The sequence below is a fragment of the Nicotiana tomentosiformis genome, chromosome 1 (genome assembly GCF_000390325.3).
Source record: "Nicotiana tomentosiformis chromosome 1, ASM39032v3, whole genome shotgun sequence".
Lineage (NCBI taxonomy): Eukaryota > Viridiplantae > Streptophyta > Magnoliopsida > Solanales > Solanaceae > Nicotiana > Nicotiana tomentosiformis.
The window spans coordinates 144805692-144949870 of record NC_090812.1 but is presented as its reverse complement, the minus strand read 5'-3'; the positions used below and the strand labels follow the sequence as shown (position 1 = coordinate 144949870).

Genomic DNA, 144179 nt, shown 5'->3' with positions numbered 1-144179 from the left:
AATTAAAAATTTGAAGGTTTGGAAAGTTTTTAAGTTTGACCGAGAATTGACTTTGATGATACCGGGTTCCGATAGTTATCCCGGAAGTTGGAATGCATTCGATATGTCATTTAGAAATTGTGTACAATTGAGGTGGTTCCAAGTTATTTACACCTGTTTGGCGTAATTTGAGGTCATTCTAAGGTGTGATTCATCCTTCTGAAGTAATTATGAGTGATTTGAGGCCTCGATTATATGTGTGTTATGTTTTGGGACCTGTTAACTTGTTCAGATGTAACACCCCGAAAAATTTTGAAGTACTTAAGTGTAAAGCCCGGAAAAAATTTGCAAAAGAAAATAATATTTTGTGGTGCCGAATTGGGCTTACATCCATTGGCCAAGGAAGTTCATCGATTGGCTAGTTTGGGAATTCATCTTACGGACTCTAGTGAAGGAGGGTAATTGTGCGAAATAGGGCTGAATAATCTTTTGCTGTGGAAGTGAAAGAGAAGCAATACAACGATCCATTGTTGGTGCAATTGAAAGAGGGGATTCATAAACATAAGAACATGGCCTTTTCTCTTGGCATGGATGATGGTACACTAAGGTACCAAGGGAGACTATGTGTTCCAAATGTGGATGGTCTCCGTGAAAGAATTTTGACTGAAGCTCACACTTTTAGGTATTCCGTGCACCCAGGTTCTACAAAAATGTATCATGATCTTAAGGAAGTCTATTGGTGGAATGATATGAAGAGGAATGTGAAGGACTTTGTGGCAAGATATCCAAATTGTCAGCAAGTGACGGCCGAACACCAAATGCCTGGTGGGTTGGCACAGAACATAGAAATTCCAATGTGGAAGTGGGAAATGATTAATATGGACTTTGTGGTAGGATTACCGCGCACTCCGCGCAAGTTTGACTCAATTTGGGTGATTGTGGATCGACTCACGAAATCAGCACACTTTTTGCCGATTAAGTCTACCGACATAGCGGAGCAGTATGCTCAGATGTATATCAAAGAAATAGTTAGGTTGCATGACACCCCAATTTCCATCATATCTTACCGGGGAGCACAATTTCCATTAACACACTATTCAGACGCTTGAGGATATGTTGCGTGCTTGCGATCTAGACTTCAAAGGTAGTTAGGATGATTATTTACCACTCATAGAATTTTCATACAACAATAGCTATCACGCTAGCATTCAAATGGCACCGTTCGAGGCTTTATATGGTAGGAGATGTTTATCTCCCATTGGGTGGTTCGAAATTGAGGAAGAAGAGTTGATAGGGTCAGACCTCGTGTATCAGGCTATGGAAAAAGTTACAATCATTAAGCAGCGGTTGAAGACTGCTCATAGTCGTCAGAAATCCTATTCAGATGTTCGTCGTAGGGATTTGGAGTTCAAAAGATGATTGGGTATTCTTGAAAGTTTCCCCCAGGAAGGGTGTAATGCGATTTGGTAAGAAAGGGAAATTTAGTGTGAGGTATGTCGGACCGTACAAAAGCATTCAGAAGATCGGTGAGGTGGCGTACAAGCTTGAGCTACCACCTGAGATGTCATTAGTACACTCGGTGTTTCATGTGTCTATGTTGAAGAAAGTAGTTGGGTATCTGACACTCATTGTTCCGGTTGAGACTATTGAGGTAAATGAGAAATTGACTTACGAAGAGATTTCAGATTCTATTATTGATCGGCAAGTCCGAAAATTAAGAAATAAAGAAATTGCCTCGTTCAAAGTGTTATGGCAAAACCAACAGGTTGAAGATGCTACTTGGGAGGCCGAGGAAGAAATGAAGAAAAAGTATCCTTATTTGTTTGAATGACCGTGTATTTATAAAGTTGTGATCTAGAAAAATTATAAGACTTACTTTTTATGAATTTTGTATCATGGGAACAACTGGCATTAAGGGTGTTCCTTTCTAGAAATATATTGCTCATGAGGCCGTAGTTAGTGTTGTTTCGCATTATGTTACGTCATTGGATTATGTATATATGTTGTTAGGATGTGTTTATGGGGCTCTCTGACAGGTGGATACGCCTAGTTACAAAGGAAACTCTGGCGAATGTTTTGGAAATTTAGGGAGTTAGTCAAATTTGGGGCTGCTGGTGTATGGTATGAAAAACTGAGTTGCATAAGATGCTAATAATAGATTTTGACCCTCATTCGAGGACGAATGATCCTAAGCGGGGGAGAATGTATCACCCCAAAAAATTTTGAAGTACTTAAGTGTAAAGCTCGGTAAAAAATTTGCAAAAGAAAATAATGTTTCGTGGTGCCGAATTGGGCTTACATGTTTGAGGATTTTATAAATTCTTTGTTGCGAGCTTGCTTCCTGTGGCTCGGACTTTTTGGGTTGAACAATGCACCAGAAAGTAAAGGAAAATATTTGGCAATGAAATACATTTCTCCGGTCCATTATGCGACTGCAGAATCACTCTGCGGACCGCATAATAACCGCAGAATTAGGCGGTTAATTGGTCCAGTGGGAAGCAATTATGCGGTCGACTATGCGACCGTATAACTGTTATGCGGTGCACTATGCGACCGCAGAACAGTTATGCGGGCCGCAGACACATTCAAATTTTTGGTCGCTTTGGGCACCAATTATGCGACCGCAGAACCTATTCCGGAGCTTCATTTTTGGGTATTTAAAACCCGACCCTAATTCGTTAAATACACATTTTGGGTCATTTTTGAGCTATAATCTGATATTTTAGAGTGAGCGAGAGTGCCCTAGTGTGAGAAGGTATTCCTCAATAATTGATTTTTCAATTCTTGCTCAAGTTTTGGAAGACTAAGAAGGGAAACTCACTAGGTCTTCATCCTAGAGGTAAGATTCTATCACCCTAACCCTCAATTTCGATTTTTGTCTAGAAATAGGTAATTAGCAAGATAATTGTTGAGCATGAGAGTTGTTTATTTTACATGCATGTGATTTCAAGGGGTGTAGGAAGGTTGTTGAACTAAGCATTGTAAATATTGGGTTGTGGGATGATGGGATTCTCCATAAAAGAACCTTGAAAACCTTATGCACACCTAGTGTTTGATAAAATGCTCAAATGAGCTAGAACTGTGATCATCTTCTTAATTTTGATTCAATTTATTATATTTCTACAATAGATTAAAGTTGCTAAGAATTCTGGAACATTTAGAATGTAAGGAAGCTCAAGTTAGGTATGTTGGCTAAACTCTTCTCTTAGAATTGAATCCCACGACATTCATACAAATTATGTAACTCCCGAGTGGTTCATTATAAAATTGGCTATTGCGAGTAAGATTGGGTTGAAAGATATATGTTCAACAAGTATCCCAAATGATTTATTCATGTTATGTTATCAACTGAGGATGTGTTAAAATATCGGTTGTCCATATCATTAGTACTAACGTCCCTTTTTGTCGGGGGCGCTGCATCTTTAAATGGATGTGGGTGGTTCCATAACAGGAGATATTGATCAGTGATAGCAGCACACCTTCTTCACAACTGACTTGGTGAGCCCCACTCCATCCCGGGGTCATGAATCTTTTGTACTTTGTGTATTCTATTCGAGGTATAGCCGGGGCCTTGTTGTCGGCATTATCATTGTACTCTTCTTTATCTATAGAGGCTCCATAGACATAGTGTGGGTTGTGTATTGGTGCTGGGAAAGATAAAATATGTTATGCTGTGGTTGTATTATTTGTCCATTTGAGACTTTAAAAATGATGAAACTATTGGAAATAAATTGGTATTGTAGACATGAACACCCTTTTGTCTAATTAATGAAAATATGTATTATCTCCATTCATGGATGATTTTGGGTAGAATGAAATCCAACAGGCTTTCTCGGTCGGGTTCACTCGGTTGAGCGCCGGTCACGCTCTTCGGTTTTGGGGCGTGACATCAAACGGGGTCCGGAGGGGCTCGGTTAAGTTTCAGACGGTTTTCGGATCATTTCACCTTTTTATGTGATTGCTGGTTCCTGCTGGTTTTTGATGATTCAGACGTTCTTCGCGATCACAAAGTGGTAGATTCGATTGAGTAGTGTTATGGGAGCTAGTCTTCTTCGCGTTCGTGGTAGAGTGTTCACGTTTGCGTTGATTTGGACTTTAAGACTTCGTGTCAGCATTCCCGCCTACGTGTTAGCGAATGCGTAGTGTTTAACTGGGTTAGGCAGACCATGATGGGTTCTTCTTCGCGTTCGTGCTTGTGTCTCCATGTTTGCGAAATCCTAGCAGTTGTGGTCATCGCATTTGTGAGGTAAGTGTCACGAACGCATAGTGTGATTTTGTTCATCGCGATTGCGAGGGTACAAATGTGATCACGTAGGGTACTACTGGGCAATGCATTTTGACGAGTGCAAAACACACACTTAAATATGCTCGCTAGTCGAATATAGTATAATATAATATCGTATACACAGGGATTAGATTTAAACAGTGTTCTTGTAGTTTCTAGCTTAATTGCTATCCAAGATGATCAACAATTGAGATTTATGTAATTTAAACTATAATTAATTAAGATCAACAATTGTAAACCGGTCTAGTATAATCACCAAGTGGTCTCCCAGCACTGGGAGCTATGTTTTTGAATTGTGCTGCAGCTAAGGGCTGATTTTGAGAAATTCTCCCAGCCCTCTCCTCTTCGTAGATAAGTTGTGCATCTCGAAGAGTTGCTTCCTCAGCATCCCTTGAAGTTTTTTTCTCGTTGTTGGGCTTCCCCTCTTGCAGCCAAATCCACATTATCATCATCTCCAGCCATAGTTTCTTTGGTTGAGGATTGCCCAACCTTCTCTATATTCTAAGGGAGATTGCTTTCCTTCCTCAGTTGTAGTAGTTTCTTTTCTATGTTTGGCTCATATGGTTGCACTTCTTTCCCAGAAGATCAAGTCATGCATCAATCTAAACCTGTAGCCTACGCACAGTCAAAGAACACCAACCGTAAAAAGAGAAAGTAAAATAAAAGAAAATTTCTGAATTAGCACTACAAATAATTTCAAACACTATTGATTGCCAATCCCCGACAACGGCGCCAAAATTTGACGAGTGCAAAATACACACTTAAATATGCTCGCTATCGAATGTAGTATTATATAATATCGTATCCACAGGGTTTGGATGTAAACGTTGTTTTTGTAGTTTCTAGCTTGATTGCTATCCAAGATGATCAACAATTGAGATTTATGTGATTCAAACTATAATTAACTAAGAATCTAAAGCTATTGACCAATGACAAACGAAACAAAGATAAGTAAGGAAGTTATAAGTAGGAGAAAATAGTGTTTTGATAGGATAGGTGCAAGATAATTATTTGGGATCTAACTCTAAATAATTCACTTTTAAATTTCAAGTGAGTCTCTCAAATTCACTCAATTATTAGTTCACACGTTTAGAAGAAAGTCCTCTCTCGATTAAGTCTCAACCTCAAAAGATGAACCAATTTTAAGCACATTAAGATATGCAAGAATTCATAGTTGATTGGTCTTTAGGAGAACCTCTCTTGATTGTCCTCCTAACTAGGTTTAAACAACAATTTAACTAGCCTCTTTTGATTACTAAGAAGAATTGATGAATTCAACCAATAACATATAATGCAAGGATATCACAAGTTATGCCTCTCTCGATTACATGAACTAGTGAATATAGATGAACAATTAAATCATCCAAAACAATTCAATACATAAACTATAGTTATAATCTACCAACAAATATCAATACACCAAATCCATCAAACCCTAAAGAGAACTACTCCATAGGTATGGAGCAATTCATCACAAATATGTTTAAAGTAAAGAAAAACATAAAACGATCCAAACTAGTGTTTTGGGTGAGGATTGAATGATACATTCATTGTGAATTTGCTTCTCCACTTCCTCCTTGGCCTCCTTAGGTCTTCGATGTGTCAAAAGTCCAAAGAATAATGTTTTTCATGTATATATACCAAGTAGGGTTGGGCCCAGACGAAAATACCTTTTCCTACACCAAATAGGACAATTACTCTGTAACATTTGTACAGCCGCGCCGCATGGGGCGACGTGCCATGTGGGGTGCTTGTGGATTGTATCAGGGAGCATCATAATTGTCAGCAGCAGAAAAATGGGTTATTTTCTCACAGTCAGGCTCGACCCCCGAATGCGATCTCAGCTTAATTGCTTAGGCTTTTACTCATACATCAATGCTCCAAATCGTTCGAATTTGCTCCATAAGACTTACATCACTCGGAATTACTCCTAGAAGGTATAAAACACACAATTAGTGCAAAACACTAGAGATTAAATCTCAAACTCAATTAATGTGCAGTAAATTAGAGTGCAATATGCGGCTAAAACACGAGATTATAGCCTACAATCAACACCCCACACTTAAACCATTGCCCGTCCTCGAACAATCAAACTATACTTTGTAAAGATACGACCTTTTTAAATAACTCTCATAACTCATCACACCAAGAATATTTAAAATAGACTAAGCACAATAGTATAACATCCTCGCCTCAATATTTGACTCACAAGTACCATTCATTATTTATAACTTTCTCACTTACTCTAACATAGAGGTCAATGACATTACCTTTACTTCATGAATCAAGTACCCTCACACAAAAATCGAGAGTAGTTCCACACACAATAAAATTTAAGAACAGTTAGGAACTCGAGATAGAAAGAATTCACTCACTCTCAGAAACAACATTCATATGCCACAAAGATGAACCATGGGTTTTCCAGTAGTGTACTACTCTACTAATTGAGCTCATTCAGTCAATGATCAAGTAGGACTTTAATTTGTTGTAATGTAGGTTATGGGACGGGTAGGATACAATAAATATAAGAGTGACTTCACCTCCCTAAGCACTTTAATACACACAATTAACCATTTAAAACCCCACACTTATGTCAGACCAAAACTCTACCTTCGCATCAATATACATTAACTCCCTACTTCTTTACGCACAATTACATTAAGAGATACCACTATCAATGCATATTTGCATAACAATATACTTTAATTTTTTCTTTTCTCTTTCAATTCAAGTGGCTCTTACTTTTTAAATACTGTGCACCTTTCCCTTATTTCAATAGTTCCACTCAAAAGCCAAACCATCCACCCCACACTTCAACTTTCACAAAGTTCATAACAAATTCAAGTGCTCGTGAGAGGTGAAAATGTTCAAATAGATGGTCAATTCAAACAAATGGGTAAGGCTCGTAATGTGGTTGCCAAATAAACACCTATATCACTTCCAAGACCGAATAAAACTACTATTTTACTTTGCAAACACACGGGACACGTTCTAGATATCAAATATAATGCACAGAATACACAAAACCTCATACACACATGGCACATAACTCACTCAAGATTGGATTATCAAGGCACTCTAGTCAAAGCAGTTAAGCAAAGTTAAGATCATACAATTTAATGCATTCATACAAGATTCAAACACTAAGCCTAAACGTCATAACTAAAGCACTCACTATTCTCAAGGCATAACGAAGTCAAGAGATATTGCTTTCAATTCAAATCACTGCATAAGGTTTTCTACTCCTAAAAAAACAAAAACTAACTACACCCGGATCACACAAAACCCTTGGAAAAGAACTGCAGCATAAAGAAATACCAAGGGAAATGCTACACTACCTACAAAAGAAAATCTTTTTGTCTTTTTTCTTTCGATTTTGATCCCTTAAGAAACCTGTCGATGATATCCATCGTCGGGAACAGTCGAAAATTTTAAAAAGTTTATGTTTTTTTCAATTTTTTTCTATCTAACTACTACAACTAACAAAAGCACAACGAAAACTAATATACTTACATACATACAACATATCCCTCACCCCACACTGTAAGTTGTGGCTTGTCCCCATAACACATAATTAAAAAGCATAAGGTAAAGAAGACTTCCCCGAATATCTAGTCGGGGTCTGAGTTGAAGTTGGGCTCCATTCCTCGCGCCCGAACTACAGCACACATCCATGCCGACAGCTTCTTCTCAGCCTTCTTGGGTACACCACACACTTGTCTTTCTCACTCACTGGGGCATTCTCTTTTGAACTCTTTACTTTCCACTCGACACTTGCAGTTGGCTTCTCCTTTTTCACCCCCGTATCTACATTCATCTCAAAAGTCACAGTCTTCTCACCCACTCTAAGCATGAGTTTTATATCTTGTATATCCAGTATAGCTCTACCCGTTGCTAAAAATGTCTTTCCTATGATGATGGGGGCTCCTTCTTTTCCTCCATATTCACCACTATAAAATCTACAGGAAAGAAGAACTTATCTACCCGAACTAAGACATCTTCAACTATCCCCTTGAGTATTAGAATCGTTTGGTCTGCCAGCTGCAATGATATTAGTGCTGACCTTATCTCTCTGATTTCATTCTCCAGCTTCCTGTAAATAGATAGAGGCAATAGATTAATTGAGGCACCAGAATCACATACAGACTTATCAAAATTAATAGTGCCTAAAGATCAAGGTGTAGTAAAACTCCCTGGATCTCCACACTTTTGTGAGAGTTTGTATTGCAGTATTGCACTGCAATACTCTGTGAACTTGACCACTGAGGTCTCTTCTATCTTCCTCTTCTTTGTCAGGACCTCCTTCAAGAATTTGGCATAAGCTGGCATTTAAGAGAACACTTCTGTGAAGGGAAAATTTACATTAATCTATTTTAGCATATCCAGAAATCTCTCAAACTGCTTGTACAGCTTTTCTCTATACAACTTTTGGGAAAACGCTAAAGCAAGCATATGCTCGCTCTCATTAGATTCCTCCCTTCTTGAAGTTTCCTCCTTCTTCTTTTTCTCATCTCCCTTCTTGCCTTTCTTCTTCTTATTAACTTTATTTTTTAGCTGCTCCCCACTCTTTTTTCAGGTATCACATCTTTTTGGATCAGAGTGGGATCTTTCAACACTTGCCAGCTTCTCAAGGTCACAGCATTCAGCGATTCTTTGGGATTTACCTCAGTATCAGCAGTGAGAGTTCCCGGAACCCTCTCAAATAATATTATTGCAATTTGTCCCACTTGCTTCTCAAGATTTCGAATTGCTGCCCCATGAGCATCTAGCCTCTCATGTGTCTTGACGATGAAGGATTTTATTAGATCTTCTAAACCAGGCTGATTGGACTGTTGGTGCGGAAATTAAGGCCTCGCCTGATTCACAAAACGAGGAGCTCCTTGTCACTGGAATCTGGGATTGTTTTGTTGCCATGCATTTGCAATACACCTAGGTGAACTCCATGAAACACCGGGGTGCTTCTGACTCATTACATTGAAGTTATAATTCCCCACAACATTCACTTCCTCAGCTGAGGCTTGACACTCATGAGTAGGGTGTCCTCTTCCACATATATCACATGTTGAATAAGCCTCACTTTGTATAGAAGCTAAGGTCAGCCTCCATATTTCTTTGGCCATAGCATCAAGCTGTACCTGCACAGATGTATTAGCATCAACTTTGGCCACTGGTTTTCATCTTCAGACAGCTCATCTAGAATTGTTACTATCTCCTCTAGAATCCTCTTCATCAACGGGCCTCCAACTACATTGCTCAATGTTCTGCGTGAGGTTGGTGTTAATCCATCCCAAAAATCCTAGAGTTGCATCCAGAGTTCAATTCCGCTATGTTGACACTTTCGAACTAATTCCTTAAACCTCTCCCAAGCTTCAAACATGGTTTTAGTATCTCTCTGCTATAAGTTATGGATTTCTCTTCTAAACTTGCCCATTTTAGCTGAGGAGAAATATTTATCAAGAAATATTTTATTCATCTCTTCCCATGTTCTAATTGATCCCTGGGGCAAACTTAGAAGCCATTCTTTTGCATCATCTTTAAGTGTGAAGGGGAATGCCCTTAAGTAAACTGCATCTTGTGACACACCATTGTATTGAAAGGTGTTCATAATATCCTTGAAGTCCATTAGATGGTTGTTTGGATCTTCGTTTGGCTTTCATCTGAAGATACAACAGTTTTGAACGGTTTGGAGCAACCCTTGCTTCAACTCGAAATTGTTAGTTGCAACTGGAGGTGGTCTGATACTGGTCTAGCATAATCACCAAGTGATCTCCCAGCACTGACAGCTATGTTTTCGAAATGTGTTGTAGCTAAGGGCTGATTTTGAGCAATTCTCCTAGCCCTCTCCTCTTCGTAGATAATTTGTGCATCTCTAAGAGTTGCTTCCTTAGCATCCCTTGCAGCTTTTTCTCGATGTTGGGCTGCCTCTCTTACAGCCAAATCCACATTATCATCATCAACAACCATAGGTTCTTTGGTTGAGGGTTGCCCAACCTTCTCTATATTCTCGGGGAGTTTATTTCCTTCCTCAGCTATCACATTTGTTTTTCTATCTCTGGCTTGTATGGTTGCACTTATTTCCCAGAAGATCAAGTCATGCACCAATCTAAACCTGTAGTCTATGCAGAGTCAATATGTGAAAGATAATTGTTTGGGATCTAACTCTAAATAATTCACTTCTAAAGTTCAAGTGAGTCTCTCGAATTCACTCAATTATTAGTTCACATGTTTAGAAGAAAGTCCTCTATCGATTAAGTCTAAACCTCACAAGATGAACCAATTTTAAGTACGTGAAGATATGTGAGAATTCGTAGTGGATTGGTCTTTAGGAGAACCTCTCTCGATTATCCTCCTAACTAGGTTTAATCAACAATTCAACTAGCCTCTTTCGATTACTAAGAAGAATTAATGAATTCAACCAACAACATATAATGCAAGGATATCACAAGTTATGCCTCTCTCGATTACATGAACTAGTGAATATAGATGCAACAATTAAATCATCCAAAACTATTCCGTACATAAACTAGAGTTATAATCCACCAACAAATATCAATACACCAAATCCATCAAACCCTAAAGAGAACTACTCCATAGATATGTAGCAATTCATCACAAATATGTTTAAAGTAAAGAAAAATATAAAATGATCCAAACTCGCGTCTTGAGTGAGGATTGAATGATGCATTCCTTGTGCTTTTTCTTCTCCACCTCCTCCCTAGCCTCCTTAAGTCTTATATATGTCAAAAGTACATAAAATAACATTTTCTATGTATATATACCAAGTAGGGTCGGGCCTAGATGAAAATGCCTATTCCTACGCCAAATAGGACAATTACTCTGTAACATTTGTACAAGAGCGCCATATGGGGCAACGCGCTATGTGGGGTGCTTGTGGAGTTTATCAGGGAGCATCACAATTGATAGCAGCAGAAAAATGGGCAGTCGCGATGCCCCACGCACCGCGATTGTGCCTTTGACCATGTCGGGCGAATTGAGATATTGTTCCTATGACCATGCCGGGTGGATTGTGATATTGTGCTTATGACCAAGCCGAGAGGATTATGATATAGCCTGTGACCACGTCGGGTGGATCCATGATAGCTTATGAACACACCGACAAATAATGATATTGAGAATGTGACAATGTCGAGTTAATAGCACGTGAGTTGTCTGTGTTGCATGTGGATATGGATTAATCCCCCAAAGATCACCCTCTCTTGTTTCTCTCTTGATGGTGTACACACGGATTATGAGAAACTGACGGGTTTCTTGTTAATGTGAGCTCTAGGAGAGCTGGTAATTGTTTTGGTTCGGTTACTGAGATTTAGATGTGGGCCTGTGAGCCGGGATGTGATTTCTATTTGGATCGGGTTGCACGCTAGAATGGATATGTATTTGGTTATGGCATTTCCTATTTACTTGCAGTTTGCCTTGGTTGTTTACCCATTTTATTTGCATATCTTCTTTATATATTGGATGGTTGACTGAGCATAATACATTAAGAAAACTTATGGGAGAACCAAGATGGTTTTATCTATTATTTCATGATCTGATCGTATTTCTGTTCTATACTTAATGGAATTTATGAACATGTGCAGGTGAATGGCGAGTATCATTTATAATTCTTGTATCTATTATGTAGCCGAGGTTTGTTATGATATTTGCTGAGTACATGGGGTCAGTTGTACTCACACTACACTCCTGCACCTTCTATGCAGATCTTAGAGTTGAGATGATGTGAACGACGAGAGCTACTACTTGTTTTTGGTAGTTTTAGATTAAAATTTTGTTTATGTATATTCCAAACATATATTGTATTTATTTCCTACTAACATTGTAAATATAAGTCTTAGTGGCTCATGACTTATACCACCAATCCTTGGGTTATTGTTTGTGAATCCCAGCTATTTTATTTATTGATCACCTATTATTTCATTAGAGTTGTATTTAATGTTATTTGGCTTACCTAGCGAGTTGGGTTAGGTATAATCACGACTAGCTGGATTTTGGGTCGTGATGGAACATACAAAATCCCAAGGATTGGTAGTACAAGTCATGAGCTTCTACAATTTAGAATTTACAAAGTTGGTACAACATAAATACATCATCTATGCAAAATATACATAAACGGATTTATAAATCTAAAGCTACCAAGAAAAAGAGGCAGCTATAAGCGAAACGTAGGTACATCTTCAATGCCAGCTCCTGCCGTACACAACAACATCAACTCCAAAATCTGCACGCAAGGTGCAGAAGTGTAGTATGAGTACAACCGACCCCATGTTCTCAATAAGTAACAAACCTAACCTTAGGTTGAAAGCAGTGATGAGCTCGGAAGAAGGTCCATTCCAACACCAATAGCCAATAATAACTAGTAATAACATAATGATGGTAGTAGAGGTAATAACTCAAGAGATATATGCTCAGATCATTCACAGTTACGGGAAAGTAGACATGCTTTTCAAATATGACAGTCAAGCCAAAACTTACCACCGAAATCATCTAAACTTGAGTTTATCAAACGAACTGTATTTTTCAATTCACCACATTAGGTAGGAATTTTAATTTACCAATTAGCATGAGGAAAGTACATCTCTATACCCATATGTCAATATACATGTCAAGTCATCAATTATTATATACTGTCTAGCTTGTGGAATATGCGTCTCTATGTCTATATGTCAAATATTCATGTCAAATCATTAGATATTATATTATCGTCTAGCATGAGGAAGGTACATTGTGTCTACATGTCAAGTATAAATGTCAAATAATCAATTTCACAATGAAATCATCAACTACACACAATTTTATCACACTCCAGGTGCATGGCTTAAAAGCCCGTTTGATCACACTTAACACTATACGGGTGCCTGACACAACTACCCATTATCTAGCACGTGTATATAACATTGTGACTGCGCCCACTGCTGGCATGTCAGACTCCGGAGGGGCATATCCTACCCATGCGCTAATCATAATCACTTAACCCAATAGTGGAACTTGATACACGCATAGCCTCAAATCAATATTGCTTAGCCCAATGTAGGGCCTGGTATACGCGTCACCTCAATATCAATACAACCGTTGCGGCGTGAAACCCGATCCAAATAACCATATCAATACTGCTCTATGGACCACATCAATCGACAATCCACTCAAGTCTCAATATGCAGACATCTCACAGAAACACAATCCAATTACATAACACTGAATAACACAATATGTCTCAAATTCAGTTCAAACTCGAGTCATGTACAAGGACACTAATAACATGTGAGACAGCATATCAAAAGTGCACAGACTCCGAGATATAATATGTAGATGTAACTATCATGACTATACAATATGACTACGGCTAAGGCAAATAGCTCATCATGGAGAAAATAGCTCTATCATATATCAAACAATTGAACAAGTAGCATAGGCATGATTTCTAGCATGAACAATATCCCACATAGTCACATAAATGAAGAAAAACATGATATCAAGAAGCATGATCACAAACCAAGGCATATAATAGATTATGAACTACCCGAATCATGAATACCTCGGTGCATGCACACGTGCCCTTCACCTAGCACGTACGACATCCCAACACATCTCAGATAACATAGTTTCGAGGGATTAATACCCTCAAATCAATGTTTAGAAATGTTACTTACCTCAAGCAAGCCAAATCAAATACCGAACAAGCCAACCGATACTCTAATTCCGCACAAATCAACTACCAAATGGCTCAAAACTAGCCAAAAGAAACTCAGCAACATCAAATGATGCCAAAGGAAACAAACCCAATCGATAAAGGTTGAATCTTTAATCTAAAGTTCAACGTCAACCAAAACCGTAAAACTGGAGCCCGCACCTCGGAACACGACAAAAGTTACAATTCCGACAACCCATTCAATTACAAGTCCAACCATATAAATCTTTCTCAAATCCGACTCCAAATCGTTGTTCAAAACTCAAAGATTTACTTTAGGAAAGCTTAGACAAAAAACCCCAATTTCTCTTTCAAAGTCACTAATTAAATACCAAAATTGAAGATGGAATAATGAAATATAATTAAAAACAAGTAGAAAACACTTACCCCAGTCAATGTGGTGTAAATCACCACAAAGATCGTCCAAATCCAAGCTCCATACCTCATAATATGATAAACAATGACTCAAAAACTGAAAATAGGGTACTTATATGCACTGCCTAGGTGATCCCTTCGCGAACGCGTAATGATCCACGCGTTCGCGATAAACAAATTGAACTGCCACCAAATCGCTCTACGCATTCGCGATACTGGTCATACGAACGCGATGACCATAGACACCAAGGCTTTGCGAACACGACAAGAGGTGCACTAACGCGATTAAGGATCCACAGCCTCCAGCTCTCCTTCACGACTCTACGCGAATGAGGTAATACAATGCGATTGTGATAACCAATCCTCACAAAGCAACGCGAATGCGACAACAAGTCCGCGAATGCGATGAACAAATTACCCAACTCTAGATTTCCTATATGCGATTGCGAGCCTAGCTCTGCAATAACGATGCTCTGCAGACACACCAGCAATCAACAATACAAAAACACTCCTAAATGATTTAAACCACGTCAGAAACTCAACCGAGCCCCTCAGGACCCCGTCCGAACATACCAACAAGTTTCGAAACATAACATGGACCTACTCGAAGCCTCAAATCATACATAACATCATCAAAATCATGAATCGCACCTCAAATTATACTTTATGAACATTTGATCTTTCAACTTCCAAAACTCATGTCGAACCATATCAAATTAGCCCGGAATTACCTCAAATTTTGCACACAAGTCCCAAATGACATAATGAAGCTATTCCAAATCTTGGAACCATAATCCAAACCTGATATCATCAAAGTCAACTCTCGGCTAAACTTATGAATATTCCAATCCTTCAAATTTCTAAGTTTCGCCAAATAGTGTTGAAACCTTCTAGAAATATCCAAATTAAAATCTGGGCATACACCCAAGTCCAAAATCACCATCCGGACCTAACGGGACCATCAAAACTCCAATCTAGGTTCAAATACATAGTAGCCAAATTTGGGCAACTCTTACAACTTAAATCTTCTAACATGACATTCATTCTTCCAAATCAATTCTGAATTACCTGAAAACCAAAACTGACGATTCACACAAGTCATAAAACATCATATGAAGCTACTCAAAACTTTAAACAGCTGAACGGAATGCAAATGTTCAAAACAACCGGTTGGGTCGTTATGTTCTCCCCCACTTAAACATATGTTCGTCCTCAAACGTGCCAAGAGTCATCTCAAAGCCGTCAAATCACTGTGTAACCTTACCATGCACATACCCGAGGGGTGATTCCATGTCACCCCAGTCCATACAAGCCCGACAACACTACATAACTGAAGATCCTTACTTCAACCTTAATCCATAAACCTTAGAATCAAATCTCTACCATCTGAAATCCATTGCCAAACCCGAATCTCGCATCCACACACTTTATAAGCATGACCGAGCCATATCGAGCCATATTCATAACCCAAGATGTAATCACATGATATACCACATAGCTTAGATACTCACAGTAATAACTGCTGGCCATAATAGCTGCTCAAAAACCAACCCGGTAGCGATAACAAACCTTACATCAACTAAAACTTTGTTCCAAACCTCCGTACACTACCAATGGTGAATAAAACACGCAGAAACTCATAACCACTCATCAGGTAGACTAGTCATGGAGCTCTCATGTCCGACAAGAACTATCCAAATTCTAAGTCGATCAATGACATTATCCTTCCAAATATATCGCAATCCAATCTGATATTACTCATCCCAGGTCCAATTACCTAATCTCATCAAGTATAGTTACTCCACTGACATGCCAAACCAATAAAACCTAAAGCCACAATTCGTGCACTAATAAGCAAAAACTCAAAAGTACCCAAAATAGAAAATGACTCAAATGAGAGAACTGTCTCACAATCTCAAAGGTACCACCATAAGCGCAATGCTATAAACCCAACACATAGGGAGAACCAAAACACAAAAGCAACACAAAGGATCATATCCCAACATGACTCCGCCGCAGTGCGTGACCTTATCCAAACATTGGTCCATGTGAGATACCTCTAGTCATAATGCTCAAAATCAATAACAATACGCAATTCAACATCAAATACACGAAGTGCATGACCATAACCATGGAGAAATGAATCGCACAATATACCACAACCCGAAAAGACCATAACAAAGTCGCAATCAACCATTCAAACCCCATGAACCATCTCGCTCAAATTTTTCCACAAGACCCAGACCAAACACACCATGTGTGCAAATACCCAACAGATTACAACCCATTGTAGTATAGAAGAGGAACACATAGATCATACCAGAACACGGACAAGCTCAACACTAATGAAATGACATACCCCTCAACAATAGTAGTTCTGAGTCAACAAATCCGACCCGACATAGAATGCACATCCTCATTGGGCCAACAATTGATCCCCCAAATGAACTCTAATCATCCCCCAAATAGATCAATAACCCTCCAAAAGAGTACAATGACCTAACCATAATACATACTACCATCTGTCTAACTTTTCCCACATCTTTATAGTCGGAACCACGAAGCAATCTACTTTTGAGAACTCCCAGACTCCAAATTCTTAGAACATATGAATCATCATGTCCGATACCAACTCGACCACTCAAGTGATTGACACATCCTTCATACATAATCGTTCCACGATAAATACTTCCATAATTCTTTCGTTCCACAAAGCTAAATCTGAACATAAGCAGTCGACCGACTAGGCGAGTACCGCAATACCAATGAAGCATCTGAAAATCAAAACACAATGCACCTTCTGAAATGAGCGCCCTTCACGGGTAATACCAAGAAATGCCAGCATTCTTCTAAACATCTCAAACAGCTTGTGATGTCTATACTCATAAACTTCCTTTAGAAACTGAACCACAAACTTGTACATACAAACATCAATCCCACACGATGCAGTGCATCTATCATACCATCAAATAAATTATGAGAATCCAGTTATCAACTCTGAGTCAAAAGAAGGAGTACATACCCAATCAGTCAGAAACTTATTGCTTGATTCCCATCAAAGAGAAAATTACAACACGTAACATACCCCTCATAACTATAGATAATATCCATCTCAAGTTGTGGAAGAAATCACCGAGAGCACTTCGAAACCCATCATCACGTAACCAAGCCATCAGAACTGAATCCCTTTAATTTAACCAAGCCACGCAGGTCTCCAAACCCAAGATTATTTTCACAAAACACTTGTAAAGCCTCACCTAATCATAAGAACCAAAAGAATAGAGCATACCATTACCATATTGATCCAAGCTACTACCAAATTGTCATATTACCTATGAGTTTCTTCTGAATTGACTTCAAGTTAACACATCTCCTTGCCATAATACCATGTTTCTCAACCAAAACTCGCCACACAAGATCCTAGAATGAAACCACGTCGTCCTAAAGCCCAAAAGCCATTGTATTCCCTTCTAAGAACTCAAAATACCACATCCGCGATACACACTCTGAAGACACCTTATGTGAATCTGAAGTTGTTCCCTTACCCTCTCTGTTACTAAAATGTAGAATCCAAAATGATACAAAAATACCGCAAGTCTCGGCACCATCCAATGCAAACTTCAAATCTTAGCCTTTTTAGTCATCCACCCTATTCTAATCACAAAAGCACCGCCCAAACAAGCCGAACGACCTGTGCCCCATTAGCACACAAACACCCAAAAAAGTTACCCCACTTTAATGCAACTGAGTGACTCCCTTTTCTTAGCACATTACATCCATCACAAATAACAAACCCAAATCATTCTAAGATTTAAATATATCCATAAAGTGTAATACATTATGCACCATGAATTTCCTTGCTTGAGTTATTCTTGGGACCAACCTTTTCAAGTCATAAAGGATCCTCAAACATGCCTCAGACTGAAGCCAATACAACATATAACCATACAATCAAATCGTCGATAGCAGACTCCCCCACTTCGCAGGAAACCATAGAACATAACATCTGATACTCACAATACCCATACTCTATTACAGCCATAATTCCACACTAAAATTCAATTAAATCCATCATAGACTCATGCAACACAAACCATATAATGCCTCAAATAATCTGCTAAGCTAACATTCATCCTTATGACAGTCAAGTCAACTTTCTCAACCGACCCAAACTCAAATCGCAACACATATAACCCACTAGTAGAAATAAACTCTCCACAAAACATCATAAGGATCATACATCTATAGAATGCCCCGCGGGAGATAACCCACCCGCTTAGCCTCAAATTGGCATCTCTTTACGCCCTACCATAGTCACAACCACAATGCATTCACTAAATTTTCCTGAGTCTAAGCTCGTCAACAAAACATAAGAATTTACTTTATCCCGCAAATGAACAACATGAAAGATCCCTCATCACACTCACAACTCTAAACTGTACAACAGATCACGAAATCAAGCATCCAATACTCCTTTTCACAACCCAAGCAACCCTTCTCATCACATTCAAGCCATCTGAACACTTCTCGCAGTCACCCCATATTCATCATATAGTTATCTAACCACTCACTGATTCATAAATTCCACTCCTGGGGATACTACTGGACATATAATCCCAAAAGCACATGTTTATACAGCTGAAATCACCAAGCCCAAGTTACGGTCCAACCCTGGACTCAAGTCCTCCAAACTGGCCCATCACCAAAATACGAAAAACACATCCCGTAACTCATATATGGAATCACAAGTCGTCAATGCACAGTTGATACCAAACACTCATATATGCATACAAGTGAGTGGAAGGAATTCAATAAGATATGCTCGATGTTTAATCAATGTCGGAGGATAAGGAAAGCAAGATGGGAAGTTTATCCTAAATGCCCTATAGCCTCTCAAAGATAGGTATGGATGTCATCATATCGATCCGCAAGACTCTACTAGACACATGCTTGTGACTCATAAAACCTATGAACCTAGAGCTCTGATACCTACTAGTCACAACCCAAAATTCAGCTAGTCATGATGCCACCTAACCCAACCCTCTAGGTTAGACAAATAATAGATAACACAACTCACATAGGATAACATGAATCAATAAATGGAACAACTGATCTTTCTATACAAAATCCCAAGGATTGGTAGTACAAGTCATGAGCTTCTAAGACTTCAAATTTAAAATGCTGCTACAAAATAAACATTATTTGTTCGAAATATACATAAATAGATTTATAAATCTAAAGCAACCAAGAAAAAGAGGCAGCTATAACGGGAATGTAGGTACATCTTCAATGCTAGCTCCCGCCGTACACAACAATATCAGCTCCAAATTCTACACATAAAGTGCAGAAGTGTAGTATGAGTACAACGGACCCCATGTAATAAATAAGTAATAAACCAAACCTTAGGCTGAAAGTAGTGACGAGCTCGAAAAAAAGTCCAGTCCAACACCAATAGCCAATAACAACTTGTAATAACATAATGATAACAGTAAAGGTAATAACTCAAGAGATATATGCTCAGCCCATTCACAGTTACGGGAAAGTAGACACGCTTTTTAAGTATGACAGTCAAGCCAAAACTTACCACTGAAATCATCTAAACTTAAGTTTATCAAAAGAACTGCATTTTTCAATTCACCACATCAGGTAAGAATTTTCATTTACCAATTAGCATGAGGAAAGTACATCTTTATGCCTACATGTCAAGTCATCAATTATCATACATTGTCTAGCATGAGGAATATGCGTCTCTATTCCGAATGGCCAAACTTGGTCAACTCTTCAAACTTAAAGCTTCTAACATGAGATTCATTCTTCCAAATCAATTCTGAATCACCTGAAAACCAAAACTGACAATTCACACAAGTTATAATACATCATATGAAGCTACTCTAGACATTAAACAGCTGAACGAAATGTAAATGTTCAAAACGACCAGTTGGGTCATTACATAATCAAAGTCTAAACCAAACTTTAAACTCTCTTAAGTTTTTCAAGTTTTAACTTTCACATGATACTTTTTAATCGCATCCAAGCACTTCGGGTGCTAATATGAAGATACGTACAAATTCAAAATCATCAAGCGAACTTATCAAAACCTTCAAATTAACAAATTTGAGCTTGTTTACCTAAAATGTTGACTTTGATAAAATCCCTTAATGTAAACCCTCTAGATAAGAACTATGAATTTTACATTATTCTCGAACCTCTCAGGATACGGACCTCCTATTTGCACAATTCATAAAATATCATATCAACCGACGAAAAGTCTTGAATAAGTAAATGAGGTTCTCGAATTCAAAAGAAATGGTTGGGTCATTGAATTATGTACCTCTTCAACAAATAATCATCCTCGAACGAGTTTACAAATGTACCTGAAATGTCAAAGAGTTGTGCATATCTGCTCTGCATATCTGACCCCCATCTCCTAAGTAGCCTCATCATCGGTTTACCTTTCCAAAATACTTTAACCGAAGTGATCTCCTTTGACATTAGCTTCTAAACCTGTATGTCCAAAATTGCTATTGGCTTTTCTTCTTAGGCCAAATACTCATCTAAATGCACTACGCTGAAGTCCAAAACATGTGACTTATCTCTATGATACTTCTGAAGCGTAAACATGTAATACTGAATGTACCAAAGATAGGCTAAGAGGTAAAGCAAGCCTATACACTATTTCACCATCTCTCTCCAACACCTCAAACGAACTAACAAATCTCAGACTCAACTTAGCATTTTTCCCAAATCTCATCACACGTTTTATGGGTGAAACATTCAAAAGTCTCTTTTCACCCTCCGTAAATGCCACATCATGAACCTTCCTATCCACATAACTCTTTTGCCCACTCTGAGCTATCTGAAGTTTCTCATGAATCAACTTCACCTTCTCTAAAGCATATCGTACCAAATTCGTACCCAAGGACCTAGCAACACCAAGCTCAGACCAACAAACAAGAGAACAACATCGTCTATCATACAAAGCCTCATACAAAGCCATCAAAATGCTGGTCAGATAACTGTTCTTCTAAGTAAACTCTACCAAAGACAAGAATTGATCCCAATAACCTACAAAGTAAATCGCACAAGCTCTCAACATATCATCAAGAATCTGAATAGTCCACTCAAATTTTCCGTTATTTTGTTGGGAGAAAGCAGAGTTAAGATCAACCTATGTGCCCAACTATCATTGTACCGCTTTGCCGAAGTAAAGTATATCTCTATGCCTACATGTAAAGTCATCAATTATCATATAACATCTAGCATGAGGAATATGCGTCTCTATGCCTATATGTCACATATTCATATCAAATCACCATATATCATATTACTGCCTAACATGAGGAAGGTGCATCTCTGTGTCTACATGTCATGTATACATGTCAAATAATCAGTTTCACAGAGAAATCTTCAAGTACACACAATCTTAGCACACTCCGGGTGCCTAGTTCAAAATCTTATTTCAAAGTCGTGGATCCATCAAAATAATCTCACTTAGCACTGTACGGGTGCCTGGTATAACTGCCCATCATCGAGCACGTGTATATACACCTAGCATGAGGAAAGTACATCTCTATGCCTACATGTCAAGTCATCAATTATCATATACCATCTAGTATGAGGAATATGCGTCTCTATGCATATATGTCAAATCATCAAATATCATATTACCACCTAAGGAAGGTGCATTTCTATGCCTACATGTCGTGTATACATGTCAAATAATCAGTTTCACAGTGAAATAATCAAGTACATACAATCTTAGCACACTCCAGGTGCCTTGCTCAAAATCCTTTTTCACAGTCGTGGATCCATCAAAATAATCACACTTAGCACTGTACGGGTGGCTGGTATAACTGCCCATCATCGATCACGTGTATATAATATTGTGCATACACCCACTGCTGGCATGTTAGACTCCGGAGGGGCAGATTATACCCTAGAGCTAATCATAATCACTTAGCCCAATAGTAGGGCACAGTGCAAGCATAGCATCAAATGAGTACAACTTAGCCCAATGTGGTGCCTCACATACGCGTCATCTCAATATCAATACAACTACTGCGGAGTGCGATCAATCCAAATATCCATATCAATACGGCTCTATAGCCTACATCAGTCAATAATCTGCTCAAGTATCAATATGTAGACATCTCACGGAAACACAATCCAATTATATAACACAAAATAACACAATATGTCTCAAATTCAGTTCAAACTTGTGTCACGTACAAGGACACCAATAACATGTGAGACAATATATCAAAAGTGTATATAGACCGAGATATAACATGCAGATGTAACTATCATGATTGTACAATATGACTACCGCTAAGGAAATAGCTAAACATGGCAAAAATAGCCATATCATGTCTCAAACAATTGAACAGGTAGCCTAGGCATGATTTCTAGCATGAACAATATCCTACGTAGTTACATAAATGAAGAAAACATGATATCAAGAAGCATGATCGCAAAAGAAGGCATATAATAACCTAAAAACAACTCGAATCATGAATACCTCGATGCACGTACCAGCGCCCATCACCTAGAACAAACGCCACACTAACATATCTAAAATAACACAGTTTTTAGGGATAAATACCTTCAAATCCATGTTTACAAATGTTATTTACCTCAAGCAAACCAAATCAAATACCAAGCAAGCCAACCGATACTCTAAAAATGCCATCTCGCGCAAATCAACCTCCAAATGGCTCAAAACTAGCCAAAAGAAAGTAAACAACATCAAATGATGCCAAAGGAAATAAACCCAATCGATAAAGGTTGAATCTTTAATCAAAAGCCCAAAGTCAACCAAAAAAGTCAAACTCGGGCTCACACCTCGGAACATGACAAAAGGTACAAGTTTTGATATCCCATTCAATTACGGGTCCAACCATACAAATTTATTCAAATCCAACTCCGAATCGATGTTCAAAACTCAAAAATTTACTTTAGGAAAGTTTAGACAAAATCCCCCCAATTTCTCTTTCAAAGTCACCAATTAATTACCAAAATTGAAGATGGGATCACGAAATATAACCAAAACCAAGTAGAAAATACATACCCCAACCCATATGGTGAAAATTGCCTCCATGATCGTCTAAATCTGAGCTAAATAGCTCAAAATATGATAAATTGACTCAAAATTCCAAAATATAGTACTTATATGCACTGCCCAGGTGATCCCTTCCCGAACATGGAATGATCCACGCGTTCGCGATGAATAAAATGAACCGACACCAAGGCTTCGCGAATGCGACAAGATTTACGCGAACGCGATTAAGGATTCACCAGCCCCAGCTCTCCTTCGCGACTCAACACGAATGCGGTAATACAATGCGACCACAACAACCAATCCTAACAAAGCTACACGAATGCGAAGACAAGTACGTGAATGCAACGAACAAATTACCCAACTCCATATTTTCTCGACGCGATCGCGAGCCTAGCTCCACGATCACGATGCTCTACGGACACACCAGCAATCACCAATACAAAAACCATCTTAAATGATCTGAACCACATCTGAAACTCACCTGAGCCCCTCGGGACCCCATCCGAACATACCAACATGTTTCAAAACATAAGACGACCTACTCGAGACCTCAAATCACACATAACAACATCAAAATCACGAATCGCACCTCAAATCAAACTTTATGAACTTTTAACTTCTAATACTCGTATCGAACTATATTAAATCAACCTGCAATGACCTCAATTTTGCACACAAGTCCCAAATGATAAAATGAAGCTATTCCAAATCCTGAAACCACAATCCGAACAAGATATCATGAAAGTCAACTCCCAGTCAAACTTATGAACATTCCAAACCTTCAATTTTTCAACTTTCACCAAATAGTGCTAAAACCTTCTAGAAATATTTAAATGCAAATCCGGGCATACGCCCTAGTCCAAAACCACCATATGGACATAACGGAACGATCAATACTCTGATTCGGGCTCAAATATGTAATAGCCAAACTTGGTCAACTCTTCCAACTTAAAGCTTCTAACACGAGAATCATTCTTCCAAATCAAATTTGAATCACTTGAAAACCAAAGTTGACAATTCACACAAGTCATAATACATCATATGAAGCTACTCTAAATATTAAACAGCTTAACGGAATGCAAATGTTCAAAATAACCGGTTGGGTGATTACAAAATCAAAGTCCAAATCAAACTACAAACTCTCTTAAGTTTTTCAAGTTTTAACTTTCACATGATACTTTCGAATCGCATCCAAGAACTTCGGTTGCTAATATGAAGATACGTACAAATTCAAAATCATCATATGAACTTATTGGAACCTTCAATTAAAAATATGATCTTTTACCTAAATGTTCACTTTGATAAAATCCCTTAACGTAAACCATCTAGTTTAGAACTATGCATTTAATATTATTCTCGAACCTCTCAGGATACGGACCTCCTATATGCACAAGTCATAAAATATCAGATGAACTGACGAAAAGTCTCAAATAGGGAAATGAGGTTCTTGAACTCAAAACAAACGGTTGGGTCGTTGTATTTTCCACCTCTTAAACAAACAATCTTTCTCGAACAAGTTTAGAAATGTACTTGAAATGTCAAAAAGTTATGCATATCTTCTCTACATATCTGACCCCATCTCCTAAGTAGCCTCATCATTGGTTGACCTTTCCAAAAATCTTTAACCGAAGTCATCTCCTTTGACCTTAGCTTCTGAACCTATATGTCCAAAATAGCTATTGGCTCTTCTTCGTAGGCCAAATACTCATCTAAATGCACTATGTTGAAGTCCAAAACATGTGACTTATCTATATGATACTTCTAAAGCATAAACATGTAATACGGAATGTACCAAAGATAGGCTAAGAGGTAAAACAAGCCTATAAGTTATTTCACCATCTCTCTCCAACACCTCAAACGGACCAATAAACCTCAGACTCAACTTAACATTTTCCCTAAACCTCATCAAACTTTTTATGGGTGAAACTTTCAAAAGTATCTTTTCACCCTCCGTAAATGCCACATCATGAACCTTATTATCCACACAACTCTTTTACCCACTATGAGCTATCTGAAGTTTTTCATGAGTCAACTTTACCTTCTCTAAAGCATCTCGTACCACATTCGTACCCAAGGACCTAGCATCACCAAGCTCAACCAACCAATAAGAGAACAACATCGTCTATCATACAAAGCCATTAGATTGCTGATCTGATAACTATTATTCTAAGAAAACTCTACCAAAGACAAGAATTAATCCCAATGATCTTCAAAGCAAATCACACAAGCTCTCAACATATCCTCAAGAATCTGAATAGTCCGCTCAAACACTCTGTTATTTTGTTGGGAGAGAGTAGTGTTAAGATCAACCTGTGTACCCAACTATCGTTCTACCACTTTGCAGAAGTGAGATATGAACTGAGTATGTTGGGCCCAAATGATAAAAATAGGCACCCCATGCAAACAAACTATCTCTTGGATGTAGATCTTGGCCAATCTCTCCAAAGTATAAGTAGTAAACATTGGCAAAAAGTGCACGAACTTGGTCAACCTATCAATAATAACCCACATAACATTTAAATTATTAATGCACGTGGTAAGCCTGCCATGAAGTCCATACTGATAGGCTCCCACATCCACTATGGTAATAACGACATTTTGTATCAAACCACCCAATTTATGATCTTCATACTTGACTTGTTGGCAATTCAAACGCCATGAAACATACTAAACAATATCCTTCTTCATCCTTAGCCAAAAATAGTATTGCCTGAATTCATGATACATATTCGTAGCACCTGGGTGAATAAAATACCTTAAAATGTGAGCCTCCTCAAGTATCAACTCCTTCAAACCATCAATATTAGGAATACGCAATTGAACCTATAGTCGCACAACACCATCATCTCCAATGATAACCTTCTTTGTACCACCTAGCTCCACCGTGTCCTTTAGCACTGAAACATAGGGATCATCATATTGGCGAGCCTTAATGTGCTCAAACAAAAATGATTGTGAAACAACACAAGAAAGAACCCTACTAGGCTAATGAATATACAATCTCACGAATCTATTGTCCAAGGCCCGAACATGTATAGCCAAAGACATCTCCTCAACTAGAATGAATTCCAAAATACACATGCTCTCTGCCTTCCTACTCAAGGCATTCGCTACCAGATTAATTTGATCGGATGATAAAAGATAATGATGTCATAATCCTTAAATAACTCAAGCCACCTTCGGTGCCTCAAATTCAAATTCTTCTACTTGAAACATTGTTGAAGTCTATGATGGTTAGTATAGACCTAACATGAAATACGTACAAGTAATACCTCCAAATCTTAAGTACATATATAATAGCTGCTAATTCCAAATTATAAATTGGATAATTCTTTCTTGAGGCTTCAATTGTAAGGACACACAAGCAATTACTCTACCATCTTGCATCAATATATAACAAAGACCAATGCACGAAATATCACAATACACAGTGTATAACCCCGAACATGTGAAAAACACCAACACTAGAATTGTAGTCAAAGTAGTCTTGAGCTTCTAATAGCTCTCCTTGCACTCATCTAACCATCTAAAAGAAATACATTCTAGAGTCAACTTAGTTAATGGAGCTGCAATGGATGAGAACTCCTCAGAAAAACAAAGGTAATAGCCTACCAAATCCGAGAAACTTCGAATCTCCGTAGCAACTATAGGTTTAGCCTAATTTTGATCTCCTTCAATCTTCTTAAGATCAACCTTAATACCATCACCTAACACTACGTGAACTAAGAATACTACTGGGTCTACCTACAAGTCACACTTGGAATACTTCGGATAAAGCTTTCATCCCCTCAAAATCTGAAGAACAATCCACAAAACTGTTGTTCATGCTCCTATCTAGTACGAGAGTAAACCATAATATCATCAATGAACGATGTGACAAAAGAATCCAAATAAGGCTTTAACACCTAATTTATCAAATTCGTGAATGTTCTTTAGCATTATCAAGCAAAATGATACCACTAATAACTCATAATTATAATAATGAGTCCTAAAAGTTATCTTAGGGATATATGAAGTCATAATCTTCATCTGAGGATAATCGATCTCAGGTCAATCTTAGAGAACACCCTAACATCTTGAAGCTAAACAAACAATTCATCAATATCAGCTAATAGATACTTGTTATTGAAGGTAACCTTGTTCAACTACCTATAATCAATACACATACTCATAATATCATCCTTCTTATGCTTCACAAATAATACTAGTGCATCCCAAGAAGAAACACTTTGTCTTACGAATCCCTTATCAAATAGATTCTGCAATCGGTACTTCAACTCGTTCATTTTGGTTGAAGTCGTGTAGTACAATACAATAGATATGGGCTGAGTGACCATCACCAAATTAATACCAAAATTAATATTCCTATCTAATGAAATACCTAGTAGATCCATAGGAAACATATCCAGATACACTCTTATGACCGGTACCAAATCCATAGAGGTACTACACTAGTATCCTGAATGAAAGCCAAGTATACTAAATGTCACTTCTCAACCATAAGTAGAGCCTTGAATAATGAAAGCATATTACTCATAAAATGACCTAGTGACCCTCTCTACTCTAATCTAGGCGACATCGACATAGCTAAAGTCACAATTTTAGCGTGACAATTAACGATAGCATAATTTGGGGATGACCAAGTCATGCCAAGAATCACTCAAATTCCACCATATCCAACAATAAAAGATCAATCATCATGTCATACCCATTAAAAGTATTAACAAAAGACCGATAAACCCAACTAACCATAATAAAATCTTAGATAGGCATAGACACATTAATACAAATATCCTAAGAATCATGAGATTCCCAACTCAACGCAAATCATCAAACCCCAAATAAGTGAAACCTCCAATAAGTCCTCAAGTAACATCCATAAAACTTGATAACCACTAGATATGTGCCAAGAGTCAATAACTTTACTCAACTATCTAAAGCATATCCAAACTTGCTGAACAATATGTGTTCTGACTGTTACAATATCCAAAGAAGAGACCTATCCTTAGTAAATCAAGTGAATTCTTCACTTTTTAAGAGTAAGCTCACTTAGTATAACAAGTCTGAGTCACCCATCAACCTTTGCATAAACCTCAAGCATAGCATGTCATATATACGATAATTCCAAAGTTGACATAACCTTCACCGTTCTCAAGGCATAACTAATCCACAAGCATCCCCTTAATCCTTGGACTTTATCAACACATGTTCGTAAGGTGCATTTATCAATGATACACTCCACCTCTTGGCTTGAAGCCACACTACTCATTGAAACCTTAGGTCTTCTAGGTTCCACTCAATTACCAATTTGCATACTGATACACATCTTGTACCTATTGGTAGTTTATGTGATACTAAACATAGCACATTTCATGTTATCCTTCAAATGAACCCTTATCATTTGATAATCATTTCACATTGATCGAGACTTCAAATGTCGTCACAAAAGGTTACATTACACGTAAGGGTCTTGCAAGAGCAACAGGCGATTATTCTAGGTCACCTTATGCGATATGATAAAGTTATGACAGAGTTGAAGCAGGCACTGTCGATGGCTTCAAATAATGCGAATAGACGAGAGCCGATTCCTCTCGGAACTCCTGCGAATCAAATATCGCAGAGGGTCGATAAAAACACCCCGAGGGGTGAAGTTGCCTCCGATAGGGCTGGGGGGAGCAGATTCGGTCCCATTAACGAAAACGGTCCCTTCAAGAATGAACTTTTATGGTTCATGAGGAAAGTGAGCGCCCGCATGGACCAAATCCTCGGCGCACCACCGGTGCTGAAAGGACCAAACTCAAAGAAATATACTCAGTTTCTATACAAACTAAGCGCAACACCAGAACTAATCCCCGATGCGGCTTAAAATGCCTCACGTGCCAAAGTACGATGGAAGTTTAGACCCTCAGGAGCATATTACCACCTATACCATCGTGGTGAAGAGAAATGATTTAGCTCCTCAAGAAATTGAATCCATTTTACTGAAGAAATTCGGTGAGGCTCTCACGAGGGGAACCTTGACATGGTATTCATTATTACTCGAGCATTCCATAGACTCCTTTGAGATGCTCGCGGATTCTTTCATCAAGGCTCATGTCATGGCCAGAAAGGCACAGGCCCGAAAGGTCGACATATTTAGTATTGTACTAGGAGAATCCGTTTTGTTACGAGAGGTTGTTACCCGATTCCAGAAGGAGAGAATGTTGCTCCCAGGTGTCCCAGATGAATGGGCTGTTGAAGCATTCACCAATGGACTGAATCCGAGAAGTTCAGATGCTTCTCAAAAACTGAAGGAAAGCCTGCTTTAGTTTCAAGCAATGACTTGGGCGGATGTCCACAACCGGTACGAATAAAAGCAAAGGATCGAGGATGATCAGGTTAGCTTTCCATCATCGACCAAAGGACGGGAGAAGAATAGAGAAAAATCAAAAGACGATTTCGACACGGACAGACAACCTTCGACGGGGCAATTTTTGCCCTACGAATGAACCGAAGGTCGTGCCAGAGGCTTTAAGACAGTAGACAGGTTCTCCATCAACAGAAGGACTGATCGCAATCGAAATAATAGATCACTGCAGGATAGAGAAGCGTCAGGGTCACAAGATCCTTCCTACCCCAAGCTATCAGAATAAAATTTCAATGTCAGTGTAGTAGAGTTGGTGTCAGACATGAGAAACATCAAAGAAGCACAGTTCACGAAACCAATGAGATCTGATCCCAGCCAGAGGGATCCCAACTTGTGGTGCAAAAATCACGGGACGAATGGCCACCGGACTGGGGACTGTCGGCATCTCCGTGAAGAATGGTTATCTCGAAGAATTGTTTAGTGACCGAGCTAAGAACAATTATGGTCGTAACAGGGACAACGTGAAACCCTCGAAAGCAGGAGAAGATCCCCTCACCAAACGATCAACATGATCTTCGGAGGGAATGAAATCAACAGAGTCACCTTCTCGGCAGCAAAAAAGATGAAAGTATCAATAACCCATAGCAACAGGCTCCGGGAAGTGGTCGAAGATGGTTTCACTTTCACAAAGGAGGACGTAGACGGATTGCTACTACCACACAACGACACACTGGTAATTTCTTTAAATATGCTAGATTTTAAAATTAACGTGTTCTAGTGGATCTAGGAAATTCAGTTAATATCCTACAATGGAGAGTATTGGAGCAAGCTAAACTCACCGGAGGCATTATTCCGGCAACAAAACTCCTCGCCAGATTTAACCTCGTGAGCGTGACAACCCGAGGAGAGATTTTGCTTCCCACAAACATCGAAGGGGTAATGAAAACAACTCTTTTCGAAGTGGTGGGTGGTGATATGGGATATAACACTATTCTGGGAAGATCATGGTTGCACGAGATGAAAGCTCTACCATCAACATATCATCAATTGCTGAAGTTTCCAACGCCCAAGGGGGTTAAATAGATAAGGGGTGACCAACCGGCAGCAAGGGATATGAACAGAATTTCGGTCTCCAGTAGTAAAGGAAATGGACACGCGACATAGAAACTATAGGAACCGGCGACTGCTGCCGAACTAGATGAAGTTAGCGTGGGAGCAGAAAAGTCGGAATATTATTAGGTGTCGAGGTATTTCCAGGTTTCAAAAGAGACGGATGCAACGAAATCCACAACGGAAGAGCTTGAGCAAGTTGCATTGTTCGAAGAATTACTAGAAAGGAAATTCCACTTGGGGATAGGACTATACCCTGAACTCAGGTCTAGCTTTATTGAATTTCTTAAATGTAATGTCGATTATTTTGCATGGTCGCATGCAGATATGATAGGTATCCCGACGGAGGCATCCGTACACAACTTAAGTATGGACCCCAACATACCTCCGGTAAGACAAAAGAAACGCCATATTGCAGAAGTCAGGAATAAATTCATCAAAGAGGAGGTAACTTTCATATTTAACATCGGGTCGATCCAAGTGGTAAAGTATCCCGACTGGCTAATGTAATTGTAGTTCCTAAGAAGAACAACAAATTTCGCATGTGTGTAGATTATAAGGACTTGAATAAGGCATTCCCGAAAGACTCATTCCCACTGCCAAACATCGATCAAATGATCGATGCAACGGCCAGGCATGAGTTAATGAGTTTCCTATAATGCTATAATGTGATGCCCTTCGGGTTAAAGAATGCTAGAGCCACTTATCGGCAGATCGTGAACAAGATGTTTGAAAAACAAATAGGAAAACTAAGCAGTTTATATATACAATGTGATCGTTAAGTATTTGAATGTAGGTGATCATCTTAAGTCATCTGGAAGAAACTTTTGATATCCTAAGGAAGCATAACATGAAGCTTAACCCCGAAAAAAATGCTTTCGGGGTTAGCTCCGGCAAGTTCTTGGGATTTTTGGTATGGCAAAGGGAGATTGAGGTAAACCCTAACAAGATCAAATCCATTGAATATATCGCAAACCAACTGGTAAACATTAAAAAAGTTCAAAGACTCACGGGGAGATTGGCAACCTTGAGCAGATTCATTTCCCGGTCATCAGAAAAATGTCACCGTTTCTTCACACTGCTCAAAAAGAAAAACAACTTCGAATGGACCCCGGAGTGCCAGCAGGCTTTGAGAGATTTAAAAAAAATACTTGTCAAGCCCTCCGATACTTTCTAAACCAAAGGAAGGTGAAGCACTATTAATCTAACTCGCGGTCTTGGAAGTCGCGGTAAGTGCTATTTTAGTTCGTGAAGATGAAGGAACGCAGTATCCCATTTATTATGTTAGTAAAATTTTAACAGGACTTAGCTCTCGTAGTCGTCGCTCAAAAGTTGAGGCCCTACTTCCAATGTCACTCGACAGCCATGGTGGCCACTTTCCCTTTGCGAAACATCCTTCACAAACCCGAACTATCAGGTAGATTGGCCAAATGGGTTGTCCAAATGAGTGAGTTCGATATAGAATATAAATCAAGGACTGCAATTAAGTCACAAGTCCTGGCTGACTTTGTGGCCGATTTCAGTCCAGGATTGCTGCCTTTGGCAACCAAAGAAGCAGTAATGGTGTCGGAATTGACATCGGGGGTTTGGACCTTGTTTATAGATGGAGCTTCCAACGTAAAAGGATCCGGTCTTGGTATAGTATTAACCACGCCTTCGGGGGAAACCCTCAGGCTAGCCATCAAAAAAGTTCTTTTAACTAATAATGAAGCAAAGTATGAAGCTTTGATTGCAGGGCTCGGATTGGCCTGGGGACTTGATTGTGAGGTCATCGAAATCAAATGCGACTTATAGCTGGTGGTAAATCAGGTCTACAGGATCTTCGAAACCAAAGAGGAGTGCATGCAACAATACGTGGTGAAGGTCCAGACTCTGTTGGCGCGATTCCGAGAATGGTCGATTACTCATATCCTGAGGGAATGTAATGTAGAAGCAGACGCATTGGCTAACCTCGGATCATCGATGTAAATAAAGGGATCAAAATCCGGGATGGAAGTACAACTGATGAACTCAGTCCTGGATACAGATGGTTACTATGAGGTAAATGCAACTAATTTGCTATGGGACTGGAGGAATGAAATCATCGATTATCTCGAGCACGGGAAGCTACCCGAAGACCTAAAGCATCTCGGGCGCTGCGCGCCGAAGCAGCTCGATATAGTTTTAAGAGAGGCCAATTGTATAGAAAATCTTTTCAAGGACCGCTGGCCCGATGCTTAGGGGCATCCGAAGCTGACTATGTTATGCGAGATGTCCACAAAGGGATACGCGGCAACCATTCGGGCACAAGTTCCTTAGTACTAAAGTTTGTAAGGGCGGGATATTATTGGCCCCGCATGGAACAAGATGCCAAAGACTTTGTACGAAAATGTGATAAGTGGTAACGCTACGCACCACTGGTGCATCAACTGGCAGAACCATTACATTCGGTTCAATCCCCGTGGCCGTTCATGAAGTGGGGGATGGACATCGTTGGACCACTGCCACTGGCTCCCGGAAAGGTAAGATTTCTTTTAATTTTGACTAACTATTTTTCTAAGAGGGTGGAAGCAGGTCCTTATCATAAGATAGGCGAGTGCGAAGAGGTGGATTTCTTATGGAAAAATATAATTTGCAGATTCAGAATACCAAAAGAGATAGCGTACGATAATGGGCCACAATTTATTGGTTCAAAAGTCAGAAAGTTCCTCGAAGATTTAAAATTAAAGAGGATCACATCTTCACCCTATCATCCAAGAACAAATGGTCAAGCAGAGTCAACGAACAAAGTGATTATACAAAATTTCAAGAAAAGGTTGGAAGCGGCTAAAGGTAATTAGCCCGAGGAATTACCCGGAGTTTTATGGGCATGCTGGACAATGGCCAAATCGAGCACAGGAGAAACTTTCTTTTCCCTTGTATACGGTACAGAATCTTTAATCCCGATGGAAGTAGGGGAACCCATCCTTGAGATAATTTACATCATATGAAGAATGGAACAACGAAGCAATGTTAGTAAACTTGGAGCTACTCGATGAGCGCAGGGACTTAGCGCATGTAAGAATGGCAGCCCAAAAGTAGATAATGGAGCGGTATTATAATCAAAGAGCCAACCTCTGTTATTTCAAAGTAGGAGACATGGTCCTAAGGAAAGCAACTCAAAACACTCGGGAGCACAACGCAGGTAAACTAGGTCCAACATGGAAAGGCCCCTACCGGGTTTCGGCTGTCACCGGGAAAGGTTCGTATGGATTGGAGAATCAAAATGGAGAAACATTGCCCTGCAATTGGAACGTGGCACACCTCAAAGGATATTATTGCTGATGAACATCACCTGAACTGAAAGTATGTGCTGCACTCTTTTTCCCTTCGTTCAGTTTTTGTCTCAATTGGGATTTTTTAGCAAGGTTTTTAACGAGGCAGCAACAGAAAGCATACTACGAAGACAACAATAATAATACCTTTAATAGCAAGGCACACAAGCAAATGTCCACTCTGGGATGGTTAGATAATCTTTTGCTCTATAGCAAATTTTCACCGGAAAGTTAAGTTTGCTATTGAGCAAAGGTTACCCGACCGTTCACGTGCAGAAACCACTAAAGGGTTTTAAATAGTCCTTCGCTCTATAGCATAAATTCCTGAGGGAAAGTAAATTACGTTACCGAGTTAAGCATTATCTAGCAATTCATTAGTGGAATCTTCAGAGATACAAGACTTCCAGTGTTCCAATTCGTATTTTTTCGCATTCGAACACTAGGAGGAATGATATGAGGATAAGGCAATAATGACTGCCACGTCGACCGTAGAACGAAAACCAGAAACTTAGTTGTATCATCGGGATCGGGGACTGCACGGTCAGCCCCGTAGAAACAAGTTGTACAAATTATCCATAAGTAATGGCAATTTCTTTCAGCATAGCAAATGCTTATGCACTTTTATTTTTGAAAATAGAAGGAATAAAATGAAATCCTTTTGTTTTTATCTTGTTTCTTGCTCGAACGACGAATTAACTTTGTCGTTTGAAAGTTAAACAAGTACTTCAAATTCTAGTGTCGTAATGAACAGTAGATGTCCTCTTCAAGAGCACCGTAAACATAAGAGGGCCCTCTCTTACAAAACCCATCACGTTAAAGGGTTGGTTTCGGAAGAATTTATGCCCAGAATCAAAATTCCTTCAGGGAAAAATACACCTGAAGCCTTGCAAAAAAAGATGCAAAAAGAAAACTTGTGGCGAAAAGAATACACCCAAGGTCTAGCATAATCAGATGCAAACAGAAAAACTTGCACAAAACTCTTAAGCAAAAAAAAGATAATGCAAAGAACTTGCATAAATAATCAAACGAAAGAAAGACTCAAACAATACTTGAGCAAAAAAAACATATTTATTTACACTCACACGCCAAAAACACATAGATACAAGAATTGGAAAAGGAAAAGAAAAGCTAAATTGCAGCATCTCCAGAACCAGGAGGAAGAGAAGTGTTCGCGCCCCCGGGAAAAGTAGATCTATCCGCCGATGGCACAACATTTTGGTCTTCACCAGTTTGGCCTTCACCATCATCATGCTTCGATTCTTCTTCAGTTTTGAGAACTCAGAACCGGAACCAGAAGGACCAAGAGCATCAGGCCCCGCCTAGAGACCATCTTTAGCAGCCAACTCAAGCTTACGGGCCTTAGTAATTTCAACATCAAAGTCAATGATACCAGCTTTTGACTCCTCCAAGGTTTGTCTCCCCATGATGTACATAGCATAAGTTCTTTTCAACAATGAGAGAAGCCTATCGGTGCTTGAGTTCTTCTTTGAGTCGGGTTACCTCAGCATAAAGGCTTTCCCGGGCGGATCAAACAAATTTGAGGCTAACATCGAGGTCGCGGACAGTAGAGTGGAAAATTCTATTATGCTCAATGGTCCCCTTATTCTTCTCCTCCAACTGGGCATATTTCACCCCCACAGCAGCAAACTCTTCAGCTTTGGAACTTAAGGCTGCCTCCAAATTATTTAGTCTCTCAGCAGAGGCAGCCTCACGATCGGATGCTACAAGAACGGCATTATGGACTTCAATCCATTTAGCTTTAGCTTCTTCAAATTCAACCCTCAACGGGGAGATCTCTTGGCTAAGGGTTTCTACCTCTTGCTCGCTTTGCTGTTCCAAGAGGCGAGCGGCACTTTGCTCCTGCTCTTCCAAAAGCTGATCCTTTGAGGAAGTAATTTCTTCCTTCTCACGAATCAACCTCTAAAGGCCCTCGAAAGCAAGAAAGTTAGCCTACAAAGCAAGAAAGGCAAGATTCAGGATATATTTAGGCAAAAATAGAAGAAACAACAAAGGAAGTAAAGAATATACCGATGCAGCATTGTGCATGCCGTTGTTCAACAAGCACTCTCCCTAGAGAGCCTGAATCTTTTCCCAATCCTTCTTTAAAGACAAAGGCTTCAAATAATTAGCAAGATCCGCCGGCCGAGATATCCGGTGGAGACCGACAGAGTGATATTCCTCCACCCATGTGGATCTTCAGAGGGGCCAGAATAATTTTTCCCCAAATTCCCATGAACTTGGGAGTGGTGAAGAGAAACATTTCCTTCATGATCAAGTGCAGCCGGTGGAGATGGTGTAGCAGTTGCTGGTAGGAAAGCTAGGGAAGATGGAGATTAAGTTGACGGCGGTGAATGAGAAGCAGCTACAATAAATGCAGTGTTGGTTGTTGGATGCTTGCCAACCAAAGACGGTAGGGACTCGGTACTCAGCTCCGCAGTACCAGGCACAACAATTGGGGCTCGAAAATGGGAGTTGGCATTTTCTACTAAATCAAACTCCCCCAAAGTGCCGAGACATCGTCCTCGGTTGGTGAAACTAACTCAACAGATTGAGTATTCTTGTGAGTTAATGATGATTGTGGCCTTATGTGTAGAGAAGCTCCATCATCACTAGCTTTTCCATCATCGTTGATCATCACGGTGTCTATGACTGGCTTTGGAGGAGAGCTAGTGATCAAAACTTCTGAAGATGACTCGGGTGAAAGAGTCTTCACCCTCTTATTCTTTTCCCAATCCACGGAAGAACACCTTCTTTTGGTTGCGTGTTCTCTATCCGGAGACTCCATAGTGAAATACTTGTACCCGAAGAAGGCCCGGAGACACCTGTTCGAGTGAGTATTACTTCAGCAGAATCAGCCCAAACATCCTCCTTGGGAATATGAACTGAACCCGGGGGTAGACCTGATTTCAAGGAAAAGATAGAAGGGATCAATCAATTTCCTCACATAAAAAGCTGAAACAAGGTTAGTCTGAATTACCATGATTTTTGTCCTTCTACCCGTATTTGATGGATAGTTCTTTTCACATACGGGTATCAGGCGTAGTGGCGTCCAACATCTTTTGGTCCCACTGGACCAAGCCTTCAACCATAGGCAGAACCCATCAAGATGCTAAAACTAGTGTAGAATGAAGGATCAATACAGATATGGAAGAATCCCTAATCAACTAAATATTAAACAAAAAGCTTACGAGTGCGGTTCCACACCTCCAGAAAAGATGAAGACGTTGCCGGAATAATGTCATTGGTAGCAACTGCAACAAACCGCTCTATCCACCCACGGTCGCTATCATCATCCATACTAGATAACAGGGCATGATGGCTAAGTATGCTGAAATTTATCATTCCCCCACGGAAGATTTTAGGGGAATAGAGATTCATCACATGAGCTAAATATAGATCCTCTCCCGTTTTCTGGAACAGACACCAAAGACAAGCAATCGTCCTCCATACATAAGGACTTACTTATGCCAAACACACTTGATAACGGAGGCAGTCCACAATGACGGAGTCAAGCTCTCCACTTAAGAAACATGCACCCAAAGTAAAAGGATACGTGTAAAAGTATGTAAATCCCTTCTTGAGAAGGGTCACTCGCTCCATTAGAATGGGAGAAATAATGTCCAGATCATGGCAACGGCAATCTTCCTTCACAACAGGAATACTGGAAGGACGAATGGAAGAAGGGTATTTGCCAACAGCCCACGTGTGAGGGAGAGACGAAGGGAGTTTCTCTTCAAAGTCATTTGCTGTAACAACACTTCTAGGAATAATAGAATCCACAGTTGGAGGATAAGCATCATCAACTTTGCTCTTACCCTTTGAAGAGCTAACATTCTTTGAAGAAGAATCCATTGGGATGAAAGAAAAGCTTTTTCGTATTAAAGGGAGTTTCAGAAAAGATTAATTAACAGCAAGGAAGATTTCAGAAAGTTTTGGAAAATTATGGAGTATAAGGGGAGAAAATTGATGCGTATAAGTAAAAGTTTTGGCGACTAAATTCATGGACGTGATTACCTCGATAACCGGCAAAAGCTATGTTGAATCGTAAGATGACGCGTGTTCGAGGTATTAAATACGGAGAGACGTGCATCTAATCAACCGTCATAAGCCTTCAAAAAGAATCATAGCAATTCCCGCCAAAAGAATGTTTCTACCAATTTTCCGCTGACACAAGTTATGTCACCGGAAAGCAGGGAGACTATCTGTATAGGGTAAAAAAAACTATGCCAAGTGGCCTTCCAAAAAAGGGACACGTGGAACCTAAGATGAGGGGATGGCCAAGACCGAAGGCAACTGTTCCGTCCGTCACCGGGAAAAATGACACTCATAAGGAAGTAATAAATACTATCCGCCCGGTAATATTTAATAGGGAATATTCTATGGCATTAAATACGATTACCCGTTACAAGAAATTTGGTATTTATGTTCACCATTACATCTTCATCAATGACCCTCATAATTGACATTAAAGAGGGGTACCATCCTAGGACCTCCTTCCCTAGACGTAGCTATAAATAGTGAACTCACTGTGATGACCCAAAATGTCATCTTTAAATTTAATAATTAATTTTGTATTCTAAGACCTTGAAAAGCACTATATATTATTCCTCGACTTGCGTGCGCAGTCCGTAAAACTTTTCGGAAAGTTATCATGTGAAAAATGGATTAAAATGTGAATTAGAGGTTTAAAACTCAACTAAGTTGACTTTGGTCAACATTTTAAACAAACGGACTCGGATCAGTGTTTTGATAGTTTTGGTAGGTCCGTACCGTGATTTGGGACTTAGGCGTATGCCCGAAATCAAATTCCGAGGTCCCTAGCCCGAGATATGAAATTTTGATGAAAAATTAAAAGTTTAAGTTCAAATAGTGACCGGATGTCAAATTATGTGCAAACGGCCCCGGAATAGAATTTTGATGATTCCAACAGCTCCGTATTGTGATTTTGGACTTAGGAGTGTGATCGGAATTTTATTTAGAAGTCCGTAGTGGAATTAGGCTTGAAATGCCGAAAGTTGAATTTTTGGGAAGTTTGACCGAGAGGTTGACTTTTAGATATCGGGGTCAAAATCCGATTCTGAAACTTTTTATAGCTTCGTTATGTCATTTATGACTTGTGTGCAAAATTTGAAGTTATTCCGAATTGATTTGATGTGTTTCGATACAAGATATAGAATTTAAAAGTTCAAAGTTCATAGATTTCGATTTGAGGTGCGATTCATCGTTTTGATGTTGTTTGATGTAGTTTGAAGCCTCGACTAAGTTTGTATGGTATTTTGGGACATGTTGGAATAATTGGTTAAGGTCCCGAGGGTCTCGGGTGGATTTCGGGAGGTAAACGGAATGGATTTCGGACAAAAAGTGCTTCTGTTGCAGAAATTTCGTGCGTGGAGCCAATTGTGGAAGCTTATATCTCACAATTCATAAGGAATAAGAAAATGTGCAAAACATGAAAGTTGTAGTCGTTTGAATATAGGTTCTAGAAAGTTAAACTATGCATTAATTGGACATTTGTACAGAAAGTTATGATGGATTGAATGAAGGCTGGTAGAGCAGTTTTGCCAGAAATTTCGCCAGAAATTCTGATGCATGCAGCCGACTTTGGGAGCTTATATCTCGCAATGAAGAAGGAATTACAACAATTGCAAAACATGAAATCTGTAGTCCGTAGATTCTAATTTCCAGAAAGTTAAACCATTTATCATTTGGACATTTGTACATAAAGTTATGATCAATTGAAGTAAGACTGCTAGAGTTATTTCTGGTGGACTTTTAGTGACGAAAAATGGACTTTTAGTGATGGATTGGCAGAAACTTAAAGACCAAAAATGGTCATTTCATTCATTTCGTTTTGGATTTTTGGAGCACGGTTCTTGGGCGATTTTTAGGCATTTTCACGGAAAAATATTGGGGTAAGTGTTCCTTATCCTATATTGATTATATTTCATGATTCCATACTCATTTACATCATGAATCCGTAAATTTATGGAAGAAAAATTAAGATTTTTGCAAAAATCTTCCAAAAATAAAAATTTAAGATTTGGAGGTCGAGTTTTTATCGGATTTTGGTAAAATTTATATGGGTGGACTCGTAATTGAATGAGTTGTCGGATTTTATAAGTTTCGCTGGATTCCGAGATGTGGGCCCCACAGGCAAATTTTGAGCTAATTTTGTGAGCTAATTTTGGATTTTAATGAAAATATAATATTTTCTTATGAAATTAATTACTATAATTTTTGTTGACTGTATCGAATTAATTATGACTAGATACGAGTCGATCGGAGTCGGAAAATCAAGGAAAAAGCATAATACTTGGTTAAATTGGAGCAAGTCGAGGTAAGTGACTTGTCTAACTTTGTGTGGGAAAAATTTCCCCTAGGATTGGTATTGATGTGATTATTGAAATATGTTGAAAGTCGTGTGCACGAGGTGACGAGTGTGTACACGGCTAAATTGCGAAAGATTATATTTTAAAATTGTGTAGATCACTGTTGCGCATTTATTAAATTATTTTATCTTGTTATATTCTTCATCATTGATCTGAGATATATACTTCAAATTTGTTTGATCTTTTTCTTACTAATTGTTTTACCTGTTTAGTTGAAACTTGGTTTCTTTTATTCTGTGCATTATTTGAAGGTTGATTTTCTTTAAATTAAATATTATTAATATGAAGTATTTGACATTTTTAAACTTGATATTGAAGCAACGTAGTAAAGATTTTGAAATATTATTTTCCTAAATTATTTACTCCTGAATATTTTTATACTCATTGTGAGGGAGCCGTGAGCTCTTTATTGTGGAAGAATATTATTGATGAATTATTTTGACATGAGCTGTGAGCTCTTTATTGTGGAAAACTATTATTGATTGAATTATTTTGGCAAGTTAAATTATTTGAGCACTTGAGGTGCAAATTGTGATATATTGTGATATTGATACGCATGTGGTGGTATAAGGTTTGGGTGTTGAAAGGCATGCAGTGAGATAAGGGTGGCTTGATACGCATGGCTAGTAGGGGAACTACTAGAAGTCATGCGGTGTGATAAGGGTGGCTAAAACGCGGGATGCTATTTCGGAAAAAATATTTTCTTTAAATAAATTGTGAAGGCTCCCGCGGTGATATAAGAAAATGAGATATTGTGAATTTATTTATGATTTGGGACTACGAGGCGGTACCTCGGGAGTGCCCTTGTTGATATTGATTTATGGCCATAGTTGCTTTCGATTAATTGTTGTGATTTTCATAAAGTTGAAGGAAATTCTGTTTTGATTCCACGAGATATTATTTGTAATTATTTGATGTCATTAAATGTGACATACTATTTGATTCATTTCCAATGTCATTTTATTTTACTACATTGATAAACATTTTACCATGTCATTATTATATTCCAGTAGGGCCTCACCTGACCTCGTCACTACTCTACCGAGGTTAGGCTTGGCACTTACTGGGTATCGCTGTGGTGTACTCATACTATGCTTCTGCACATCTTTTTATGCAGATCCAGGTACATTTTACCAGCTTAGACGTCAGTGAGTTACATGCGCACGGAGACTTCGAGGTATATCTGCCAGCATCCGCAGACTCCGGAGTCCCCTTCTATCATTTTATGTTGCTTCCTTATATTTTATTTAGACCTTGACATATAGAGACATAAAGAATAAATTCTTAGAAGCTTATGACTTATTTCTACCGGATTTTGGGAGTTAAAATTGTTTGAATTGTAGTTTATTTATTTAAGATATTTATTATTATTCCGCATTGATAGGCTTACCTGGTCTTAGAGACTAGGTGTCATCACGACATCCTACGGAGGGAATTTGGGGTCGTGACACTCAGCTATCATTGTAAGGGTCACGAATTTTCTGGCAAACTTACGCTATACTCTATCCAAAGCTTAATACAATTTTATCTTCTTGCTTTTTAATTTCATTGTTGTTGTGCCGGAACCAATGTTTCTGCTATTTCGTCTCTTTTTCAAGGCTAAGTGGCACACTCCTTTTCTACTCCCAAAAGATATATATTATAGATTGTTGTGGGTTAAAGAGTTTTTCTAATTAAAGTAATAATTTTGAAGTAGAGATTATTTTATTATTTAGAGTCGCCACTTAAAATTTGATTTTTGGGTATTCCAAGTCACCTTTTATTTGAATACATATTCAAAAGAAGATTTTACTCTTTTATTATTGATATGCAAAAAACAAAGTCTGGGTAAGGAATTCTATTGACCGGGGAGAAGGTGTAAGGCATTCCCCGAGTCCCGTGATTCTAGCGCGGTCGCTTTATTGACTACAACTTGGCTTGAGTTAATTTTGGACAAACTGTGATTTATTGGCTTTCATGTTTTATCTATCCGCTTTTATTGCTTGATTATTTGTAATTATGGAATTATCCTGAAACGAGGCACACGTACGTGTACTCGTTTTGTGTGGCGCATCAAGAATCATGTCACGTGTACGTGTACACAATTAATAACACTTTATTAATATTAAGATTGTTTCACCCAAAATTGTGCAAACGCATACATTGGTTTTAATTTTGAAAATCATAATTATGTCACGCGAACATGTACATAATCACGATAATTGATTTATTACTTCGCGCCTAAATCATACTAGCGACATTTAATTTATGAGTTATTTTCCTAAACTAGTTTGAGATTAATGTATGGCCAAAGATTATGGAAATTACTTTGTGGATGATATAGTATGATTTGGCCATTATTAACATTAAGAGAGTCATTTATACTATGTAATTTTCATATGCACATTAAAACTAAAAGTTTCGCTGCTAGTCTAACAAATAAGACACTAATTTTGATAACTATGTAAGGCCCGTGAATAAATCATGTTATGATACTAACAGAATATATCTAAACATTTAACAAACACATAATCTTATTACTTTGAATTTTGATTACAAAAGAAGAAAAAAATGTACTAAATTTCCATGACTTCAATAAAAGCGAAACAAACCAAATCAGTTAGAGAACAAAGCAATGGAATCGATGTCAAAGCTGGTCATAAAACAATCACAAAATGAGAATAGAGCATGAAACTAATATAAGAACAGTAGATAAAAATAATGGACCTTTTGATAAAATTATCTCCAAAGCAAACTGTATAGCAACAAAGAAAAGCTCTAACACAGAACCGATGACCATTGAATCATCACAGAACCATGACCGAGACTCCAACGACGGCGGTAAACTCGACGGACGGAACTCTAGTGCAACTTCATTGTAGCGGCATTTTTGGTGTCCTTTTGAGGGGGCTATTACCTTAGTTATGAGCTGGTGGTTTGCTGGTTTTAAGAGCTGGTTTAGTTAATTTTTTAGCTGGGTTTCATGGAGGAACAAAGATAGTTTCAAAGCTATTCTAGAGGTGCTTTAATTAATGGAGGCTTTATGGGACTGTTTTATTTTTTTAGCTATTTGGTAGTTGTTTTTCAGCAGTGTTTGGGCTACGTTTTTGGCTAGAATTTTCTGTTTTTGGGGTGTTCAAGCAACTCTAAAAGATGTTCTCTAAGTGATGGAATCCAAGTGTTTTTATACAAGTGAGAGTCGGAGTGTGAGTTATTAAAGAGGAAGAGTGGGAGTGTGACTTGTTAAAGAGGAAGAGTGATGAGTGTGTTATGTGAGGGAATAATTATGTTTGTGGTAAGATATGTGCTAAGTGACTCGAGGGAGTTGGGGAAAAAGGGGTAAAATGAGTGGTAGAAGTGGGAAGTGAGGTATTGGTGAGATGGGTGAGATATAATTTTTTTAAGTAATTACTATAAAAGGTAAAATAAGAGCTAAAATATGTAGATTAAACTTAAAATATATTTACATACTAAAAAGTTGTGGAAAATTCAAGTATGGTCAAAAATTAGGTGCTCACTAAGTATTGCATTTTTTTTCAATTATCTTATTATTTTAGGATCAAATTAATTCATTTGTCTAAAAACCACTTATAAATTCAGTACCGTTTTACGGGTAAACAAATATCACTTAAGAAGCTAAAAAATGTGGGAGAATTTAATTGAATTGGCCCCATGCAAGAAAGCAAATCATCCACTATAAATAACTACATAATCAGAAGCAAATGTAGAAGTGTTTTATTAGTTTTCGAGTAGATATTTGTCCTTGTATCGTCTCTCCTCTTTTCATCCAAAAAGACGATGGATTTGAGCAAAGGCTTGCCGGTGGGAGTTCATGAAATCTCTCGTCGCCCTGCAAATTATCATCCAAGCATTTGGGGAGACTATTTCCTTGATTGTGTTTCTGATTCCACGGTAATTTCTGTAATTGTTTTTATATAAAATGCCATATAAACTTGCTACAGACGGTTACTTATTGTTGTAAATCAGCTTAGCTCGATAGTTAAAATATTTATGCACCACTCACGTAAGTAAAACTAGATGTGAAAATATAACGAAAATATTACAAATAATAAATTAGAGTCATGTAAACGGAAGCTTGGTCAGAATAATATTTAGAAGGACTTTACACAAATATTCGATTGGATTCTGTATACTTTTTCTAATCATTATAGATATATTACACATGCACTAATTATACAAAGTTATACACATTATAAATGGAGTATACATATATTATACATATGCATGTTATTTTTAATTTCGTTGTGGGAGCAGCTATTTGTGTTAATTTTTTTATTTTTGAGTGGATCGTCGCTACCTATGCTTATATCATTGATAAATCAATGAAAATTTTATCCTTACTCTTTCTATTTACCATTTGCGCCATGACTAAATTCTTCTTCTATTATTTCTTCATTTTATTCTGTTACTGATGAATCCGCCCTCTTCAACATGTTTCCTTCCAGATTATTAATCCTCTGGAACAGAAACAAGTTCAAGACTTGAGAGAAGAAGTGAGGAAGATGTTAATGGAAGTCCATGACACGTCTTCAGAAAAGCTCGAGTTGATTGATAAAATCCAACGCTTAGGAGTATCGTATCATTTTGAAGAGGAAATTGAGGCATCGCTACAAAGGATGTACGAAGCCTACCGTGAATGCAACAACATATATGGGGATGACCTTTATCTTGTTGCTCTTGGTTTTCGTTTACTAAGACAACAAGGCCATTTTGTATCTTGTGGTAAGTGACTAATAGCATGTTCAAGTTAATTACAAAAATCAGCTTAGTGTTTTTTCTTAAATGTATTTTTTTTTAAAATAATTTTTTGGTGAGAAGTAGTTTATGTTTGGCTAATTAATTCGAAAAGTGCTTCTGAGCATCAATTAGTATTTGACCAAGTTTTAAAAACTGCTTCTAAGTGTATTTTTCTCAAACGTGTTTTCCAAAAAAACACTATTGGAGGGAAGCTACTTTTTTCTGCTTCTCTTCAACAACACTTTTTTCCTTCCAAAAGCTAGGACAAACACCTCAATTTTTGGAAAGAAGCACTTTTGACAAAAAAAAAAAAAAAAAAAAAGACTTTTGGCCCAAAAACATATTGGCCAAACAGGCTATAACCATGTTCTCAACTTCATCATTTAGAATTAGTTAAATTGAAATTATTGAATTATAAGTAATGAATTGTAGTCTTCGTATATAGAGTTCATTACTTAGATGATCACTGAACTATCGAAAATTATGGATTAAAGTCACTTTTCTTTCATTTGTAACAAGAAAGTCACTTAATTATCCTTATTGCACTTTGATGATCACTCAATCGAATTTCTTAATATATTTTGGTAAAAAAAAACTAGTTTGACAGTCTACATGGACTTTTTATATTTTTTTCCACGTAAAATAATTATCATCCAAACAAAAATTAATCCAACCTGACCACGTAACTAAATAACTGCTCTTATTAAGTAACTGAAAGGTTCAATGTTTAATTAGAGAAACCATGAAAAGTTCATCTGCTTGAGAGAAGAAGATGATAGTTTTATAAAGTAGCAATGGGTACAAGGGTTTTTGGAAGAAAGATACATATGGAGTAAGGTTTATTTCATGTGGGTTTATTTTTAATGGATAAGGTTGGATTTATTTTTTGTTTGGGTGATAATTATTTATGTAGCTAAAAATATAAAAAGTCCATGTGGACTGTCATATCAACTTTTTTCACTAGAAATATTAAAAAATTTGTTTGATTGATTATTAGTGTGCAATATAAATAGTTGAGTACTTTCTTGTTACAATTAAAAAAAAAAAAAGTGACTTTGCCCCATGATTTTCCATAGATCAATAATCATGAGTAATGAGCTATTCATGTACATGTGTTTTGGCAATCTTCTTACGTTGAACCAGTTTTTAATGAATGTCTTAATGTCCATTATTCTTCACATGGTTTCATAGCTAAATTAATATATCTTTGACATAGGGCGGCTACACAATATTTAATCACCCATACTATATTACTCTACGGTCCAGATGTTCAACAATGAGCGTGCAAGGGGAGTAAAGTATCCGACCTCACTAAAAATATTAATTGTAGTCCGACTATATGTGTCCGAATATATCATATTATCTAAGTGTTTTTTTTACACGCCTCTTAAAAAATATTAATTAAGAAAGGGATTAGATTATTATACTCTTATTTATATCTTAAGATAAAATTTTATTATATTTAATATTTATTCTATTTATATATTATCTTCATCTTCAAAAACAATTATTACTAAGGGTAAAAATTAAAAAAAAAAATTAATCAATTTTGTCTTGAACTTCTAAAGTGACAAATAATTTGAAATAACTATTTTTAGTAATCATGACTATTAATATGAGACGGAAGGAGTAGCTAAGGTTCAATTTGGCCCAAAATTGGTTTTCTTAAGAGAAATGAGGGAAAGTGGTTTAGACTAAGGACCCATTTGGCCATAGATTTTATCAATTTTTTTTCAATTGTTTTTTGAAAAATACATGTTTGTTCATAAATTTTATCCATATTTTTAAAAAATTTCAAATCTCAAAACTCAAATTCCAAAACAACCTCAAGAGCTAGTTTTGGCCCAAAATATTACTATTATATTTTTTAAAAATTTTAAAAATTGCCTCAAACTTTTATATTTTATAAAAGAGCCCACTATTTATTATTTTGTAACAATGTTGTTTCATCTTCTCGGTCATCTGATAGTGTATTATGTAGTTCATTATAAAAATGATAATTTTGTACCAAATTTATTTATGTTCGTGACTATGGTTTGTGATAATGATAATGAATGTTATTGATGAAGGTAGTGTTGGCATTTGTGATAGTTTTTAGAACTTGTGGGTATAAGTCATGTTTCATGTTTTTTTTTTTTAAAAAGTGAAATATGTTTTGAAAACTGATGTCCAAACACATTTTCATCTTCAAACCAAACTTCACCAAAATCAGATTTTTCAAAACAAATTTGGGAATCTATGGCCAAACGCTTGTTAAGAAGTATGTCGGGAAATTATGTTTCCTTGTGAATTATTAATTAGAAATATTACTTCTCTATTTTAATGTATATGATTTTTTTTTTTCTTTTGAGTGTGTTCAGAAAAGAATAATTTATTTATAAATTTAGAATAATTTAACTTTAAACTTCTTGTTTTATTTTTATTGAGATAATGTGTAGTCACACCAATATTTATGGCTTGTTTTAGACCATAAGTTTTCAAAAGTCTTTCTTTTATTCTTAAACTTTATGCTTAGTCAAACAACATTACATAAATTGGGAGGAAGGAAGTATATATTTTTGTTTTTATGGATACTGTTATATACGTAAATAATAATTGCGATTTAGATTCTAAAAATTGTTGCAGCAGCTTATATAAACAGTTGCGACAGCCTTACTATAATATCCTCACATAAGCATTGCAATAAGTAATACCCTATTGCAACCATGAAGAATGAGACGGGTGTGGAACGATTCCAATAAAACTGTTGCAACGGATTTGTTTACCCGGAAAATCGGATATAGTTGAATTTATAAGTAGTTCTAAGGATATGCGGTATAGCTTGACATAAATCATACGTAGAAGTGGAAATGTTCAGATTCTTGGCTATAGAAAGGGGATATAAATTATTGAATTGGACCGGTGAATATGCTGAATAATACAAACTTAAGAGATTTATTCTTCAATAAATAGAACTAGTCTTCTTTTACAATGTGTGAACCTCTTTATGCTTACAAGGATTCCTCCTTTATAGTAGAGGGATCTTACTTTATTTATAATAAAAAATATATAGTGGAGGACTCATGATGAATTGTCTCTTCCTCGATTTCTGCCAAGATTCTCTCCCCTAGTGCGGTTTTAACGGCTCCTGTCTGCGAGCTCGATACTGGTTCGAGCTGGGTATTGGGTCGAGCCCTCGGCCTTGAGTTCGAGTTCGACATTCGGGGCAAGTGCCAATCGGTCTGTGCATCCCCGACAACTTTCTCTTTGCCTTGCGGTTCAATTTGGTCATCAGCTTGATAATGATACCGAGCCTATTCCTTGATCGATCTTGGAGCTCGAGGCTTGTTTGTACTATCCTCGGAACCCGTCTCGAGCTCTCACTTCGATCGCTTACCATTCGAACTCGATCAAACGTACGGAGTCTGAAATTTATTTCGACCGTACACAGATAGTCCCGTCATTTCTCAGGAAGAATGTGGTGAGAAGCGATATGATTTTCGACGGCCCGATCGGATAGTAGGCTGACGTTTTCACTGGGCTCGATCGTGACGTATGTGATAGTTGTCCCGTCGATTTAGTCTTTCAAGGTATTTAATGCACGTCTGACGGTGGTCGGCCACCGCTGATACTGAACTGCCACGGTATAAACTTATAAATAGCCCTTCCATTTATCATTTACCACTTTTACATCTGCAACCTCCCAAATTTTCTTACTTTTTCTGCCTCTGTTTCGCTGCTTGTAGAGCCACCTTCATCAACCTTTCATCTTCCTTTGCTTTTCTTTCTCTTACATCAATGGCAAAAACTTAAAAAACCATACCTCAGAAGGAGAAAGCTTCCTCTTCACGGTCGTCCGACGACAAGGCGCCGGTGGAGCTGCCTCCCCATGAGTATGTTCCTGGCCCGTGTACTCTGAAGATCAATTTTAAGGTTGAAAATCCTTCGTCGGTTCTGGGCTGGTGTGAGCATGTGTCGATGTACATATGCTTAATAACAGAGGGCCATCTCAAGGCTGTGAGGAATGACTGCAACTGGGGTCCCGAGGTTGTGTTGCAGATTCCCTCTCCCGAAGAGAGCGTCATCACTCATGTTGAGGGGTGTTTAAGTGTATATACTTACCCCTTCACGTTGGGTCCCATTGACCCAGTAATTATTGATTTTTGCAAAAGATATCAGGTCACTATCGGTCAAATCCATCCTTCTCTATGGCGCATAGTGACCTTGCCTCGCTTCTTCTCCAACAAGGCCGGGGGGGCTGGATATCACCCTAAATCACCTCATACGATTGTATAAGCCTCAAATCTTTCGAGGACTAATCAGGCTTCATCGTCGGGCATCGAAAGCTCTAATGTCGAGCATTGATGAAGACAAGGATCGGGGTTGGATGGGCCATTATATTCGGGTGAGGACCCGTGACCTCATTCCAGAAGCAAAGATGTTGTTCCCCGAGGAATGGAATTTCGACCGTAAGTGGATTCCATAAGGCATTGCTTTTTTGTATCTTTCTCTGATTCTATCTAATATCTTTCTCCGATATACAGTTGCCCCTTGGATGCCACAAGCGGTACCCAACCTCGAGGATTGGGTTTGCAAGTTAGCCTCGACTTCCTTTTATGCCGAACGAGCTTGGCGTGATTTGGCAAAAGGTAGATGGGAGGCCAAGAATCACGGTAAGGGTCACTTCTCGTGTTCTTCGAAATGTTTTTAGGCTTTATTCGTTACCGACTTCCTTTCATACAGATGTAACCAAGGATGTCGTTTTGAGGCCTTCGAGTGCTGAGGAAGGAACCAAGTCCCCGGTCCCGGAACCGGGGAAAGATATGAAATGAAAAGCTATCTCTCGATTAGAGGACCCCAAGCCCAAAACTCAAAGGGTGAGGAGGAAAGCAATCGCTCTTTCGACGGACTCGGTCCAGCAACTGAGAGAAGAAGAAGCCTCGGCTTTGGTGATCTGATCTGCGAAAGCTGTCGAGGTCGCTAGACCTTCTGAGCCATTGACAGTTATACCGGTCGGGGTCGATTTCGATACTCCGAGTCTCAATCAGAGCGTCCCGAGCGATTCACTCGGGACTATGATAGTGGGTGATTTTCCTTCTCTTTTGACCTTTTCTGAGGAGGCATTAAAGGAAGCTCGAGAATTGAAGACCCCCCGATATGGGCAGAGGCTCTAGTGTAGGGGGCCCTTTTCGGGATTGCTTTACTGGAGTCGATGATGCCTCCGACATTAGTGACGCTTCTCTTCTCCTAGAAGAGGCTCAACGTTTCATTTCTCGGGTATTGATTTTACTGTGCTTGGTTTCTTCGTTCTTTTCTAAACTTGACTTGTGTTTATTCCCTACTTGCAGGCCATTAGTAGGTTTTGAGTCGGCCCCAGCCAGTGTGAGGTTGAGCTTCGGAGCGTCTCGGGGGAGAGAGATGCTTTGCGGCTTCTTTGCAGCCAAAAGGACGAGGCTATAAAGGACCTCCAAGAAGATTTGGCTAAGGCTCGTGAAGATGAGGGCAAACTAGATAAGTAGGTGAGCCTCGTTCTGTTAGAATATGGGTTTGATCCAAATATGGAAGCTAACCCTTCGTTATCTCAGCTGCAGCAAAAGGCTGAAAATATCGGGTTGCTTCGGGAAGAAGTCGATCAAATCAAGGCCGAATATGATCGGTGGAAGGAGACTATCGACTGCCTGGCTGTAGAAAAAGAAACTATCTTGTCCAAATTATTATCGGCCAATGTTCAGTTTCGAAGCATCAAACAAAAGGGTTCGGCTCAGGCCAAGAGGATCGAGGATCTCGAAACACGGCTTGCTGAGGCCAAGGCGGAGGTTGAGTCATCGAAAGTCATGGTGGACAAGTCCATTGCCATGTATCGGGCCGATGCCGAGGCTGCTCAAATAGAGGCAAGAGAGGCAGCGGATACTGCCGACACTAGAGCACATTGGGTTTCCGAACTTGCTAAGTGTCAGTCTCGGAGGGAGAACCTCGAGGAGATACATGCTCGAGGTTTCGACCTTGCATAAGAGATAAAAAGGGCTAAAGAACGTGAAGCTAAAGCTGAGGCCTTGGCTTCTGATGGCGATGATGATGATGATGATGATGATAGCAAGAGCGGGGTCGAAGATGGGGGGAGCCCGGTGGAGAAGGGACCGCTCTCGATGATAACCCAGAAGCTTAGCCCTTAGCTTCTTCTATGTTGCATTTATTTACGTAAACCATCTTTGTATATCTTATACAAATATCTTTTTCTTTTACTGACTTGCTTTGTGAAGATTTCATTCATGCCTTGCGGATGTTTTCATGAGGATTAAGGTGATTTCATCGAATTCGACCTTCGTAGCTTTTATGGCCGAGTAAGTGTTCGCTCGAGCTCGAAATAAAAGTAGCCCACAGGCTTAGTGGTCGAGTGGGCGCTTGCCTGAATTTGAAAAATAAGATAGCCCTTAGGTTTTGATAATTGAATGAGTGATTGTTTCGAACTCGAAGTCAAAGTATATTAGCCCATAGGCTTTTTATGACCGAGTGAGTGATTGCTCGAACTCGAAGTAAGATAGCCCTTAGGCTTTAATAATTCAGTGAGTGATTGTTTCGAACTCGAACTCAAAGTATATTAGCCCGTAGGCTTTTTATGACCGAGTGAGCGATTGCTCGAACTCGAAGTTAGATATCCCTTAGGCTTTAATAATTGAGTGAGCGATTGTTTCTAAATCGAACTCAGGATATCTTAGCCCATAGGCATTTTATGACCGAGTGAGTGATTGCTCTAACTTGAAGTAAGATAGCCCTTAGGTTTTAATAATTGAGTGATTGTTTCGAATTCGAACTCAAGATATCTTAGCCCGTAGGCTTTTTATGACCGAGTGAGTGATTGCTCGAACTCGAAGTAAGATAGCCCTTAGGCTTTAATAATTGAGTGATTGTTTCGAACTCGAACTTAAGATATCTTAGCCCGTAGGCTTTTTATGACCGAGTGAGTGATTGCTCGAACTCGAAGTAAGATAACCCTTAGGCTTTAATAATTGAGTGAGTGATTGTTTCAGACTCGAACTCAGGATATCTTAGCCCGCAGGCCTTTTATGACCACTTGTATCAAAAATCCCTTTGATGGTGGTTGGCCTTTAAGCCTGTTTGAATCATAAAGCAATAAAATCTTTTCAACGTGTGAGATATATGAAAAAGAAGTTCTCCTTTAAAAGTCATTACACATGTGTTTGTATCTTGTGCCAGAGTTTGAGCAAAACTATGTGGGCATGGTTCGTTTTGACCATTTGGCCCTTACATTTTTCTCTATCAAGACCCTGTTTGTCATGAATTTGATATGGAGCGACTTTCTTGTGCCAAACTTGATTTATTCTCTTGGTAGCCCCCCAGTATTCAAGGTTGATTATGAAGGAGCCTCGGATACTATTGATTTGTCCCCGGGTAGTACATAGTTGTTGTCTCGTTAAAAACCTTGCCGTAAAAACCCACTTGAGATAAAACCCGAACTTAAGGGAAAAAGAGTACAACGCGTGCTTTGAAACTAGAGGTCTTGATTTTTTCATCTAATTCCTGCAATGAGTTAGTGTCGAATATACGTATATAGACGATAGAGGAGAAAATCATACCTTAATAGTAATATCGTTTGAGAAGCGATATGTTTCAATTGTTTGGTAATGGTTTTCCATCAATTGATCCAAGTTTATAAGACCCTTTCCCGACTATATCGAGGACTTGATAGGGTCCTTCCCAATTTGGGCCGAGCTTTCCTTCATTAGGATCTCGAGTGTTGATGGTGACCTTCCTTAGGAACAAGTCCCCGGCCTTGAAATGGCGAGGTTGATTCTTCTGTTATAGTTCTTTTCGATTCATTGTTTTTGTGCAGCCATTCAAATCAGTACCGCCTCTTGTTTTTCATCTAACAATTCAAGGCTACTATTTATTGCCTCGTAGTTCGATTCTTCCGCTGTATGTCGGAACCATGCGCTTGGTTCCCCGACTTTGACCGGGATTAGAGTTTCAGATCCATACACTATGGAAAATGGGGTAGCTCTTGTACTGGATTTAGATGTTGTCTGATATGCCCAAAGGACTTCGGGCAAAATTTCTCTCCACTTTCCTTTAGCTTCGTTCAATCTTTTCTTTATGTTTTGGATGATAACCTTGTTCGTTGATTAGGCCTGTCCGTTCCCGCTAGGATGATATGGTGTAGACAGTATTCTTTTTATTCTATGGTTTTCGAGGAATTTTGTCACTTTACCGCCGATAAACTATCTACCATTGTCAAATGTTATTTCTGCGGGTATCCCAAATCGACACACGATGCGGTCCAAGATGAAATCTATAACCTCTTTTTCTCTCAATTTTTCGAACGCCTATGCTTCAACCCATTTAGAGAAATAGTCAGTCATAAACAAAATGAATTTAGCTTTACCTGGGGCCGATGGTAGAGTGCCGACGATATCCATTCCCCATTTCATGAATGGCCATTGAGAAACGACCGAATGAAGATGCTCTCCGGGTTGATGGATCATCGGTGCAAATATTTGACATTTATCACATTTTCGAACGAACTCCTTAATGTACTTCTCCATGCTATCCCAACAGTACCCTGCTCTGATGATTTGCGAATTAATGGTTCGGCGCCGGAGTGGTTTTTACAAGTGCCTTCATGGACCTCTTGTAAATCATAATCGGTGTCTCCTGGTCCCAAGCATACCGCCAGTGATCCGTCGAACGTCCTTCTGTACAATGTTCCATCTTCAACGAACGTCAATGGAGCAGCTTTGGTTCGTAGAACCCTCGATTCTGTAGGGTTCGATGGGAGTTTTCCGTTCTTTAAATATTCAATATACTTATTCCTCCAATCCCAGGTTAAGCTCGTGGAATTTATTTCGGCATGTCCATCCTCGATTATAGATCTCGAGAGTTGAACGACAGTCCCCGAGTTGATCTTATCCTCCTCGACCGACGACCACAAATTTGCGAGTGTGTCAGCCTAACAGTTTTTTTCTCGAGGCACATGTTGTAGGGTCCATTCTTTGAAACGGTATAGATTTACCTATAATTTGTCCAAATACCTTTGCATCCTATCTTCTCGAACCTCGAAAGTTTTGTTTACTTGGTTCACCACTAGTAATAAATCACATTTGGCTTCAATGACATTTGTTCCCAGGCTTTTAGCTAGCTCGAGACCTGCAATCATGTCCTCATAATCGTCCTCATTGTTAGTTAATCTAGTGGTTTTGATGGATTGTCTAATAATGCCACTTGTTGGAGGTTTCAGTACTATGCAAGGCCCGGACCCCTTCACATTTGAAGCACTATCTGTGTAGAGGGTCCAAACCCTCAACGACATACCAGACTTTAACAAGAGTTGCTTTTCAACTTCGGGTACGAGATTTGGCATGAAATCGGCCACGAAGTCCGCTAAAATTTAGGACTTGATGGTCGTATGGGGTTGATATTCGATATCGTACCCACTAAGTTCGACGGCCCATTTTGCCAATCGACCTGATAGTTCGGGCTTGTGCAAAATATTGCGAAGTGGGTAAGTGGTCAAAATGCATATGGGGTGACATTAAAAGTATGGTCTTAACTTTCTAGAGGCGCTTATTAGTGCAAGTGATAATTTCTCTAGGTGAGGGTATCTAGCCTCTGCTTCCCCTAAGGTCTAACTTACATAATAAACAGGAAACTACGTACCTTGCTCTTCTCGAATTAGGAATCCACATAGCGTGATTTCCGATACTGCCAAATATAAGTATAGCTTCTTATCTGTCCTCGGAGTGTGAAGTAGTGGTGGGCTCGATAGGTACCACTTCAATTGCTCTAGTGCCTATTGGCATTCCGGGGTCCAGGCGAAATCGTTCTTCCTTTTGAGTAGAGAGAAGAATTTATAGCTTTGATTTGATGACCTCGAAATGAATTGGCCTAAGCCAGCTATCCGCCCGGTCAGCCTTTGCACTGCTTTGACGCTATCCACAATGGTGATGTCTTCGATGGCCTTAATTTTGTCGCGGTTGATCTCGATTCCCCGATTCAATACCATTAAACCAAGGAACTTTCCCGATCCAACCCCGAAAGCACATTTCTCGAGGTTGAGTTTCATGTTGTATTTCCTTAAGATCTTAAACATTTCCTACAAATGAGTCAAATGGTCCTCTGCGTGCAGGGACTTAACTAGCATGTCATCAATATAAACTTCCATCGACTTACTTATTTGTTCTTCAAACATTTTATTCACTAGGCATTGGTAAGTAGCTCCTGCGTTTTTTAGCCCGAATGGCATTACATTATAGCAATTGGTTCCGTACTTGGTGATAAATGAAGTCTTTTCCTAGTCCTCCGGGTTCATTCAAATTTGATTGTACCCGGAGTAGGCGTCGAGAAAAGTAAGGATCTCGTGGCCGGATGTGGCATCGATCATGCGATCCATGCTAGGCAGTAGAAAAGAATCTTTGGGCCATGAATTGTTTAGATCTTTATAATCTACGAACATTTTAAGTTTGTTCTCCTTTTTAGGGACTACAACTACGTTGGCTAACCACTCGGGATATTTTATTTCCCGAATTGACCCTATTGTGAGAATTTTAGTTACCTCATCCTTTATAAATGTGTGTTTTACCTCGGACTGAGGTCTTCTTTCTTGCATCGTCGGTTTGAATCTGGGGTCCAAGTTCAGCTGGTGCGTTGTTATTGACGGTGGGATCCCTTCCATGTCTAAATGGGACCAAGCAAAACAGTATATGTTATCGATAAGAAATTGAATGAGTTTTTCCCTGAGTTCAGGGGTCAATGCCGTTCCAAGGTATACCTTTCTATCGGGCAGATATTCGATTAATATAACCTGCTCCAGCTCTTCGATCGTAGATTTTGTGGCGTCGGAGTCGTCAGGGATGATGAAAGCTCGAGGAGTCAGAAACTCTTCCTCGTCATCCTCTATTTCTTGTTCCATCGGTTTGGTCGAGACTGGTGGCTATGATTGCTATTTGGTTTCTCGTCTATCTTTAGTGCTCGATCTTTCCGAGACCAATAGCGTTGGTATCGGTGTTACCTCATCGACCGCAAATATTTCCTTCGCAACATGTTGCTCCCCGTATACTATTTTCACACCTTCCGACATAGGAAATTTCATTACTTGGTGGAGGGTCTAAGGTACTGCCTTCATATTATGGATCCAAGGCCTTCTGAGTAGGGAATTGTACCTCATATCCCCTTTGATTACGTGGAATTTGGTATTTTGGATGGTTCCAGCTACATTCACTAGTAGAGTAATCTCCCCTTTAGTTGTTTCACTAGCCCTATTTAAACCGTTCAAGACCCAAGCTGGGGGCACGACCTGATTCTGCAAACCGAGCTGCTCCACTACCCAAGATCGGATGATATTCGCAGAGCTACCTGGATCCACTAAAACACGCTTAACTTGGGCTTTATTTAATAGGATAGAAATTACCAGAGCGTCATTGTGAGGTTGAGAGATGCCCTCGGCTTCTTCAACTCCGAATGATAAAGTGTCCTCGAGTACATAACCTCAAGTTCATTTTTCCCCTGTGGTGGGTACCTTGACGTACTTGAGCTTGGGTCCCTGTGGAGTATCGACCCCACCGATGATCATATGAGTGATATGTAGAGGTTCCTCTTCTTTATCCCTTTTGCTGGTGTCCCTTTCTCTGAAGTGATTCTTGGCTCGGTCACTGAGGAACTCTCGAAGGTGGCCCTCATCGAATAGGCGGGTTACCTCTTCTTTTAATTGTCTGCAATCCTCGGTCTTGTGGCTCTGCGTGCCATGATACTTGCACAATGAATTTTGGTTTCTTTGGGAAGGGTCGGTTTGCATGGGTCTGGGCCACCTAGTATCTTTGATTCTTCTGATTTTTGATACAATGCACGATGCTTCGACGCTGAAATTGTACTCCGATAGCCGAGGTTCCTCTATAGCATCGCCATATTTAGCGAAGCCATTCTTGGTCATAAGTCCCTGAGAATTTTGTCCTCAATCACCCCTTCGATTGTTCAGAGCAAAATTTCGCGCTGAGCCGTTGTTCATTCGATCTGCGACGTGCGATTGATATCGGTCTCTGTTCGACCTTCGTTCTCTGTCGATATCTCTCTGGTTTTTGATAGCTGCCATGTTCTGGTGCATGGACCCATAAGGAGCTCCCAACTAGTCGTCTTCGACCCTGATTTTTGACTGATATCAGTTATGTACATCCGCCCAAGTTATTGCCGGATACTCAATCAAATTTTGCTTCAGTCGACGTGATGCTATTGAGATTTGCTCGTTCAACCCTTGGGTGAAATCTTGGACGGCCCAGTCGTCTGTGACCGGTGGCAATTCCATGAGTTCCATTTGAAATTGCGACACAAACTCACTCAGCATTTCATTACTGCTTTGCTTTACTTTGAAGAGGTCTGATTTCCTTGTTGCAACCTTTATGGCACCAGCATGTGCCTTTACAAACGAATCCGCTAACATGGCAAAAGAATCGATGGAATTTGGGGGCAAATTATGATACCAAATCATTGCTCCCTTCGAGAGGGTCTCTCCGAATTTTTTGAATAACACGGATTCGATCTCGTCGTCTTCCAAGTCGTTACCCCTGATGGCACACGTGTAAGATGTGACGTATTTATTGGGATCGGTCGTACCGTTATATTTTGGAATTTGGGGCATATGAATATTTTTGGAGATTGGTTTTTGTCACGACCCAAATTAACCCTCCGTAAGGTGTCGTGATGGCACCTAGTCTTTATGACTAGGTAAGCCTAATATTACGAAAAATATAAAGAAAACACAACATCTTAAAGATAAACAGCATATTGTGAATAGCCAAAAGTAGTACCACTCGGCATATACAAAATAATTTCCAAAAACCCGAAATATCACTAAGTCACAAGCTGCTATAATCTATGTAGCTCTATATAAAAGTCTGAAGATAATAAAGAAAGTCTCTAGGTGAGGGAGTAGAAGGGGACTCCGAAGATCTGCGGACGCAAGCAATAGTACCTTGAAGTCTCCTAAAATCAGCACCACGCATAAACCCCGAGTCTGATAACTCACACGTGGATCTGCACACGAAAACATGTGCAGGGAAGGGCATGAGTACGCCACAAAGGTACCCAGTAAGTGCCAAGACTAACCTCGGTCGAGTAGTGACGAGGTCAGGTCAAGACCCTACCGGAGTAAATATAATAAATTAAACAGTAAAAGATATAAGTAAAATTTATGGTAACACAATTAAAGAGATTCTCGAAAATTTAACAGTTAAGGGAGCCCTCGACTCAAACCAAGGTAAACACAGTGGGAAATCTTCCGGGATACCGTTCCGTAGTTCCGAATGAATATGCAGTACTGGGGGATCTCTCGGAATACGTCCGTAGTTCCAAAGTAAATATGCAGTGCTGGGGGATCTCCCGAAATACGTCCGTAGTCCCAAAGTAAATATGCAAGATAGGGGGATCTCCCAGAATACTTCCGTAGTCCCAATTCAAATATGCAACGCAAGATGAAATGGCATGTATGGCATCAAGTTATACAGTTTATACTGAACACAGATAAGGAAAATAAGGATTTAACTAAGCATGGCACACAAAATGTCAAATAGGCAGTTAAAACACGTAAGCATGCTTTTCTAGTCTAAACTAAACAATTAAACATATTAGTACAATTTAATAAGAGAAACAATTTATGATTTAAAAATGATAAATAGGATTTTATTTTTTTGCAATAACAGCCCGTGTACATACTCGTCACCTCACATACACGGCGCCCACACACCAAATAATATCAAGATATACTAAGGAGAAAGTCCCCAACACAAGGTTAGGCAAGCCACTTACCTCGAACCGCTCAAATCAACTCGATGTCACGTTCTTGCCACGAGTATCCGACTCTAAATGACCCGAATCTATTCAAATTAATTGCATAATGTAAATATATCTACAAGTAACTAATTTAACTAAATAATTCGAAGCTAAAGTGTGAAATTAGGAAAAAACGTCCAAAAAGTCTCCCCGGCCCACGTCTCGGAATCGGGTAAAAATTACAAATTCTAAACATCCATTCACTCGAATAAAAATTATCTAAATCCGACGTCAAATCCCTATTCAAATCTCAGATTTTCAATTGGGGAACCTCTTCCCTCATTTCCAAACTTTTACCATCAAATTCCTTAATTAGACTAGGAAAACAACAATAGATTATTGTATTATGATCAAAATAGAGTTAGAATTCGTTACCCAATAGTTCTCTTTGAAACTCCCTCGAGAAATCGTCTCCCACCGAGCTCCAAATCAATTTTTTGTGTTATGAAATTTTAAACCCTCGAAATTCCCTTTTTCTGCCCAGCGATATCTGCATTTGCCCTCATGGGGCCGCATCTGCGGTCCCGCACTTGCGGAAATATTAATGCAGGTGCGAAAGTCACTTATTGGGTTGGGTCCGCATTTGCGACCCCTGCGCCACATCTGCGGCTCCGCTTCTGCGGACGATTAGTCGCACCTGCGAGCCCGGCATGCCCTGTCCATTGCTACATCTGCGAACTCCCAAGCACACCTGCGAGTCCACACCTGCGAACTCCCCTCCGCAGGTGCGAAACACCAGAACCAGCAATGCACTAGATTTTCCTAAGTCCAAATTTCTTCCTGTTAAGCATCTGAAACACACCTGAGGCCCCCGGGACCTCAACCAAACATACCAACCAATCCTAAAATATCATACAAACTTAGTCGAGCCTTCAAATCACATCGAACAACAACAAATCCTGAATTAAGCACGGATTCAAGCCTAAGAATTTAAAATTTTCCAAATGCTACAAACGACGCCGAACCACATCAAATTTAGTCCAAATGACTTTAAATTTTACACACATGTCACAAATGACATTATGAACCTACAGCCACTTTCGAAATTCCATTTCGAGCTCGATATCAAAATTCCTGTATCGGCCGAAATCGCCGAAAAACTAACTTTCGCCAATTCAAGCCTAAATCTAGTACAGGCCTCCAAAACACATTCCGGGCGAGCTCCTAACCCCAAAATAACTCAACGGAGCTAACGGAGTAGACGTAATTCCATTCCGGATCTGTCTTCACACAGTTCCGACTATGGTCCAAACTGTAAGGCTTAAACTCACAACTAGGGACTAAGTGTCCCAAAACTCTCTGAATTCCATAACCAATCACTCTGGCAAGTCCCAAAAGTAGAAACAAATATGGGGAAAGCAGATATTAGAGGACCGGGGCTCAAATTCTCAAAACGACTGGCCGGGTCGTTACATCCTCCCCCTCTTAAAACAATCGTTCGTCCTCGAATGAGTATAAATACATACCTGAAATTGTGAAAACATGAGGGTACTGGCTACGCATATCCTGTTCGGTCTCCCAAGTCGCCTCCTCAACCGGCTGACCTCCCCACTGGACCTTTACTGAAGCAATATTCTTTGACCTGAGCTTTCTGACCTGCCTGTCCAAAATGGCTACAGGCTCCTCAACATAAGACAGATCTTTGTCCAACTAGACTGAGCTGAAATCCAATACATGAGTCGTATCACCGTGATACTTCCGGAGCATATACACGTGGAATACCGGGTGAACTCCTGCTAGGCTGGGAGGCAAGGCAAGCTCATAAGCAACCTCCCCAACATGACGCAATATCTCGAAAGGACCAATAAACCTCAGGATCAGCTTGCCCTTCCTCCCGAACCTCATGACGCTCTTCATAGGCGATACCCGAAGCAAGACCCGCTCACCAACCATAAATGCCAAATCACGAACCTTACGGTCTACATAACTCTTCTACCTGGACTGGGCTGTGCGAAATCCCTCCTGAATCACCTTCACCTTATCCAGGGTATCCTGGACCAAATCTGTACCCAACAATCGGGCCTCTCCTAGCTCAAACCATCCCACTAGGGACCGGCACTGCCTACCATACAAAGCCTCATACGGTGCCATCTGAATGCTGGACTGGTAACTGTTGTTGTAGACAAACTCCACAGGTGGCAAGTATTGGTCCCATGACCCTTCGAAACACAGGAACAGAGCATATCCTCAAGAATTTGAATTGTGTGATCGGACTGCCCGTCCGTCTGAGGGTGAAAGGTTGTGCTCAACTCCACCCTAGTACCCAACTCTTGTTGTACGGCTCTCCAAAACCATGATGTGAATTGTGTACCTTTGTCTGAAATGATGGATACTGGAATACCATGAAGGCGGAAAATCTCTATGATATAAATCTCAGACAATCTCTCAGAAGAATAAGTGGTCAACACTGGAATAAAATGAGCTGACTTGGTCAGCCGATCCACGATCACCCAAATAGCATCGAACCTTCTAAAAGTTCATGGAAGTCAAACTACAAAGACCATGGTGATCTGCTCCCACTTCCACTCTGGGATCTCTAACCTATGAAGTAATCCACTCGGTCTCTAATGCTCATATTTAACTTGCTGACAGTTGAGACACTTGGCCACAAACCTAACTATATCCTTTTTCATTCTTCTCTACCAATAGTTTTGGCTCACATCCTAGTACATCTTCGCGGCACCGGGATGAATGGAGTACCTCGAACTGTGGGCCTCCTTGAGAATCAACTCCTGAAGCCCATCTACATTGGGCACAGAGATCCGGCCCTGCATCCTCATCACACTGTCATCACCAATAGTCACATCTCTGGCATCACCTCGTCAAACCCTGTCCTGAAGAACTAGAAGATGAGGATCATCATACTGGCGCTCCCTGATACGGTCATAAAGAGAAGACCGAGCAACCACACAAGCTAATACCCGGCTAGGTTCTGAAATATCCAATCTCACAAACTAACTGGCTAAGGCCTGAACATCCAAGGCTAAGGGCCTCTCAGCTGCCGGAAGATATGCCAAACTCCCCAAACTCTCTGCCCGGCGACTCAAGGCGTCGGCCACTACATTAGCCTTCCCCGGGTGGTATAATATAGTGATATCATAGTCTTTAAGTAGCTCCAACCACCTCCGCTGACCCAAATTAAGGTCCTTCTGCCTGAACAAGTGTTGCAAACTCCGGTGATCAGTGTAAATCTCACAGGGAACACCGTACAAATAATGACGCTAGATCTTCAAGGCGTGAACAACAGCTGCTAACTCGATATCATGAACCAGATAATTCTTCTCATGCACCTTCAACTGTCTAGACGCGTAGGCAATCACCCTACCGTCCTGCATCAATACCGATCCAAGGCCAATCCTTGAGGCACCACAATAGACAGTGTAGGACCCCGAATCTGTAGGAAATACTAACACTGGGATGTAGTCAAAGCTGTCTTAAGCTTCTGAAAGCTCTCCTCACACTCCTCGATCCACCTAAACGGAGCACCCTTTTGGGTCAGCCTAGTCATAGGTGCTACAATGGATGAAAATCCCTCCACAAAGCAATGGTAATACCCCACCAAACCAAAGCAACTGCGGATCTCCATAGCTGATGACGGTCTAGGACAACTCTGTACTGCCTCCACCTTCTTCGGATCTACCTGGATCCCATCACAAGACACTTTGTGGCCCAAGAATGCCACTGAATCAAGCCAGAATTCACACTTAGAAAATTTTGCGTACAATTTCTTCTCCCTCAAAGTCTAAAGCACGATCCTCAGGTGCTGCTCATAATCTTCTCGAGACCGGGAATATACGAGGATGTCGTCAATAAACACAATGACGAAGGAATCAAGATAAGGCCGGAATACACTGTGCATCAAATGCATAAAGGCTGCTGGGTCATTGGTTAGTCCAAATGACATGACAAGAAACTTATAGTGACCATATCTAGTCCTGAAAGTAGTCTTCGGGATATCCGGCTCCCGAATCTTTAACTGATGATAGCTAGAACGCAAGTCAATCTTGGAAAACACCCTGGCACCATGTAACTTATCAAATGAGTCATCAATAAGAGGCAATGGATACCTATTCTTCACTGTAACCTTGTTCAACTGCCGATATTCAATACACATACGCATAGAACCATCCTTCTTCTTCACAAATAAGACAGGAGCACCCCAAGGTGATACACTAGGCCTGATAAAATCCTTATCAAGCAACTCCTTCAACTGCTCCTTCCGGGCTCCTTCATGCCCGGAAGATCAACTAGAAACACATCTGGAAAGTCCCTCACTACTGGAACTGACTCGATTGTAGAGGTATCCATACTGACATCTCTCGTATAGGCCAAATACGCATCACACCCCTTCTCAACTATTCGCTGAGCCTTAAGGAATGAAACGACCCTGCGGGGAGTATACTATAAGGTACCTCTCCACTCTAATCTCGACAAGCCTAGCATAGCTAGCATCAAGGTCTTAGCGTGACAATCAAGAATAGCATAATGGGGCGACAACCAGTCAATGCCTAAGATAACATAAAAATCTACCATACTGAGTAATAACAAATCGGCTCTGGTCTCAAAACCACTAAGAGCATTCAAACACGACCAATATACGCGATCCACAATAAGAGAATCTCCCACAGGAGTAGATACATAAATAGGGAAACTCAAAGAATCCTGAGATATCGCTAGCTGTAGAGCAAAATAAGAAGAGATATATGAATACGTAGAGCCTGGGTCAAATAATACTGATGCATCCTTATGACAGACAGAGACGATACATGTGATGACTGAATCTGAAGCAACGGCCTCTGAACGGGCTGGAAGGGCATAGTACATGGCCTGGCCTCCCCCTCTAGGGCGACCTCGACCTCCCCGACCTCCACCTCGAGTTAGTTGAGGAGGTGGGGTGGCAGCTGGTGCTGGAAGAATGGCTGGAGGACCCGATGGAGCACGTGGAGGCTGATAAGTCAGTGGAGGTGCACCCCTCCTGGCTCTGGGGCAATCTCTAACCAGGTGACGAGTGTCACCACACTCAAAACAACCTCTCGAAGGATGCGGCGGCTGAGACTGACTCGGACATGGCCTACTGGACTGGCCGGTGATAGCACCTCGAGCAGGAGGCATACTGGATACTGGCGGTGCATAATAGGGCTCCTGAGTTCTAGGAGGAGTTGGAACACCGCTAGCTGTTGGAAGGGCTGAATGAATAGGGCGACTCACGAAACCCCTACCATAGCGTGCTGCTGGCGCACGGGCTCCTGAATAATGACCAGTCTCTCGAGACCTCTTGGCCTCTCTCTCTTCTCTGTCCCGGGCAAACATGCCCTCCACTCTCCTGGCAATGCTCACTGCATGATGATAAGTGATGTCCATCTCCAACTCCCTGGCCATACTAGTCCGGATACTGGGGTAGAGTCCCTCAATGAAACGACGAAACCTCTCTCTGACTGTAGAAACCAGAGCCAGTGCATGGCGAGCTAATTCACTGAAACAGACTACATACTCCGATACAGTCATAGCACCCTGACGCAACTGCTCAAACTCTGCTCACCAAGCATCCCTGAGGCTTTGAGGAACATACTCACGCAAGAATATCTCTGAAAACTGAGTCCAAGTGAGTGAGGTTGCCTCGTCCGGACTACTCAGCTCATAGGCACGCCACCACTGATATGCTGCTCCCCTCAGTTGGAAAGCGATGAAAGAAACCCCACTCGTCTCCACAATGCCCATAGGGTGGAGAATACGATAACACTCCTAAAGAAAACCCAAAGCATCATCTGAACATAGTCCACTGAAAGTAGGTGGGTGGTACTTCTTGTGCCTCTCAAGTCTGAGATGCTCTGCCTCAGAAGCAGCTACCCTGGTCTCATGCTGAACCGGAGCCACTGAGGGCATAGGAATATACTCTGGGCCTGATCAACCTGGACCCTCTGCTCAGGAGTGCGGGCTGCAGGAGTTTGTGCCCCTCCCCCGGCCTGAGATGTAGAGGGAGCTATTGAAAATAGTACAGCCTGAGCCAGAGTGCTGAACATGCTCAATAACTTAGCTAAAGTCTCCTGGAGGGCTGGAGTAGTAATAGGGATCTCCGGTGCTGGCCCTCCAACTGGAGCTGCTGGGGGATATTCTGACTCAGCTCTCATAGGTGCTCGGGCTGCACCGCGTGGTCGTCCTCTACCTTGACCCCGGCCTCTGGCGGCTCTGGCAGGGGCCACGGGTGCCTGATTGTCGGTCCTCCCAGTACGAGTCCTCACCATCTGTGAGAAAGAATAGAATAGAATCTTAAATTATTTTGTTTTGTATCAATAACTCGCATGACAAGGAAATCAGAGAAATATGATTGTTCTTAACAGTTACATAGCCTCCCGAAGATAAGTACGGACCTCTCCGCACCAATCTGCGAGACTCTAATAAACCGGCTTGTGACTCGCAACTCCTACGAACCTAGTGCTCTGATACCAACTTGTCACGACCAAACTAACCCTCCGTAAGGTGTCGTGATGGCACCTGGTCTTTACGACTAGGTAAGCCTAATATTACGAAAAATGTAAAGAAAACACAACATCTTAAAGATAAACAACATATTGTAAATAGCCAAAAGTAGTACCACTCGGCATATACAAAATAATTTTCCAAGACCCGGAATATCACTAAGTCACAAGCTGTTATAATCTTTGTAGCTCTATACAAAAGTCTGAAGATAATAAAGAAAGTCTCTAGGCGAGGAAGTAGAAGGGGACTCCAAAGATCTGGGGACGCAAGCAGTAGTACCTTGAAGTCTCCTAAAATTAGCAGCATGCACTAACCCCGAGGCTGATAACTCGCACCTGGATCTGCTCACGAAAACATGTACAGGGAAGGGCATGAGTACGCCACAATGGTACCCAGTAAGTGCCAAGCCTAACCTCGGTCGAGTAGTTACGAGGTCAGGTCAAGGCCCAACCAAAGTAAATATAATAAATTAAACAGTAAAAGATATAAGTAAAATTTATGGTAACACAGTTAAAGCGATTCTCAAAAATTTAACAGTTAAGGAAGCCCTCATCTCAAAACAAGGTAAACACAGTAGGAAATCTCCTGGGATACCGTCCCGTAGTTCCGAATGAATATGCAGTACAAGGGGATCTCCCAGAATACGTCCGTAGTCCCAAAGTAAATATGCAGTGCTGGGGGATCTCCCCGAATACGTCCGTAGTCCCAAAGTAAATAAACAATGCTGGGGGATCTCCCGAAATACGTCCGTAGTCTCAAAGTAAATATGCAGTACTGGGGGATCTCCCGGAATACGTTTGTTGTCCCAAAGTAAATATGCAAGACATGGGGATCTCCTGGAATACGTCCGTAGTCCCAATTTAAATATGCAACGCAAGATGAAATGGCAGGTATGGCATCGAGTTATATAGTTTATACTGAACACGGATAAGGAAAATAGGGATTTAACTAAGCATGGCACACAAAATGTCAAATAGGCAGTTAAAACACGTAAGCATGCTTTTCTAGTCTAAACTAAATAATTAAACATATTAGTACAATTTAATAAGAGAAACAATTTATGATTTAAAAAGGATAAACATGATTTTTTTTGTTTTTTGCAATAACAGCCCATGTACGTACTCGTCACCTCACGTACACGGCGCCCACACACCAAATAATATCAAGATATCCTAAGGGGAAAGTCCCCAACACAAGGTTAGGCAAGCCACTTACCTCAAACCGCTCAAATCAACTCGATATCACGTTCTTGCCACGAGTATCCGACTCCAAATGGCCCGAATCTATTCAAATTAATTGCATAATGTAAATATAACTACAAGTAACTAATTTAACTAATTAATTCGAAGCTAAATCGTGAAATTAGGAAAAACATCCAAAAACTCTCTTCGAGCCCACGTCTCGAAATCGGGTAAAAATTACAAATTATGACTAGGAAAATAACAATAGATTATTGTATTATGATCAAAATAGAGTTAGAATTCGTTACCCAATAGTTCTCCTTCAAAATCCCTCGAGAAATCGTCTCCCATGGAGCTCCAAATCAAATTTTTGTGTTATGAAATTTCAAACCCTCGAAATTCCCTTTTTCTGCCCAGCGATATCCGCATCTACGCTCATGGGGCCACATCTGCGGTCCTGCACCTGTGGAAAAATTAACGCAGGTGCGGAAGTCACTTATTGGACTGGGTCCGCAGCTGCGGCTCCGCTTCTGTGGAAGATCATTCGCACCTGTGAGCCTAGCATGCCCTGTCTATTTCCACATCTGCGAACTCCTAAGCGCACCTACGAGTCCGCACCTGCAAACTCCCTCCACAGGTGCGAAACACCAGAACCAGCAATGCACCAGATTTTCCTAAGTCCAAATTTCTTCCCGTTAAGTATCTGAAACACACCCGAGGCCCCCGGGACATCAACCAAATATACCAACCAATCCTAAAACACCATACGAATCTAGTCGAACCTTCAAACCACATCGAACAACACCAAAATCCTGAATTAAGCACAGATTCAAGCTTAAGAATTTAAAATTTTCCAAATTTTACAAATGATGCCGAACCACATCAAATCTAGTCTGAATGACCTCAAATTTTACACACAGGTCACAAATAATACTATGAACCTACAGCCACTTTCGGAATTGCATTCCGAGCTCGATATCAAAATTTCCACTATCGGTCGGAATCGCCGAAAAAATAACTTTCGCCAATTCAAGCCTAAATCTACTACAGACCTCCAAAACACATTCCGCACGAGCTCTTAACCCCAAAATCACTCAACAGAGCTAACGGAGTTGACGGAATTCCATTCCGGATTCGTCTTCACACAATTCTGACTATGGTCAAAACTCTAAGGCTTAAACATACAACTAGGGACTAAGTGTCCCAAAACTCTCTGAATTCCATAACCAATCACTCCGGCAAGTCCCAAAAGTAGAAACAAATATGGGAAATGCAGATATTAGGGGATCGGGGCTCAAATTCTCAAAACTATCGGCCCGGTCGTTACAATTTTGGGGCTGCACTCGAGGGAAAAGGCTTTTGGATGAATTTCTTCGAAACTAGCCCTTTTATCATTTGTGGAGCTCCCGGGATCTGATCGACCCTGGAATTATATGTTTATACTTTTTTATCGTTGGCTTTGACTCATTTTGTGAGTTCCTCGAGCAATTTAGTAATTTCGGGAGTAGTCCCTGATTCTTGCTTGTTTGACTTCACTATGGCTGGCTCCGTTCTGTGGGTGATTTCCCGAAGAGGGTCGGGCTCCGTCCTGCTTTGTATCTGAGTTTGGCTCTGAAACTGAGCTATTGCTATTTTCTGGGCTTGTAACATCTCGAAGATCATCCGTAAGCTGACTCTGATCTCATCCACGTTATGGGCGTCTCGAGCCACGAATCGAGTACCGCCCTGAATACTTTTTTCCGGTTCGGAACGTTGGTTCGCCTCCAGAGCCACTTGTGAATTAACATCTAGTGGTACTTCGACTCGGATTTCAGGTACTTCGATTCGAGCTTCAGTGACATCGTTAAGTGGCCTTCCGGCCTTGGGTATCAAATTGTTGGTTTCATCCTGAAAGCTGGCTTCGTGGTCGATAGGTAAAGCCATGAATCAAGGGTTTGCCAGTGCTGATCCGAAGTTGTAAACTGGTGCGTATTGCAGATTTGTATCAAACAACCACTGTTATCCTTTGCCCCGCGGTGGGTGCCAAACTATTTACCCGAAAAATCTGATATAATTGAATTTATAAGTAGTTCTAAGGATATGTGGTATAGCTTGACATAAATCGTATGTAGAAGTGGAAATGTTCAGATTCTTGGCTATAGAAATGGTATATAAATTATTGAACTAGACCGGTGAGTATGCTGAATAATACAAGCTTAAGAGATTTATTCTTCAATAAATAGAAGTAGTCTTCTCTTACAATGTGTGAACCTCTTTATGCTTACAAGGATCCCCCCCCCCCCCTTTATAGTAGAGGGATCTTACTTTATTTATAATAAAAAATATATAGTGGAGGACCCATGATGAATTGTCTCTTCCTCGATCACTGCCAAGATTCTCTCCTCTAGTGCGATTTCAACGGCTCTTATCTGTGAGCTCGATACTGGTTCGAGCTCGGTATTGGGTCGAGCCCTCGGCCTTGAGTTCGAGTTTGACATTCGGGGCGAGTACCAATCGGTCTGTGCATCCCGACAACCTTCTCTTTGCCTTGCGGTTCGATTTGGTCATCGACTTAATAATGATACTGAGCCGATTCCTCGATCGGTCTTGGAGCTCGAGGCTTGTTTGTACTATCCTCGGAACTCGTCTCGAGCTCTCACTTCGATTGCTTACCATTTGAACCGATCAAACATACGGAGGTCGAAATCTATTTCGACCGTATACAGGATTTTCTGTAAAATTGCAAAGGTTTTACGATCGTTACCATAGGTCTAATTTATAGTAATAAGTATGACAGGAAGGGCAAAGTATTGTTTATTCTTGCGAGTACATTTGAAAATTATGTGACATTATTAATTCGTTTTTTCTAATTTATTTTATTATACATCATTTTTAGTAGTTTCATATCGGTTAATAGATTTTGAAATGGTTAATATGGTGTAAACAGATGTGTTCGAAAAGTTCAAGGACAATGAAGGAAATTTTGAGAAGGCATTGACGACTAACGTGCCAGCAATGTTAAGTTTGTATGAAGCTGCACATATGAGAGTCGATGGAGAGGATATTCTCGAGGAAGCCTTAGTCTTCATATCAAATCATTTAAAATCAATGATTCCTATCTTGAGTGATTCCTTTAGGGAACAAGTAATGCATGCCCTAAACCAGCCAATCCATATGAGCTTAACAAGGGTAGAAGCAAGGATATTCCTATCTAGGTACCGAAGTTATGACACAAAGAATGAACTACTATTGGAATTTGCAAAGTTGGATTTCAACTTGTTGCAAAAGGAGCATAGGAAGGAGCTAAGTTCTATTACAAGGTACATAATTATTTATTTTTTATGAAAAATGCGCGACAATACACTCTCTATTTGATCAGGACACACTCACTATATTTTTAAATTGGAAAGGTGGGTTAAAGAAGAATTAACCTAAATTACCTCACCTAACCACTTAAATTAAAAATAGTTAGTGCATGTATAATACATATATAATATATGTATAATCGTGTATAGTTAGTATATAATCTATATATACCTGTTAAAAGAGGTAATCAGTGAATCTAGCCGGCAATTTATGTAAATATCCCGTAAAATGTGATTTGTGGTGACTAATAGTATATGGTAAAAGAGTATATGATTTTTATAAAAACAAATAGAACATTGCTTAGCCAATGTGATTTGTGGTGACTAATAGTTAACTTAAATTAATATTAATATTCAACTTTTTCTTTCTCATAATAAAACTTGTATTTGATATTCTTTCTTTTCCTCTTACTAAGTTGTCTATTATCTAAAAACAAAATAAGGGATGAAAGGCCGTAAAAACTTATTTTCATCAGTTGTTTATACCAAGCCAATAAATATAAGAAATTTATCTCTCATATATAATTTTTAACACTTAATGAAGGTTGAGTGATATATATTTTCACTTTAAATTTTTTTATTCTTAAGGTTAAATGTTTAGTTAGGTGTAAACTCCCGGTGCGGATGAGTTTTTACTAATGAAAGACATTGAATAAACTAAAATTGCTTCTTTTTCATTCTTTCAAGCACTGCAACGGCCATAGAATTTTATTCTGATAACAAGTTATGGAATTCTAGAAATTAGATTTTATTTTTCTAACTTTCTATTGTTATTTCTTTATTTAAATTTGAAATTTATTATTTCTATATTTTTACCTCGCAGTAGTATATTGCTTTTTTATTATTTATCAGAATTTACATAAGTCAACTATTTAATATGTATCAGGTTATACTATATGATTTTTTATTTATAGTTTAAGGCTTCTAAAAACGTTTGGCTTTAGGCCTCCAAATTAACGCTGCTTACCATTCACCGCTTCTCGGCATTAATTGAGAAGAAAAAGGTGTATCTTGGACCTAAAGACCTACAATAACCATGATGTATGCATAGCAAGAAAAGGTTATATCACTTCATTTCTCTTTATATTGGACTGAAAAGAAAGTCACAAAGGATAAAATAAATTGAACTGCATTTCTGGCTAGTCAATGTTGCAAGGCAAAGTTGCACAATGACCTGAGTATTAATCATGTGTAGGACAAGAGATATTTTTTAGTTAGAGACTGATTGAGAGATTTTATTTTGGATTTAGGTGGTGGAAAGATTTGGACATTGTAACCAAGTGTCCTTTTGCACGAGATCGATTAGTAGAGAGCTATTTTTGGGCATTGGGAGTGTACTTTGAGCCAAAATTTGCTATTGCAAGAAGAATGCTCGCTAAAGTAATTGGCTTGGCTACCATTATCGACGACATCTACGATGTGTATGGAACTTACGATGAACTTATGTGTTTCACAGAGGCAATTGAGAGGTTTGTTAAATTCTTCACAATTTGTCCCTACTTTTTTCTACTTTCAATATAGTACTCCTCTCCATCTTTTTGACAAATGCCAGATCTTCTCTCTTTCTTTTATTCTAAAAACATATACGATTTGGTTTCTATATTGTGTGCTTTAGGCCCTTTTGAAACTTTCAAAATGAAAGTACAATGTAAAAAGCTTCCCCACCTAGTAGAAATCTTCGTGGCAGTGATTTTCGATGGAAGACATCGACTGTGATGCCATGGACAAGGGGTTGTCCCTCCATTTTCATTTTCTGTCGTTTTTGATCGTTGGTTCCTTTCTGGCCAGTGCTCGCTCACCGTCGGAGGTAAATGTAGCCTAGTTATACTCAGTGTATACTAATCTAATATTCAATGTATATATTAAACACACTTGAGTATACAAAGAGTATATGTAGTATACACTTTATACTCAGTGTATACTGTATACACACACTAAGTATATACGTAGAATAAACTGAGTATACATCGAGATACACTGTACGTTCAGGTAGCCTTCAACATAGTGCTTGATGACCAAAAACTCTACTTTTTGGTGAAGTATACCAGATTGATTCGTTGGAGGAGTGGAAAAGAGGAAATCCGTAATGGGAATCAAATCTTAGTGTGGCCTATTTTGTCATTTTACATATTTTCACATTTTTCAAATCCATTATGGTGGGTGGAGATTGGGGTGGATGAGGCTGGTCGGTGGGCGGGTTTTTTGTTTATGTTTTAAAATTTCTACTTTGTTCTTGAGTATTTAGGGACAACAAGTTTTAAAGTATATATTTCTTTTTTAAACTTCGTGTCATGTCAAATGCCGTCCATATATTGGGTCGGAAGGAGTATACACTTGGGTGTTTGATTTTGTTTCTAAATAAGGACAATTGACATTCTTTATGAGATTGATTAAAAAAGAAAGAGTGTCACGTATTGGAGCAGTCGATAAAGAATTACATTTGAAAAATAGGGACATATTGCCTAACGAGGAAATCGTCATTATGGCCATTTACAATGTTAAAATAAGAAAATTTTCCTTTTTAGTTCTTTTACATGTAAAAAATAGATCTTTTATGTGTAAAAATAAAATTTTTACGTGTAAAAATAAATTTTTCATGTATAAAAAATAAAATAAGGTCATATTATTTCTGTTAATTATGTACTGCTCAAATTGACCTATAAGATTCTTGACAAGCAGATGGGACGTTAGTGCCATTGATAAATTGCCGCCATACATGAAATCGTGTTATCTTGCCATTCTCGATGTTTATGCTGAAATGGAGGAGGAATTGGCCAAGAGAGGAGAATCTTATCGGGTTGACTACGCTAAAAATGAGGTCATTACTACGTTCATATAATTATTTCAACGTTTCTTCTTGGATTAAATATACATCGTTTCCTGCAATTGAAAATTACTATTAACGAAACATAAAAAGAGAAAATTATTGGTAAAGGGTGATTTTGTATAAGTAGGATCATTCGGCGCCGCTTTAAATTTTAACCTCGATAAGATAAAGTCATGGAAAAATTGCTTCCAATCTGAATTTTGAGAAGCGCTCCTCGCAATCAACAGAAGTTTTCATATGGAGGTTACCAGGATTTGTCATAAAATATGGCAATTGCCATAAGTGGTAATCACGTGAATTTACCATAAAATATGACAATTATTAGAATTAATTAGATATAATGATCACTAGGATTTGCCACAAAATATAATAAATATGATATTCGCCAGAAATTATTATATGGTGACACCAAGATTGGCCACAATATATGGCAATCGTCGGAATTTTCATATGGAAAAATTCTGGCGATCGACTGAAATGCTTATTTTCCAAGATTTTTTTACCAGAGTTAAAATGTAAATGATGTCCTAAAAAGGTCCAGCATAGTTTTTTGAATGGTAAAGTAGTTTGTCAATCTGATATATGATGCTCGATTATCCATTTTGGTATACGAATTTTGCAATGCCATTAATTCACTTCTCACGTTCATAAAATATATATTTGCATGTTCAATGTTTATCATAGGAAATTGCATTCATTTACTTTCTTTTGTCTTTAACTTATTCATTTCTAATGTTATTATTCCTAATCCAGCAGAAGTGAGATTTTTTTTAAAAAAATTTAAGCCATTAACCTGCGGCAAGATGCCTTTGGATACGGGGGGTTTGGTTTGACCCCTACCATGGATCTCCTCTCATTTTGTATATCGGTACTCTTAACCTAAATAATCACTCATCCAATTGTTTAAACTAAAGGTAACTAGCATATGTATAGTATATGTATAATTTACGTATAATACATATATAGTCGTGCATAATTAGTATAAAATCTCGGGTTAGAAAAAAATTAAAGAGTAAATTTGACCATCTATTTATATAAAATCCCTAATTTCTTTCCATTCTTAGTTGATCGTACATAATCCCATTTCCTTGCACACCCCCCCCCCCCCCCCAAAGGTTGATGAGCTATTCCTGAGTGACTCTTTAATGACATAGTGACTAAATATTTTGGACTTGTACTACAGATGAAAAAGTTGACTAGGGCATATTTTGAAGAGGCAAAGTGGTCTCATTCAGCTTGTTATGTCCCAACTTTTGAGGAGTACATGAAGGTTGCACTTGTTTCTAGTGGTTACATGATGGTTGCAACAACTTCTTTAGTTGGCATAGACGATAATTTGATAAACAAGAATGTCATGGATTGGGTTACACATAAACCTTTAATTGTTCAAGCTTCAACGGTAATTGCCAGACTGATGGATGACATGGCTGGACATGAAGTAAGAATATGTTATGCTTGTTAAAGTTCTTTCATTGCTTAAAATTAGGGCTGTCAAATTTGGCCAAGCCCAAATGACCCGTCCAACCTGCCCGGTTATTGACCTGTCTATTTATTGAACTCAATTCATCTATACCCAACACATCTCAATTCATTTAAAGTTGAGTTAATTTTCAGCTCAAATTGAGTAACTTTGCCAAAATATCTTAGAACTAAATTTTCTTTATTTGATATGTTATATATGACCATAACAAAAAAAAAAAAGTCTTATTTAACAATTATATAATTCATAAGAAAATAATATAAATCAACTAAAGATTGATAAGAGTTGGGTGGGTTGGGATATGACTCAAATTTTAGCCCATATTGACCTAACCCATCTTAGCCCAAGTAACTTTTAGACGGGTCAAATAACCCGCCCAATTATTGACCCAACCCATTTTGACCTGCCCAAAATCAGCCCAACCCGCTCATTTGACACCCTTACTTAAAATACATAGGACGGAAACTAGTTTCCAATAACTTGTTACAGCTACTTCTCTAAGTGAACACATTTTTGTAGTTTGAACAGGAAAGAGGACATGAACCTTCAGCAGTAGAGTGCTACATGAAGCAGCATGGAACATCAAAAGAAGAGGTGTTTTTGGAGCTTCAAAAATTAGTAAGTAATGCATGGAAAGATATAAACAGACAATGTTTGTATCCAAGAGAAGTACCAATGCTTATTCTCATGCGAGTTCTCAATCTTGCACGCGTGATAGATCTCCTTTACAAAGATGAAGATGCATTTACACATTCCACTACCAAGCTCAAGAACATCATTACTTCAATATTGGTTGATCCTGTTCCATAATGCAACCATGTTAGGGTCATCTGATATCATCATTTATACCTATACTGATCTTTATACAAATAGTTGGTCTAATTCATATTTATAGCATGTATACGTAAATTATACTATCATTATATACGATTACATATATATTATACATATATTATACATTCGCCGATTATTTCTAGTTTAACCGATTGGGTGTGCAGCTATTTAGGTTAATTTTTCTTATGCTATACTATAGACCACCTACTTATTTACTAGTAAATTTATCCGCGTTCATTACCAACATCGTCAAATGAAAATTTACTTAGATTTAGCGGAACAATCTATTTTTCTAGTCAACTTAAAATTGTTTTTTCCTATACATAAACATAATATTTGACAACAGAACTAATGCCGCAAATGGTTTAAGTAGATGCCGACTTATAGAAAATGCTAACCTCATCTATCTTCAAGGAGATTACTTGTACGGAGTAGACTACCATCCATTATCCTGAAGACTATGGAGGTACTTGCTTAATCCCCGAGCAACTAACTGTGAATACTTAGCTATCTCGTAGCTCATCATATCATCTCTCTCATCTATAGGTATATATCAGACTAATGAATCCTAAATCACAACCTCATTCAAGTTAATCCCCCGAGCCTAAGTTGTGGTCTATAACTGGCTACATGTCCTCCGGAATAGCATATCTTTATATTACGGAAAAACATCTCGCACCTAATCCGCGATATCATCACAAGCCGTTGTTGCCCAAACTGAGAATATGTCCTCGCCAACATGTAGGAATAGCTATTCTGGCTCTCGAGGTCCGATTTAGTCTCCACCACCATCGGGGAGTTTGGACATGTGTGGAGCCAGTGTCCCCATTGTTTTGGAGGTTGAGTTCAACAGAAGGGTCAGGTTAGCTCCGCCAGCTTGGGGTGGGGCTCAGGCAGCTAGAGGCCGCCCTAGAGGGGGAGGCCGTTCAGGTAGCGGTTAGGCTCGATGCTATGCTTTTCCTGCCAGGCCAGAGGGCGTTGCTTCATCCAGAGCGATCACATGTATTGTCTCATTATGCCAAAGGGAAGCTTCTATATTATTTGACTCTGGTTCTACTTATTCGTATGTATCACCATATTTTGCTCATTATCTGGATATGCCCAGTGAGTCCTTAGTCTCACATGTTCATATATCTACGCCGATGGGTGATTATATTATTGTGGACCGTGCCTATCGATCATGTGTAGTAACAATTGGGGGATTGGAGACTAGGGTTGATCTCTTATTGCTTAGTATGGTTGATTTCGACGTGATTCAGGGCATGGATTGGCTGTCCGCGTGTCATTCTATTATTGATTGTCATGCTAAGACCGTGGCGATGGCGATACCGGTGTTACCTAGAATCGAGTGGAGAGGTTCTCTGTACTATGTTCCCAGTAGGGTGATTTCATATCTGAAGGCACAACGGATGGTTGGGAAGGGGTGTTTGTCATATTTGGCTTTTGTGAGGAATGTTGGTGATAATACTCCTACCATTGATTCTATTCTAGTAGTACGAGACTTTCCAGATGTGTTTCCTACAGACCTATTGGGCATGCCACCCGACATGGATATTGATTTTGGTATTGACCTGGTGCTGAGCACTCAGCCCATTTCTGTTCCTCTGTGTGGTATGGCACCAGCAGAGTTGAAGTAATTGAAAGAGCAGCTTCAAGAGCTTATTGATAAGGTGTTCATTAGGCCTACTATGTCACCTTGGGGTGCACTGGTTCTGTTTGTAAAGACGAAGGATGGTACTATGTGGATGTGCATTGACTATAGGCAGTTGAACAAAGTTACAATTAAGAAAAAGTATACTTTGCCGCGCATTGATGACTTATTTTACCAGCTTTAGGGAGCTAGGGTGTTCTCTAAGATTGATTTGAGGCCTGAGTATCATCAGTTTAAGATTCAGGACTCGGATATTCTGAAGAAGGCATTTAGGACCTTCTATGGTCACTATGAGTTCATTGTGAGGTCTTTTGGGCTGACCAATGCCCCAACAACATTCATGCATCTGATGCCTAGTGTATTCCATCCATATCTTGATTCATTTGTCATAGTATTTATTGATGATATCCTAGTGTACTCACATGACTGTTGCATTAGAGGTTCAGGACTTGGCCAATCAGTTCGTGAGGTTAGATGTTTCGGAGCCCAGTCGGGTTCTAGCTTGCGTGGTTTCTTGGTCTTCCTTATATGATCGCATCAGATAGCGTCAGTATGACAACCCCCATTTTCTTGTCCTTAAGGACACGGTTCATCCATCCCGTGTGATGCAAAGATGTACCAGGACTTGAGGTAGCACTATTTGTAGAGGAGGATGAAGAAAGACATAGTGGAGTTTGTTGCTCGATGCTTGAATTGTCAGCAGATGAAGTATGAGCAGCAGAGGTCGGGCGATTTACTTCAGAGTCTTGGGATTCCTGAGTGGAAATAGGAGCGTATCGCCATGGACTTCGTAATTGGGCTCACACAGACTTTGAAAAAGTTTGATGTTATTTGGGTGATTGTGGACTGGTTGACTAAGTCCATGCATTTCATTCTAGTTGAGACTACCTATTCTTCAGAGTGGTTGATTGAGATCTATATCCGCGAGATTGTTTGCCTTCAAGATAGGGGCATATAGTTCACATCGCAGTTTTGGAGAGCAGTACAACGAGAGTTAGGCACACATGTTGAGTTGAGTAAGGCATTTAACCCTCAGACGGACGGACAGTCCAAGCTCTCCATTCAGATATTGGAGGATATGCTACGCACTTGTGTCATGGATTTAGAGGGTTCATTGGATCAGTTTCTGCTGCTTGCATAGTTTGCCTTCAACAATAGCTACTAATCGAGTATTCAGATTACTCCGTATGAGGTCTTGTATGGGAGGCGGTGTTGGTCTCCGGTTGGTTGGTTTGAGTCGGGTAAGGCTAGGCTATTGTGTACTGACTTGGTTCAGGATGCTTTGTAAAAGGTTAAGTTGATTCAGGATAGGCTTCGCATGGCACTCTCTAGACAAAAGAGTTACGCCGATTGAAAGGTTCCTAATGCTGCCTACATGGTGGGGGAGAAGGTATTGCTCAGAGTTTCGCCCATGAAGGGTGTTATGATATTTGGGAAGAAGGGCAAGTTGAGGCCTCGATATATTGACCATTTTGAGGTGCTTGAGAGGATTGGAGAAGTGGCTAAGCTTGCATTGCCGCCTATTCTATCGAGAGTTCATCTAGTGTTTCATGTTTCCATGCTCCAGAAGTATTTCGACGATCCGTCTCATGTTTTAGACTTTAGCACGATTCAGTTAGATGGAGATTTGACTTATGATATGGATCCGGTGGCCATTTTAGATTGGCATGTTTGGAAGTTGAGGTCAAAGAATATAGCTTCAATGAAAGTACAATGGAGAGGTCAGCTAGTCGAGGAAGCCACTTGGGAGACCGATCAAGAGATGCGGAGCAGATATCCATGCCTATTTGAGACCCCGGGTATGCCTCTAGACCCGTTTGAGGATGAACGTTTGTTTTAGAGGGGGAGAATATAACGACCCCACCGGTCATTTTGAGTATTGTAACCCCATTCCCCCATTTATTTCTCATTCTATGCTCAATTGTTGATATATTATTTGTCGGGGTTGTTGGTTTGGTTCCGAAAATTTTTCGGAATGGACTGGGACATGTAGTCCCAATGTTGGAAGCCTAAGTTGAAAGAGTTGGCCGGATGTTGACTTATGTGTAAATGACTACGGGGTAGGGGTAAGGTCTGCGTACACTCTACCTTCCCCAAACCCCACTAGTAGCATTCTACTAGGTTGTTGTTGTTATTGACTCAGGAATGGAGTTTTGACAGTTCTAATAGCTTTGTATGGTGATTTTAGACTTAGGAGTGTGTCTGGATATTGATTTGGAGGTCCGTAGGTGATTTTGGCTTGAATTGGCAAAAGTTGGAAAAGTTTAAGTTTGGAGAGTTGAGAAGTTTGACCGATAGTTGATTTTGTGGTTACCGGGCTTGGATTTTGGTTCAGGAAGTTGGAATAGGTCCTTTGTGTCATTTATGACCTATGTGCAAAATTTTAGGTTAATCGGAGTTGGTTTGGTATTTTACGGTATAAGTTTTGGAAGTAAGAAGCACATAAGTTCATTAGGCTTCAATCTATATGCAGTTCGAGGTTTTAGTGTTGTTTGATGTGATTTGAGACTTCGAGCGAGTTCATATGATGTTTTAGGAAATGTTGGTATGTTTGGATGGGGTCCTGGGGGCCTCGGGTGTGATTCGGATCATGTTCGGCTCATTTTTGGACGTGTGTGAAGTCAGAGTTGTTGATTTCCTCTTTCGCGATCGTGAAAGGAGGACCAAGATTGCGTAGGGTTAAGTCCGGCAGGTGGGAATTTGCATTGTGCGTTCGTGAGGTTACGTCTGCGATAGCGAATCTTTGCGGGGTTGTGCTACGCGAACGCGTTGGAGGGGACGCGTTCGCGAAGAAGGAAGAGGAGGCCTGGGAATGTTTCACGTGTTGTTATTCGTGATCACGTGAGTCTTTATGGGAAGTTAGTCACCATGTTCGCGACTTGGAGAGTGCATTCGTATATAAGGTTTTTGGTACTGAATATTTTGTTCTTCGCGATCTCGAGAAAAATTCCGTGATCGCGTAGTGTAATCATTGGGCATACTATTAAAATATCAAAATCGTGGGTTTGAACCCATTACACATATTTTGAGCCAGAGACCTCGGATTTGGGCGATTCTTGAAGGGATTTTAAAGAATTTAATTGGGTTAAGTGATTCTAACTCAGATTTGGTTAATATACATGAATCTATCATTATTTTTACCATTTAATTAGTGTTTTGAATTGGAAATATTGGGGAAGATTTGTGAAATTTCATAGACTATAATTTAAGGATTTGAAGGTTGAGTTGAGATCGGAAATGAGTAATTTTGGTATGGTTGGACTTGTTATTGAATAGATGTTCGGATTTTGTTAATTTTATCGGATTCCGAGATGTGGGCCTGGGGTTGACTTTTTTACTTTTATTTAAAAACCTAGCTTTATCATTTGGAATTGATTCCTATAGATTGTGTTGATTGTATTAAGTTATTTGTGGATAGATTCGAGTCGTTCGGAGGCCGATTAGCAAGGCAAGGGCTTGTTAGAGTAGAGATTTGCACGGTTTGAGGTAAGTAACACTTCTAAACTTGGTTATAAGGATATGAATCCTTGAAATACATGTTATGTGGTTGGCGTTGAGGTGGCGCGCATGCTAGGTGAAGATCGTGTGGGCGTGCACCATGGAAATTGTGACCAAGTTAATTTCGTGGTAGTGTGTAGTTATCAAAGCCTGCTGCTATTCATGAAACTCCTACTTGTTAGAGTAATTGAGCTACAATCAATGTTAGAAATCATGCTTAGACTATATACATGTTTTGTTGGGACACACTGAGGTCACTTCTGCTCTTGATTTATTTGCTTAAATTGCAATTATGTACTCACTCACATCTATCAATTGCATGTCATATCTCAGTCTCAATTTCCATTTATTGCTACATCATATTATCATTGTTTGGGTTGATTGTCATGAGATTTGTGAGCCGAGAGACTGGAGAGATTGATGACTGAGTGAGACCGAGGGCCTGATTGGGAGTGATATTTATGTGATCGGGCTGCACGCCGCATCGGAATTTATTGATTCATGCCATGATTGTCTTATATTATCACTTAGGCAAGATCCGCCCCTCTGGAGCCTGAGATACCAGCAGTGGGCACAGGTACATATTGAGTGTGAGTGCGAGTGCGAGTACCGAGTGATTGAGAGTGCTGAGTGATTGGGAATGCTGAGTGATTGGGAGCACTGAGTGGTTGACCGTGGTGAATAAGGATTAATACTCCGAGAGTATGAGTATATGGCTTTATCACGGTGTTGCATTACAATTGACATGCATATTTGACATGTAGATATCGAAATGTAACATACCTCATATTAGTCATACTTGGCATATTTTATCCTTATTGAGCTCAAACTGTTACTTATTGAGTACACTGGGTCGGTTGTACTCATACTACACTCTGCACTTCGTGTGCAGATCCAGGTACTTCTAGGCACGATGGTTGCTAGGTTTGGAGCTTTATCTTCTTGGAGATTTTTGAGGTAGCTGCTTTGGCATCTGCAGACCTTAACTCTCCTTCTTTTCCTTTATTTAGAACTATTCTTTCTTTCCAGACAGTTGTATTTGAAGTCATGACTGTATTGTCATTTAGATGCTCATGTACTCAGTGATACCCTGATTTTTCAGAATTTTGTATTTGAGATGCAGCATTTCTTATCGGCTATTTATGAGAGTTACTACTGTTAGACCTATTTCATCTAGTTTTCAATTTAAAAATGTGTAGTTATTGGTGGTTGTTGGCTTGCCTAGTGCCGTGATAGGTGCCATTACGACATGTTGATATTTGGGTCGTGCCATCGTTAATCTATCCTTACATGCTTTATTTGGCATTGTTAATACTTGTATTTGTCCTAACATACTCAGTTGAAGTTACTGTTTCCTTATTTCCTTGTTAATTATTCAACTATTGAATTATTCACCACTCTACAGAAATTATGGTTGATACTTACTGGGTACCATTGTGGTATTCTCATATTACGCTTTTGAACATTTTTTGTGGAGATCGAGGTACCTCATACCAGGCTAGGCACCAGTGAGTAGATCTTCCAGATCAAAGACTTTCAAGGTATACCTGTCAAAGTCCTCAGGCCTCGGAGTCACCCTCTGTCCTTATTTTCTATTGCTTACGTTTTATATATATATATAGAGTGATGTATTAGGGATGTTTCAGTATACTCGTGTAGAGCTTATGACTTAGTTTCACCATATTTTGGGAGCTATTGCCAGTTGTTGGAGTTACATTCTTTTGTGATAGCTTGTTGGTTTAAATTAGAAGTTCTATTATTATTTTCGTTATTTCTTAATGTATAGCTTACATAGTCTTAGAGGCTAGATGTCATCACGACATCTTATGGTGCGAGATTGGGGTCGTGACAAGTTGGTATCAGAGCTCTAGGTTCATAGGTATTATGAGTCATAAGTAGGTTTAGTAGAGTCTTGCAGATCGGTACAGAGACATCTGTACTTATCTTCGAGAGGCTATGGAATTGTTAAGAAACTCCACTTCTTTGATTATTTATCGTGCGAATTTGTTGGCTTTGAAATTCTGAATCTTTGTCTATATATTATCTCAATGATGGTGAGGACACGCATCGCTGGATCCGACGATCAGACTCCCGTGCCCCTACTAGAGTCGCGAGGCACCTGGCCTGGGGCAGAGGCCGAGGAAGGGCACGTGGTGCAACCAGAGCACCTGCCCGAGCTGTGAAAGAGGAGCCACCAGTAACTCCAGTCGGGAGGCAGGCACCTATGGCGCCTGTTGCCACCCCTGTACTTTAGGATACCCTCGCACTGTTCTTGAGCATGTTTGGTACTATAGCTTAGGCGGGGTTAATTCCACTTGCACCAGCAATATTGCAGGCTGGGGGGAGGGGAGCTCGGACTCCCGCGGCCCGTACCCCAAAGCAACGGATCCATGTTGATCAGGTCCCAGAGGTTATACCAGTGCAGCCTATTATTTCAGTTCAGCCCGAGGTTAGGGCAATAATATCTGAGGAGTAGGAGCTTAGACTTGAGAGGTACAAGAAGTTTCATCCTCCTACTTGAGTGGCCTAGCTACAGAGGATGCACAAGGTTTTCTAGAGAAATATCACTGTATTCATCGCACCATGGGTATTGTGGAGACGAGCGGGGTTGCTTTTACTCTATTCTAGCTATCGAGAGCAGCGTATCAGTGGTGGCGGGCTTACAAGGAGGGTAGCCCAGTGGATGCATGGTGCGCGGAGTTTGAGCAGCTGCGCCAAGGTACTATGACAGTGTCAGAGTATGCTGTCAGATTCAGTGAGTTGTCCAGACATGCACCTACCTTGGTTTCCACAGTTAATGAGCGAGTCTGTCGATTCATTGAAGGACTCAAATATGGTATTAGATTCAGCATGGCTCGAGAGTTGGAGACAGATACCCCATATAAGCAGGTGGTGAAGGTCGCACGGAAACCGAAGGGTATGCAGGGCCATGAGAGAGAAAGGACAGGGAGGCCAAGAGGCCTCGAGATTCTGGCTGATATAGTGGTACCCGTGCCCCAGTTGCAGCCCGACATGTCAAGGGCTATGTTAGCCATCCAGTTCATTCAACACTTCCAGTTTCTTGTGATACTCCGGCTACTTACAGGTCTTAGGTTGCCCATTATGCACCGCCATTGTCTAGTGCACCTCCTGTATGGGGTGCTTTCAGCGTTCAGTCAAGGCACCTAGGTACGAGCTAGTTTCAGCAGCCACGCCCACCGAGAGCTTGCTTTGAGTGTGGTGATACCCGTCATATGGTGAAGGATTGCCCAGACTAAGGAGGGGTGCACCTCCACTGACTACCCAGGCTCTACGTATTCCACCGGGTCCACAAACTTCTAAGGCCATGATTACTACTCCAGTTCCCACTCCACCCGCACAACCAGCTAGGGGTGGAGGTCAGGCGGATAGGGGTCCATAGAGGGCGAGGTCAGGCCATGTTATGCTTTTTTCGGTAGGACGGAGACGGTTGTATCAGTCGCAGTTATTATAGGTATTGTTCTAGTTTGTCATAGAGATGCATCAATATTATGTGATCCAGGCTCAACTTACTCATATGTATCATCTTACTTTGCTCCGTATTTGGGTATATCTCGTGATTCTTTGAGTGCCTGTGGGAGATTCTATTATTGTGGACCGTGTGTATTGGTCGTGTTTAGTTGTTATTAGAGGTTTTGAGACCAAAGTTGATCTATTGTTGCCCATTATGGTAGACTTTGATGTTACCTTAGGCATGGATTGCTTGTCGCCCTATCATGCTATTCTAGATTGTCACGCCAAGACTATGACATTAGCTATGCCAGGTTTACCACGGTTGGAGTGGAGGGGTACTTTGGATTACGTTCCTAGCAGGGTTGTTTCCTTCCTTAAGACACGGCGGATGGTTGAGAAGGGGCGTGATGCATACCTAGCCTTTGTGAGAGATGTCAGTGTTGATACTCCTACCTTTGAGTCGGTTCCGGTAGTGAGAGACTATCCAGATGTATTTCCGGCAGATGTTTCGGGCATGCCACCCGATAGGGATATCAATTTTGGTATTGACTTGTTGACAGGCACTCAGCCCATTTCTATTCCACCATATCGTATGGCCCCAACGGAGTTAAAGAAATTAAAAGAGCAGCTGCAGCTAGGTAAAAGAAAGAAAAAATCGGGATTTAGCTCATTTTACACCATTTCTCAATCCCAAACACTGTAGAGACAATTTTTGAAGAACTTTTTCTTCTTAAATTCATTGCTAAGCATCTTTAACTAGTTTTCATTCAATTTCAATTACTTTTCATGAGTTTTTAACATCAAATCTTAGAATTTAATGGTAGAATTTAATGATTCTGGGTAGAATTTGAGAAGTTTTGTAAATTTGAGATTTAGATCCCAAATTAAGGTCGGATATCGAAATGAATTATATATCCGGGTTCGGGGGTGAATGGATAATCGGGATTTGGTCCGAATCTTAAATTTCGACCATGCGTGTCTGGGGTTGACTTTTGTTTACTTTTTCAAAAATAAAATAAGAAAAAATTAAATATTATTTTATTCGTGAGTAGTTTCTAATGCTTGTTTTGAATTATTTGAACAATATTTGGCTAGATTTAATTGGTTGGAGGCTTGTATGAAAGGCAAATGCCGTGGTTAATTGTTGACTGTGTTCCGAAATGAGGTAAGTGTCTCGCCTAGCTTTGTTGGATAAATTTTTCCTACTAATTGATATTGTTTTCTACATGCGAAGTGATATATATATATGAGGTAACGAGTGTATATGCATGTTCCAGGGTTTTCATGCCCGGGAGGGGAAATTATATGCCTCTTTGTTCCTTTGTTGAACTTTATGATCCCTTAATTTATGCTTCCTTTAATTCCATGACTAGTAAACTCAATTATCTGGGTTAGACATCATGTAGAACATGTGATGTTACTCGAATTAAGAGATGGTGACTGGGGCCTTCGGGCTATGTTTGGCACGATAGGTATTTCCATGCGATTGACATGATGTTGGCATGATGAGTATTTCTCCGCAGTTTGAAATGAGAATGATCTGTGGTCATTATCGTGCAAAAAGGAAGGAAGTTGGAATTTTGTTATAATCACTCCTTCATTATGTTATTACATGCCCTTTACTTTGGTTTCAATTTGTATTTGATGTTTTGTATAATACCTTCCGCTTGAGTTCCTTTTGTAGTTACCTCTGCGCTTTTTCTTTTGGCCTGTTACTGTCATAGCTATGTCTTTATTTTGTCTATTACAGTACATGCGCTTTCACTTGATTTACTCTTATTACATGCCCTCTTCGAATTCATGACTTTACTTGTTATTAACCCATACATTCTACATGCCTCTAATGTCGTGTGATTTACTTGTTAAGTGCCATAACCTGCTACATGTCTTTAGTTACTACTTGTTTTCTCTTACTACATGTCTTCACTTACTATATGATTTTACTTACCATATACCTTCACTTATTAAATGCCTTTACTTACTACATGCTTCTACTTTCTACATAATTTCGTATATTGAATGCCTTTGTTTGATCCTTGTTCCTACTTGACAAACATCTTTATTTGTTTAATGTTCTACTTTCCTTTGTTTAACCGGATTGGGAGACTTTTAAATTGGTTATGTATTATGCGTTGTGGAAGACTTGTCATTATATGCGGCAAACTAGCTTTTGATATTGGACTGCTCATTCCACTATGTCGGAGTTGTATTACCTTGTTGAATGCTGCATGTTTGTTTTCTTAGTGTTACGTTGTGAACTTATCACGTGTTTGGTTGTTGTTGTGGTTTCATATGATAGTACTGTACATTGGGATCGGGTTGCACGCCGTAATAATGTTATTATGTATATTGGGATCGAGTTGCGCACCGTAACGGTGTTTGGTATATATGGGATCGCGTTGTATGCCACAACAGTGTGCCATACATATATAGAATCGGGTTTCACGCCGCAAAAATATTTATTGATATTGGGATCGGGTTGCAAGCCGCAATAGTGTTTATTATATATGTGAGATCGGGTTGCGCGCCGCGACAGAGCAAATGTACTATAGTTATTCTTGTCTTGATTCCTATTATCATATTGCATTGTGAAACTGGGGAGTGATAATATTCTGGGGCCATCTGTCAGTTGTATCCTTCTTTCATTTATTACGTGACTATTTGTGTATCTTTCTCGTATTGCTCTTTCTGCTTATCATTTGCACATGTAAAAGCAATAAGCGAGTATCTTTTAAGTTAAAACCTCATCACTACTTCACCGAGGTTAGTTAAGATACTTACTGAGTAAATGGGGTTGGTTGTACTAATTCTATACTTATGTACCTTGTGTGCAGATCTTGGAGCCACATAGCTTGGGAAGATGAAGCCTTGCACTGATGGCGTTCCAACGTTCCAGATTCAAGCTACCTCTTGTTCATGGTTGTTTAGGACTTAAACTCTGTTTATGTAAATTTCGAACAAATATTGTACTTATTCTTCATTTCAATTTGAAAATCAAAACCAAAGTGGCTCATGACTTGTATTATCAGTCCTTGGGAGGTTGTATAGAATTCAGTCATTTTATTTCTTGTTATTAATAATCTATCATTTGAGTTACCTTGTTCTTGTCACGACCCGAAATTCCTACCAACGGGACCGTGATGGTGCCTAACATTTCCCTTGCTAGGCAAGCCAACGTTAGAGGATCATTAAACCAATTCCTTATTTCCATTCAGTAAATAACAATAATTAACTAAGATAAAATATAATAAGTGCGGAATTTTATAAAACTGTATTAATTACTACCACCCGGATCTGGAGTCACAATTCACGAGCATTCTAGAATTTACTAAAAGTAATAGTCTGAAAGAAATACAACTGTCTGAATGAGAGAAACAGTAGAACAGAGAAAATAGACGGGGACTTCAAGGTCTGTGAACGCCGACAGATCAACCTTGAGTCTCAGGACAGCGGACCGATAGCAAAATCTCGATCAACCCGAGCCGGTATCAAAATCTGCGCAGAAAGTGCAGAGTGCAGTATCAGTACAACTGACCCCATGTACTGTAAATGTCGAGCCTAACCTCAACGAAGTAGTGACGAGGCTAGGACAAGACACCCACATATAACCTGAACAGTATAATCATGCTAATGGAAATAACAGTAAATAAAGAAATAAAACAGAAAATAATGGGAAGGGGACATATAGTGGAAGATTTCAATCTAAGGAGTGAGAATAATGAAAAGACAGAATTAAAAAGTAATCCGTAAACAAATTAAGCAATTAAAACAGTAAGGAAAACTGCACGACATCACCCTTCGTGCTTTTACTCTCAACCTCACCAAATAATAAATAAAATTGCACGTCATCACCCTTTCTACTTTTACTCTCAACCTCACCAAATAATAAATAGAATGGCACGGCATCGTCCTTCGTGCATTAAACCTCTCATATTATGCACGCCATCACCCTTCATGCTTTATCACTCATTAATCATGGCACGGCATCACCCTTCGTGCATTAACACTTACATATCATGGCATGAACTCACCCTTCGTGCTTTACACTCCTCCTCACAAATCACAGAATCAATAATAACGGATAAACAGAAGTTTCACAAAGAAGCCAGTATCTTAGCAATGTGTAATATCACAATGTAAACCTCAACCTTGAACCAATATTCAAAATTACCAAATCTCGATGAAACCAGACATAAGTCACCCAACATTTCAAATAACAACGCTAGGCATGGATAGTAGGATTAAAGGCTACAAAATTTATAAAGAATAGGATTTCACTCGCATGCTATGACTCGACAGCAATTCATAGAGGCTCGTCACCTCATCTATACATCGTATTTAACAACCAAACACGTAGCAAATAAACACATATTACCTATTCCCACAAGCCAAAGTTAGACACGACACTTACCTCGATTTGCAGGCCACTCACTGCTTAAGTACCGCTTTTTCCTTAGAATTCACCTCCAACTCACTCGTATCTAACCACAAATAGCTTTATACCATCAATTATCGCTAAAAGAATCAAGTTTAATGAATAATTACAGATTTCCCAAATTTTCCCAAAATAAATCAAAAACCGACCCCGGGCCCGCTTGGTCCAAACTCGAGGTTCCGAGCCCGAATATGTCATTAGTTTCGGAATCCGACCATAAATCAAGGTCTAAATTCCCAAATTTACAAAATCCCCAATTCTCCTAAAATCCCTAATTTCTACCCTTAAAGAACAAGATTTAAGCCTAGAAATCTAGTGGGTGTTGATGGAAATTGAAAGGAATGAGTTTAAGAACACGAACCTATAATTTGGTGTTGAATTCTCGCTTCAAAAATCGCCCAAGGTTGAGTTCAAGTAAAGAAAATGTGAAACGTTGAACAAATCCCGTCTTTGAAGTCTGTTTTAAAACACTGGACAGGCCTTCATCGCGTTCGCGAGAGGCCTGTCGCGATCGCGATGCACAACGGCCTAAGGCCTTCACGTTCACGAGTCTTTCTACGCGTTTGTGTAAGGAAGCTCCCCCCCCCAAGCCTTCGCGTTCGCGACCTAATGGATGCGTTCGCATAAAAGAACATGACCCCTTCCCCCAGGTCCCTTAAACTATCACGTTCGCGGGAGACTGATCGCGTTCGCGAAGGGTACCACTCCTAAATGCTTCACGTTCATGAAGGAGAAAATTCCCCTATTCCCATTTTACCTTTTGCGTTCGCGGCACTACCTATGCGAACGCGAAGAAGGGCACACCAGAACAACTGCTGCAAGAAAATCTTAGATTTTCTAAGTGCAAATCACCCCGTAGCCTAATCGAAACTCATCCGAGCCCTCGGGGCTCCAAACCAAGCATGCGCACAAGTCTAAAAACATCATACGGACTTGCTCGTGCAATCAAATTGCCAAAATAACACCTAAAACTAAGGATTTAGCATCAAAATCAATGAAATTCTCAAGAACACTTAAATTTACTATTTTCTCAACCGAAGGTCCGAATCACGTCATTTAAAGTCCATTTCTCACCAAATTTCACAGACATAGTTCAGATATTATAATGGACCTGTACCGGGATCTGGAACCAAAATACGGGCCTGATACCATCAAAATCAAGCATTAAGCATATACTTTAAAACCATTAATTTTCTGAAATTCAATTTTAGTCAAAAATTCATTTCTCAGACTGTGGACCTCGGAATTCGATTCCGGGCATACGCCCAAGTACCATAATTCGATACGGACCCACTAGGACCGTCAAAACATGGATCCGGGTCCGTTTACCAAAAATATTGACCGAAGTCAAATAAAATTAACTTTTAATGCATAAATTCTTGTTTTCATCAATTTTCAACATAAAGCTTTCCGGAAACATGCCCGGACTGTGCACGCAAATTGAAGAGGGTAAAATGATATTTTTAAGGCTTAAGAGCACAGATTCAAGTTCTAAAATAAAGGATGACCTTTTGGATCATCACATTCTCCGCCTCTAAAACAATCGTTCATCCTCAAACGGACATAGAAAAGTACCTGGGCTGGTGAAAAGGTGGGGATATCTACTCCGCATATCGGACTTGGACTCCCAAGTAGCTGCCTCAATAGGCTGACCTCTCTACTACACTCGAACTAAAGGGTAACTCTTTGATCTCAACTGGCGAACTTGCCGGGCTAGAATTTCCACCGGCTCTTCCTCGTAAGTCAAATCCTTGTCCAACTGGACAGAGCTGAAATCTAACACATGGGACAGATCGCCGTGATACTTTTGAAACATGGACACATGGAATACCGGATGAACAGCTGCTAAACTAGGTAGCAATACAAGCCTGTAAGCCACCTCTCCCACTCTCTCCAGAATCTCAAATGGCCCGATATACCTAGGGCTCAACTTGCCCTTCTTCCCAAACCTCATGACACCCTTCATGGGCGATACACGAAGCAATACTCTCTCCCCGACCATGAATGCCACATCACGAACTCTACGGTCCGCATAACTCTTCTGCCTGGACTGAGCTGAATGAAGTCAATCCTGTATAATCTTGACTTTGTCCAAGGCCTCCTGTACTAAATCAGTACCCAACAACCGAGCCTCCCCTGGCTCAAACCACCCAACTGGCGACCTGCACCGTCTGCCATATAATGCCTCATAGGGAGCCATCTGAATGCTCGACTGGTAGTTATTATTCTAGGCGAACTCTGCAAGGGGCAAGAACTGATCCCACGATCCTCTGAAGTCTATAACACATGCGCGGAGCATATCCTCCAAGATCTGAATAGTGCGCTCGGACTGCCACTCCATCTGAGGATGGAATATTATGCTCAACTCAACCCGCGTACCCAACTCACGCTGTACTGCCCTCCAAAAGTGCGAGGTAAATTGCATACCTCGATCAGAAATGATAGACACGGGCACACCGTGAAGACGAACGATCTCATAAATGTAAATCTCTGCCAACCACTCTGAAGAATAGGTAACTGCCACAGGAATGAAGTGCGCAGACTTAATCAGCCTGTCCACAACGACCCAAACTGCATCGAACTTCCTCTGAGTCCGTGGAAGTCGAACAACAAAATTCATAGTGATGCGCTCCCACTTCCACTCAGAAATCTCTAACCTCTGAAGTAAACCACCGGGTCTCTGATGCTCATATTTCATCTGCTGACAATTCAGGCACCGAGCCACATAAGCAACTATATCTTTCTTCATCCTCCTCCACTAATAATATTGCCGCAGGTCCTGGTATATCTTGACAGCGCCCGGGTGAATAGAATACCGAGAACTGTGAGCCTCTTCAAGGATCAACTCACGAAGCCCATAAACGTTAGGCACACGCACACACGACCCTGCATCCTCAAAACGCTGTCATCTCCAACGGTAACCTGCTTGGCACCACCGTGCCGAACTGTGTCCCTAAGGACCATCAAGTGAGGGTCATCATACTATCGATCTCTGATATGCTTAAACAAGGAAGACTGAGCGACTGTACAAGCTAGAACACGGTTGGGCTCCGAAATATCCAACCTCACAAATTGATTGGCCAGAGTCTAAATATCTGAAGCTAGCGGCCTCTCACCGACTGGAATGAACGCAAGGCTGCCCATACTCACTGCTTTTCTACTCAATGCATCGGCCACCACATTGGCCTTTCCTGGATGGTACAATATAGTGATATCATAGTCTTTCAATAGCTCTAATCACCTTCTCTGCCTCATATTGAGTTCCTTCTACTTGAACAAATACTGCAAGCTCTGATGATTGGTGAATACCTCACATGACACGTCGTAAAGATAGTGCCTCCAAATCTTCAGCGCGTGAACAATGGCTGCCAGCTCTAGATCATGAACATGGTAATTCTTCTCGTGAACCTTCAGCTGCCGCAAAGCGTATGTAATAACCTTGCCACCTTGCATCAATACCGCACCCAGACCAATACGAGATGCGTCACAATATACTGTATAAGATCCTGAACCTATGGGTAACACCAATACCGGTGTCGTAGTCAAAGCTGTCTTGAGCTTCTGAAAGCTCACTTCACACTCGTCTGACCACCTGAACGGGGTACCCTTTTGGGTCAATCTGGTCAACAGGGCTGCTATGGAAGAAAACCCCTCAACAAATCGACGGTAATAGCCCACCAAACCCAGGATACTACGGATCTCTGTAGCTGATGTGGGTCTAGGCCAATTCTGAACTGCCTCAATCTTCTTAGGATCCACCTAAATAACCTCTGCTGATACAACGTTACCCAAGAAAGCAACTGAACTCAACCAAAACTAGAATTTTGAGAACTTAGCATATAACTGGTTGTCTTTTAGAGTCTGAAGAACGATCCGAAGGTGCTGCTCATGCTCCTTTCGACTGTGGGAGTAGATCAAGATATCATCAATAAACACAACCACAAAGGAATCCAAGTAGGATTTGAACACCTGGTTCATCAAATCCATGAATGTTGTTGGGGCATTTGTCAGCCCAAATGACATTACTAAAAACTCATAATGCCCATACCAAGTCCGAAAGGCTGTCTTAGGGACATCGGATGCCCTAATCCTCAACTGATGGTAGCCACATCTCAAATCAATCTTCAAAAACACCTGGGCATCCTGAAGCTGATCAAATAAATCATCAATCCTCGGCAATGGATACTTGTTTTTGATAGTGACTTTGTTCAACTTCCGATAATCTATACACATCCTCATCGATCAATATTTCTTCTTCACAAACAACACAGGTGCACCCCAGGGCGAGATACTAGGTCTAATGAAACCCTTATCAAGCAAATCCTGCAACTGCTCCTTCAATTCTTTCAACTTTGGCGGGGCCATACGGTATGGCGGAATGGAAATGGGCTGAGTGCCCGGAACCAGATCAATGTAAAAGTCAATATCCCTATCGGGTGGAATCCATGGCAGGTCTGCAGGAAATACCTCAGGGAACTCACGAACAACATGCACAGAATCCATAGAAGGAACCTCAGCACTAGAATCATGAACATAAGCCAAATAGGCCAAACACCCCTTCTCGACCATACGCCGAGCCTTCATATAAGAAGTAACTCTGCTGGAAGAGTGGCCAGGAGTGCCTCTCCACTCTAATCGAGGCAACCCCGGCCTCTTGGTGTGACAGAGCAAAATAGCATGGTAAGGTGACACCCAATCCATGCCCAATATAACATCAAAATCAACCATATCGAGGAGCAAAAGGTCTACACTAGTCTCAAGACCTCCAATAACAACCACACACGAGCGATACACACGATCTGCAACAATAGCATCCCATACGGGTGTGGACACATATATTGGGGCGCTCAAAGAATCACGGGGTATAACCAAATATGAAGCAAAGTAATATGACACATAGGAGTAAGTAGACCCCGGATCAAATAGAAATGAAGCATCTCTACTGCAAACTGAAACAGTACTTGTGATAACATCATCGGAGGACTCAGCCTCAGGTCTAGCTGAAAAGGCATAACATCGGGGCTGGGCCCCACCACCCTGAACCATGTCTCTGGGATGACCTCTGACTGGCAGACCTCCACCTCTAGCGGCCTGACCTCTACCTCTAACAATCTGGCCCCTACCTCTGGCAACCTGACCCTTACTTCTGGCTGGCTGGGCAGGCGGTGCGGCAGCTGGTGCCGGAACCATGGCACGAGAACTCTGGTACTGTGAACTGCTCGACGCGCGAGGGCAATATCTAGCAATGTGCCTCGGGTCACCACAAGTATAACATGACCTCGGCTACTGTGACTGTTGGTCGGCAAACTGACCCTGTCGACCTGAATAACCACTCTGAAAACTCTGAAGAGGAGGTGCACTGATAGGAGCTTGCTGATTAGAATAAGTCATATAAGGGCCACGACCACCTGGGGCACCGTGGGATGTCTGAAGTGCTGAATGAAATGGCCTGTAAGAATGGCCTCTACCATAAGTACCACAGCCTCCAGATAAGGTACCGCTGAATCCCCCGGAATGGCGAGGTCTCTTGTCTAACCCCTGACCTCCCAATCTAAGAACCATCTCAACTCGCCTGGCCACATTGGCCGCATCCTAGAAAGAAATCTCGATCCCCGTCTCCTTAGCCATCTGTAATCTGATAGGCTGAGCAAGACCCTCAATAAACCTCCTCACTCTCTCCCTCTCTGTGGCGAGCAAAAGAATGGCATGACGGGCCAAATCCACAAAATGATTCTCATACTGAGTAACAGTCATACTGCCCTGCTGGAGACGCTCAAACTGACGGCAACGCTCGAACTGACGGCAACGCTCCTCTCTAGTAGTGATAGGCAAAAATTTCTCCAAGAAGAGATATGAGAACTGGTCCCAAGTAAGAGCAGGCGACCCAGCTGGTCTAGTCAACAAATAATCCCTCCACCATTTCTTGGCCGAACCAGTCATCTGGAAAGCAGCAAAGTCGACCCCATTGGTCTCCAATATACCCATGTTCCGAAGAACCTCATGGCAGCTATCAAGGTACTCCTGGGGGTCCTCTGAAGTGGTACCGCTAAAATGAACTGGGAAAAGCTTGGTAAACCTATCCAATCTCCACAAAGCCTCGGAGGACATAGCTGTCCCATCAACGGGCGGTGCTGCAGCAACTGGCTGAACTACCCCAACTGGGTGGGCTGCTGGAGTCTGAAACTGGGGAGCTACCTGCTCCGGAGTATGGGTGGCAGGAGTCTGGGCTCCTCCTCCAGCCTGAGATACGGTTGGTGCCATGGGGAATGCGCCAATCTGGGCTACACTCTCCATAAGGCCCACTAATCGGGCCAAGGCATCTTGAAGTACCAGGGTAGCAATAAACCCCTTTGGGACCTGAGTTGGTCCTGCCGGAACGGTCTGAGCTGGAGCCTCCTCATCGAACTCTACCTGAGGCTCCGTAGTTGGAGCTGCTGCTCGGGCCCTGGGCTGAGCCCTGCCCCTGCCTCGGCCTCTGGCACGGCCTCGACCTCTGCCCCTCATAAGAGCTGCTACTGGAGGATCCGGCTACTGATCAGCGAAAGAAGCGGTACGTGTTCTCGCCATCCGCGAGAGAATAAGAATAAAAGAGTTCAATCAGTATTGGGATAACAAGAATCGCACGACAGAGTTGAATAAAAGTGAACTTGTTCCTAACTTTATAGCCTCTGGGAGATAAGCACAGACGACTAGTACCGACCCTCCAGACTCTACTAAGCTCGCTCGTGAATCTTGAGACCTAGGCAACCTAGTGCTCTGATACCAACTTGTCACGACCCAGAATTCCCACCAACGGGACCTTGATGGCACCGAACATTAAACCAATTCCTTATTTCCATTCAGTAAATAACAATAATTAAAAAATTAGAAATATAATAAGTGCGAAATTTTATAAAACTATATTAATTACTACCACCCGGATCTGGAGTCACAATTCACGAGCATTCTAGAATTTACTAAAAGTAATAGTCTGAAAGAAATACATCTGTCTGAATGAGAGAAACAGTAGAACAGAGAAGATAGACGGGGACTTCAAGATCTGTGAGCGCCGACTGATCTACCTTGAGCCTCCAGACAGCGGACCGATAGTAAAATCTCGATCAACCCGAGCCGGTATCAAAATCTGCACAGAAAGTGTAGAGTGCAGTATCAGTATAACTGACCCTATGTACTGATAAGTGTCGAGCCTAACCTCGGCGAAGTAGTGACGAGGCTAGGACAAGACACCCACATATAACCTGAACAGTATAATCATGCTAATGGAAATAACATTAAATAAAGAAAGAAAGCAGAAAATAATGGGAATGGGACATATAGTGGGGGATTTCAATATAAGGAGTGAGAATAACGAAAAGACAGAATTAAACAGTAATCCGTAAACAAATTAAGCAATTAAAACAGTAAGGAAAACTGCATGGCATCACCCTTCGTGCTTTTACTCTCAACCTCATCAAATAATAAATAAAACTGCACGGCATCACCCTTCGTGCTTTTACTCTCAACCTCACCAAATGATAAATAGAACGGCACGACATCACCCTTCATGCATTAAACCTCTCATATTATGCACGACATCACCCTTCATGCTTTATCACTCATAAATCATGGCACGACATCACCCTTCGTTCATTAACACTCACATATCATGGCACGACATCACCCTTCGTGCTTTTCACTCTTCATCACAATATAAATAATGCATGCACGGCATCACCCTTCATGCTTTACACTCCTCCTCACAAATCACAGAATCAATAACAATGGATAAACAGAAGTTTTACAAAGAAGCCAGTATCTTAGCAATGTGTAATATCACAATGTAGACCTCAACCTTGAACCAATATTCAAAATTACTAAATCTCGATGAAACCAGACATAAGTCACCCAACATTTCAAATAACAACGCTAAGCATGGATAGTAGGATTAAAGGCTACAAAATTTACAAAGAATAGGATTTCACTCGCATGCTATGACTCGACAGCAATGCATAGATGCTCGTCACCTCATCTATACATCGTATTTAACAACCAAACACGTAGCAAATAAACACATATTACCTATTCCCTCAAGCCAAAGTTAGACACGATACTTACCTCGATTCGCAGGCCATTCACTGCTCAAGTACCGCTTTTCCCTTAGAATTAACCTCCAACTCACTCGTATCTAGTCACAAATAGCTTAATACCATCAATTATCGCTAAAGGAATCAACTTTAATGAATAATTACAGATTTTCCAAATTTTTCCAAAAAAAGTCAAAAACCAACCCCGGGACCGCTTGGTCCAAACTCGAGGTTCGGACCAAACTCCGTTTACCCATTCACCCCCGAGCCCGAATATGTCATTAGTTTCGGAATCCGACTCCAAATCGAGGTCTAAATTTCCAAATTTATAAAATCCCCAATTCTCCTAAAATCCCTAATTTCTACCCTTAAAGAACAAGATTTAGGCCTAGAAATCTAGTGGGTGTTGATGGAAATTGAAAGGAATGAGTTTAAGAATACGAACCTATGATTTGATGTTGAATTTCCACTTCAAAAATCGCCCAAGGTTGAGTTCAAATGAAGAAAATGTAAAATTTTGAACAAATCCCGTCTTTGAAGTCTGTTTTAAAACACTGGAAAGGCCTTCATCGCATTCGCGAGATGCCTGTCGCGATCGCGATGCACAGCGGTCTAAGGCCTTCGCATCCGCGAGTCTTTCTATGCATTCGCATAAGGCAGCTCTCCCCAAGCCTTCACTTTCGCGACCTAATGGACGCGTTCGTGTAGAAGAACATGACCCCCTCTCCCAGGTCACTTAAACTACGCGTTCGCGGGAGACTGATCGCGTTCGCGAAGGGTACCACCCCCCAATGCTTCGCGTTCGCGAAGGAGAAAATTCCCCTGCCCCCATTTTACCTTTCGCGTTCGCGACACTACCTATGCAAACACGAAGAAGGGCACACCAGAACAGCCGTTGCAACAAAAGCTCAGATGTTTTAAGTGCAAATCACCCCGTAACCTATCCGAAACTCACCTGAACCTTCGGGGCTCCAAACCAAGCATGCGCACAAATCTAACAACATCATACGAACTTGCTCGTGCGATCAAATCGCCAAATTAACACCTAAAACTACGGATTTAGCATCAAAATCAATGAAATTCTCAAGAACACTTAAAGTTACTATTTTCTCAACCGTAGGTCTGAATCACATCATTTAAACTCCATTTCTCACCAAATTTTACAAACATAGTTCAGATATTATAACGGATCTGTACCGGGCTGCGGAACTAAAATACGGGCCCGATACCATCAAAATCAAGCATTAAGCATATACTTTAAAACCATTAATTTTCTGAAATTCAATTTTAGTCAAAAATTTATTTCTCGGGCTATGGATCTCGGAATTCGATTTCGGACATACGCCCAAGTCCCATAATTTGATACGGAACCACCGGTACCGTCAAAATACGGATCCGGACCCGTTTACCAAAAATATTGACCGAAGAAAAATAAAATTAACTTTTTAAGGCATAAAATCAACTGTTTAAGGTATAAATTCTTGTTTTCATCAATTTTCAACATAAAGCTTTTTGAAAATATGTCCAGACTGCGCACGTAAATCGCGGAGGGTATAAATGAGATTTTTAAGGCTTAAGAGCGCAGATTCGAGTTCTAAAACATAAGATGACTTTTTGGGTCATCACAGTTCTCTGTTTCGCTTACCTAGCATTAAGGTTAGGTGCCATCACGACTATGTGGTTTTTGGGTCATGACAACCTCCCTCGGTCCAATTCCTTTTACGGGATCGGGAGACTTAACTCCATGATCTCGATTAACTACAATACACTAGCAAACTAGCTATTCTAACTTAGCTCAAAATGATTCGAAATTACTCTAAAACTCACTCGAGCCCCCGAGACCCCATATAATTATCCTGACAAGTTAGTACACCCTATACTAATTTTTTCAAGGTCTCGAAATACTAAAACAATATCAAAACCAAATATCAAGTATCAAACCAAAAATCTCAAACTCTCTTGAGTTTAAAATTTTAACTTTCGACTAGAAGTGCTGAATCAATCCCGGGCCACCGGAGATTCGAACCGAATATACATATAAATCCAAAATTATCATATGAACCTAATGAAATCTTTCAATCACCAAAATGGGGTCGTTCACCCATAATGTTGACTTTGGTCAGCGCTTCCAACCTTAAGCCTCTAGTAGGAACTAAGTATTTCAAATTACTCCCGAACTCCTCGGAAACTGAAGCATTCATACCCGCAAGTCATAGAATATCAAAGCAACCTTCGAAAAGAATCAAATATGGAAATGAGATTCTAAAACTCAAAAAGATTGGTCGGGTCATTACATTAAGTTACCAAAGGAGGGCATTTTTTTTTTTCTGGTTGCAGGATAAAAGGAAGAAGAGAGAAATACCAATAGGTTTGTCAAAAATAGAAAATCGACCTAAACTGACAAAAAATAAACCAACAAATGTGTATTATATTCGGTTTGAGTTGGTTTTATTTTAATAATTTTAAAATTAAATAGATTGGTTTGGTTTTGACTTTACTAAAACTCGACCAAACCGATATAATTTTATTTCCAAATGGGAGTTGATCTCAATCAAGTCATTTTAAGTAGCCATAATTCATGTATATCCCTAATTTAGTATAAGAATAATTAAGACTGTTGCAATTTACTTCTTTTTATTAATAATCTTGGAAACTTAATGATTTCACTTATTTTGAGATTAATATGTTGCCATACTTTTACCCCTTTTAGTTACCTCTCTTTCCATATTTGTTGCTCAATTATTTCTATATATTGTTCGCAAAACCTTAATCCCAACATCAAAAGCCCATAGATACAATTTTGATTATTGAACTTCTTGTGGTACTAATAAGGAATCATGAAGAGCTTCACATGCATGGCTTTCTTGATGTTTTCCCTCTTCATTATTCTACGTAAGTTGCATCTTAATCTATCTAATCTTTTTAATTTATGAAAATATTATGAATACCTTAAAAGTAGTAAATTAATTTATAGCATTTATGGATCTATAACTAGACGAATTGTTTTTGGATAATTGTAATGAGAAGTATTCTACAACCTGTTAATAAATAAAGTGAGAATGTCCAAAGAGAGAGGATTCTATTATAATCTTTTTACATGCAGGAGAAACATTGACTCAATTCTGTGTTTAGGGAAATCGTGCTACAGCCATTTATCTTGATTATAAGGCAACAAAAAAATAATGGACAAAAATGAGTATATAGAACATGTCATCGTTTGGGAATATGTAAAACTCATGTACTAACTTCATGGTCATCGAATAGTTGCTAAATGTTTTAGGTATTTTTACACAAATAGCCAGTAAGATTCATTATTTATTTTTCATAATCGATATACATTACATTATATATCCGTCAGCTATTTTTAGTTTAAGTAATTGGGTAGTCAGTTATTTAGATTAAGTCTTTATTTTTTTTCCTATCGTCGCAATGTTTTTATTTTTCATTTTCTTTTATGTCCAAACAAATGAAGACACTAAGACGAGCCTTGGAGCACAAGAATGTCCAATTCAACTTCCAGCACCAATTCCCACACCTTGTGAAGATTCATACTGCCACAACACATGCTTTGACCACTTCGACGGAAAGCCTTCACCTCCTGGTATTAGAGGACCATTTATGGCAGGGAATTGCTTAAATGCTCGAACTTGTGTTTGCATTTTTTGCTGTGATGTAGCCTGCCAAGAATAATGGAATAAATTGATACATTATTCTGTAATTTTTATTGTCTAATTGTCAGGTTGTGCTTTGCTTTTGAAGTAAAACTATATATGGACATTTTGAATCTAAAGTGAAATTCTCTTTGGTTTGTCATAGGATCGTCACAATATTTTTAGAAAATTCAAACTGACTTCGGGAATTGGAGCTATGGAAACGTTTTTTATTGGCACGGATAAGTAACCGTTGCTATAGATGGTGTTTTGTTACGATTTTAACCAGTACAAATAATTATTAGAATTATCGGGACACTTAGCAACTGAACCATTGCAACAGTCTTAAAACCATTCCGATAGAGATATATATGGCAACGTTTTGTATAACCGTAGCAATAAATCTATCTACGGTAACGGTTGGATAAATTATTTTTACTATCGCGACGGTCATTAATTTCCTCCTTATTTTTCACCCAAATTTTTTATACCCGCTAAAATGAAAGGGGCCCACAATCTGATTTTCAATTTTTAGTTTTTAGTTTTTATATCTAATAAAATACCAAATATATAAACCCCTAATTTTAGCGTACAAGTCACAATCTTTAACATTTTCCTCCAGGCTCAACACCTCTATGCTTTCGGAAATTACGAGGAGACGTTCGACAATCTCTTCCAGGCTCAACAACTCCTCCTTAATCGGCTGCACCAGAGACGTCATGCTAATCTTTTAGAGTTTCTCCAAATCTGAAAATCGGTAAATATACTCTTATTGCAAAAGTTTCTTAAATCATGTGGGTATTGATTTTGGGCCTCATTCATGAATTAATCAATTGGGTATATCAATCTTGAAAGTGGGTCTAAACTTGATTATATTCTCCTGTTGAAGGCTTAATTTTTAGCAGCTTTTTTAATTTGTTTTTGTTTAAATTTCTGGGTTGGTTTTGTGTTTTTGTTTAAATTTCTGGGTTGGTTGCTCGTGGGTTGATTTTTTGTGTTTTTGTTTAAATTTCTGTATTTCTGTAAGCTTCCTTCGTGTGGGATTTTGGTTCTGTATTTGTTTAATGGTTAATTTTGTGTATGTGTTTTGAAGTACAACCACTCCCAAAGCTTAAAGTCCAGATGCAGAGAAGCCATTGAAGAAACAAAGAAAAAGATAGATAAAGAAAATTCAATTCTATGAGAAAAAGGTGTGTTCTGTCTTTATGTACAAAGTGAAAAAAGTGACGGATAATTTAAATAATCTTGGGTTTGCTGCTTAATTATGCTTCTGGTTGGTTAAAGTTAATTTGATTCTTCTAATTTAATTAAATATCTTGCTTTTGAAACTGTACTATGAACATAATTAAAAGGTTTCTTTATCAGTATGTGATATTCGTACAGTTCTTTTACTTTTGTACTACATTTTTGTTTTCAACTAGTTGTTCTTAGTCAAGATTGTGTGTCTTTTCTGCTTATGATTCCAAAAGCTAAAAGATTAGAACTCCTAATTCATTAGCTTATCTGCGCTTTAGCTGAATCATCACCTTTAAAGTATATACTACTCCATATCTTTCTTTCTAGGTACACTCTACGTAATATTGTTCTTTTCTTGTTCTCCTTAATTCCTTTCTTTTTGTATCTTTTTTGCTACCAAAATCTATTTGCTTGTGGAAAATTATGTTAAATTTTTAAAAAGTGATTTTTTTTATTTTCAGGATAAGATTTTCTTTGGCTAAAAATTTAAGAATAATAAGTGCATCCAAGATTGGGGGAACAAGAAAAAGAAAAAACTCCAAGTGCTGCTTTACGTTTGATCCTATGTACCCATAGAATGCTATGCGTTTTCCACTTTAGGATAGACATAGATAATTTCTGTTTTCTTCTCGTTTCTCTCTGGCTCACAATAGGCTCTGTTGCTGAAATAAGATAAGTAGTAATAGTAATAACAGTGTTATATAGCAGTATATGCAGCTTCAGTTATGAATCTTCCCAGCTGCTACTATAAAGGAACTTTCAGGTTTTTGAAGCTCTTTTTGGAAAGTATATTGCTTTTTATAGGCTTCTTTGTTGTCGTTTAGCATTTACGCCGTTGAGTTCCTTCACACATCAACTCTACTTTATTCTCTAATTAAATATAAATACCTTCTTAATTTATTATATCATCCTTCCTTGCACTAAATATTGTAGTACTATTAAAATATTTTCATGTTTTTTACGCTATTTCTCTTCTTGATTACATCACCAAGATAGAGTAGAAAATCTAGATACATCAGTACAAGCTATAAACATCAATGTTTTCATTATTTTTAATACATAATCATTTGTAGGAACAGTCGTGTGAAACATAATTATTTTTGCAGTTAAATTAGATCTATGATTTATTTTCTTAATACAGTATTAGACCTATCAATAATATTTTGTATTTATCTTTTGTTGAACCAATATATTATGTTGTTCACGTTCTAAATATTCAGCCTTGGATGTGAAATTAAATATCATATCTCCAATTTCCGCTCAACATCAACCTAGGGCTAGGAGATCTTATCCTTTAGGTGTCAAATTTTCTTTTCATAGAGAAAAGTGAATTGTGTAATTAACTTTGCAATCTCACACAGATATTGAAATCTATTAGAAAAATGTGCTTTTTAAAGCTTTCCAGAAACAATAGTTGACACTAATTGCTTGTTTATTTGCAGAAAACGTCCGAAATCAATATCGAGAATCGAAAAAAGTTGAAGCATCCACACACTGCTGGCAAAACAAGTTCTACTCTAATCATCGAGGTTTGATTTTTTCTCTTTTTTTTCTTAAAGTATGAACTTGCTAACTTTGCATAAAAAGATTCTTATACCAGTTTTCATGTGACTAGGAAAAAAAGAAGGAAATGATTGATACTTCAGATACTCTATCAAGTAAGGATATCTTTGTGGCTACAAGAAAAAGAAAGCCTGGTCGAGTATACAAAGGCTCTTATGAGAATACAATTAGTAAAATTATAAGAAATTTCTAATTTAAAGTTTGTCGTGATTATTTATTTGTTCTTAATTATTAACTTAGTTTTATTTACTTAAACTTTTTTCTCTTGCATTTGGTTTGTAGGATAAAATGGAGAGAATACAATCAACTCAAGAAAGTGAAGATGGCAGTGATTCAGTTGACGTGTTTGCATCAGTCATGGGACTTGAGCACCCAGGTCGGGTAAGATTGTATGGACGAGGAGTTAACAAGACTGTCTTAAAAAAAAATGGAAGATTTTGGATCCTCTGTAAATGCTACTGATGAGAGAATGCAATAAAAAAATAGAGAAAATGGAAGAGAGGATGCAACAAAGAATGCTGGAAAAGTTCAATGCACAAAAGGAAGCTATGGAACAAGATATTATGATGAACGTCGTTATACGACTTCAACGTATCAACCCCGATTTGAGACTTGATCCTGGCATGCTAATATTCAATGCTCGTACACTTGGAGAAGCTTTTTCTGCACAAGTTGTTATTCAACCAATCAATCGTCCATCTACTGGCAGTAACAATCAAGGTTAGTCCGTATCAAATGTTACACGTCTTCTCTTTCCTCTTCTTCTCCTCTTTTTTATGTTGCTTCTCTACCACTGTGTCACGGCCCGAAATTCTCACCTTTGGACCGTGATGATGCCTAACAATTTTACTTGTTAGGCAAGCTAACGCTAGAATAATATTATCTATTTTTTTAAATAATTTTTAAATTTATTAATAACAAAGAACAAATGCGGAAGTAAAGTCTAAAATATAATGCATAATCCATAAAAATAACAGTGTCTAAATACCATCACAGAATTGGTGTCACAAGTGCACGAGCTTCTAGAATAATACAAATAAGAGTCTGAATAAAATAAAGCTGCCTGAAAATAAACACACAGCTAAAGTAAAGTAGATGGGGACTTCAGAAACTGCGGACGCAGTGCAGTTATACCTCAAGTCTCCTCTAGTAGCTGAAATCCGAGCAAGTCTATGGTACGCCGCTGGGACCAACTCCAAAATCTGCACAAGAAGTGCAGAGTGTAGTATCAGTACAACCGACCCCATGTACTGGTAAGTGCTAAGCCTAACCTCGACGAAGTAGTGACTAGGCTAAGTCGGGTCACTTACATTATCTGTATGCAATATTAGTAACAACAATAATAATAGAAATAAATCAGGTAACTCATTTATAATAATTGAAGCCAACTCAACAGTCATAACCAATTATCATTTCCATCAATTCTGTTGCGACGTGCAACCCGCTCTCACAATATATTCACATTCAATTCTGTTGTGGCGTGCAACCCGCTCCTCCAATATATTCATTTTAATCAAGTTTGTTGCGGCGTGCAATCCGATCCTCCAATATGGACTTTTAATAAGTCTGTTGCGGCGTGCAACCCGATCCTCCAATATGGACTTTTTAATAAGTCTGTTGCGGTGTGCAACCCGATCCTCCAATATATTCATTTTAATTAATTATGTTACGGCGTGCAACCCGATCCTCCAATATATTCATTATAATTAATTATGTTGCGGCGTGCAACCCGCTTCTCCAATATATTCATTATAATTAATTTTATTGCGGCGTGCAACCCGCTCCTCCAACATTTTAATTTACCAATTCTTATAGAAGAAATTTCTCCAATAAATACAATAATTAATATAAAATTATAAGACAACAAGTATACAATAATTATGATTTAATTATGAAACAAACAAAGACAAATAGCAAATTATTATGGAAATCAGAGAGAAAATATGCAGTTTAATATTTAATATGGTAAATGTCAAATAACAATTAAGGCACATAATTCAAATAGCATGTAACAATTAATGCAGAAATTCAAGAATTAATATTTGACAAAGAATAGGAGAGAAACAATTATTATAATAATTAATTCATGATTTAAAATAATTTATGATTTTTCAAGTAAGCAGACAAACAACTAATTTGACGACGTATAGACGCTCATCACCTTGCCTATACGTCGTTCACATGCAATTCACATAATAAATAATTTAAGGGTTCTATTCCCTCAAGTCAAGGTTAACCACGACACTTACCTCGCTTTGTAAATTTCAATCAATTATTCGACCACGGCTTTTCCTTTTAAATTTGTCTCCAAAAGTTTCAAATCTATTCATAAACAATTCAATATACTCAATACAAATCATAGGAATTAATTTCATATGAATTTACTAATTTTTCGGATAAAAATCTGAAATTCATTAAAATATTCAATAGTGGGACCCACGTCTCAAATTCCGAAAACACTCACGAAATCCGAATACCCGTTCCTCTACGAATTCAACCATACAAATATTATCCAATTCTGATATCAAATGGACCTTCAAATCTAAATTTCTCGTTTTTGGAAGATTTTAGAAAAATCTAATTTTTCTTCCATAAATTCACGGATTCATGATATAAACGAGTATGGAATCATGAAATATAATCAATATAGGATAAGGAACACTTACCCAATATTTTCCGTGAAAATCGCCCAAAAGTTTTCCTTAGCCGAGCTCAAAACGACCAAAATATAAAAATAATATCGGACTCTTCGATATATACACTGCCCAGGCATTTTCGCACCTGCGGTGCCTGGGCTCGCACATGCGAGCTCGCATCTGCGAAATGGGGCTGTCAGGCGAGGCCTCGCACATGCAGAGGAAAAATGCGCACCTCCGCTTATGCGATTATTGTGTCCGCTTCTGCGGACGCGCGGGTGCGTGCAGGTTTCCGCTCGGGCGCATCTGCGATTGAAGGCTCGCTTCTGCGAGTTCGCACCTGCGGTCAAAAATCCGCAAGTGCGATTACTCCAGAAGGCCAAATTTTAGATTTTTGCTTAAGTCCAATTCTTATTCCGATTTCGATTTGAATCACACTCGGGGTACTCGGGACCCCGTCCGAATATACCAACAAATCCCGTAATACAATACGGACTTACTCGGGGTCTAAAATCACGTCAAATAACATCGAAATTGCAATTCACACCTCGATTCGAACTTTGAGTTTTAAACTTTTCAATTTGCAAATCTCGTGCCAAAACATATTAAATGAATCCGGAATGACTTCAAATTTGGCACACAAGTCATAAATGACATAACAAAGCTATTCCATTTTCCAGAATCAGATTCCGGTTCCGATATCAAAAAGTCAACTCCATGGTCAAACTTCGAAATCTTTAGCCTTTAAATTACTAGTTTCCGTTAAATGGTCATAACTTGAGCTAGGATTAAATTCGGGCATACGCTCAAGTCCCAAATCACGATATGAAGCTACCGGAACTATCAAAACCCTGATCCGGGTTCGTTTGCTAAAAATATTGACCAAAGTCAACTCAGTTGAGTTTTAAGGCTCTATTTCACATTTGTCACAACCCGAAATTCCCACCTTCGGACCGTGATGGCACCTAATATTTTACTTGTTAGGCAAGCCAACGTTAGAATAATATTAATTAAGTTTTAAACAATCTCTAAATTATTAAGAATCAAGGAAATAAAAGCGGAAGCAAAGTTTGAAATATAGTAAAATAATCCATAAAAATAACAGTGTCTAAATACCATCCCAGAATTGGTGTCACAAGTGCACAAGATTCTAGAATAAATACAAATAAAGTTCTGAATAAATAAAACTGTTTGGAAATAAATACACAGCTAACGTAAAATAGACAGGGACTTCAGAACTACGGACGCCATGCAGTTATACCTCAAGTCTCCTCTGGTAGCTGAAATCCGAGCAAGTCTATGGTACGCCGCTGGGACCAACTCCAAAATGTGCACAAGAAGTGCAGAGTGTAGTATCAGTACAACCGACCCCATGTACTAGTAAGTGCTGAGCCTAACATCGACGAAGTAGTGACGAGGCTAAGACGGTTCACTTACATTAACCTGTACGCAATATTGATAACAACAACAAATAATAGAAATAAATCAGGTAACTCATTTATAATAATTGAAGCCAACTCAGCAGTCATAATCTATTATTATTTCAACAAATTCTATTGCAGCGTGAAACCCGCTCTCACAATATATTCACATTCAATTTTGTTGCAGCGTGCAACCCGCTCTCCCAATATATTCCTTTTAATCAAGTCTGTCATGTATTTATTTCAATTAAATATATATATATATATATATATATATATATATATATATATATATATATATATATATATATATATAAACTTTTAAATAAGTCTATTACGGCGTGCAACCCGATCCCCCAATATTGACTTTTTAATAAGTCTGTTGCGGCGTGCAACCCGATCCTCCAATATTGACTTTTTAATAAGTCAATTGCGGCGTGCATCCCGATCCTCCAATATTAACTTTTAATAAGTATGTTGGGGCGCGCAACCCGATCCTCCAATATTAACTTTTAATAAGTCTGTTGCGGCGTGCAACCCGATCCTTCAATATTTCCATTTCAATCAATTCTTATAGAAGAAATTCCTCAATAAATGCAACAATTAATATATAATCATAAGACAACAAGCATACAACAATTATGATTTAATTATGAAACAAACAATGATAAATAGCAAATTATTATAGAAATCAGGGAGAAAATAGACAGTTTAATATTTACTATGCTAAATGTCAAATAACAATTAAAACACATAATTCAAATATCATGTAACAATTAATGCAGAAATTCAAGAATTAATATTTGACAAAGAATAAGAGATAAATAATTATTATAATAATTAATTTATGATTAAAATTAATTTATGATTTTTCAAGTAAGCAGGTAAACAATTAATTTGACGACGTATAGACACTCGTCACCTCGCCTATACATCGTTCACATGCAATTCACATAACAAATAATATAAGGGTTCTATTCCCTCAAGTTAAGGTTAACCCCGACACTTACCTCGCTTTGTAAACTCCAATCAATTATTCAACCACAGGTTTTCCTTTTAAATTTGCCTCCGAAAGCTTCAAATCTATTCACAAACAATTCGATATATTCAATACGAATCATAGGAATTAATTCCATATGAATTTATAAATTTTCCGGATAAAAATCCAAAATTTATTAAAATATTCAGAAGTGTGACCCACGTCTCAAATTCTGGAAAAACTCACGAAATATGAACACCCGTTCCGATACGAGTTCAACCATATAAAATTTTTCCAATTCCGATATCAAATGGACCTTCAAATCTAAATTTTTCGTTTTTGGAAAGTTTTACAAAAATTCCAATTTCTTCCATCTAAATCCGAAATAAATGATGAATATAGGCTTAGATTTATGAAATACAATTACTATATGATAAAGAATACTTAGCCAATTCGAAATCGTAAAAAACTCCTTTGAAATCGCCCCTAAGCCGAGTTATAATTGAGGGTTTGTGAAAAATGGGAAAAATCCCGTTTTGGTTATGTTTTAAGTCACAGGGGTCAGGCCTTCTTCGCGTTCGCGAAGGGCCTGTCGCGTTCGCAATGAGTAGCAGTCCGTGGCTTTCACGTTTGCGAGTCCTCCTTCACGCTCACGAAAGCTTTCCCCCTCTGTCCTTCGCGTTCACAAGGCATTGCTCGCGTTCGCGATGAAGGAATGATCAACCCTCCCCCAGGTGTGCCTAACGCTATGCGTTCGCGAGGAGCTTGTCACGTTCGCGAAGGGTAATTCCCCCATCGCTTTGCGTTCGCAACCAAGCCTTCGTGTTTGCGAAGAAGAAAACTTCAGCTGCCCAGTTTACTCTTCGCATTCGCGAGAGTACCTTCGCGAACGCGGAGAAGGACATGCCAGAACACTTGTTGCACCAAAATACCAGATTTTCAAAGTCCAAAACATCCCGTAGCCTATTCGAAACTCACTCGAGCCCTCGGGGTCCAAACCAAACATGCACACAAGTCCTAAAACATCATACAAACTTGCTCGCGTGATCAAATCGCCAAAATAACACCTAGAACTACGAATCAGACACCAAATCAAAGGAAGTTTTCAAGAAAACTTTAAAACTTATATATGTTTACAATCGGACGTCCGAATTACGTCAAATCAACTCTGATTCTCACTAAATTCGGCAGACAAGTCATAAAATTATAGTGGACCTATACCTGTCTCCGGAACCAAAATACGGACCCGAGGTCAATAAATCCAACATCAGTAATTTCTTAGAAATCATTAAGCTTTCAAGCTTTTAATATTTCATCAAAATTCCATATCTCGGTCTAGGGACCTCGGAATTCGATTCTGGGCATACGTCCAAGTCCCAAATCACGATACACACCTATCAGAATTGTCAAAATACTGATCCAGGTCCGTTTGCACAAAATATTGACCAAAGTCAACTTAGTTGAGTTTTAAAGCTCTATTTTACATTCTAATCCATTTTTCACATAAAAGCTTTCCAGAAAATTGTACGGACTGCGCACACAGGTCGAAGAATAATAAATGGTGCTTTTTGAGGTCTTAGAACACAGAATTACTTATTAAATTTAAAGATGATATTTTGGGTCATCACAACATTTTAATCCATTTTCACATAAAAACTTTTCGGAAAATTTTACGGACTGCGCACGCAAGTCGAGGAATAATAATTAGTACTTTTTGAGGTCTTAGAACATAAAATTACTTATTAAATTTAATGATGATATTTTGGGTCATCACACACTGTGCGCTCTCTCGCTCTCTCTCTCTTTCTAGCAATGTTTTACTAGTTTTAAAGGATATTTATGGTGGAGAAAGAGGGGTTGTTTGTGAAGTCATTTTAAGGGAGTTTTGGCTGAGTTTTGGAGTTGTTTCGGGGTCGATTGGAGATGGGGTTCAGGCTGGTTTTCAGCTGGCTTCTCTGCTGGGATTTGCCGTATTTTTGGGTTGGTTTTGGAAGTAGAATTGCTGAATTTTGCAGAAGCTTTGGGAAGGTGATTTCTATAGCTGTTTTGCTGCATTTTTGGGCAATATTTGCATCTGTTTTGCTGCATTTTTGGGTGATTTTTGTAGTTGTTTTGCTGCATTTTACAGTAGCTTGAGGAAGCTGTTTTCTATAGCTGTTTTGCTGCATTTTTGGGTGATATTTGCATCTGTTTTGCTGTATTTTATGGTATTTTTGCAGCTGTTTTGCTGCATTTTGCAGCAGCTTTAGGAAGCTGATTTCTATAGCTGTGTTTGAAGAAAGGTCCAAGATCAAAACTTTAAACTGCACTTTGATTATAAAAGGTTAATCATTGGGGAGAAGAGGCAATGCACAGACTTTTTAGCTATATATATTGTTGTTTATGTCACGACCCAACTGGAGGGTCATGACTAGCACCCGGACCATACTTGCCGAGCACCAACGTACATTTTATCTAACCTTCCTTATTATCTTTAAGGGCCGACAAGATCAATATAAATGGTAGACATGGATCATGAACATCCAACAATGAAAGATAATGTCATGAACATACATAACATGGGACGACAAGACTGTTAAGAAACTATATATAAGGTACGAGCTACCATGAGTCGACACCTGTCTATGAGCCTCTAAAGGAACATAAGTTCTACAACATTGCCGGAAACAGGGCCCCGACATACCCATAATGTCTATAATAAAAATGCATACCAAGACCACGGCAAATTCGGAGAAGGGATCTCGCCAATAACCGCTGAACTGGACAGCCTACTGTGGTGGGGGAGCTACGTCTACCCGTCTATCAGGACCTACAGCACGACATGCAGCGTCCACAAATAAAAGGGACGTCAGTACGAATAAAGTACTGAGTATGTAAGGCAGGAAAGCATAAGTAAGAACAGTAATGTAAATAGGGATAGGGAATATACAACCTGTGACATCTGGGTACCTCTGAGGGCTACTGACATGAAACACATGATACATACATATATATACATAAACTTTTAAAACATATGCCTTTGTGGGCATCACCATCATCATATCGTACCCGGCCGTAATAGGCTCGGTAAAACGTACCCGGCCATCATAGGGCTCGGTAGAATCATACCCGGCCACGTGGAGCTCGGTAAAACCCAACTGATCAGTGGTTGCACAATAGGTGCCGTACTCGGCCAACTATAGCGCGGCTCGGTAGAGTAAAATAGATACATATATATGATGCATGCTGGACTCATTGGAATCATATTTTGAACCTTTCGGAGTGACGTAAGGTCGGTATCCTTCGTACACGTTATTAGGATTAACTCTTCATCAAGAATCTTATAAGAATCAGGAACTACCAACAACATTGATAATATAAGAATAAGAGAAGTAACATCAATATCAATCGTTTCATAAGAAGGGCAGCAATGTAAGTACTGCTAGCTTCTAAGAGTAGAGTATCTTTGGGAGCTCATTCAATACATTATGTACAATCGGAGTCGTGCAAAAGAATGAAGGGGATAGCCTCACATACCTTGTATATACTGCCCAACCTCAAGCTATGCAAATGTCACGACTCCTTAGTCTACAATAAGAGAAATGACACTATCATTATCGTTTAAGCGTCGTAACTATTATGTATCGACCGCAACCTATTTTACGATGAAACGGACAGCACCTCCCCTATTTATATGACTTCCCACAAGTCAATACAATCACCAAACAGCCCAAACAACATCATTAATAATCATATTGAGCCTCCAAAACAGTCCACCAACTAACAACATTACTACCAAGCCTTTCGATATATATTTCACAAGTTCTAGCATCAACGACTTAGCCACAACTTGGATAATCTTAAATATATATAGAGTAAGAGGTTCCTTACCTTTAAACAGAAAGAACAACTCCAATTTGACCTTAATTTTCCACGAAATATCCCTTCAATTCTGCCACAAGAACAAGGAAGCGAAACTAGCAATTAATTTGGGTTTTTCGGCACTAGAATTACTTTAGAAGACTTGAAATCGCCTAGGGTTGATATTAAAAACTTGAAGGTATATTTATAGAACATAAAACACTTAAAACAACCTCCCACATGAACTGGAACAACACAAAAATCAGCAATAACAAGAAGAACAAGAAACTTACTAGCGCCACGGGATTCCCGACATTTGATTTGTGTTGTTTGCCCTTTGTTTGGGTCTTGGATCATGAGAGAACCTTGAGAGACTGTTTTTAGGGTTATAAGGTCTGGATATACTGAAAAATAATGACTTAAAACGGGGTTGAGGTATCTTATATATGTCCAAATGTCTTAAACCGCCTTTGTGGGCCCCATAGAGAGCAGCTTGACGCACACTCGCGAAAACGCGAATATCTCTCTATTCCGAGATCGTATCGGCAAACGGTTTAATGCGTTGCAAACTAGACTCATAGATATTCAATTTGATAGGTAGATCACCCCATAATTCCAAGCACATTGGGAGAACAATGCAGTAACATTTAACCTAAAGTTTAAGTAAAATTATAAACCTAAGTTGCGACAACTTTTATCGACTTTTGTTTCATAACTCGCTTGACTTCAAGACTTATGATACGGATATTATATAATTTAAATACATTAAAACATTACCTCTTGGGATAATTAATCACCTCTAGTGTTACCCGAAAATACGGGTTATAACATCCTTGATTAGTTTAACTTCAAATACTTGTTAACCACTCTTATACACCCTTGTATCGTTTAAGACCAATAGGATTAACTTCTTATCATCTCAAAGATAATCTTTTCTTAGATTTATGTCGACTAACTTACGACGTGATCTAAGGTACGCGAATTTGGGTTGTAACAGTTTAGAATCTAACAAGTAGCGTTGAACAATCAAGAGATGGGTTCTGAATATGTCTATAGGAGATTCTTGGTTCTTTCCTAATGAAACGTGTAATCTTTACTATCTTTCCTCTTCACGGATCTGTTAAGTTGAGTTCTAAATTACTTGTTAAGTTGATTTAGTTATTTGCCTCATTAATTGGCGTGTGGTAGAGTACGTGTGTCTTTTTGTACTTCTTGTGAACTATTTTTTGGAATTTTGCATTCTTGAGACTATATTTTTATGTGTTGCTCATGCCTTGATCTCCAGAATATCTTTGTCCATATATTATGGGATAAACCACTATTTTGCCATCCAATTTTGGGATTTAATGCAGAATTTTATACTTTCTTTTTATCCTTGGTTTTTTGGACTAAGAGAATTTTTAGATCGGATTCTCTTGAAGGGATAATGACTTTATTTATACTCCTTTGTAGGTGGAGTATATGATGAAATGGAAGACAGAGGCAGTGATGAAGATCTAGACCTTACTTAAGAGAATTTTGAATTGCTATAGATGCATGTGGCGGTTTCTAGGAATGTTTGTTATTAACATTTTAAAACTTTTAACTCTTGAAATATCAAATGTATGTACTTGGTAACATTTCATCACTTCTATGGATTTATTAGCTTGTTGAAAAATTTCGATTATGAATAGTTCATTTTGTTATTTATATAAATTTTAGTGTTTTATAGTTTATATATATATATATATATATATATATATATATATATATATATATATATATATATATATATAAATCTTTATTTACAACAAGGGCAATATTTTCAATTCAATTAAACCTTTATAATAGCTAACAAAACCGTTGCCATAGGACCTTCAAACCGTTTCAAAATAATCTAAAAACCGTTGCAATAGGTAGTTCAATCATTGCAATATCTTAAAAAAATCGTTGCCATTTCTATAATAGCCGTAACGGTTTAATAGATATAATAACAGTTATTTACCGTTGCATTAAACGTTATGGTAACAGAATTTAACCGTTGCAGTTGATAAGAATAATCGTTCCAACAGGAAGAGGAAAAACGTTGTGATAGACTATGCTATAGCAACGGTTATCTGAACCGTTTCAAAAATCGTTCCTTAAGCTCTATAGGCACGCGAGCTTGTGGAACGGGCGCTGAACCGTTGCAATATCTCTATGACAACGGTTTACCTATCTGTTTCAACGGTTTTTCATGTGTACCCATAGGTGAATTATCTTCGGGATATTTGAGAATTTTATCCTTATCACTCAAGTTGATGTATTAAGAAAGAAGGCATGATAAATAGTACATGCCTCTTTAGTGTTTGACCATTTTTTTCTCACATTCAACATTCCACTCATTTAATTATAAAACTCAGATTTGTCTGTACTATAGTTTTGAAAACTGGTGGTGTCTCTTCCAGTTCATGAGATCATAGACAAGGTCGTCGTCATTGCCATATATAAATAAGACTTCACAAAAAAGATTGCATATTAAGTTGTTAGAGAGAGAAAAAAAAAATACCGATTGGAATTAATCTGTATCTAGTTTATCAAAACTGAAAAAGAGCATCTATTTGGGATTACATCACATTCCTTATTATTTCAAGAAGTTAACAAAATCTAAATCTCAAAAATAATTGTCAATTTGGAGAATTTGAATCACGAGTCATAACCAAAATAAATTGGTGTTCAAATATGGAAACTCTGGTTCTTTGTATTTTCTCGTTCCCCTTTAGATCTTACGGAAAAATATTGGTGGGGTGGTTGTGGTGTTGTGATGGAAGAACATGGGAAAGAATTGATGAAATCCTTTTAGAGAATAAAAAAAATGGAAAATGAAAAATTCGCACAAATGTTTTTCAAATGGCGCTTTAGATACAAAATTTTAACTCTTCACTCGCCTCTTATGCGTGTAAATCACGAGTGTAAAAGTAGTTTGTATTAAATACACGCAAAAAAGATTGTGTAAGGTAATTTTTGTTTTCTGAAGGTGTGATATAGGAATTTGGTCCATACATGTCCATAGTTCCGGGGTTAAATTATGTATTCAGCCAAGAAAGAATGACAAATGCTCTTATTATTTGCCGACCCCCCTTATGTACATCTGCATAATCATTCTTTCCCGGGCTGATTAGTTAGCTAGGTTAAGAAAAATATAAGGTGATTGTGTTATAAAGAGCATTAAGGATACATTGGCTTTCTTGAATTTCACTTTATAGCATATATACTGGCAATGGACATATCCAAGAAAGACACCAGTTGTTTTGGTTTTCGTGTGGCCTTGCTGATAATTCAAATACAAGAACATCTTTCCATCTGTCATTTGGCATGATTATACCGGCTATAAGACTGACACAACGGGAGGAATCAGCTTAATATTAGAGCTTTGTTTTTAATGTCTTAGATATTTCAATAGCAATTCCATCTCACTTTTCAGAATTATTATCTTCAATTCTCATCATTTCAAAACATAACACTTTACTATAACCGAAAATGATTAAATACATCCCTGTATTAGTCGAATTAGTTAAAATATATCATTCTTTGAGTATCGGTTCAATTATACTCTTACGGTTATACTATAAGCACTAATTTACCTTTAATTTAGACGGAAGGATACGTGACAAGATCAGAAATAAATAACTCAGCTCAATTTTAAATATCCGATTTCTTTTGCAAATCCATCCACTAATTTAACCCATACCCGACCCTAATCTCCTTCTTCTCTCACACAAAGAAAGGAAAATCAACAAAATAACACAACTTGTTCTATTTCCCCAAACCCCCTCCCCCCTTTTCAGTCTTCTTCCCATACCCGCCCCCCCTCCCTCTGTTCATGTTCTTCCTTAGACCCCCTGCCCCCTTTTGTTCTTGGTCTTACCCAGAATCTCCTCAATTTGTATATTTTTTTCTGGGTCTTTTTTAAAGGATGACCATTTGTTTTGCATATCCTCAATGACAGGGAGAGATTGATTTAAAGCAAGAAGAAATGATCCAAACTTTCTACTGCTGAAATCTTTGGCAGAATTTTAAGAAGGAAACATGTGCACGCTTGAACAAAGATAACAACAAACAAGAAATGTCAGCCAAAATGATGAAAAGTTGAAGGATAAGCATTAGTGCACTAATACTGTTCCATCAATGATGCTCTCTACTGGTTGTCTTGTGAGAAAATTGCACTACATATATCAGTGTATATAGTCAACAAAAAATAATCACCAAGAAATGGTGCGAGCTACTGAATACATTGAGCAGAAATTATTTCCTCTTAGTAATCTATCCAATGCATGTTAAACCATTCATAGGGGCAGGAATGAATCAGTATTATTGCAAAGCAAGTGACTAAAAACCAGAGTACATACGTCCCCTCAGGGGCATCCAATAAAAGCAAAGTTCATACCATTGACAGCAGGGGAAAAGCTTTCTAAATAATGAATTCACTAACACTGAATTGCAACGTTTGGCATATAATGTTGACAGGGAGTCAAGAGTTGAAGAATATATCTCCCACAAACAACATATTACAAGCACAGCGGGAGGGGGTATGGGAAGAGGACAAAAAGAGGGAGGGGGATTGGGGAAATAGACTAAGGGTGTGTTTGGTATGAATCCAATTTTTTAATGTTTGGTTGACTTAAATGTTTTGAAAAATATTTTCTTTATTAATTTATTTTTCTCCAATTGGAGGAAAATGTTTAGAAGGAAAAATATTTTCCAAAACTCCTTTTCAACCTTCCCCACCCATCCCATACCCTCACACCCGCCCACCTAACCCCATCCCCTCTCTCCAAAATTGCTTTTTTTTTTAAAAAAAAATTATTTTTTTTCCGTCACCACTCACCCTACACCCCTAGCAATTTTTTTTTGTATTTTTTTTTGTAATTTCAAATTTCTGTTTTTTCGTTTTTCTACACCACCCATCCCCCACCCCACCACTCACCCCATTGCCCCAATCCCGCACGAAAAAAAGTTTTTTTTTCTACTTTTTTTTTTTTTGTAATTTCAAATTTTTGTTTTTTCGTTTTTCTGCAACCCCCCTCCCCCTCTCCCCCCTCCGGGGAAAAAATATTTTTTTTATATATTTTCAGTTTTAGTTTTTTCATCTTTCGGTTTATAAGTTCCAAAGTTATGAGTTCGGAGGTTTATGTGTTTGGAAATTTATGAGTTTAGAAATTATAAAGTTTACGGGTTCAAAATTTTGCGGTTTCAAAAGTTTAGCAGTTCGAAAATTTATGAAATTTGTGGATTCGAAAGGTTGTTGGTTCGAAAGTTTATGACTTCATTATTATTGTATCTAAATTATTTATGAATACTCTTGAGAAGTTATTTTTCTTAATTTGCGTACCAAACACCGGAAAATGAATAAAATTACTACTTATTTTCCAAGAAAATTTTTTCGGAAAATATTTTCCACGGAAAACATTTACCAAACACACCTTAAGTTGTGTTATTTTGTTATTTCCCTTTCTTTGTGCGGGTGAAGAAGGGGATTAGATTCGGGTATGTTTTAAATTAATGGGTGGGTTTTCAAAGAAAATCAGGTATCTAAAATTGAGAGTGAGTTATTTATTTTTTTTAGCTTGCCACGTGTTTTCCGCTTAAATTAGGGGCAAATTAGTGCCCATAGTATAGTGTGTAGGAGCATAATTAAACCGATACTCAAACATATGGTATATCTAAACAATTTCGAATAGTACATGAATATATTTGACTCTTTTTCGTTACTATAATAATTGTAGAATCTCAGATACCGGAGATAAACTAGTTGAGGAGAGGAAGTGGAATTGGAAAGAAAATAACAAAACATGCACCTTCAAGAGTCGTGATCGATATTTAGCAAACTCTACAATCTATTTCACAACCCAAAATTCTACTAAAGGTCTTGATGGCACCTAACCTGCTTGAGAGGCAAGCCAACACTTAACAACGACAATAAAAGCCTTAAGTAATTACCAAGGTTATTATATAAATATAAAAGTGGAATAAGTCTCAAAATAACATCATGAATACATAACCAAAGACAAGGTATAAACATGACCAAAAACTGTCTCACAAAATACCCAAAATCCGATGGCATATTACTACGAGCATCTAACAACAGTAAAATGTCTCAGCTGAATAACAAAATTTGTCTGGAAAGAAGTGAATAGATAGAAATGGATAAGTAGGGAAGGGGACTTCATATGTTGTGGATTGAATCAAGTAAAACAGCTCATCACGAATTCTTCAATAAATGCTCCTACTCCACTGTATATGTACCACAAGTACCCGCCTCAAAATCTACACAAAATATGCAAAAGTGTAACATGAGTACGAAATTACAATACTCAGTAAGTATCAAGTCTATCCTCAAAGAAGTAGTAGCAAAGGGTTGATATTGACACTTACCAACAGTCGAATAATCAGGTGAAAGTATCAATGATATATGAAGTAAAGTATGATATCGTTAAATATGTATGAAAGCCAGAAATACTATACATGTATAATTTAGACATGATTTGCAGATAAAGAGATTTGATCAGATATCAAATACTTCAATTGTCGCACAAAGACATGATGTTTATCAACAAACAACTATATAAAGCTACTGCATGAGCCCAATATATATATAAATGAATGCTAATGATCCTTTCTCAATACCTCACAATACAAATTCATATGCCTGATATGGTCCATGTGTTCAAATATAGTACCAAATCTAAGTGGTTACGCTTATAATCACCTGACCCTAGAGGGACAGATCCATATCCAAGCGTTGACTATTGTACAATCAATGATCAATAACCCATAATCAATATCTTCTCATAGTATTCATACTGCCAAAATTCTCAACGTGTCATAATATCCAACTCTCCAACTCATGCACATGTGTATAAAATAATACAATAAAGAAGCATCATACATGAGAATAAAGATGCAGATAAAAGCTCATATGACTAAAATATAGCTATAACTAATGTAATTTAATTTTGTCACAATAATTCAATAAGACATTTCAACATTCAAAGTCAATTCATAATATTTATCATATGTAAATTGAGACATTTAACCACCAAAACATGAGTCAATAAGACAAGTGTATGACTATGACTCAATAGAGAAGCTCAATATGATAAAATAATATTTTATGCCTAATTCAACGAGCCATAATCTTAAGCATTATTTTAAGTTATAGCTATGAGTCATCACGTAGTCATAGAATCACTAAGACATAGATAAACAATTTATATAATCTAAATAAGGCATATCCTAAGCCAAACTCTATCGGATATCGCCATAAACTAGCTACGTATATATACTCGTCACCTCTCATATAAGTGGATCCTAAATCAAGCAATAAAGTAGCAAATAGATCATCTATAGAGAGAATTTCCTCTTACAAAGATAACGAAGGTACTTACCTCCAGCCGGTAAGATTTAATCAATCAACAACCGCCTATTCGTCCAAATCTAACTCCAGACAACTCGGATCTAGTAAAATATAACTCAATAACGTCAAAGAAAGCTATATGAATCAATCCCAGACAATAAAATTTTAATATTTAATAAAATCCCCAAAATTCAACAGAAGTTAACCCGACCCACAATAACGACCGATCTGTCATTTTGAGCATTGACATTTTATTCGGTGGTTTGAGGTCTTGAGTAGCTTCATATAATGTATTATAAATTTTGTGCATGGATGGTTTTAATTTTCGGGAAGTTCGAAATTGATTCGAAAGAGTAAATCTCAATTTAGAAGCTTTAAGTTGGCAGAGTTGACCAAGATTTGACTTGTGAGAAAATGACCACGGATACGAGTTTTGACTGTTCCAATAGGTTTGTATGATGATTTTGGACTTCGGCGTATGTTCGGATTTGGATTTTGAGGTTCCTAGGTTGAATTGATTCTTTTTTGCGAAAGTTATCAATTTGAAGGTTTAGAAAGTTCACAAGTTTGACCGGGGATTAAATTTGATAGTATCGGGTTTGGATTTTTGTTTCAAGAATTATAATAGGTCCATTTCATCATTTGGGACTAGTGCGCAAAATTTGAATTCATTTTGGATTGGTTAGACTTGAATCAAATGCTCGGTTTAAAGTTGGATGTTTATGAACTTAAGAGATAGATCTTGATTGACGATTCTTGATTTTTATGTTATTTTGTGTGATTAGAGGCCTTGAGTAGGCCTGTGTTATTTTTTGAGACTTGTTGGTGTGTTTGGATGGGGTCCCGAGGGGCTTAGGGGAGTTCCTGATGGTTTCAAATCATTTTGAACCACTTTGGGGTAGCTGATGTTCTGGTGTTTTGATGTCCTTCGCGTTCGTGATCAGTGCGTCACGTTTGTGAAGAAGGTTTTGGGGCCCCTGTGTTTGTTCATCTTGCTCGCGATGAATAGGTCGCGTTCGTAAAGCATTGTGGTCAGACATAGTTTTGGCCATCGCGTTCGCGTGGTCAGTGATGCGTTCGCAAATGCATGGGCAACATGGAACTTCACGTTCGTATGGGAGGCGCCACGTTCACAGAGCATAGTTGGCTGCAGGCAGATTTAACTATGCTCTCCACTCCAATCTAGGCAATCCCGGCATGGCTAAAATCACAGTCTTGACATGACAATACAAGATAGCGTAATATAGGGACAACCAAAGCATACCAAGAGTGACCTCAAAATCCACTATATTCAGCTACAAAGGATCAAATACAGTATCAAAACCATTAATAATAGCAACACAAGACATGTACACCCAATCAACTACTTTGGAATCTCCAACCAGTATAGACACAAAAACATGAACATCAATAGAATCATGAGGCATACTCAAATGCGAAGCAAAATATGAAGACACATAAGAATATGTAAAACCCGGATCAAACAACACGAAAGCATCTTTATGACAGACAGAGATAATACCTGTAATAACTGCATCGGACAATTCTGCGTCTAGCTGGAAATGCATAACAACAGGTTTGAGCCTTACCAACCTGTCTTCCACCTTTGGGACGACCTCTCACGGACTGGTATCCACCTCTAATTGAATGGTCCATATCTTGGGCTGCCTGACCCCACCTCTAGCTGGCTGTACGGGTGGCGGAGCCATCGATGATGGAATCATAGTACGAGTACCCTGATGTGGCATATTGCTCTGTCACCTGGGGCAATACTTCGCGACATGCCTCAAATCCCCACATGTATAACAAGCCCTCAGCTGATGTGACTGCTGACCTTGAAATTGTCCCTGTCCACCTAATAACCACCTTGGTAACTCTGTATCGGAGGTGCATTATATGCTAGCTGCTCGAGACGAGATCCACAAGCATAGTGGCTACCTGAAGTACCATTGTTGATCTATAAAGCTGAATGAACCTACCTAATAGGACGACCTCTACCAAAGGAACCTCTGACTCCAAACTAGGCATAACTGAATCCTACAAAATGTCGAGGCATCTTTTCAAAGGTCGTCTCCCTAGCCTGGCCTTTAATTCGCTCGATCCTCCTGGCAATCTCCACTACCCGAGTAAAAGAAATCTCATATCCAGTATCTCTGACCATTTAACGTCTGATGCCATAGGTAAGACCATCTATGAACCTCCACACATTCTTCATTCAGTAGGGATCAGGATAGCTGCATGGCATAAAATTCCACAAATCTAGTCTCATACTGAGTAATGGTCATGCTACCCTGTTGAAGGTCATCGAACAGACTGCAGAACTCCTCTCTCTGAGTGAAGGGAATGAACTTCTACAAGAATAACTGCGAGAACAGAGCCCATGTGATATGAGGTAATCCTGCTGGCCTACCTTGCATATACACCAAACACCACATCTTGGCAGAACCATGCATCCGAAATATGATGAAATCAACTCCGTTGGACTCCACTATCCCTATGTTGCACAAAATCTCATAGCAACGGTCCAAGAAGTCCTGGGTGTTTTCAGAAGATGTACCACTAAAGTGAGGGGGATACAACTTGGTGAACTTGTTCAACCTCTTCAGCTCATCATCTTACATCACAGGTTTGTCCCCGAGATGTGTAGTAACAACAGGCTGAACTGCCCTAAATGGTAGAACTGTTGGGGCTTGATAACTGTAACCCATTTTGCTCTAAAGTGTGAGTAGCGGGAGTCTGGGATCCTCTCCCGGCCTGAGAAATAGCTGGTGCCACAGGAAACACTCTAGCCTGAGCCATACTTTCCATCAAGCCAACCATGCAGACTAAGGCATCCTGAAGCACTAGGGTAGAAATAAACCCCTCTAGGACCAGAGCTGGTCCTACAGGCTCTGTCGGAATAGGGATCTCATCATCCTGCTCTATCTGAGGCTCGATAATGGGTGTTGCTGCACGTTCTCTAGGCTGAGCTTTACCTCTACCTCTAGCTCTGCCTCGGCCCCGACCCCTACCCTTGGTAGTGGCTACAATCTGGGGCTCCGACTCCTGATCACTCGTGGATGACATATGCGTCCTTACCATTTGTGAGGGAATAAGAGAAGAATGATTCAAACTCAATGACATAACAAAGTCGCATGATAGAGAAAGAAAGAAAGTGAAATTTCCTAAAGCCTTATAGCCTCTAGAAGATAAGTACAGACGTCTCCGTTTCGATCCTCAAGACTCTACTAGGCTTGTTCATGACTCGTAAGCCCTATACAACCTGGGGCTCTAATACCAATCAATCGGGGTCATGATAGCATAACACCGTTTGTAACACACAACTAATAATACAAAAGAATTCCAATAAAGAATTGACAGCAGAGAAATAACATAGCGTAGAAGAAATTTGAGATAAACATGATAAGTTCTAAAACCAACATCTAACGCAAACCACCCCAAAATGTGGAGTCACAAGTAGATGAGCTCTAGAGTTTACTACATATACTGTTTTGAAAGAAATAACACTGCCCGAATAATGGAAACAAAAAAATGGAAATAAGAAGATGACTCAAGGCATGCAAAAGGAATGCAGCTCGACCTCAAATCACCTGCCCAGTATATTCTAAGCTCTTTTCGGGACTCCGTTAGTATCGATATCCGGATTTGCACATGAAGTACAGAAGTGTAGTCTAAGTATAACTAACCCAATGTATTTAGTAAGCGTCGAGCCTAACCCAAATGTGGTAGTGACGAGGCTAAGATGAGACACCTACAATAAATATGTACAGTAATATATATAAAAACAATAAATTAACAAAATAACAGATAGGTATCAAACATAATGATGTAATAATGATAAGCGGGGGAGGATGTAAGGACCCCTAAAATTTCACCTATAACCCGGGTTTTCGTGGCACCGAGGTAGAGTAATGTGATTGAGGGTTGTAGAGTACGTCGGGGAGTTGAAGGAATAATTTTTCTGACCATGGTGTTTCTGCAGTCCGCTATGCGACTGCAGAACCACTTTGTGGGCCGCAGATCGGCCACAGAGTGAAGCAGAACTTGAGATAATTTTGAGGGCCATTATGTGGCCGCATAACCTTTCACCGTCCTCACAACCCATCACAGATCCAGGATGAGAAAACTTTGAAAAAAGGTTCTGTGGTCCATCATGAGACCGCATAACTGATTCGTGGACCGCAGATCCATCGCAGACTGGTCCAGCCCTGCCTAGTTTTTGAGATCCTTTCTGCAATCTCCTTTGCGGGCCGCATACCTATTTTGTGGTCCGGTCTGCTACTACAGACCCAACTTCGTAGAGTTTATATTTTGGAAAATTTCACCCGATCCCATTTTTATAAAAACAAATTGGGGTTTATTTTGGCTGGATCTAACTGACACTTTAGAGAGAGGAAAGTGGTCTAGAGTGAGAGGGAGATTCCTATGCTAATTGTTCATCAATATTTGCTCAAGACTTGGAGACTTCACAAGGAAAACTCACAAGATCTTCATCCAAGAGGTAATGTTCCATACCCTAGTCTTCAATTTCGAGTTTGGGGTAGAAGATGGGTAATGAAGAGTGTTATTCTTAGGCATGGTGGTGTTATCTATGCATGCATGTACTAACAGAGTTGTGGGAAGGTTGTTGAGCTCAAAAGGGTAGATATTGGGTTGTGGGATGAAGGAATCCACCATAGGAGGACCTTGAAAACATAATGCACACCTAGTGCTTGATAAAATGCTTAAGTGGGCTGAACCTATAAATATCTTCCTAATTGTGGCTCCATTTTATCATGTATCTAAATAGATCAAAGTTGCTAGGATTTTCGGAACTGTGTAGTAATTTAAGGAGAGATTAAAGCGAGGTATGTCGGCTAAACTCCTCTTGTAGAATCGAATCCATGACGTCCTCATAAGTTGTAATTATGATTGTCTCAAGCTCTTATATCTCATGTTCCGAGCTATTCCTTATAAATTTGACTATTTTGAATAAACTCTATGTGGAAAGATATATATTCAAAATGTTTCCCCAATGCTCTTATCATATTGTTTTATCCTTCGAGATTGTATTCGAATGTGACCACATGCCGAAGTATTATGAATTCAGTTATGTCTAAATTGCTATTTATTATGCCAAATTGTGGAAGAAAGCTCAATGTGCCTAAGACTCTTACTTGCTCATATGTGTATTAAAAGTTGTGATTAGAGATGCTTTGTTGTTGATAATCCATGATGAAGTTTGTAAATGAAAGGGGTGAACATGAAATAGGAAATATGACTGATGTGCCAAGAATGATATTACATTTGTGGCCACTAGTGCCAATGAAATGAAAAGATGAGTAAAAGACTATGAAATGAGCTGAAAGTCATTTATATAATAAATATTTGGGTGTATCGTTAGTCATCGAGTAAGGGTAGATTGAAATGACCTAACCCCAAAACTACATGTGTCGGTGTAGGTATGTATTACGATTATTCCCATTGTTTGGGATGCGATTGATGTGATGAGATTATTTCACTTAAATGGGATGAGATGATTGCTAGAAAATGGTGATGTTGATCCACACGGCATTGTGGTGAGACGACCTAGACGGTCGGGTCAAGGTCGGACGCCATGCCGCACACATGGTGGTGATTGTGCTTGAGATTGTGATTGAGATAATGATTGAGATCTTGATTGTGATTGTGACTGTTGTTGATGTCTTTGGGTGAGACGACCTAGCCAATCGGGCCGTGATCGGACTCCGTGCCAAAAATCACGGTGGTATATCGGTGCTAAAGTTCTCCCATCCTAAAATATGGAAAATTTACTTGAAAACTTGTCTTGCTCCTAACTTGATGTCTTGGTATTATTTGAGGCTTCCATTGATTCTATGATTGTTCTTCCTTGTTTTATTACTCGTTTTATTGAGAGGGTGTTTATTCATTCATAGTAGTACTATTCTATATGTACTAACGTCCTTTTTTCCGGGGGCGCTGGATGCAGGTGGTCCACAACAGGCGGCTTTGATGAGTGATAGAGGTATACCCTCTTCTCAGCTGACTTGGTGAGCCCCACTTCATTTCGGGATCGCATATCCTTTTTTCTTTGTGTATTATGTTTTGAGGTATAGCTGCCAGCATTTTCATAACACTCTTTTGTATCTATTAGAGACTCCATAGACATAATGTGGGTTGTATGTTGGTGTCGGGAAAGTCAATCTAGTAATGTTGTATTTGTACCACTTGTTCCACTTCAAACTATGAAAGTGTATGTATTTTGAGAACTTATAAATGATGTAACTAATGGTAATGAATTTGTGTTGCTCACATGATCTTCTCCTTGTCTAATTAATGAAATAGATCTTCTCTTTATTCATGGGTGAGTTCGGAGAGAAGGTATTGCACATGCTTGTTTGGCCGTTTTATCTCGGTTAAGCGCCGGTTGCTCTCCCCGAGGTTGAGGCGTGACAAACTTAATATCATAGCCTAAGGTTTTAAAGTGTCCTAGGATGTATCGGAGCCATGTCTAGTAAAGTCCTTCTTATCGGTGTGTTTTCTACTACATCTATAATTAGGAGGCTAGTTGAGCAATTAGGAATAATACCCTTCTTTGATGTTCTAGATCGTGTGATAGAGTTGGTTGTAAGACTGTTCCTCCTCTAACTCGTGTATTGCTCTAATTTTCAGTAAATGGCGCCTAAAAAGAAAGCAAGAACTGGCCAAGCAACCAATGCCACCCCAGGAGTGGCAGTTGATTCTATACTTGATGATGTGGGTGAGCACCCGAGGGGTGATGATATTCCCCCAACTACTACACTACCCGATTCTACTACTCCTACTCAGACTGCACCAATCCCTACTCCTACTGAGGGTGCAACGATTCCTCCAGTTGATATTATAGTTCCACCTCCAGCCCCAGCTCCCGGTATGGTGTTTCTGAGGGGGACCTTAGGGGAGCCATACATATACTGGCTCAGATAGTAGCTTCCCAGGCCTAGAGATCGAATGTTGCACCTACTTCTTCCAATCAGCCGGGGGATTCTGCTAGTTCTAGAGTGAACATGTTTCTTCAGTTACATCCTCTAATGTTCACAGGTACTAATCCCGAGGAGGACCCCTAGGACTTCATTGATGAGATGCACAAGACTCTCCGAGTTATGCATACTATTGAGATGGAAGCAGTGGAGTTGGCTTCCTACCGCATGAAAGAGGTGGTATATTCTGGGTTTGAGCTGTGGGAGGAGTCCCGTGAGGAGGGGAGACCTCCGACAAGGTGGAGTGAGTTTGCTGATGCCTTCATCGATCATTTCTTTCCTGCTGAGACAAAGGCAGCCAGTGCTGTTGAGTTTGAGAGCCTGAGGCAAGGTAGCATGAGTGTGTGGGAGTATCATATGAGATTCACGCACCTGTCCAAGTATGCTATTTACATGTTGCCCACTGTGGAGGCAAGAGTGTGCCGGTTTGTGCAGGGCCTTAGCCACTTGGTTATTAATGAGGCCGCTACAACCGCCTTGAATTCTGATATGAACTACGGTGGTGGGAGATTCCAGCAGCAGCAGAGGCCCCTATGCCCTAGATGTGGGAAGTTGCACTTAGGGGTCTGTTACATGGACCTACCCATATACTACAGGTGCAGGTTGAGAGTCCACATTCAGAGGAATTGCCGTTCACCCCTCCAAGGTGTGGGCAGGGGTATGGCACAACCAGCTAGTTCTGCAGCTACTTTATCTGCAACACCTCCTCCAGCTCGAGGCACTCCAGTACATGCAGGGCGTGGTGCAGGTAGGGGTGGTACACAGAGTTCGGGAGGACGCAACCATTTCTATACTATGAAGGGTCGCCAGATTTCATAGGCTTCTCTAGATGTTGTCACAGGTATATTGACTGTCCAATCTCATGATATATATGCCCTTATTGGTCCCGGTTCTACTTTGTATTATGTCACTCCTTATGTTGCTATGGGATTTGGGATAGAACCGAAACAACTTATGAGTTATTTTCTGTATCTACTTTGGTTGGTGAGTGTATTATGGCTGCGGGGATTTATAAGGATTGTGTTATCACGGTGCGTGGTCGGGACACCATGGACGATCTCATTGAATTGAGGATGGTTGATTTTGATGTAATAATGGGGATGGACTGGCTTTTTCATGTTTTGCTAAGCTTGATTGCTGAACTAGGATCGTTATATTTGAATTTCCAAACAAGCCAATTATCGAATGGAAGTGGGATGATGTGGTGCCGAAGGGTAGATTTATTTCTTACCTTAAGTCCACAAAGATGATCAGCAAGGGGTGTATTTACCATTTGGTCCGGGTTACGGACACCGATGCTGAGGCACCTACACTTTAGTCTGTACCAGTTGTGAATGAATTTCCGGAGGTCTTCCCGGATAAGCTCCCTGGGATCCCACCCTACAGAATGGCACCGACAGATTTAAAGAAGCTAAAGGAACGATTGAAGGATTTGTTAGAGAAGGGTTTTATCTGGCCGAGTGTGTCGCCTTGGGGCACACCGGTTCTCTTTGTAAGGAAGAAAGATGGGTCACTAAGGATGTGTATAAACTATCGGCAACTCAACAAGGTCACGATCAAGAATAAGTACCCACGACCAAGGATAGATGGCATGTTTGAACAAATGCAGGGTGCTAAGTACTTCTCCAAAATTGATTTAAGATCCTGGTATCACCAATTGAAGATCAGGGAGTAGAATATTCCGAAAACAGATTTCAGCACCCGGTATGAGCACTTTGGGTTTCCGATGATGTCTTTTGGGCTAACAAATGCCCCAACAGCTTTCATGGATCTTATAAATCAATTCTTCAAATCTTTTCTCGAAGCCTTCGTGATAGTGTTAGTTGATGATATTCTGGTATATTCACAAAGTCGAGAGGACCATACCGATCATCTCAGAGCAGTTCTACAAACTCTGTATCGACACAAGTTGTATGCGAAGTTTTCAAAATGTAAATTTTGGCTTGAATCTTTCACATTCTTGGGTCATGTCGTCTCTAGAGAAGGAATTAAGGTTGATCCTAAGAAGATTGTAGCAGTGAAGAATTGGCCTAGACCTAGAACTCCAACAGAGATTCGCAGTTTCTTTGGCTTAGCTGGGTATTACATGAAATTTATGGAGGGGTTCACTACTCTTGCCTCTCCATTGACTGAATTGATGCAGAAGGTGGTTATGTTTTAATGGTCAGATGCTTGTGAAAAAAGCTTTCAAGAGTTGAAATCAAGATTGACTACGACACCAGTGTTGACCCTACTAGAGGGTGCAGATGGGTTTGTGGTATATTGTGATGCTTCAAGGATCGGACTTGAGTGTGTATTAATGCGACATGGAAAGGTGATAGCTTATGCTTCTAGGAAACTCAATAATCACGAGAAGAACTATCCAACGCATGACTTAGAACTTGCAGCGGTGGTATTTGCATTGAACATTTGGCATCATTATTTGTATGGGGTCCATGTGGATATATTCATGGACCATAAGAGCCTTCAATATATTTTCAAGCAGAAGGAATTGAATCTGAGGCTGAGAAGATGGCTTGAGTTACTCAAGAATTACAACATCGATATTCTATATCATCCGAGGAAGGCTAATGTTGTGACGGATGCTCTTAGCCTGAAATCTATGGGTGGCTTGGCTCACTTAGAGGCATATCAAAGGCCGTTAGCCAAGGAGGTTCATCAGTTGTCTAGTTTGGGAGTTCGTCTTGCGGATTATAGTGAGGAGGGGTGCTTGTGCCAAATAGGGCTGAATCATAACTTGTTGTGGAAGTCAAGAGAAGCAATACAACGATCCATTGTTGGTGTAGTTGAAAGAGGGGATACATGAACATAAGACCTTGACTATTTCTCTTGGCATGGATGATGCTACACTAAGGTACCAAGGGCGATTATGTGTTCCAAATGTCGATGGTCTCCGGGAAAGAATCATGATCGAGGCTCACACTTTTAGGTATTCCGTGCACCTAGGCTCTACAAAGATGTATCATGATCTTAAGAAAGTCTACTAGTGGAATGATATGAAGAGGAATGTAGCGGACTTTGTAGCAAGATGCCCAAATTGTCAACAAGTAAAGGCCGATCATTAAAGGCCCGGTGTTTTGGTATAGAACATTGAAATTCTGATGTGGAAATGTGAGATGATCAATATGGACTTTGTGGTGGGACTACCTCGCACTCCTCGCAGGTTCGACTCGATTTGGGTGATTGTGGATCGATTCACAAAATCAGCCCACTTCTTACTTGTTGAGGCTACCGACACATCATAACATTATCCTCAGTTGTATCTCAAGGAAATAGTCAGGTTGCATGGCACTCCAGTTTCTGTTGTCTCAGATCGAGGGGCACAGTTCACAGCTAATTTTTGGAAGAACTTTCAGCAAAGTTTGGGTACTCAGGTAAATCTTAGTACAACTTTCCATTCACAAACCGACGGGCAGGAAGAGCGGACTATTCAGACGCTCGAGGATATGTTGTACGCTTGTGTTCTTGACTTCAAGGGTAGCTGGGATGATCATTTGCTGCCCATAAAATTTCCTTACATCAACAATTATCATGCTAGCATTCAGATGGCACAGGTTAAGGCTTTATAAGGTAGGAGATGTAGATCTCCCATTTGATGGTTTGAGATTGGGGAAGCAGAGTTGATAGGGCCAGACGTCGTGTATCAGGATATGGAGAAGGTTAGGTTTATTGCGGAACGGTTGACAACTACTCAGAGCCGCCAGAAGTTCTATCCGGATGTGCGTCGTAAGGATTTGGAATTCAAAGAGGATGATTGGGTATTTTTGAACATTTCCCCCATGAAGGTTATAATGCGGTTTGGTAAGAAAGGGAAGTTGAGTCCGAGGTATGTCAGACCATACATATTCATTCAGAGGATTGGTCGGGTGGCTTATAATCTTGAACTACCTCCAGAGATTTCTTTAGTGCACCAGTGTTTCATGTATCCATGTTAAAGAAGGTGCTTGGAGACCCGTTGCTTATTGTTCCAGTTGAGACTATTGAGGTTACTTATGAAGAAATTCTAGTTGCCATTCTTGATAGGCAAGTCCGTAAGCTGAGAAATAAAGAAATTGCCTCCATGAAAGTGCTATGGCAAAACCAACAGGTCGAAGAGGCCACCTGGGAGGACTCGGAAGAAATGAAGAAGAAGTACCCTCATTTGTTTGAATAGCTATGTTTTTATGAAGTTGTGTTCTATGAGAATTCTAAGAGTTTACCTTCTATGAATTATGTTTCTCTTGTACAGTTGATGCTAATGGTATTTCTTTTTGGTAATATATTGCTTATGAGGCCACGGTTGGCATTATTTTCATGTTATGTTGCATCTTTGGATTATGTATATGTTATTAGGTTTGGTTCCTGGGATTCTCTGACAGGTGGACAGGCCCAATTACAGCGAAGACTCTGGCAAGATTTTTGGAAATTTAGGGAGTCAGTCAAAAATTTAGAACTGTTGGTGTTGAAGTAATAGCTGAGTCACATTGGATGCTAATGATGAACTTTGACCCTCATTCGAGGACGAATGATCTTAAGCGGGGGAGGATGTAAGGACCCATAAAATTTTACCTAAAACCCGAGATTTTGTAGCGCCAAGGAGAAAGCTCGCCACGGTACGGACCTAATGAGTTGTACAGTACATCAGGGAGTTGAAGAAATCATTTTGCTAACCATGGCATTTCTGCAGTCCACTATGGGACCGCAGAACCACTTTGTGGACCGCAGATCAGCCGCAGAGTGAAGTAGAACTTGAGCTAATTTTGAGGACCATTATGCAGAGTGAAGTAGAGTGAGAGGGAGATTCATATGCTAATTTTTCATCAATCTTTGCTCAAGACTTGGAGACTTCACAAGGAAAACTCACCAGATCTTCATCCAAGTGGTAATGTTCCATACCCTAGTCTTCAATTTCGATTTTGGGGTAGAAGATGGGTAATGAGGAGTGTTATTCTTAGGCATGGTGGTGTTATATATGAATTCATGTACTAACAGAGTTGTTGAGTTCAAAAGGGTAGATATTGGGTTGTGGGATGAAGGAATCCACCATAGGAGGACCTTGAAAACATAATGCACACGTAGTGCTTGATAAAATATTTAAGTGAGCTGAACTTATGAATATCTTCCTAATTGTGGCTCAATTTTATCATGTCTCTAAATAGATCAAAGTTTCTACGATTTTCGGAACTGTTTAATAATTTAAGGAGAGCTCAAAGCGGGGTATGTTGGCTAAACTTCTCTTGTAGAATCGAATCCATGATGTCCTCGTAAGTTGTAATTATGATTAGCTCAAGCTCTTATGTCTCATGTTCCGAGCTATTCCTTATAAATTTGACTATTCCGAATAACATCTATGTCGAAAGATATATATTCAAGATGTTTCCCAAATGCTCATATCATATTATGTTATCGTTCGAGATTGTATTCGAATATGACCACGTGTCGAAGTATTATGAATTAAATTATGTCTAAATTGCTAGTTATTATGCCAAATTGTGGAAGAAATATCAATGTGACTAAGACTCTTACTTTCTCATATATGTATTAAAAGTCATGATTAGAGATGCTTTGTAGTGATACGGCCTAGCCGGTCGGGTCGATATCGGATGCCATGCTGCACACATGGTGGTGATTGTGCTTGATATTGTGATTAAGATAATGATTGAGATCTTGATAGTGATTGTGATTGTGGTTGATGTCTTTGGGTGAGACAGCCTAGCCGATCGGGCCGTGATCGGACTCCGTGCCAAATATCATGGTGGTATAGTGGTGTTAAAGATCTCCCAACCTAAAATATGGAAAATTTACTTGAAAAATTGCCTTGCTCCTAACTTGATGTATTGGTTTGGTTTGAGGCTTCCATTGATTCTATTATTGTTCTTTCTTGTTTTATTACTCGTTCTATTGAGGATGTTTGTTCATTCATACTAGTACTATTCTTTATGTACTAACATCCATTTTGCCGGCGGCACTACATCTTTAATGGACACAGGTGATTCCGCAACAGGTAGCTTTGATTAGTGATAGCGGTATACCCTCTTCCCAGCTGACTTGATGAGCCCCATTTCATTTCGGGGTCGTGTATCTTTGGTTCTTTGTATATTATGTTTTGGGGTATAGCTACCGGTATTATCATAGTACTCTTTAGTATCTATTAAAGGCTCCGTAGACATAGTGTGGGTTGTATATTAGTGTTGGAAAAGTCGAACTAGTAATGATGTATTTGCACCACTTGTTCCACTTCAAACTATGAAAGTGTATGTATTTTGAAAACTTATAAATGATGTAACTAATAGTAATGAATTGGTGTTTCTCACATGATCTTCTCCTGGTCTAATTAATGAAATAGATATTCTCTTTATTTATGGGTGAGTTCGGGTAGAAGGTATTGCACAGGCTTGTTCGGCTGGGTTTTCTCGATTGAGCGTCGGTTGCGCTTCCCGAGGTCGGTGCATGGCAAAAGGGATTACAAGTACACAAGTAAAGGGGCACAAAACAGAGACATAGAGTAAAGTGTCACTAAGTCATCCTCTTTCAAAAGTAAATAATGAAACTACAAAGCCATGTCCAAATTCCAAATATCAAAGTTAAGAGCAATGAAATCAACAAAGTTGCACGGCTTCACCCTTCGTGCATTTACTCTCATTTTGACATTATAATATATAAGTAATTGCATGGCATCACCCTTCGTGCTTTTAATCTCATTCTCATGTCATAATATAAAAGAAATTGCACGACATCACCCTTCGTGGTTTACTCTCATCCTCACATTATAATGTAAAAACAAGCACGGAAACACCCTTCGTGCATATCCTCATGTTCATGCAACCAATAATATCAATATGTAAATAAGGAAGGGGAATACCTCACTTATTATCACAAGCATTCACATACAACACATTACCAAGCAAGGTGGGAAGCAAATTCAACCTCAACAATTGTATTTGAACACAAGTCGTCATGTGAGAATCTTCAAACAAATAGCACAAACAACCAATCAATAATTCAACAATCACAACACCAATGCCTCAATAATATCAATCATAGAAAATAATATGGCTACGAGAAATTAAAGAATAAAATAATCTATCTAAAGCATGAAAGACATAATACACAAATAACATAGCTCATGGTTGTCCCATCGACAACACATATACACCCTTCACCTTGCATATACGCTTCCCTCAACACATAGTTCACATAGCAAATAGACTCGATTTTACCCTATTTTCTACAAATCAAGGTTAACCAAGATACTTACCTCTTGTCGAAACACAATACAATCCAACACCGTATTTCCTTTAGAACAAGCTTCTAAACCAATCGAATCTAGTTAAATATTTTTCAAGCAAGTCAAAACAAACTTTAGAAACTATCCATGAATGAAAAAGGTTCAATCTTTAACATAATTGAAAACATCAACAAAAAGTTAACCCGAGCTCACACGGTCGAAATTCGAAATTAAGAACAAATCCCGATAACCCATTCACCCCGAGCCCGGACATGTGATTTATTTCGAAATAAGACCTCAATTTGAGGTCTAAACCTTAATTTAATAAAATCCCTAAATTCTATCAAAATCCCCCAATTTCTACTTTAAAATTCTTAGATTTGATGATGAAATTCATGAAAAAGTAATGTAAATTTAACAAAAGCATTTTATGATTACTAACTTATGAATTTGGGAAGAAATTGCTTTCCAGAAATCACCTCTATAGAGCCCAGGGTTCAAAAATGGTGCAAAATGAGCTAAGTCCCAAAATTCCCATATTTTTACTCAGCTGCAGATGTCATTCGCAATTGCGACTTTCACAAATGCGAATAGCTTCTGAGCCCTTCAGCTGTTGCAATTGAGACACAAACTTCGCATTTGCGAAATGATCACCTACAACAAAAGCGATACTACATTCGCATTTCCGAAGGCTGTCAAGCCTAGTCTTGAGTCACTAATGCGACGCATTAATCGCAAATGTGATGCCCTCCAACTCGCAAATGCGACCATTGCTGCACAAAAAAGAAGCTCTCTGTTCCCATTCTCCCTTTGCAAATGCAAGCCTGACTTCGCAAAAGCAAAGCTCATATTTGCAAACAAATCATCACATTTGCGGGACCTGTAGACTAACCAAACTAGATGTTGCATCAGCTATTCAAAACTATTTGAAGCACACTTCAAACTCACCCTATCCACTCAAGCTCTAATACGGACATCATCACAACTGTAATAACATTATACAAACTCGTGCACAAGCTCCAATCAGCAAAATAACATCTAAATTCAAGAATCGATCATTAAAACTCAAGATTTTAAAGTTCAAAACTCAGTTTTCCAACTTTTCACGTAATGCCCCAAAACGTCTCGGGTTACCCGGGACTCCAACAAAACATGTGGGCAAATCCAAAAATGTCATAGGAACCTACATGAATTGTCAAAATATTAATTTAATGTTGTTTAGCAAAAAACGTTGACCATGGTCTACTATAGCCGCATTTAAAGTCAAAAATTATATTTTCTTCAAAATTTCACATATAAACTTTTCAAGAATCAACACGGACTATGCATACAAGTCATAAATCATCAAATTACGCTATGAAAAGTCTTGAAACACATAAAAGTAAGCTAGTACTCAAAACGACCAATTGGGTCATTACATTAGCTCGAGGTTGTTTTGAGTGTGGAAAGGTAAGGCATATTAAGAGGGATTGTCCCAAATATGGTAGAGGTGCATCACAACAGGGTTCTCAGGCAGTGACTCTATTTCCAGTTGTTACACCATCAACTCCACCAGCTAGATGGGTAGCTCATGCAGTTAGGGGACACCCAGAGGCAGAGGTCAGACGAGCGGATGTTAGGCCAGCTGTTATGCATTCCCAGGTAGACTCGAAGCAGAGACCTTTAATGCGGTTATCACAATGTTGTTTCAGTTTGTCATAGAGATGCATCTGTTTTATTTTATCTTGTTTCTATATATGCTTATGTTTCATCGTACTTTGCATCACATTTGGGTTTGCCTCTTAGTTCTCTTGTTATTCATGTTCATGTATCTACACAAGTTGGTGACTCTATTATGGTAGATCGTGTATATCATTCTTGTTTGATTACTATTGGTGTCTTTGAGACCCGTGCAAATATTCTGTTACTTAGTATGGTGGATTGTGATGTGATTCTAGGTATGGACTGGTTATATCCGTTTTATGCTATTTTGGAGTATCACGCTAAGACCGTGACGTTGGCTATGCCGGGGTTGCCAAGGTTTGAATGGAAGGGTTCTCTTGGGTATGCTTCTAGTAGGGTGATTTTATTTTTGAATGCTCAACGGATAGCATACGTAGCTTTTGTAAGGGATGTTAGTGTTGCTACTCCTACCGTTGAGTCAGTTTCAGTTGTGAGGGAGTTTCCAGATATATTCCCAACAGATCAACCCAGCATTCCACCCGATAGGGATATTGATTTTAGTATTGACTTGATGCCGAGCACTCAGCCCATATCTATTCCATTGTACCATATGGTTCTGGGAGAGTTTAAGGAATTGAAAGAACAGTTGCAAGAGTTACGAAATAAGGGTTTCATCAGGCCTAGTGTATCGCCATAGGGTGCACTAGTTTTGTTTGTAAAGAAGAAGGATGGTTCCACGAGGATGTGTATTTACTATCGGCAGTTGAACAATGTTACCATCAAGAACAAGTATTTATTGCCTCACATTAATGATTTATTTGACCATCTTCTGGGTGCTAGTGTGTTCCCGAAGAGTAATTTGAGATCGAGGTATTACCAGTTAAAGATTAGGGCTTCCGACATTCCTAAGATGACTTTCATGACTTATTAAAGACACTATGTGTTTTTGGTGATGTCCTTTGGGCTAACTAATGTCCCAATAGCTTTTATGCATTCGATCAATAATGTGTTTCAGCGGTATTTGGATTCCTTTGTTATTGTGTTCATTAATGATATCTTTGTATGCTCCTGTAGTTCTCAGGAGTATCAGCAACATCTGAGGATTGTGTTCCAGATTTTAAGGGAGAAGAAGCTATATGCTAAGATCTCTAAGTATGAGTTTTGACTAGACTCGGTGGCATTCTTGGGTCACGTGGTATCTAGTGATGCGATCAAGGTGGACCCGAAGAAGATTGAGTCAGCTTAAAGTTGGCCCAGACCTTTTACCACCACTGAGATTAGGAGTTTCTTAGGCTTGGTTGGGTATTATCGCCATTTTGTAGAGGGTGTCATCTATTGCAGTCCCATTGACTCAGTTGACTTAGAAGGGCACTTCGTTTAGGTGGTCAGACGGGTGTAAGGATATCTTTCACAAGCTAAAGACAGCATTGACTATGACTCCGATGTTGGTTTTTCCTTCAGGATCGGGATCTTATATTGTCTATTGTGATACTTCATTAGTCTTGGATGAGTATTGATGCAGGACTGTAGGTTGATTCCCTATGCATCACGCCAGCTAAAGCCCCATGAGAAGAACTATATGGTGCATGATTTGGAGCTAGCTTCTACTATATACGGGCTCAAGATTTGGAGGTATTATCTATATAACATGCTTTGTGAGGTGTAAAAAGATCACCGGAGTCTCCAGCATCTGGTCAAACAAAAATACTTGAACTTGAGGCCACAGAGATAGTTGGATCTACTGAAGCACTATGATATCACCATTCTTTATCATTCGGGGAAGTCCAATGTAGTAACTGACGCCTTGAGTAGAAAGGCAGAGAGCATGAGAAGTTTTGCATTTATTCTGGCTGTTTAGAGACCATTAGCTATGGATGTTTAGGGTTTGGCCCATAGGTTCATGAGGTTGGTTATCTCGAAACCCAACAGGTACTTGCTTGTGTTACAGTCGTCTTTGTTTGAGCACATTAAGGTGCGCCAATATAATGATCAAAACTTGCTTGTACTTAAGGACATAGTGTACCGAGGTGGTGCCAAGGAGGCGACTATTGTTGATGATGGGGTATTGAGGCTTCAGGGTTGGATTTGTGTTCCGAAGGTGGATGGTTTGAGGGAGTTGATCCTTAAAGAAAATCATAGTTTGCGGTATTCTATTCGCCCAGGTGCAATGAATACATATCATGATTTAAAGTAGAATTATTGGTGGAGAAGGATAAAGGTGGACATCATCGAGCATGCTTCGTGGAGTTTGAACTGTCAGTAGGTCAAGTATAAGCATCAATGACCAGGTGGTTTACTTCATAGGTTAGATATACCAGAATCGAAGTGGGAGCGTATCACTATGGATTTTGTGGTTGGGTTGCCACAGACCTTGAGGAAATATCACTATGGATTTTGTGGTTGGGTTGCCACTCACCAAGTCTATATATCTTCTTCTAGTCATGACTTCCTACACTTCTAAGCAGTTGGCTCGAATTTATCTTAGATAGATTCTTCGCCTACTTAGTTTGCATGCGTCTATCATTTTTTATCGAGGCACTCAATTTACATCCCATTTTTGGAGAGCAGTGCAGCGTGAGCTGGGCACACAGGTCGAGTTGAGTATGACATTTCTTCCTTAGATAGACAGACAACCCGAGCGTACTATTCAGATCTTAGAGGATATGTTGAGAACCTACGTCTTTGATCTCGGAGGCCAGTGGGATCAGTTTCTACTATTAGCAGAGTTTGCCTACAATAACAACTAGCGATCGAGTATCCATATGGCTATGTACGAGGCCCTATATAGGAGGTGATGTCGTTCTCTGATTGGTTGGTTTGATCTTGGAGAGGCTACGTTGTTGGGCACTAATCTACTTCGTGATGCTTTGGAGAATGTGAAATTAATTCAAGAGCGGCTTCATATAGCATAGTCTAAGCAGAACAATTATGCTAACAGGAGGGTTCGCGATGTAGCTTTTATGGAGGGTGAGAGAGTCCTTTTCAGAGTTTCACCTATGAAGGGCGTGATGAGGTTTGGGATGAAGTGCAACATGAGCCCTCGGTACATTGGTCCATTTGATGTTTTGAAGAGAGTGGGTGAGGTAGCTTACATGTTTGATTTTCCACCCAACTTGCTTTGAGTTCATCCTATGTTTTACTTTTCCAAGATCTAGAAGTATCATGAGGATAAGCCATATGTGTTAGATTTCAGTTCGACGCAGTTGGATGAGAACTTGGCTAATGAGGAAGGAACCCGTGGCCATTTTGGACAAGTAGGTTCAGGGTTGAGTTTGAAGGATATTGCACCGATAAAGGTTCAGTGGAGAGGTCAACCAATCGAGTAGGCGACTTAGGAGACCGAGCATGATATGCAGAACAGATATCCATATCCTTTTGGCACTCTAGGTATGTCTCTAAATACGTTCCGGGGTGAACGTTTGTTTAACAGGGGGATAATGTAATTTTGTGTATTTGAGCCTCATTCCCATATTTTATGCTTCCCGTAAGCTTCTTTACCGTTTTGTGACTTACGGGGATGGTTGGTTTGATTTCGGGGAAGTTTTGGAGTGAATTGGAATATTTAGTTTTAAGATTGGAAGCTTAACTTGTAAAAGTTGACCGAGGTTTGACTTTTATGTAAACGACCTTGAAATGGTGTTTTAATGCTTCCAATAGGTTTGTACGGTAATTTTCGACTTAGGAGTATATCCAGATTTAGATTTGGAGGTTCTTAGGTGGATTTGGCTCTTTTTGGCGAAAGTTGGAAATTTGAAGATTTGGAAAGTTCATAAGTTTGACTATGAGTTGACTTTGAGGTTATCAGGGTCAGATTGTTGTTGTAAAAGTTGTAATAGGTTCATTATATCCTTTGGAACTTGTGTGCAAAATTTGAGGTCATTCTGAGTTGGTTAAATATGGTTCGGCATGCGTTTTGAAAGTTGGAAGTCTGATTAGTTCATTGGGCTTGAATGGAGGTGGGATTTGTAGTTTTGATATTATTTTATGTGATTTGAGACCTCGAGTAAGCCCTTGATATATTTTGGGATTGGTTGGTGTGATTGGATGGGGTCCCGAGGGCCTTGGGTGTTTCGGGGTAGTTTCAGATCATTTCCTTTATGACGGAGCAACTTTTATTTTTCTAGTGTTCTGGTGTTCACCGCGATCACGGATGAGTTATCGTGATTGCAGACTGTGATCGCATGGCTGGTGAATTTTTTCTCTTTGCGTTCGTGAATAGGGGTACGCGATCGAGTTCAGTTGGGTAGTTGAATCTTTGTGTTTGCGGAGGAAGGTCACATTCGCGTAACACTGAGTTAGATCGGAGAGGGTCAATGTTTTGGCCATCGCGTTCGCGAGTCTGGAGCCGCATTTGCGTAGGACTGAGGTGTTATGTACCGCGATCGTGGGCATGTGGCCGCCTTTGCATAGGGTCTTCTGGTGGCAACTATTGACATATGTATTGTTGATCGCGAGTAGTTCTCTCGATCGCGAAGTGAAACCACTAGGCATACTTAAGTACTCTATTTTCGAGGGTTTGAGTCATTTTATCATATTTTGAGATTGGGAGCTCGGTTTGAGGCAATTTTCACTACTTGAATTGGGGTAAGTGTTCTTCACTTAGATTCAGTGTTATTTTGTGATAATATCTTTGATTTTGGTCCTTGGTTGGTGAATCTATGGGTCAGCTTTGTGGTGTTGGGTCAACATGGTAATAAAGGTGATTGGTTCTTTTGGCATGGTAATACCATGCCAGCATTTTGTGGCAGAACTCTTGGTTTTAACGGCTTGTGTAGCTTGGTTGAGTTGGGAAATTCAGTTCTGATGGCTTAGTATGTGTGGACGGGTCTCGAAGAGGTTCTGATAATGTCGACCATGGCTTGAGCCGGATGTCTGTTACCGTCATAAGGGATATATTGCGCATTATGATTTTTTTCTCTTTGATAGGGCCATGAGTTCTGGATATCATGGATGATTTCAGATGTTTAGAAGAATACTAGCACTATTTGATACCACCTAAGAAGGGTGCACACTCTAGAATGAGCACTGTGCCTGACTGGTATTACGGTAATCACCTGGTTGATCGACTACTGATGTCCAGATTTTGCTTTATAGCACGAAAGAATTATGGATGTATTTCTTGTTGGCTGACCATATATGATGAATATGTTAGTCATTTCAATAGTTTAGTTGGGATCAGATATGGAGATTCTGGTGTTCAAAGGTTTTGAAGACTTAGAGGGTTCTTAGAGGGATATTCTTCCAGGGTTGTTAACGGTAAGGTTTGTTAAGAGGTTAACACCTGAATGCATGTGCTATGGATAGGTCATCACGGGTTTTCAGAGGTTATCTACCTATTTTGGGAAGGATCAGAATTGATTCGGAGGACACTGGTAGGCCTAATAAGGATGTGTGTTTTATATCGGGCCGGACTTATTTACTCAACATAGCTACTGTAGTGGGTGTTGTCATCGATTAGAGTTGACCTCATTCATGTTTTAAAATATTTCGTGTTTTACTCTTCTATGCCACGACGGGCTGTGAGAGTGTTAATATTTACATATGATGCATTATTGTTTGGGCTTTATGACGGAATTCGAACGAGGTAGCTCCTGGGGTGTTGAATGGTTGATTTCCCCTTGGTTATGGTTTTATTTTTGTGGTATATATAGCATTTCTTCATGGTTATGGTCATGCACCTCGCGTGCTTGCTGAATATTATGCCTATGATTATTGATTGTGAGACTCATGCCTCGAGGTAGTCTATGTGGACTGGTATTATGGCTATGATTTTGTGTGTTTCTATTTCTTTATTGTGAGATGGGATTACAACATTGCACTTAGTGGTGGTATCTGATGAGCTACGAGGCAGTTTTCTCATTTGGTTCCCTTTATCATCGTTTGGGTACATCCGGGTTGTTGCTTGTTTGGTGCATGGGTTGCATGGTGTGTGGGTTTAGGTGGTATTAGTGTGACATGTTGTAGAGAAGCTTGTATTTGATGAGATGTGGTTATTAAATCTGGAACGAGTGCTATCAGATTTGATTATTGTATGTTTGGAAGAATAATATTATTAGTCAGCTCAGAATTTGTTATTGGTGCTTATCGGGCGAGGCAGCTCTACGACTTGTTGATCTGATGAGTGGTCATGAGTTTATGTGTGTTTCCTCCATCATTGGTAGTGTACGAATGTTTATAATAAGGTTTTATTTAAGATGAGGTTGGTTACCGGTACCAGGTTTATTATTGAGCAGCTATTGTGGTCGAAGGTTATTTCTACGAGTATCTTAGTTATGTGATATATCATGCGATTACATTTTGGATTATGAGTATGGCTTGATTCAGCTTGTTAAGACTTATACAATGCGTAGATGCGATAATCGGGCCTTGCAATGGATTTCAGATATTTGAAAAAAATTGACACTAAGGTTCATAGACTAAGGTTGCAGTAGTGATCTTCATATAGGTTATATTGTTAGGTTTATATGGATTGGGGTGATGTGGGATCAGCCATGGGTAGGTGACCGAGGAGGTCATTCGATGATTTGATGGCTTTGGAACAACTTTTGGCACGTTCAAGAACGAACATAAGTTTAAGTGGGGGAGAATGTAACGACCCTACCAGTCGTTTTGAGCATTTCAATGTAATTTGGTAGTTTAAGATCTCGAGTAGCTTCATATGGTGTATTATGACTTGCAAGTATCGTTGGTTTTGGTTTTCGAGTAATACATAGCTTATTTGGAAGAATAATTCTCATTTTAGAACTTTAAGTTAGAAGGGTTGACCAAGTACGATTTTTGTGTGTTTGATATCGGATTGCAGTTTCGATAGTTCCGTTAGGTCCGGTTGGTGATTTTAGACTTGGGCGTATGCCCGAATTTTCATTTGAAAGCTTTTAGAATATTTTGGCCGCAATTGGCGAAAGTTGGAAATTTGAAGGTTTAAAATTTTCCTAAGGTTGACATGATCTGAATTTGTGGTTATCGGGCTCAGAATTTGATTTTTGGACTTGAAATAGGTCTGCTTCGTCATTTATAACTTGTCTGCAAAATTTGGTGTCAATCAGAGTTGATTTGATAGGATTCAGACGCTTGGTTGTAATTCTAGAAGTTCTTGAACTTCTTTTTAAAATTCCTGTGTTTTGGTGTCCGATTTTAGTTCTAGATGTTATTTTCATGTTTTGATCATGCGAGTAAGTTTGTATCATTTTTTATACTTGTGTGGATATTTGGTTTGGAGCCACGAGGGCTCAGGTGAGTTTCAGATTGGTTTTCGGATTTGTTTTGTCAAAACTATGTGTGCTGCTACTGGTGTCATCGCATTTGTGATGAAATGGTAGCAAATGCGATTATCGCATCTGCGGAGTCCTAGTCCCTTTTGCGATTCTATGTTGTTGTGGAAGGAATTTGCATTTGTGAAGAAATTCTTCGCTTTTGCGAGAGTTTTGCTGTCCGCTTTTGCGAGAAATCTATCACTTTTGCGATGGAAACTGTATTCTCATTTGTGAAGATTTTGGTCGCAAATGCAACTTTCGCAGAGAGTCCTAGGGTTCGCTTTTGTGATGAAATGCTCGCTTTTGTGGCTTCGCATTTGCGAACCCAATGTCACAAATGCGAATCTGAGGCTTGTATTAAGACTTCCATTTCTGGACTGTCTTATTTTATCACCTTTTGAGCCTTAGACTTGGTGGGAATCTATTTTGTGGAGAGATTTTCATACCAAACTATTGTGTAAGTGATTTTAATCAATTTCCAACTGTATTTCATGATTATATCTTTATTTAACATAAAATTTATGTGAATCAAAGTGAAAATTTGAGGAATTTTACCTAAGTTTTGAAAAATGAGAAATTGAGTTTTGAAGAGTTGATTTGGACTCGAATTTTAAAATAAAACACATATATAGACTCGTGGGGTTACGGGTAGTCGGAATCTACCCTTGGACCCGGGTTTTGACTGGGCGTGCCTGGTGTTGACTTTTGTTGACTCTTCAGGAAATGTGTAAATATCATAGATTTATCTATTGTAATTAATTTCTCTTGCACTATTTGATATTATTAAGTCGTTTTGGTCAGATTTGACATGTGTGGAGGCGAGGTTTAAAGAGAAAGCTATCTTTGAATGTTGATTTGCCCTAATTGAGGTAAGAATCTTGCTTAACTCTGTGTGAGGAAACTACCTCTTTGGATTTGGGTTGATTTGTGCTAATTGTATTATGTGAAAGCCGTGTACGCAATATGACAAGTGGGTACACGGGCTATAGTGGTAATTGACCGGTTTAGGTTATTTACACTATTTCCATGCCTTTAATTGAATTGTCATAACATGTTATATTTTTCATTGTTAATCTACTCTTACATGTGTTAATCTACCTTTATATACTTTATTTGACATTGTTGACACTCATTCTACCCCTTGTTATTTCGCTCTCATGTACTTTAGTTGAAATTATTATTTTCCTTATTGTCTTGTTACATCTTAAAATATTGAATTACTTTACTTGAATTTGTTATTTCGTGGAATATCTTCTTGTTGAGTTATTGGTGTTGAAGTTGTAAAAGCCATTATCACATTGAGGTGAAGTTGTTAATTATTGAAATATCTTTCTTGTTGAGAAATTTCACATTTCTTTTGTTATTGTTCAAATTCTTGTACATATTGTGGTTGAGCCATGGGCTATTTGCTGTAGAAACATTGGTATTGTTGATTCTTTTGGCAAGTTGTGGTATATCGCTACTTGTGATGCGAGATGTGATTATGTTGTGATATTGATACGCATGTGGTGGTATAAGATTAGGGGTTGATACGCATGTGATGAGATAAGGTGGAGTTGATATACCTGTTGCTAGTAGGGGAACTACTTGAAGCCACGCGGTGAGATAAGGTGGGCTAAAATACGGGTAGCTATTTCGGAAAAAATGATTTCCAAACTAAATGTAAGGATCTTAGGTAATATAAGGAAAAATTATGATTGAAATTGTGAAAAGTGAATACGAGGCGGTACCTCAGTTATGAATCTTATTGTACATTCTATATTTGGATAACTTGTTGATTTGATCGGTTATTATTTTTTCTTAAATCATCTCACTTGTATCTTGATTGTGTTTTGTTATTCGTTGTTACCTTGGTGTTGGAACGATTGTGTTTTCTTGTGTGAGTCATGCATTCTACGTGAATTATTGTATTGCTTTAACATCCCAACCTTTGCCTCCGTTATAACTTGGTGAATTGATTGTCACTGTGAATTTAATTGTGTGGAGTCACTATATCATATTCTATTGAATT

General features: G+C 39.3%; 5 protein-coding genes across 5 annotated transcripts; 3 read left to right on the top strand and 2 right to left on the bottom strand.

Annotated features, from left to right (window-relative positions):
* Nucleotides 1–44237: 44237 nt before the first annotated feature.
* LOC104115014 ((-)-germacrene D synthase-like) lies at nucleotides 44238–75378 on the top strand. The gene is made up of 7 exons (XM_009625580.4): nucleotides 44238–44429; nucleotides 44984–45260; nucleotides 69672–70044; nucleotides 71340–71558; nucleotides 72769–72907; nucleotides 74100–74354; nucleotides 74916–75378. Exons 1-7 carry the CDS (start codon nucleotides 44316–44318, stop codon nucleotides 75204–75206), a joined length of 1668 nt encoding a protein of 555 aa, XP_009623875.1. The 5' UTR covers nucleotides 44238–44315; the 3' UTR covers nucleotides 75207–75378.
* Nucleotides 75379–76372: 994 nt separating this feature from the next.
* LOC138910805 (uncharacterized) lies at nucleotides 76373–76867 on the top strand. The gene has a single exon (XM_070202048.1). The coding sequence runs from the start codon at nucleotides 76373–76375 to the stop codon at nucleotides 76865–76867; it is 495 nt and encodes a 164-aa protein (XP_070058149.1).
* Nucleotides 76868–89385: 12518 nt separating this feature from the next.
* On the bottom strand, nucleotides 89386–93475 carry LOC138910803 (uncharacterized). The gene is made up of 2 exons (XM_070202044.1): nucleotides 92753–93475; nucleotides 89386–89427 (listed from the first exon to the last, which is right to left on the bottom strand). The coding sequence occupies exons 1-2, from the start codon at nucleotides 93473–93475 to the stop codon at nucleotides 89386–89388; spliced, it is 765 nt and encodes a 254-aa protein (XP_070058145.1).
* A 402-nt stretch (nucleotides 93476–93877) lies between these two features.
* On the bottom strand, nucleotides 93878–94546 carry LOC138910801 (uncharacterized). The gene has a single exon (XM_070202042.1). The coding sequence runs from the start codon at nucleotides 94544–94546 to the stop codon at nucleotides 93878–93880; it is 669 nt and encodes a 222-aa protein (XP_070058143.1).
* A 6031-nt stretch (nucleotides 94547–100577) lies between these two features.
* Nucleotides 100578–113330, top strand: LOC104115013 (uncharacterized). Its single transcript, XM_070192022.1, has 6 exons — nucleotides 100578–100755; nucleotides 101092–101188; nucleotides 102677–102763; nucleotides 102850–102892; nucleotides 103080–103517; nucleotides 113126–113330. Exons 5-6 carry the CDS (start codon nucleotides 103250–103252, stop codon nucleotides 113182–113184), a joined length of 327 nt encoding a protein of 108 aa, XP_070048123.1. The 5' UTR covers nucleotides 100578–100755; nucleotides 101092–101188; nucleotides 102677–102763; nucleotides 102850–102892; nucleotides 103080–103249; the 3' UTR covers nucleotides 113185–113330.
* The last annotated feature ends 30849 nt before the right edge of the window (nucleotides 113331–144179 follow it).

Bases quoted from the DNA above. Each gene is read 5' to 3' on its own strand.
- LOC104115014 (XM_009625580.4), top strand. From the start codon at position 44,316: ATGGATTTGAGCAAAGGCTTGCCGGTGGGAGTTCATGAAATCTCTCGT. The intron at 45,261-69,671 runs GTAAGTGACTAA...TGGTGTAAACAG, and splicing joins AGGCCATTTTGTATCTTGTG to ATGTGTTCGAAAAGTTCAAG. The intron at 72,908-74,099 runs GTCATTACTACG...CTTGTACTACAG, and splicing joins TTGACTACGCTAAAAATGAG to ATGAAAAAGTTGACTAGGGC.
- LOC138910805 (XM_070202048.1), top strand. From the start codon at position 76,373: ATGGGTGATTATATTATTGTGGACCGTGCCTATCGATCATGTGTAGTA.
- LOC138910803 (XM_070202044.1), bottom strand. From the start codon at position 93,475: ATGGTTCCGGCACCAGCTGCCGCACCGCCTGCCCAGCCAGCCAGAAGT. The intron at 89,428-92,752 runs GTATTTCCTGCA...TGATGGTATCAG, and splicing joins TTGTTCGTGAGTTCCCTGAG to GCCCGTATTTTGGTTCCAGA.
- LOC138910801 (XM_070202042.1), bottom strand. From the start codon at position 94,546: ATGGCACCAACCGTATCTCAGGCTGGAGGAGGAGCCCAGACTCCTGCC.
- LOC104115013 (XM_070192022.1), top strand. From the start codon at position 103,250: ATGCTACTGATGAGAGAATGCAATAAAAAAATAGAGAAAATGGAAGAG. The intron at 103,518-113,125 runs GTTAGTCCGTAT...ACTCCTTTGTAG, and splicing joins TACTGGCAGTAACAATCAAG to GTGGAGTATATGATGAAATG.